Source organism: Heptranchias perlo, chromosome 1, assembly GCF_035084215.1.
Source record: "Heptranchias perlo isolate sHepPer1 chromosome 1, sHepPer1.hap1, whole genome shotgun sequence".
NCBI classification, from domain to species: domain Eukaryota; kingdom Metazoa; phylum Chordata; class Chondrichthyes; order Hexanchiformes; family Hexanchidae; genus Heptranchias; species Heptranchias perlo.
In genome coordinates this window covers 72,008,650-72,152,828 of record NC_090325.1, presented here as the reverse complement: position 1 = coordinate 72,152,828, position 144,179 = coordinate 72,008,650, and the positions used below count along the sequence as shown (strand labels likewise).

At 44.1% G+C, this 144,179-nt stretch overlaps 1 protein-coding gene across 1 annotated transcript; it reads right to left on the bottom strand.

The window, feature by feature from the left end:
• Nucleotides 1–66,357: 66,357 nt before the first annotated feature.
• rgs7bpa (regulator of G protein signaling 7 binding protein a) lies at nt 66,358–138,479 on the bottom strand. Its single transcript, XM_067986618.1, has 6 exons — nt 137,540–138,479; nt 136,576–136,742; nt 90,852–90,982; nt 84,326–84,476; nt 84,182–84,252; nt 66,358–68,963 (listed from the first exon to the last, which is right to left on the bottom strand). The coding sequence occupies exons 1-6, from the start codon at nt 137,687–137,689 to the stop codon at nt 68,872–68,874; spliced, it is 762 nt and encodes a 253-aa protein (XP_067842719.1). The 5' UTR covers nt 137,690–138,479; the 3' UTR covers nt 66,358–68,871.
• Nucleotides 138,480–144,179: the final 5,700 nt, after the last annotated feature.

Genomic DNA, 144,179 nt, shown 5'->3' with positions numbered 1-144,179 from the left:
CCTTTTTATAACTGCAGGAGAAAACATTTTCTGAATGAACAGTGGAAGGGAATACAATGTGGATGAATTTGTCACAGACAAAATTAGGGATACTTTATACAGAACAAAACACAGAGGTCAAATGTTCTCAAATAAAAACAAGGGAAAGTAAAGCATGCCATGGCTGAAACCTGCAGCCTTCTTGTATTTTCACCAGAAATAGCAGAGAATAACTTGTCCACGTAATCAGAGGTAAAATCATTTATTCCTCTTTATGTATTTTTTAAAACCTCCACTACATTCATTTTTCTCCCCATCTTTAGGCCACTTCAAACCACACACCAATCTCCAGTTGAAGGGAAGGTTGGGAGCTGCTCTAATTTCTCTGTATTTGCCTGAGGTAGCCCTTACAGGCTGCATAAAAGTGGATTGACTTGCCTTCTACTTTCTCTTCTTCAGTGCCAGTTCTTGAAGGCATAGCCAAGCCCAGAATTTCACTATGCTGAGATTTGTGGTGGCATTGCACCAGCGCTAACATTTAAGGGGCGATTTTAACTCCTTCCCCTGCACCTGGCGGGAACAGGGCGGTAGCGGAGTTAAAATCATGTCAGGAGACTTACCACCTCATTCCTGCCCACCGCCATCTTAACCGCGCAGTTTTTTTGGCAACCGAGGCGCCCACCGGAACCAGGCAAGAGCCTTGGGAATACGTGCACACCGCGGTCCTATGATAAAATTGCGTCAGGTCCTAATTACAACACACTAACATGGAAGTCGCTGATATCGCTGAGCAAAGCCAAGTGGGATTGGTTTCCAAAGGGCCATTGGAAATGATATTTAAAGGGGCACTCACCTGCAAGCACTCAGATAATAGGTCCCTGTTTGCGATTGTGTTTTCTGAATCTCCACTGGTAAGTTTGCCTTGGAAATTGTTTCTTTTCTACATTTGTTCTGCACCAATACAATCAGAATGCTTATGATGGGTGTCAATCTTGGAACTTTAATTTGGTTGCATGAAGAGGAGGAAAAGCAGCAACAGGAGCAGCAGCTGCAGTAACAGGCTGCCCTACCACAAGGAGTGGCAGTTGGACCTCTTAGGAGATAACAGGAGAAGGGGCTGCTCAATGAAAGCCTTACCCAACCTATAGGGTGTACAGGCACAGAGTGAGTTTCCTGGATTTGTCTGAGAAGCAGTGCATGAGGATAGCTCCTCTTCTGCAAGAAGACCTACTGCATGCTGGGCCAGGTGGCCATGCTTTGCCTGTGGCAGTGAAAGTCACCATTGCCCTTAACTTCTTTGCCTCAGGCTCTTTCCAAGCTCCTACAGGGGACATTCCCTGCATCTCTCAGTCCTCTTTGCCAGGGCCACCAACTACATAGCCTTCCCAATGGACACCAGCAGTCAGAATGAAAGGGCTCTGAGATTGGCTTTTCTCATGTGCAGGGGGTTACTGATTGTCCACATGTAGTCATCAGGACACCAGAAAACCATCCACGACCATTAGTTAACAGGAAAGGATTTCATTTCATCAATGTGCAGCTGGTCAGTGATCACCACCACAGAATAATGCAGGTGTGCGCCAGGTTTCCAGGTTAATGTCACAATTCCTTTATCCTGCATCAGTCAACCATCCCCCACTATTCCAAAGTAAACCTCAGCCCTTCCGCTGCTGAAACCCTCATCCATGCTTTTGTACTTATAGGCTTGACTATTCCACTGCTCTCCTGGCTGGCTTCCCATCTTCCCTCCATAAACTTAAGCTCATTCAAAACCCTGCTTGCACCAAGTCCCATTCACCCATCACCCCTGTGCTCGCTGACCTATATTGGCTCCCAGTCCACCAACACCTTGATGTAGACATTTTTATCCTTGTATTCAAATCCCTCAATGGAGCTCTGGAATTCCCTGCCTAAACCTTTCTAGCTCTCCAACTCTCTCTCCTTGAGGATAATTATTTGCAAAGTGCATAGAATAATGAGCATAATTCAAACAGTAATGATACTGTTAAATTAAACACACTGGAGATATTCTGCTGCTGTTACAAGGCCTACAAAACCATATTTTGTACAAAACAATTACATTTTATGACTATGGTCATACAGAGGAGAAGCAGAAGTAAAGAACATGCATAAAAAGGGACTTTGTTTAAGGTGCTATATAAATGCAAGTTGTTGTTTATAATTTTGTTTCGTTTCCAAAAGGATGTGTTACAGGGGAGGGAAGTGTTCAGACTGCTGGGGGAGGAGAGGGCGGGGGGAAGTTCTGTTGCCAAGTGTAATGCAGAGAAAGGGAGATATGAAGACTTGCACTCACCTTGCTGCTCTGGTCAGGTTGTTGAACCTGTATTGAACCCAGGTCCTGGAGATGATGCTCCTACTGTTAACTACCTCTGCCATCTCTCTTCAGGCCTGTTGACAGTTATGCTTTGGCAACTTTTTCTCATCTGTTGGGAAAAGGACATCCCGCCACACCCTCACCTCTTCAGCTAAGACCTCCACAGATGTGTCAGAAAACCTGGCGGCTTGCTTCCAACTTACCTTCCAGACTGAGATATTTCCAGTAAATGCAGAGACCAATGTCAGCAATGTGAATGCAACCTTCCTTTTAAGAGGTGTATTTATGGTTTAAATAGCCCGCCAGAAATCTCCCCCTGCAAGTGGACAGGTTTCCCGTCACCGACACGATTAGGCAGTCAGCTCGCCAATCACATGTTAATAAGACACAGCAGTTAAAACCCACTGGGCCTCAGAATGATGACGTCGGGCCCGTCCCACCCCATCCTCAGCCCGCTCAAAACCCATTGTCAGTTACAATTCCCCTTTTAATGCCATCAAAACAGCCCCTTTCCTATCCACTCATATCTGAGGAGAAAATAATTTCTACAGCAACTGCAGTGGAAGATAACAAAATTACACATTTTATCATAAAATTTTCATCCTTTTACTTTGGAAACCATATTTTATGAAAAATAACCAGAAAACATACACTTATGTGATTTTTGCTAAAGCAGAAAACATGACGGTATTGCCCTGCATCAGAGCATAAAAAAAATTAACATTTATTGTTTTTATTCCTTTTACAGAATAAACATCAAAGGAAAACAGGAATGTCTCAGGACAATCTGTACAAATACCAGTGCTAGCAAACAAGGTGCATAGAAACTAAACACTGTAATTAAAAAAATTTAACGGCTGAAAAAGAGCTATCCAGCCCAACCCCACTTTCTAGCGCTTGGCCCGTAGCCTTGTAGCTTATGGCACTTCAAGAGCATATCCAAGTACTTTTTAAATGCGATGACTGTTTCTGCCTCTACCAACCTTTCAGGCAGTGAGTTCCAGACCCCACCACACTCTGGGTGAAAAAATAGAGAAGTACATTAAACAATGCAACAAAATCCAAAATAGTGCATTACCACCTTTCCCACTGCATTAATTTATGTTCTTTAATTCTCTCCCTTTTTATGCATGTTCTTTACTTCTGCTTCTCCTCTGCATGACCATAGTCATAAAATGTAATTGTTTTGTACAAAATATGGTTTTGTAGGCCTTGTAACAGCAGCAGAATATCTCCAGTGTGTTTAATTTAACAGTATCATTACTGTTTGAATTATGCTCATTATTCTATGCACTTTGCAAATAATTATCCTCAATTACAATTGCACATGCTATTTCCCAAATGTCAATCATTTTTTGGTTGGCCTCATGCCAATCATAGAAATTTATGGCACAGAAAGAGGCCATTTGGCCCATCGTGTCTGTGCCGGACGAAAAAGAGCTATCCAGCCTCATCCCACTTTCTAGCGCTTGGTCCATAGCCTTGTAGGTTACGGCACTTCAATTGCGTATCCAAGTACTTTTTAAACGTGATGAGGGTTTCTGCCTATACCACCCATTTCAGGCAGTGAGTTCCAGACCCCCACCACCCTCTGGGTGAAAAAATTTCTCCTCAGCTCCTCTCTAATCCTTCTACCAATTACTTTAAATCTATGCCCCCTGGTTATTGACCTTTCTGCTAAGGGAACTAGGTCCCCCCTATCCACTCTATCGAGTCAGTCTAATTTTATACATCTCAATTAAAACTCCCCTCAGCCTCCACTGTTCCAAAGCCTATCCTAACCCCAGCCTATCCAATCTTTCCTCATAGCTAAAATTCTTCAGTCCTGGCAACATCCTCATAATTCTCCTCTGCACCCTCTCTAGTGCAATCACATCTTTCCTGTGATGTGGTGACCAGAACTGTATGCAGTACTCAAGCTGTGGCCTAACTAGTGTTTTATACAGTTCCAGCATAACCTCCCTGCTCTTATATTCTATACCTCAGTTAATAAAGAAAAGTATGCCGTATGCCTTCTTAATCACCTTATCTACCTGTCCTGCTACTTCCAGGGATCTGTAGACATGCACTCCAAGGTCCCTCTGTTCCTCTACACCTCTCAGTATCCTCCCATTTATTGTGTATTCCCTTGCCTTGTTTGCCCTCCCCAAATGCATTACCTTACACTTTTCTATGGATTGAATTCCATTTGCCACTTTTCTGCCCACCTGACCAGTCCATTGATATCTTCCTGCAGTCTACAGCTTTCCTCCTTACTATCAACCACACGGCCAATTTTTGTATCATCTGCAAACTTCTTAATCTTGCCCCTTGTATTTAAGCCGAAATCATTAATATATACCACAAAAAGCAAGTGACCTATTACTGAGCCCTGCAGAATCCCACTGGAAACATCCTTCCAGACACAAAAATACCCGTCGACCATTACACTTTGCTTCCTGCCACTGTGCTAATTTTGGATCCAGCTTGCCACTTTCCCTTGGATCCCATGGGCTTTTACTTTTCTGACAAGTCAATTACAGTCAACCTTAAAATAAAGCTGGTGATCAGAGGTAGAATGCTGAACTGTTTATAGGTAGACAACAACAATGTACAAAGGTGAAAACTGGATGTTAAACACTGAAGTAGGAAGATGGCTGCAGGCATTTGAACTATAGCGCTACTGGCATTCGCTGAAAATTAGTTGCACAAGAAGAATTAGTTAGGAGAGGGTCCTTGAATTAACGCAAGGAAAGAGAGAAATAGAAAGGCTGTTTATGATGAGAAAATTGCCATACATTACTCTGCATTACAAGCAAAACTGCATTGTTACTGTCTGACAAAGGCTGATGGTAACAGTTCAATAGGCATGCAAAGGTGGCTGTATACAGCGGTAGAGTAAGAAGATTTAACATAAAGGGTTGATAAACCTCTGAAGAGACTGGAAAATATGGAGTGTGCTGGTCATTAACTTGCAGAGAAGGGACATGAGTTTGGAAATTGCTGTTAATTGACTCTTGAATAGCTAACAGGATTACTTTTGGTTTTTGAGGGTCACAAAGTAAGCTGCTTAACACTGTTCCATTATTGAATAAGGAAGACATGAGGTCAACCCATCGGAAATTGTTACTGTCTAGATTTTTTCTATATTATGTTCTGTACTGTGTGTCCTTAAGAGTTAATAACTGAGACTCTGGGTTGGTCATTATTTATACCATTCAGCACTTCTGTTTTACATTGTGGGTAGATGTGATTATTAAAAACCCATAGCCTATATTGCTATTAATCTTACTGTCTCCTGATAAATGCAAAAAAACATAATAATGAATTCAAATAGAACCTCCACCATAACGCATACAGTTGGCAGCGTCTTGTCGCTGCATCTCCATTTCCTTCTAAAAGTTAAAGGGGAAAGGAATATATAAAAAATGGAGAGGCAAACAAACACAGAGGGTAGGATGGAATCATAGAATCATAGAAGTTACAACATGGAAACAGGCCCTTTGGCCCAACATGTCCATGTCGCCCAGTTTATACCACTAAGCTAGTCCCAATTTCCTGCACTTGGCCCATATCCCTCTATACCCATCTTACCCATGTAACTGTCCAAATGCTTTTTAAAAGACAAAATTGTACCCGCCTCTACTACTGCCACTGGCAGCTCGTTCCAGACACTCACCACCCTTTGAGTGAAAAAATTGCCCCTCTGGACCCTTTTGTATCTCTCCCCTCTCACCTTAAATCTATGCCCCCTCGTTATAGACTCCCCTACCTTTGGGAAAAGATTTTGACTATCTACCTTATCTGTGCCCCTCATTATTTTATAGACTTCTATAAGATCACCCCTAAACCTCCTACTCTCCAGGGAAAAAAGTCTCAGTCTATCCATCCTCTCCCTATAAGTCAAACCATCAAGTCCCGGTAGCATCCTAGTAAATCTTTTCTGCACTCTTTCTAGTTTAATAATATCCTTTCTATAATAGGGTGACCAGAACTGTACACAGTATTCCAAATGTGGCCTCACCAATGCCCTGTACAACTTCAACAAGACATCCCAACTCCTGCATTCAATGTTCTGACCAATGAAACCAAGCATGCCGAATGCCTTCTTCACCACCCTATCCACCTGTGACTCCACTTTCAAGGAGCTATGAACCTGTACTCCCAGATCTCTTTGTTCTATAACTCTCCCCAACGCCCTACCATTAACGGAGTAGGTCCTGGCCCGATTCGATCTACCAAAATGCATCACCTCACATTTATCTAAATTAAACTCCATCTGCCATTCATCGGCCCACTGGCCCAATTTATCAAGAACCCATTGCAATCCTAGATAACCTTCTTCACTGTCCACAATGCCACCAATCTTGGTGTCATCTGCAAACTTACTAACCATGCCTCCTAAATTCTCATCCAAATCATTAATATAAATAACAAATAACAGCGGACCCAGCACCGATCCCTGAGGCACACCGCTGGACACAGGCATCCAGTTTGAAAAACAACCCTCTACAACCACCCTCTGTCTTCTATCGTCAAGCCAATTTTGTATCCAATTGGCTACCTCACCTTGGATCCCATGAGATTTAACCTTATGTAACAACCTACCATGCGGTACCTTGTCAAAGGCTTTGCTGAAGTCCATGTAGACCACGTCTACTGCACAGCCCTCATCTATCTTCTTGGTTACCCCTTCAAAAAACTCAATCAAATTCGTGAGACATGATTTTCCTCTCACAAAACCATGCTGACTGTTCCTAATTAGTCCCTGCCTCTCCAAATGCCTGTAGATCCTGTCCCTCAGAATACCCTCTAACAACTTACCCACTACAGATGTCAGGCTCACCGGTCTGTAGTTCCCAGGCTTTTCCCTGCCGCCCTTCTTAAACAAAGGCACAACATTTGCTACCCTCCAATCTTCAGGCACCTCACCTGTAGCGGTGGATGATTCAAATATCTCTGCTAGGGGACCCGCAATTTCCTCCCTAACCTCCCATAACGTCCTGGGATACATTTCATCAGGTCCCGGAGATTTAGCTACCTTGATGCGCGTTAAGACTTCCAGCACCTCCCTCTCTGTAATATGTACACTCCTCAAGACATCACTATTTATTTCCCCAAGTTCCCTAACATCCATGATGGTGAATGGAATTATGTAACAGATTGTCCCAGTCAAATAATAGAAGCATTAAGACATTAAAGAAACAAAGAACATGTGAATAACAAAGGAAATGAGAGACCAGAGCTAAATGTAAGAACACTGGAGGAATGGAAAACTTGGTGGGAGGTGGTCAGGTATGAAATTAAAATAGGTTTGAAAATGAGGATGTAGTTATAAGTCTGAAGTTACCGAAGTCAATGTTCAGATCACCGGTTTGCAGGGTGCCTAGGGGACAGATAAGGTGTTGGGGGTGATTTTGGACTTCAACCTCAAATGGGTGTGAAATTGAAAGAGGGGCTGAGCCACCCACCTGAATCTGATATCAGCAGGCACGAACCATATTCAGATTTGGGCCTCAGCTAAATGCTGCAAGTACCAAGCAGGCATCCTGGTGCAGCTCATCAGTTGTGGGAGGACAGGAAATTGGCTGTTCCCATGGTGAGCTAATCAGCGGGGGAGAATCAATCCCAGAGGGGTCAAGCAAGGGCTGGCAGTGACACACTGTATTTATTTTGGAACCAAGAGGAGCACTGGTAAAAAGAGGCTGAACATGTGCAGTGCAAGCCCTACCCATTTGTACCTGAAAATGACATCAAGTGGGCCTTGGGCATTAATGGGGTGATCAAACTATCCTCCCCCTCTCCACCTTGATTTCCAGCTGCTAGTTGCCCGTTTTTTAGTTGAGAAACAGGTGGCCAGCAGTTGAAAATCTCTCCCATTGTTCCTGAAGTTTGCATTGAGCTTCATTGGAACAGTGTACAAGCCCAATAATAGATTGATCAGAGTGGGAATGGGAGGGGGAGTTAAAGTGAGGAGCCATAGGTAGCTTAAGGTCGCGCTTGCGAGCCGAATGGAGATGCTTGGCGAAGTGGCTATCCAATCTGTGTTTAGTCTCTCCAATATAGAAGAGACTGTACTGTAAACAGCAAATACCGTGTACTAGATTAGAATACACATAAATTGCTGTCTCACATGGAAGGAGTGTTTGGGGCCCTGGACACTGGTGTGGGCAGAAGTGTTGCATCTTCTGTTTTGCACAGGAAGGTTGGGATGCTGGAAAAGTGAACTAGTGTGTCGTGCAGGAAATCGTCTATTTGGAAAGCGGGGAGGGGAAGATGCGTTGATGGTGGGATCATGCTGTAGGTAGTGGAATTTGCAGAAGATGAACTGGCAAATATGGAGGCTGTTTCAATTTAAATTTATTTTAGAAAACATAAATAGCCTTTCACAGATGTAGAATCAATGAATGGGTAGGAGACAATTGGGGCACTTCAAACATCAGGCAATCTTCCCTGGAATAGACCAAAACAATGTTTTTTCTTTCACTGCAAATCCCTGGTTATACTTTGGATTGAGTGGTAATGAAAAATGTGTATATCAAAACACAATCTTATTAAATGCTAAAGGGAGATGGAGTGAAAAATCAAAATGTAGAAACCCCTTAGACAAATATTACCCTGAAGCTTCTCTTCACGCTTATTTAATTGCAGAAGTATTTGTGCACTAATACATATCAACAAATATTATAATTCACCAATATTTTATAAAAGTTTCCTTAAATCTGCCTGATCATATTCAAAAATCCACAGAAATGTTATCCTGACAGTTATGCAGAATTTCACAGGGTCAGAAATGGTGGTGGAAGCTGGCAGGCCGGGCTGCCTGTGAGTTATTTTTCTACCTCATTAGAAAGGTCATAATACTGCTCCCCGATCTTCTGGGATCCAGGTCCTGACACAGACCTAGACACCGCCCTCCCCCCCGCCCCCCACCGGTCCAGTGGTGGCCCCCTTATACCTGGTGAGGTCAGACGTACTTATGCCAAAGGTGCATTGAGACTTGACTGAGGGCCGGGGCATGGAAACTCTTGACTCAAAGTCCCTGCCCCTGGACACCTCCTTACGACAGTGGCCTTGTAGAGGCAGGCAGAGCCTGTGCTCCTACAAAGCTATCCCAGAGTCTATGGTTGAAGGCTGGGACCCGGCACATCTGGGTCGTGACTCTTTTTTTGTGACCGTTGCAGCAGACCCCCACTGAACTTACAGCAAGAATCCACTGAAAGAGCCACCGTTTACAGGAATAAATTTGATAATTGTTCTATAAAAGGAAAATGTTATGGATATTTGGATTAAGTTTTTTTTAAAAACTTGAGATAAATGAGTCAAACACAAATTTTGTTTGAAGGTTTCCCAAGTACTTAATGACCTTTTTTAAAAAAATAATTGTTTAAAGGTTTTTGTAACAGTCAAAATAAAGTTGAGACTGCACAAAGCATAACAGTGATGAGGAAAACATGATAGGGCGGATTTTCCTCTTCCATTACACTGGTAAAGTGATGCCAGGTGTATCATACGTCTGCCCAAAATATGGGTGGGTGCATTATGATAAGTCGCAAATGAGGGGATGATGTGCGATATACTTTGTTATTTGTGCCTTAGCAACGTTGGCTGTAAGGAATGTTAGTGAGTTCCTAGCAACAAACATTGTATTTTGTTTCAGTGCATTGCCGAGTTTTACTTTGGTACTGCGGAGTATCCCTTCCAACACGGGTGCGAGGCCATCACCTTGGGTAGCAGCAGGTGCACGCCTGTCTGGATCTCTCGGGAGCTGATGCTCGAGCGCTTGTTGTAATGGGTCAGGCGTGAAGCTTCACCCGCGATGCACTTTGAAACATCGTTCACAAAGGAGTTCATGATGCTCATAGTCTTAGAGATGCCGGTGTCGTGGTGAATCTGTTTTAACATATGTCGATTGAGTAACTCTTCTTCCTCGACCTTCTTCGCTTCTTGCCACCCTTTGCTGTGACTTTACTCATCGCTTTCCTGGCGCCCTTCTTGGATGCTGGTTTCTTCGTCACATTCACTATCAGACACAGACAAGCATTGCTGAGGCTTGCAGTAGGGGAGGTTTAAATTTCAACTGGACACTTTGACTAAGGCTGTCAATGCCAGAGCTAAGCTGTGGCAAGACATCAAAGCATTTGACCTCACTCCCTCCACTGACACGGGCGCACCAATGGTGCGGTAAATGGCCACAGTGGCACCTTTTAAATCAGCCAGGGCCAGGGGCGAAGGTAAAGGCCGGCAGCCCTGCCTAGCCGAAGATCAGTTGCCATTGCAGTGCAGAGGAAATCTTTCCTGATGTATCAACAGCAAATCCCAAATGCCGCTGACGTCCTGTACTAATAATGCTGTCATGAGAGGTGATCCAGTGATCCGGCACTCCCAGTAGAGAGCGGTGCTTGCAACAAGAGCATCTCAGGAAATCACTGGCACATGGTTTCCCAAGATGAGCTCCATGTGAATGCCGCTCTCCACAGGAAGTGCTGGGTGGCAGAATGGCCTCTATGAATTCTGATCTTTTATAAGTTGCGAAATTATTGCAATATTGCTGCATCCTTGTACATCAAGAACACATGAAAGGAGTTCCCACGAACAAGATAGCTGGCTTTTTCTGTGAGCAGAATACAAATCTAACAATCTAGGCCAGAATCAGTCCTTAAGGGTTTTTATTGATTTATGAATAATCACTCAGCACATGTCAGTGAAATTACTTCTTAACCAGAATTCTTCACCCAGTTATGGATCTTTCCATTGCTCAGTGCACTTGACAATTAAAGAAAAAAATGTGGAACTGTTAAATTCAGAATTTTTAAAATTCATTCTTGAGATATGAGCGTCACTGTCAAGGCCAGTATTTATCACTAGTATATTTTAAGAACCAGTTATGAAGCCAGCGAAATATGTAATTTCCTGATTTTTGCCATTCTATATATACCTTCTTCAGTGGCAATGTATGATATTTTCAATAGCCACAGGTAACAGATACATGACCACATCACCTTCTTCCCAAATGGCTATATTTAAAATATTTTAACAGTGATGGATATTTAGATAAGACATGTGATGTTATGAAAACAGACCATTTTTGGAGTCTTATCTCAGGCAGTGTAAGAAGAGTACAGGAAATTAACCTCAGTCCTCACACGAGAATAAATTCTGAAACTTCTCTGGCCTCTAATTAACATACAGATTTGTATTTAATAATACATTAGTGGCATGGCTGCACATATTGCAATGTTCCAGATTCAAAAGATTAATTTTTGTCTCTGCTGTTAAATGAGCAGATAAGTTGTGGCAGAAATAGCTACTAATCAGTTCTGAGCATGGAAAATGTAATGCTTCCTTTTGCACCCCAGAGCTGTATGGAGCAGTACTTCTGACAATATAAAGTACATGATGTTCAGTCTACAGGGGCTAAAAGAGATAAAGTACAAAGTGTTTTTTGTTCTCTTTGAGCAATGTTCACCTACAGTAGAGCCTAGCTGAGAACTAGTGAAACCCATCCCACCTATTGCTGAGAAGTGTAAATATTTATCTGCATAGGACCACAGTGGGTGATGTCTCTGTGCTTTTAGTGGCTTTTTCCCTCGAACAGTAGAATCTGGAAAAACATTCACTTAATACAAGCACCATACTGACCCCAGTATAGATTTCCAGCACAACTATTGTGTACACGCATTAGATAGAAGTATTACATTTCTTGTCAAATTAGTTAGGTGTTAAATCTGAACGGAATCTAAAGTTGTTAATAAAGGAAGGCTGATGAAAATGAACGTATCTTTTTTAAAATTATCCCCATTAGTCAAAACCCTGTTGATTGTTTAAAAAATGAGTGTTTCCACAAAAACTTCAAATTGACAAATAATGTTGCAAGCGCTGCTGGGAAAAATTATATAATGGAGGTTTTAACAAACAGATTTGCATGTAAACTGAACTACATGGAGCATCAATTGGCGTTTCAGAAGCATCCTCGAAGAAGGTTATTCCAAAGATGCTGTGCTAATGTGTGGTTCCACTGAATAGCTGGATGCAGCTTTGATGCTCTGATTCACCAAATAAGAAGCTCCCAACCTTTTTATTAAAGGGTATTTTGGGGTTTTTATTGGTGCTTTGGGGATTGAATTTCACAACTGTGCCCATTATTCTGTGAAAATCATAAATGATTGGCTTTTATTTTGTATGTATATTCCTTTACCTATGCATTTAATTTTTATCACTTAACAGTTATAAAGCTGAGAATGCACAGTAAGATGGTAAGATGCATCAGCTGGAGTTAGATAGCGGAGCCAAAAACCTCCGCTCTTTTTTTGGAGTGGAAATCAGGCATCCTGGGAGTGGAGGAGCTGCAAATTAGGATGATACCCACCTCGGTCAGGTTTCCATCCCTTCTTTGCAGAACTGGAAACTTCCAACAGAGGGTGTTAGGTGCTTTTCCTGTCCGTGTCCCATCTACCCCGACACATCTGAGGGGTTCACAGGCACAGAGGAAATCCTGGCAGAAACGGCTGTATTGCAGCCAGTGGTTAGTATGTCCACAATAGGCAAGCACACTTGCTATGTTGCCCCCACAATGCCAGTTTGAAATGAATAATGATCCTAGATGGAATTTTGGGGCCCACCATTGAGGGGACTGCATAGAAGAATTTTAGAAGAGTTTTCATCTGTAGCCAAACTGGCCGGTAGCCCTCTCCCATGAAGTGGGAAGGAGCCCACAATAATCTTCCCGTTTCATGGGTTGGGTGCTCCTCCGGTGCCACTAGTGGCATGCTGCCCACTCCTTAATATTCAAATGAATCCGTCCCCAGGATTTGGGATGGGGTCACAGTGCGAACAGAATGACAGATGGAATGATGTCACTACAATTTCTGCCCTCTGGTATGTAGCAGAACTGGGTAAAGGGAGAGGGGATTAGCAGCACTGGGTGTAATCCTGGGTTCTGGTAGCAATAGAGGTTGATCCTGAGCTTTAGCAGAACTGGGTTGGGTGTCCTGGAGTTAGGCACCGCTGCACTGGAGCTGCTGGGGTTTGGCAGCAAAAGGGGAAATCTATGGTCTGGCATCACCATGGAGAGTTTGAAATATGGCAAAACTGGGAGCTGTAATATGCAATTTGACTCATTGATGGGGCATGATTTTTACCTGGAACCGGGAAGAGAGCGGGGAGTGGGGTGGCGGGGGGTGGGGGGGGGTGGGGGGGGGGGGGGGTAGATTTACGCATGGGAAACCTGAAAGTGAAGTGGGTGCCCCGGAATTTGCGATCGCAACTCAATTGAAGGCAGTTATTTTTACTTCGTGTCTCCAAGCTACGCAGTGGGTGTAGTGCGCACCCGGATGATGCGATCAGAACTCCACTATTTAAAGGGCCAATGTAAAAATGGATTTTGGCGGAGAAAGGAGGAAATAAAGGTATGGATACCAAGAGAGTTAAGGCAGCACCCAGGTTCTCGGATGCTTCATTTGAAGTATTGCTGGTTGCACTGAGAACCAGGAGGGAGGTCATTTACCCAAGTGATGGGAGAAAGAAACCTGGTTCTACCGCCAAGAAGGCCTGGCTGGAGGTGACTGAGGAGGTGACGGCGCCCAGGTCTTGGCTGCAGTGCAGGAAGTGCTTTAATGACCTAACCAAGTCAGGAAAAGTGAGTACAATTGCTGATTCACCTACATCCTGTGGCGTACCATGCCCCCCTCTCACTCTGTCTTGCCAAGCCTACTCATTCACATCACTCCTCACACCCACTTAAGTTTCAGCAGCACCCATCCTTCACTTTCTATGCACTACCTCACCTCCCCATGTATCCATCCACCACTGCCACTCACACCAATACTGATGCAATGTGATGCATCTGTCTCATAGTCACCCTCACCCAATGCACTGCATCCATCAGGTGAATATGTCCCTTCAGTCACTCACAGGTCTGTTCTTTTGCCTCTTGTAGGAGAAGAGCGTGCAAAACGCAAGGGACAGCACGAGCACTGGAGGTGGCCATCCACAAATAGTCCCGCTAACAGATACAGAGGAGCAGGCCGTAGAGATAAGTGAGGCATCTGCATCCCTACTCATCGGAGATGGAGAGACTGGGAACCCACAGATACCTCATGACAGAACTTAAACATCTTTCACACACATGATGACTTTATTTCATTAATGACTGAACTATGAGAAACCTGACTATGGTGATTAGCAAGATTGTTACTTTGCCAATGACTAATTCACATCGCTTTCTGTTGTCATCCAGGGCCTTCACACATAGAAGATGAACGGTTGAGATGTAAGACATCGATTCCTCAGAGGAGCTTCTGAGGGTGCACACCACAGGATATACAACCATGCACCAACGCAGATACTCGCACTTCGGTGGGTCCAGGCAGAGAGTTAGTTGGGTTGTCACCCAATGATTCACAACTCGCAAGTGAGAACAAGTGGACAGTGGTGGCAGGGGCAGCTGTGGAGACTCCGCGTCAGAAGGCGCATTCCTCTCCAAGCTCTGCTCAGCTGGACGCAGATGTTGATCCCTGGGGGCCATCGTTGAGAAGGAGAATGATTGAGGTACAGTTACACCTTTGCGAGGTACTGATAAATGTACCACGCACACTGTCCACAATAGCAGAGAGGATGGAGGAGTCCAACTCCAACATTAGTGGATCGAGTCTGTGCCGGCTCTATGCAAGAACAATCCAGCTAGACCCACTCCCCTGCCCTTTCCCCGTAGCCCTGCAATTATTTTCCTTTCAAGTACTTATCCAGTTCCCTTCTGAAGGCCATGATTGAATCTGTCTCCACCACCCCCTCAGGCAGTGAATTCCAGATCCTAACCACTCGCTGTGTAAAAAAAGTTTGTCCTCATGTCACCTTTGGTTCTTTTGCCAATCAACATAAATCTATGTCCTCTGGTTTTTGACCCTTCCGCCAATGGGAACAGTTTCTCTCTATCTACTCTGTCTAGACCCTTCATGATTTTGAACACCTCTATCAAATCTCCTCTCTACCATCTCTGTTCCAAGGAGAACAACCCCAGGTTTTCCAGTCTATCCATGTAACTAAAGTCCCTCATACCTGGAATCATTCCAGTAAATCTCTTCTGCACCCTCTCTAAGGCCTGCACATCTTTTCTGAAGTGCGGTGCCCAGAACAGGACATAGGACTCCAGTTGTGGCCGAACCAGCGTTTTATAAAGATTCATCATGACTTCCTTACTTTTGTACTCTATGCCTCTATTTATAAAGCCCTGCTACCTTCAACGATTTGTGTATATATACCCCCAAATTTCTCTGTTCCTCCGGTGGGACCCCCACGGGCTCCAAAACCCAGAGGCCATTGGCCAAAAGCATCTCAGCAGTCACAGCAGGGATCTGAGCAACCTGCCACTATCTCTGAGGCCATAGTGGATGCACCACTTAGAAACTGTAGGAAGTGTAAATTCAAGCAATTGTAGTTCACCAAGGGTATGCACATGCGTGTTTGAAGAAATGTTATGTTATTAAGTTTCATTTTTTAAAATATTGGCGCATTAAATGTGTTGATTATCACCACTTCCACGTTTTGGCCATTATTGCGTCCTGAGTGTTAAGTTGCCCTCTCATTTGCTTCATGATGAATGCCAATACATGACAGAACCCATTGGGCAAGTGTGAAATAGGTGTTTGCATGGTTGAAGGAGTGTTTCGTACAATGTGGGTGGCAGGGGGTTGGTGGTGGTGGTTTTGCCAGCTGGTCTGTGTATCTCAATGTATCCCTTTTGCCACTGTTGTTAAGAGAACCTGTGAGAGACTAGGGCATTCCGGGCAGCAATGGGCGCGGCTGGTCGGTCGTTGGGTGTACCATCATCATATTCCTCCTCCTCGCCCTCCTCATCCATTTACTCTTCTTCAATCTTGTCATCAACAGAGGGTGATTGATGAGCGCCTTCATCCTCCTGCGCCTCTAATCCTCTCTGCTGCGCTATGTTGTGCGGGACGCAGCACATCACAATTGTACTGGACACCCTTGCTTGCGAGTAACGAAGGGTACCTCCAGACCTATCCAGGCACCTGAAGAGCATCTTTAACATACCGATGACTTGCTCAATGACGCACCTGGTGGTCATGAGGCTCTGGTTGTATTGCTCTTGTGCCTCATTGGTGAGTTTCCTCACAGGTGTCATGAGCCATGTTTGCAGGGGGTATCCCTTGTCTCCAACGAGCCAGCCCTTAAGTCTGTCTCCTGCTTGGAAGAGGTCTAGAATGTTGGAATGGCTCAAAACGAACGCATACTGACAGCTGCCAGGGAATCTGGCGCACGCCTGCAGAAATTTCTTCCTGTAGTTGCACACCAGTCGTGCATTGATGGAGTGATAGTTCTTTCAGTTTATGAAGCCTCCTGGTTCATGTGGTGGTCCTCGGACTGCCACGAGTGCGCAATCGATGGCACCCTGCACCCGTGGGAAATCAGCCAGAGGGGCAAAACCCACTGCTCGCTCATTCTGGCTGTTGTCGTCGCGGGGAAGTTCACGTAATCTGATGCCCCTGGCATACACAGACGATTGAGAGACCCTAGAGATGTCACCAGTGGCACTCTGGAGGGATCCAGAGGCAAAGAAATTGATGGCAACGGTTACTTTTACTGCGACGGGCAATACATTGCTCCCCTCTCTGCTGTTCTCCAGATCCGTGTTGTGCACCTCTCTCTTGTGCACCTGCAGATCCCAACACAGCACGACGTGGCTGCTGTGGATGGTCATTTTCCTCGTCCTCTGGAATACATCCATTGTGCCCCCTCAGCCTGATCTTGTCAGTTTGAGAGGCTCCAATGTTTTGTTAAAGATGTCTCAACACAAGAACCCTCAGTCTCAACACAAGAACCCTCAGTCTCAAGTTTGTCTGAGAGACCAGCTGCAATACCTGAGCTTTAATTGAGATACGCCAATCACAGGCTTAAAAGCCCAAATCAATATTGGCTGAAACTCGCCTCTGTTTCACAGGCGAGATTTAGGAGGCCCGGGAAACCCGTGCAGGAGAAGTTAAATTTGTTTCTGTTTAAGAAGCAATTAAAAAATACCTACCTGAACTACCTCAATGACCTTAATTGATGCGCTAAGTACTCACCTGCTGGCAGTAATTGGGGACGCCACTTCTGAGTTTCGGCTGCGTGCGCGCATTCAAACGCACCCACTTAAATCGGGAAGTGGCCACGTTGGTACCAGGTTGCAGTCGCACTACAAAAACCTATGATTTTCACTACCCACCCACCCATTCTTGGAGGTTAAAATTACCCCGCAGTGTCTGTTAACAGTGAGAGGAGGGGAGGGCTTGGGTCTGACAGCACTGGGTGGGAGAGTCTCAGGTCTGGCAGCATTAATTTGTGACTTTCTGACCTCTGCAAACAATAAATTTGATGTTTTGTAATTAGTTCCTGGAAGTATATCTCTTGCTTTCTGTCCATCTCTGTAAGCCACAGATATCAATAATTAGAATGTTTGTGCACTCTGAGTATAGCATTAGTGATAATTAAAGCCTTTGTTTATTTTCAAAGTTCAACGCATTTGTGTTTTTTTAAAAAAAAAATGAACTCAAATTGAGATGAGGAAAGACACCGATGCCAATTTTCATCCCAATTTCCGAGCAGCAGTGGAGCGGTAGTGAGTCAAAAATCACATTGCATTACTTATTGCCCCATTCCAGAAGATATTCAGCCCACTACAATTTTGGAGCAGGAGAGGAATACTATGGATTCCGGAGAGCACTCCTGCTCCTCCTACCTCCACAGCAGCTTCTTTGGAGAGTCCTGCTTGGGTTGATGGGTTTTGAGGGAGTAAATGGTGGAAGATTATTTCCACTGCTTGTGGTGATCCTGTATTAGCAACCCAGAGATCATCAGTTCAACTCCCACCTTGGCAAATTGCAAAACTGAATTCAATAAATCTGGATCAGGAAATTCCTTGAAATTGCTCCCTCTCCGTCAGCAGACAGTAATCCTTCGGCAGAAGTATGGTGGGGATCTATGTTCCCTCTAATTTTTTTTGTGTCCATGTGTGGAATGAATTTGGGTTTGTGCTGTGTGCACCACCGGAAAAAAAATCACAACTTTGAATAGAACAGCTTTTTTAGAAAACATTATTCACGGTAAATAACAAACAGAACAAATGTATAAAGTAATGGATATTTGTAACAAGGCGAACTGTCATGGATTTTTAATTAAACAAGACTGGTGATAGAAATCTCAGAAGTGAACACTGCCACCATAGGAATGGAGACATCCTGATTGAGACCCAGAGTCTGTAGATGACAGGCCAGATGATGGAGAAGAGGGTGACTGTCTCTGGTTCAGATGTTTTTCTCTTCTGTCTCTCCCTCTCTTCCAGTGTTTGTATATTTTGTCCAGGTTTACTTCTCTATCACTTGACAGATGAGATTTGATCCGTATAAGCATATCAAGGTGATCTTCTTTCAAACTGTTTTGTGATTTCATTTTTATATTATTCATAAGGCTGAAGCCACGCTCACAATCAACGTTTGAAGCTTGAAATGTTGCACATTTATCCACTAGTTGTGAAAGCACACTGTACCGTTCTGCATTTTGTAGACTGAAAGTCACCATGTCCTGAAATGTTTTCAATGACTTTGTTTCAATCATCTCTGTAATTAAGTACTTGTAGTCATTGTATTGGCTCACAACGAGTTCCATCTCATCCATGATGTTTTGCCCAGAAGACCTTACTTGACCAAGGATCAGGATTTGTCTGTATTTATCAACCAGCTTTTCAATATTCTCAGTGCCAAATTCATGGCTGATTTGTTGTGGTGCACAAAAGAGCTGAATTCCAGAGGTGAGGTGAGAGTGACTGCCCTTGACATCAAGGCAGCATTTGACCGAGTGTGGCACCAAGGAGCCCTAGTAAAAGTCCATGGGAATCAGGGGGAAAACTCTCCAGTGGCTGGAGTCATACCTAGCACAAAGGAAGATGGTAGTGGTTGTTGGAGGCCAATCATCTCAGCCCCAGGGCATTGCTGCAGGAGTTCCTCAGGGCAGTGTCCTAGGCCCAACCATCTTCAGCTGCTTCATCAATGACCTTCCCTCCATCATAAGGTCAGAAATGGGGATGTTCGCTGATGACTGCACAGTGTTCAGTTCCATTCGCAACCCCTCAGATAATGAAGCAGTCCGAGCCCGCATGCAGCAAGACCTGGACAACATCCAGGCTTGGGCTGATAAGTGGCAAGTAACATTCGCGCCAGATAAGTGCCAGGCAATGACCATCTCCAACAAGAGAAAGTCGAACCACCTCCCCTTGACATTCAACGGCATTACCATCGCCGAATCCCCCACCATCAACATCCTGGGGGTCACCATTGACCAGAAACTGAACTGGACCAGCCATATAAATACTGTGGCTACGAGAGCAGGTCAGAGGCTGGGTGTTCTGCGGCGAGTGACTCACCTCCTGACTCCCCAAAGCCTTTCCACCATCTACAAGGCACAAGTCAGGAGTGTGATGGAATACTCTCCACTTGCCTGGATGAGTGCAGCTCCAACAACACTCAAGAAGCTCGACACCATCCAAGATAAAGCAGCCCGCTTGATTGGCACCCCATCCATCACCCTAAACATTCACTCCCTTCACCACCGGCGCTCTGTGGCTGCAGTGTGTACCATCCACAGGATGCACTGCAGCAACTCGCCAAGGCTTCTTCGACAGCACCTCCCAAACCCGCGACCTCTACCACCTAGAAGGACAAGAGCAGCAGGAACATGGGAACAACACCACCTGCACGTTACCCTCCAAGTCACACACCATCCCGACTTGGAAATATATCGCCGTTCCTTCATCGTCGCTGGGTCAAAATCCTGGAACTCCCTTCCTAACAGCACTGTGGGAGAACCGTCACCACACGGACTGCAGCGGTTCAAGAAGGCGGCTCACCACCACCTTCTCGAGGGCAATTAGGGATGGGCAATAAATGCTGGCCTCGCCAGCGACGCCCACATCCCGTGAACGAATTTTTAAAAAGTGAAGCAAAATCAAAAGCGGACCGTTCATTTTCTGGGAATCTTTTTTCCAGACGATCACGTAGTAGGGATACGAATGTCAGAATGGAATCTCCCTTGAATGGTTCATCTCTTGTGCATGACGCAATTCGATTTTTCACTGTGTTGCACCAGAAGACTGTCTCGCCGAGATACTGTCCTCTGAACCTGCGGATCTTGGCCCTTGTTAACTGAACAGCTTCGATTGTTGTTAAACATCTCTTCTGAAAGCATTTGCACAATTCTGCTAGCTCACAAAGAATAAACAGGTAGTAAGGGGGGGGGGGGTGGGGCCGATTAGGGACCATAAAGGAAATCTACTCAATGAGGCAGAAGGGATGGCTGAGGTACTAAATGAGTACTTTGCATCTGTCTTTACCAAGGAAGAAGATGCTGCCAGAGTCTCAGTAAAGGAAGATATAGTTGAGATAGTGGATGGGCTAAAAATTGATAAAGAAGAGGTACTTGAAAGGCTAGCTGTACTTAAAGTAGATAAGTCACCCAGTCTGGATGGGATGCATCCTAGGCTGCTGAGGGATGTAAGGGTGGAAATTGCGGAGGTACTGGCCATAATCTTCCAAACATCCGTAGATACGGGGGTGGTGCCAGCGGACTGGAGAATTCCAAATGTTACACACTTGTTCAAAAAAGGGTGCAAGGATAAACCCAGCAACTATAGGCCAGTCAGGTTAACCTCAATGGTGGGGAAACTTTTAGAAACGATAATCCAGGACAGAATTAACAGTCACTTGGACGAGGGTGGATTGATTAGGGAAAGCCAGCATGGATTTGTGAAAGGCAAATCGTGTTTAACTAACCTGGTAGAGTTTTTTCTTAAGGTAATAGAGAGGGTGGATGAGGGCAATGCAGTTCATATGGTGTATATGGACTTTCAAAAGGCGTTTGATAAAGTGCCGCACGGTAGGCTTATTATCAAGATTGCTGCCCATGGAACAAAGTGGGTCGTAGCAACATGGATACAGAATTGGCTAAGGGACAGGAAACAGAGAGTAGTGGTGAAAGGTTGTTTTTTGGATTGGAGGGAGGTGTGCAGTGGTGCTCCCCAGGGGTTGGTGCTGGGACCACTGCTTTTCTTGATATATATTAATGACTTGGACTTGGGTATACAGGGCACAATTTCAAAATTTGCAGATGACACAAAGCTTGGAAGGGTAGTAAACAGTGAGGAGGATAGTGATAGACTTTAAGAGGATATGGTCAGGCTGGTGGCATGGGCAGACACGTGGCAGATAAAATTTAATGCAGAAAAATGTGAAGTGATACATTTTGGTAGGAAGAACGAAGAGAGGCAATATAAACTAGAGGGCACAGCTCTAAAAGGGGTACAGGAACAGAGAGATCTGGGGGTATATGTGCACAAATTGTTGAAGTTGGCAGAGCAGGTTGAGAAAGTGGTTAAAAAAGCATACGGGATCCTGGGCTTTATAAATAGAGACACAGAGTACAAAAGTATGGAAGTCATGATGAACCTTTATAAAACACTGGTTCGGCCACAAATGGAGTATTGTGTCCAGTTCTGGGCATCTCACTTCAGAAAAGATGTGAAGGCCTTAGTAAGGGTTCAGAAGAGATTTAGTAGAATGATTCCAGGGATGAGGGACTTTAGTTACATGGATAGACTGGAAAACCTGGGGTTGTTCTCCTTGGAACAGAGAAGGTTGAGAGGAGATTTGATTAGAGATATTCAAAATTATGAAGGGTCTAGACAGAGTAGATAGAGAGAAACTGTTCTCATTGGTGGAAGGGTCAAAAACCAGAGGACATAGATTTAAGGTGATTGGCAGAAGATCCAAAGGTGACATGAGGAAAAACTTTTTCACACAGCGAGCAGTTAGGATCTGGAACGCACTGCCCGAGGGGGTGGTGGAGGCAGATTCAATCATGGCCTTCAAAAAAGAACTGGATAAGTACTTGAAAGGAAGTAATTTGCAGGGCTACAGGGATAGGGCGGGGGAGCGGCCTAGCTGGATTGCTCTTGCACAGAGCCGGCATGGACTCGATGGGCTGAATGGCCTCCTTCCGTGCTGTAACCTTTCTGTGATTTTATGATTCTATATCATTCAATGCCACTATGGTGCAATGTGAGCTTCTTCAGGCAATACTTGGCAACTGGGTCATTGTTCTCTGTTCTCTGGCTTTTCATGCTCAAAGTATTGAAGAAGAGCATAGTAATTGCACATCAGAGCACTAACAGCAAAATATCTCGATAGCTTCCTCACTTCATTTAGAGGTCGAAAGGACACAGCTTCACATTCTGTGATATTTGCAATATCCTCAAATTGTCCTTTTCTAACTGAAGATCTGCAGAAGACTGTATAAATGGTTTTCAGCAATGTCTCTATTTCCTTTATCAATGGTACTTTGTTCCAGGCATCAACTATTCCCAAATCTTCTCGATGGGCCACACAGTGTTGCTCCACTAAATGTGGAATGGACTGCTTAAGCTGTGTGGCAACATCATTGTTTTTTTCCCAGCATGACAGAAGCAGCATCTGAAGTGAACATCACCATTTTCATCATGTCCAGCTGATTCAGAGTATAGAAGTCTTTGATAGCTGTTGTAATAGCCAGTGCATTGCAAGAAGTTAACTTAACAATTCCACCGAACACTAAGTGTCTTGTGCACTGCAGAAGCAGCTTCCCTGAACTTAAAATAAATGATAAGCATCTTGCTGACTGAAATATCCGTGCTCTCATCAATAATTAATTAGTGTATGAAATAAAGATTGGCGAATCTCTGACATAATTTCTGCATGGACGACAATGTTGATTGATTCCAAAAATTCAAAGACATAGTTTTTGCTATGCCAGTTCGCTGGTACCTGGAGATATTTAGCCATATGGTCGGGTGTATGTTGCACAGAGTACATGGAGTTGTTCATTTGTACTCCAAGCAGTACGTTGTCTATGAGAATCTTTATTTCATCTGGCTTCGATCACTGTCTCGCTATCAGGTCCATTCTATTCTCTCTGTCAGCAGCAGTTTCTGTTAACATTTTCCTCAAACAAAATCCCAGTGGGTGAGAATTTCTGTTTCTAAGAACAACCACAGCAGATTCATGTGATTTGCTTGATAAATGGCTCTTTACATGGTCGAACTTCCGTTCATCTTCCCATTTCTTGATAAATGGCTCTTTACATGGTCTAACTTCCGTTCATCTTCCCATTTCTTGATAAATGGCTCTTTACATGGTCGAACTTACGTTCATCTTCCCATTTCTTGATAAATGGCTCTTTACATGGTCTAACTTACGTTCATCTTCCCATTTCTTGATAAATGGCTCTTTACATGGTCTAACTTCCGTTCATCTTCCCATTTCTTGCCAGTGGAGAAATCACCTGATATTTTTGCTCCAGCACATGTTTTGCAGATCAAGCCCACATCTGCACTATATTGGAATATCTCCCTCAGTTGTACACGGATCTTGCTTCTTGATTCATGAGATTCCACCTCTACAATTTCATCCAGCCACTGTTCTTAGCGCTGGCTTCACTGTTGGCTGATGCTATTGCTTTCCACTTAAACATGGGTCTGACAGTGAGGTGTTGCAGTGACTCACGGGCTCGTCTGAGCCGTTATCAGCTAGAACGTCTACAGGCCCCAAGTGACTTTGACTTGCATGTGACACGTTCTTGTCTGACAGGCTGTTCAGTTAACTGCCAATCATAAATGATGATGATGATTCCCCTTGCCTTAACAATTACTTACTCTGATTGGTCTAACCGGTGCAATGCAGACTACCCATAAATGTGCATGCCTAGATTCCGTATCATGGTCTCATACACCTAACAAATTAAAACAACAAATTGAACTGATTGCTTTTTACCTGGAGTTTTATTTGATTTAATTTATCAGGCTGCATTATTTTTTAAAACAACCAAACCAAGCATTTGAATATTAAACAACAGAACACACTACAATTAATATAATAATGTATTTATTCAGCTGAACTTTTTACTACGTGCGTCGATGGAACGATTAAGTGCACAGCACACAACAGACCGCTGCGTGGTTGTGCACGTGTGTAGCTTAGAGGGAACAGTGGTGGGAACCCGTTTACACAGGCAAAACTTCTGGCGAAGTAATGCCGGCAAAATGAGAAGAGCTCCAAGTAATTTCCTGGTTCTGGTATTTTGTGCGCTAGCACCAGAAAAAATGACCATGATCACCACTGATTGTCATAAAAACCCAACTACTGCCCCTCAGGGAGGGGAACCTGCCACTCCTATCTGGTCTCGCCCATACATGACTTTAATTTCCAGCACATGGCTGATGTTTAATGCCCTCTGAAATAGCCTAGCAAGCCACTTTCAGGGCAACTAGGAATAGGCAATAAATGAACATGTAAACGAACCTGTTGCATATAAGTTCAACATCATCCACATCCTGAGTATAAATTAAAAAAAATAAGGGGGCATAAGTTTAGGATTAGTACCAAAGGCATTAGTACCAAAAGGGGAAGGTTAGAAGAGCTTTTTCCTTGCAAAAGCTTTTTAGAATATGAGCTGCATTACATCAAATGGCTATTGACGATGAGTAAATTATGGTATATCAGAGGCAATTAGGTAAACACTTGAAGAAGAAATTATTAAAGATTATGGAGAATAAACTACGACTGGTCTCCTTCTGTGTTAAAATTGTTACTACTGGATAATATAGACCATGACAATCTATTTCACCTTGTCCAAAATAGTAGAACCAGAGGACACGGCCTGCACTTGAAGGGGAATAATTTTAAAGTAAATCAGCGGAAACAATGTCTTCGATTTTACGCCCCTCCCCCACCCCGATGGGCAGGAGAGGGTCGGTTGGGGGTGATTAAAATATCAGGATCAAGCAACCCGACCCCAACCCGACCCTGTTCCCGCCCGTTTAAAACTTAATGGACAGGAATCAGGCCATCGACGAGGTTCCCACAAAAGGCAAGCGGGGGCCTAATTAACATTCAAAAGTGGAGGCCTGGTGACATCACGGCGCAACGACTTAAATTTAAGAGTGATCGAGGGGGAGGCCCGCACTGTGGGATTCTCAGCAGCAGATCCAAGACGGGAGGTGCTGACTGGTCACGGTAAATGCTGAAGACCAGCTCATTTTAGCACTCCTTGTGGGCCAGGAGGATCAGGAAGGCTCCCTCCAAGCCTCACAAGTAAGCCTTCGGCCTCCCTCAGCCTGATCACGGTCCCATTGTTCACTCCTCTCCCCTCCCGTTGGCGGCCCCTATGTCCTCGTAACCCCCACCACCCCCCCACCAGCCCCGAATGCGGCCCGGAGCCTTCATCCTGTACTGACTGCCGGGGATCGTCCCCACAGGTCCCTGGCTGCGGCCTCCTGCTGCTTGCTTGTGCTCCCGCCCGCCGGCCAGACTGTTAATTTGGCCGGCAGTCTTGCAGGAGCCTGCAGAAGATTAATTAAATGGGACCCTGCCATTAAGATCGGCGGGGCTTCCATGCCCCCGGCCTTGCCGTGTTTTCCCCATGCTACTGAGCTCCCCCGCGCCTTCCCCACCTCCATGTTAATATCGGGGCAATTATTTCAGTAAGCAAGTGGTCAATCTATGGAACAGACTCCCTAGGGAGACTGTGGAAGCAGTTAGTATTGATTCATTCAAATCCAAATTAGATAGATTTCTTTCAGAAAATTACATTTTGGGATACAGTATATGTGCAATTTGAGACATTACATGTTGGTAAGTGTAGCATGCTTGGGAGGAAGAGGTGGCTTTGGACCTATGGTTCCCAAAGCTCTCCATCACTGATGTTTTCCTTGCATTATGTTTGGGTTCATTGTAGATTAATTGATTAGTCAACAACTCCATTATCATTGTACCATGAAAGTACCAGGATGGTAGAAGGAGAAGTAGATTGATCTTGGTCTTTTTTTGTCTAGCAATTCCTACGATCCTAAGTAACTTATATTAGGAATGGATTCAGCATATTTTTCACATGGTAAGAACAAGTTTAAGGCTATGAACCTACTCTATTTTATCTGTGCAATTTTTAAAATTGATGTTGAACTTACTTTTTCACAGGTAGAGGTAGTATAGATGGAATTTGGAAAACATTACTCAGTGCAGAATGACCAAAAGTGCACATAATAGTCCAAATGTCACCTTGCTCTTAAGCTGCACAAGGGTACAATATTGTGGGATCAAGTCCCACTCCAGAGACTTCAGCACAAAATCCAGGCTGAGGGAATGCTGCACTATCAGAGGTGCCGTCTTTCGGATGGGACATTATAACCGAGGCCCCATCTGCCCTCTCATGTGGATGTAAAAGGTCCCATGGTACTACTTTGAAGAAGAGCAGGAGAATTCTCCCTGGTGTCCTGGTCAATATTTATCCCTCAACCAACATCACTAAAACAGACTATCTGGTCATTATCACATTGCTGTTTGTGGGAGCTTGCTGTGCGCAAACTGGCTGCCGCATTTCCTACATTACAACAGTGACCACACTGCAAAAAAAGTACTTGATTGGCTATGAAGCACTTTGGGACATCTCGAGGTCGTGAAACGCACTATATAAATGCAAATCTTTCTTTATTGTGCTTTAGCTTAATTAAATGCTTGCGATACATCCCAGAACTGTCATACGCCAGGAAGGCAAAGGACAACAGCATTTTAATACATTTTATAAAAAAGGAAGGAGAACAGATCAAAGAGTTCAATGATTTCAAAAATATTTTCTAAGTGCTGCAGTCTTACACAGGAAGCTTGTACGATGGGTTACTATGGAAACTGAGTGCTCATGGTTGAGTGTGTGTGTTCCAAGTATCTCTATGCTTGTTAAGTGATTTTGGATTTTATAAAAAGGCCCCTGATGGGTCCTGGGTGAGTGCCATCATAATTAACAGGCCAGATGGGTCCTGGGTGAGTGCCATCATAATTAACAGGCCAGATGGGTCCTGGGTGAGTGCCATCATAATTAACAGGCCAGATGTAGCACAGGATACATTTTGTGTTGGTGTGAAGTGGTCTTGCATCAGCTGAGCATCTATCTGAATACCACTAATGTCTTTGACTCTACTGCCTTAAACTATTCAAATGTTTATCATCCTTTGAGGAAAGAAACTTTTACTATTATCTATTTTAAATTTCACAAAGATAAACACAGATTGGGAAAGCCATTTGGTCCATTCTAACTTACCTTTCACAGCATCTAACTGCCTCTTAAATGAGTCCAGAGTTTCTGACTTCACTACTCTGAAGACCATTCCATGTGTTAATCACTCTTTGTTTGGATAAATGCTTCCTGACATGAGCTCTGAACTTGTCTTTTACTCTCTAGACCTTAAGCTTCTTCAATCTTTCCTCATACTTAATCTGTTTTACTGTTGTTCTTTGAAAGAAAAGAGAAATAGTTTGCATGTATATAGCACATCTCATATCCTTAGGATGTCCCAAATCACTTTGCAACTAATGGATTACTTTTGAAATATAGGGCTCGATTTTCGCACCCCCGGGCGGGTGCATTCGTGGCGGGGGGGCTGCGAAAATTGGGGATTCCCGGGGCGGGTCCGGAGCCCGGCTCCAACCCGCTCACTTCCGGGTTCCCCAGTGACACGCTGACATGCGCGCAGCCCCCGTATGTGGGACTCCCACCGGCAATTAAAACTGGCGGGATGCCACTTAAAGTACTTAAACAGGTACTTCAGGTCGTTTACAGACCTGATTGACCTGATATTTTAGGAGGGGTGGGATTTTGAAATGAACTGAGACTGTTTCCCGTACTGGGGGAAACACTTCCAGTTCAAATGGACGTGTTGCAGCCATCAGCCTGTGGCAGCTGCAAAGGTCCATTTGACAGGTTTGGGGGGGGGAGACCCTCACTCATTGCAGGAGGCCACTCTGTCACTTTGGACAAAGTTTGGCCTCTACCACCCTCCTCCTAACAATAAAATTCACAAACTTGCACACTTACCCCAGTGTCCAGACACGTTCCTACCTTGCGGACCCCTTCAGATATACATCTTCCGGATGGGGGCCGCCATAGCTGCAGTCATGACCTCCTCGGAGGGCGAACAGCATCACCAGCCTCGCTGGCCACGCCGTCCACCTCTGACACATGGAGCTCCACAACACAGTGCTGTGACACATCCACCTGCACAGCAGGAGGGAGGGCAACCGCAGAGAGATGTGTCGCAGAGGGCACTACCCTCGCCATAGGGTCTACACACCGAGGCTCAGCTTCCTGGACCTCTCTGAGCAGCATTGCACACGGAGGCTCAGAGTCACTCGACATGTAGTTGTGGACATCTGCAGCCTCCTTGATGCTGAGCTGCTCCCGGCTGGCCTGAGCACCATCTTCTTAACTGTTGCTGTCAAAGTCACCACTGCCCTCAACAACTTCTCCTCTGCATCCTTCCAGGGTGCCACCGGGGACATCGTCGACGTCTCTCAGTCGTCTGCACAAAAGAGCCCTGCAAATACACCTACACCCACTCTGTAGTGACACAATGGGTGGCATCAAGTGTACGTGTTCATGGTGAAACCCATGAAAGGGACCTATTCCACAAGCCAGTCAAGAATGGGCAAGACGTGGCTGTAGTGGTGATAATAATAATATTTATTGTGCATGTGGCAGAAAAGAAATATAAATGAAAAACATGACAAATCGTCAGACACCTTTGTTCATCCCCTTTCTGCTCACAAAACCTTCGCCTTGCGTTTCCGGGAACCCCTACATGGTGCTACCTCTGTGGCTTCAGCAGAGGTAGTGGCAGGTTGCTCTTGTCCATGCCCTGACCGATTAGATGCTTTCGGCCGACGCCCTCTGGGTTTCGGTGCCCGTGAGGGCCCCTCCAAAGACTGCTCCACTTGCACCTGTGCAGGGGCAGACTCGGCCACCTGGAGAGGGGGCAGCATTGCGGGTACTGGTTGAGAGGGGGGCAACGGGTGAGACGTGGGAGCGCTTTGAGTGGCGTCCCCACTTCCATGTCCCCTTTCACCATCATCCCTCTCGTGGCCCAGGCCCACATCACTCCTTCCACCCTGCTGGACAACAGTTTGGAGGACTTGTGTGAGGCCTTGGAAGGCCACTTGTAAAGTATCTGTCAGCCTGTTTAAGGCGGCAGAATGTTGCTCACCCTGAATCCGAACGGCCGTTGTCAGGGTCTGAATGGACTCATTGTTGAACCGTGCTTGACGCTCGATGGAGGCTAGCCTTTCCTCCATTGCAGACATTCCCGCACCTACCCGCGACACTATCTCAGAGATGCCTAGATACCCTCCTGTACCTGTGCCACCATTCCCCTCATGCAGGAGTTGGACTCCTCCATCCTCTGCGCGATTGTGGAGAGTGCACGTGGCAACTGTTCCAGTACCTCGGCAATGTGCTGCTGCCCCTTGACGACTCTCCTTTTCACAGCTGGCCCCCAGGGTTCAGCATCTGGGTCCAGCTGACCAGAGCCTGGAGAAGAGTGCTCCCACCGACGCGGACTCTCCACGGCTGCCCCTGCCACCAGGGTCTGCTCGTGCTCACATGTGCGTGGTGACTCACCATGTGCAAGCCCAACTAAGTGAGGACGGGGACCCATCTAGGTGTGTGTATCTGCGCTGGTGGATGGCTGTCTCAGATGTGACAATGGATCCTCAGAGGCCGGCAGGTCCTCTGAGGAATCGCCCTCCATGGTCACGACACTCGCAGATGGGCCTGCAAGAGAACAGAAAGCAATGTTAGGCATGTGGACAGATGTTGAGGTGCTGCAGATGCCAAGTGATGCTAAGATCATTCGCTATCATGAGTGCTGAATGTTAGCTTTCTGTCACTGGCCGTTTGTGCAATCCCAGCCTCGGCATCCGTCACGGACAGGCACTCCAGCGTGCGGCTGATGTCCAACGCCTGATGCTCCACGTCCGTTAGGACCACCTGGTGTGGCGGGCCCCCTCTGGTCCGTGCCCTCTCCCGGGCGTTCTGGCATCTCTTCTCCTATCAAGGCAAAACACAGAGGCGTGAATGAGTGATGGTTGCATGGTGAGCCGCTGCATGCATTGGTGTGGGTGGAGTTGAGCGTGAGGGAGATACATGGGAGGGTGCGTGTGCAACATAGCCATGAGATTGTATGAGGATTGGGCTGCGTGGTAGTGTTCGAATGGGGACAGAGGCGGTGAGTACGTGCAGGCAAGGTGAGGATGATAGTTGAGTGGATGTGAGGAGTGATGTGAGAGTGTTGTGGTGGCAGTGCAGAAGGGGATGTGTGGTGGTGGAGGTGATGTGGAAGACGGAGTGTGGGAGAATGTGTAAGTATACTCATTTTGGCTGACCTGGTTAGGTCATTAAATCTCTTCCTGCACTGGACCCAGGTTCGTGGCACATTGCCGCTGCTGGTGACCTCCTCGGCCACCTCCATGGTGGCCGAGGAGGTGGAGGGAGGGCACTTCCTCCCATCGGATAGGAAAAGAATTTCCCTCCTCCTCCTCACCCCATCCAGCAGCACCTGGTGTGAGGAGTCCGAAAATCTTGGGGCAACCTTCCCTCTGGGCTGCTCCATGGTTCAGAATTGGTTGTTTGCTGCAGGAGGAGCATTGGTGGACAGCCCCTTTAAATAGGGCTCCTCCAGCTGACAGACTTTGCTGCATATGCGCAGTCCGCCCACTGCGCAGCTTTCCAGCGTGAAACCCGGAAGCACAGGTAAGTGGTTCCAATTAGCCTGCGATTCCGTGCGGAGCACACTGATTTCATTGGGCGCGTTACCCACACGCCCAGTCGACCACCCGCTGCCCTCCTAATATCGGACCCATAGTCTCTGTTGTCTTGTAGGCAAACACAGCAGCCAATTTGCACATAGCATGGTCCCACAAATAGCAAAGAGATAAATGTCCAGTTAGTCTGTTTTTCATGGTACTGGTGAAGGGATAAATGATGGCCAGGGCATCACTAAAACTCCTCTGCTTTTCTTTAAATATTGCCACAGGATCTTTTGTGTATATCTCAACAGACAAGAGCCTCTGCTTAAAATCGCATCCAAAAGACAGCACCTCTGACAGTGCAGCACTCCTGGTATGTCAGTCTAGATTATATACTCAAGTCCTGGAGTGGGGCTTGAAACCAGAGCCTTCAGACTCAAAGGTGAGGGTGCTACCAATGAGCCAAGGCTGGCATTTCTATTCACCAATGCATCTATACCTCTTTTGAAGTGTAGCGATCAGAACCAAACACAGTACTACCTGAGTAGGCCCGCCTCTTTGCAGGGCCTTGTGTCTGGAACCAGGGGAGAGGCCTACAAAAGTGGCAGTGGCTGTCAGCCGGAGGGCCTTCTGGTTGTTGTCCAAAAACGCTTTGCTGCATATGTTGGGCATAAAGTATTTACCTCCTTCTGCTTGCTGCCTCTCCCTTCTTGGGGATCCTCTGAACTAAACAGAGCTGGGTGCAAATCCTAAGGCTGCGTTATGGTGGATGAACCACCATTGGGCCTTTTGCTAAGTGGAAACCCAGGAAAATGAGGTGGGAAGCATTATGACATTACTCCTATCTCATTTCTATATTATTATCAAGCTGCCACCTCTGGTAGGCACAGCACTTTGCTCTACCCCTGGAAACCCCAGAAATGACAGTGCACTATAAATGGGAGACCTGGTATTATGGATCTACTTTTTCTTTTGCTTTATACCTGAGAAATAAGCATTCCCTAGGCACACCGCAAAGGACAATTGGCCCTCTCTTTAGATATTTGTGAATTCTGCAGGGATCTTTGAGTGTTGTGCTTAACCTGAGAATACTTGATGTGGACATTGAGCACAAAGAATGGAGGATTTTCTATTCTCCATTGCTTTATATACTCAAATAGAAAATCTACTCACACTCCCCAAATTAATTACACATTCAAATAGTTCTATTGCACAACAATTGTGCTACTGTACTGCCATCTACTGGACTCTGTTTTCAACCTATAGTTTACCAGTACTTTTTTGTGCCGACTCTGAGATCCATAAAGCAATTAAAAGTACATTTTTACTTGTTTTTTTTTCATTTTTTGTAGCATTTTATGTTAAGTAAACTCCTCCCATGGGAGAGCACAATACAAAATGACCAACAAGTTTTTCACGTGCCAAAATTACAAAGCAATAATTAATAAAAGTGACTGCTTGAAATTTTTATCCAGGAATATCAGATGTGTAACAATTCAATGAGATCTTTGTTTTGTAATAGTAAACCTTTAGTAGTGTGTTGTAGAATAACAGACAATACTGTATTACAAAGACTTGCATCACAGAAACATCACAAAGCAGTTCACATACAATAATTTCCTTTGAAGTGAAATGACTATTGTTATGTAGGCAAACATGGAAGAAACTGGATGTATGACTGGTTAAAGTGTTTTTGGTGGTATTGGTTAAGGGTGCAATGTTGGTCAGGACAGCTCACTTCTCTTCGAATAGTGCCATGGGATTTTTAATGGCCAACTGAACTACAAGAGCAGGTGGTTAAACTTGGATTAACTTTTCATACAAAGATCAGCATTTCTGATAACACAACACAGTGTTCCACTGGAGTATCTGTCTACTTTCATGTGCTCAAATCCTAAAATATTGTGAGGCCCTACATGTATAATTTAATGCAATCTACTGTACCCTTACTCCTGGGGCAATTCATAGTTGCTTCTTCCTTCCTCTCGTGAAGGTGATAATGTTCCACGGCTGTGGTTGTCCTTCAGTACCTTGCCCAAGTGTTTTTTCTTCATGTGTGAAGGAACTGGAGGGGAAGATTATAGATGAGCTCAAACTAGTTCTCGCCTAATGTCTAAACACCGTTCACACAATTTCCAGCAGGTGTGTCTAGACAGTGATTAAAAGCTCCTTCAAAAACCTAATTATAGCATCCCCATTAACACTACCTCAGCATAGATTGAGGATTAAACCTGAGGGCTAGAACCTGATGCTTTAATGGTTTGTATGGCACAATGCCGCCCTGATGTTTACTCATTGACCTGGAGACTCCACTTTCTAAGATATTTACCCCCAACCTTTCTTGGTTAACAGCTATGTACCATTTCGTGTTGAAGGGGAAGGGGAAGACAACCTTCTCTAGGTTTCTGCCAGTACCACTCTGAGACTGGCTGCTATGAGATGTATGGCAAAGATTTGGTCATGACTCTGGGCAATATCTGGTGATGCTCCAATGCACTGCACAAATTGCACTGCTTAAAACAGGTTATTAGATTGATTTGGGTGGGAACTGCAATAAGTAACAATGATTTGGATGAGGGAATGGAATGTAACATTTCCAAGTTTGCAGACAACACAAAGCTGGGGTGGAATGTGAGTTGTGAGGAGGATGCAAAGGGGCTCCAATGTGATTTAGACAAGTTGGGTGAGTGGGCAAGAACATGGCAGATGCAGTATAATGTGGATAAATGTGAGGTTATCCACTTTGGTTGTAAAAACAGAAGGACAGGTTATTATCTGAATTGTGATAGATTGGGAAAAGGGGAGGTGCAACAAGACCTGGGTGTCCTTGTACACCAGTCGCTGAAAGCGAGCATTCAGGTGCAGCAAGCAGTTAGGAAGGCGAATGGTATGTTGGCGTTCATTGCAAGAGGATTTGAGTACAGGAACAGGGATGTCTTACTGCAGTTGTACAGGGCCTTGGTGAGACCACATCTGGAGTATTGTGTGCAGTTTTGGTCTCCTTATCTGAGGAAGGATGTCCTTGCCATGGAGGGAGTGCAACAAAGGTTTACCAGACTGATTCCTGGGATGGCAGGACTGACGTATGAGGGGAGATTGAGTTGACTAGGCCTATATTCACTAGAGTTTAGAAGAATGAGAGGTGATCTCATGAAAACATATAAAATTCTAACAGGACTAGACAGACTAGATGCAGTGAGGATGTTCCCGATGGCTGGGGAGTCCAGAACCAGGGGTCACAGTCTCAGGATACGGGGTATGCCATTTAGAACCGAGATGAGGAGAAATTTCTTCACTCAGAGGGTGGTGAACCTGTGGAATTCTCTACCACAGAAGGCAATGGAGGCCAAGTCATTAGAAGGAGACAGATCTATTTCTTGATGCTAAAGTGATCAAGGGATATGGGGAAAAAGCGGGAACAGGGTACTGAGTTAGACGATCAGCCATGATCATTTTGAATGATGGAGCAGGGCCGAATGGCCTACTCTTACTCCTATTTTCTATGTTTCTATGTTTCCAATAGTAAGGAGGTGTAAGTGGAAAGTGGCTAATAACTAGTGTGAAATAAATTAGTATTGTCACAGGCATTGATAGCTGTAATTCTTACAGCAATCTTTCTACAAGCCAAGTGTATGGTTGACCAGAGCGAGTATAGTTTTGCCACTTTCTCAATTCAGTGAGAGGTTTCATTGTCTGAGATGATGCCTGTGTTATTGCACAATATACAACAGTTATGTGTATGATGTATTTCAGAGTATTATACTAAGGGCTTAAATTTACACTGTGTGAATATTACTGCACAAACACTTAGGGGCCTCAATGAAACATTGTTACACTTGTTTTACAGAGGTAGAATGGGCGCAACGATGACAAATTTAACAGGGTGATGGCCCGCGCCAGATTTGTGCTGCTCAAGCTCCGAATAGCTTTCCAGTCTCGGCAGAAGCATAATCAACGGTCCTTAAAGGGACCCCTGGAGGCCACGGAAGAAACCGGCAGGTTTTCTTAATGTGGAGCCAGGAGGAGCAGGAATGCTGCCAGCCTGCATTCTCTCCTCTCCCTTTTTCCTACCCCCCTTCCCTGCCCCAGATGTAGCTGCGAGCTAGTTCAGCTTCTAAGCTAACCGAAATTTGAAGGGCTCAGATCGGCGAGTGGCATCGGGATGACCGATTGACGCCTGCAGCTCGCCAGATTTATTCCAATGAGACCTGAAGACGAATTTAGAACGGTCCTCGGGCCTCTCTCTTTGGGCGCCTGAGTTCAGCGCGCTGATCATTTTACGCCTGTTATTGGGCTATCAAATTTAGACCCCATAATGTTCCTGTAAGCAGATTTTCCAGTTACTGTCGCAACAAAGGGTTGCTAGTCCTTCAACAATAACTTCCACATGATTCAGGCCCGAATGGACATTCAACAACAAGTTTTAATATTGATTTATAACAGAATTGCACGAGAGCTGTCTTCAACATTACATTAAATGACAAGCAGTTCATACAACCTGGACTCAAGGTGACTCGACTTCATAGACTGCCTTTCTGGCTGTGGACTTCCAACTGTCCCAAGAGCTCTAACTTTTGGGAGGGAGCATGCCCTATCTTTATACTATTTGGCTGCTTTGTTCTTTACTTAAGAATCTCTGGCCTTATCTCCGAGTCATTAATTATCCTGCCAGGCTGACGCCATGCTAACGGGAGTCACCATTGACCAGAAACTTAACTGGACCAGCCACATAAATACTGTGGCTACAAGAGCAGGTCAGAGGCTGGGTATTCTGCGGCGAGTGACTCACCTACTGACTCCCCAAAGCCTTTCCACCATCTACAAGGCACAAGTCAGGAGTGTGATGGAATACTCTCCACTTGCCTGGATCAGTGCACTTCCAACAACACTCAAGAAGCTCGACACCATCCAGGACAAGGCAGCCCGCTTGATTGGCACCCCATCCACCACCATAAACATTCACTCCCTTCACCACCAGCGCACAGTGGCTGCAGTGTTTACCATCCACAGGATGCACTGCAGCACCTCCCAAACCCGCGACCTATACCACCTAGAAGGACAAGAGCAGCAGGTACATGGGAACAACACCACCTGCACGTTCCCCTCCAAGTCACACACTATCCTGACTTGGAAATATATCGCCGTTCCTTCATTGTCGCTGGGTCGAAATCCTGGAACTTCCTACCTAACAGCACTGTGGGAGAACCTTCACTGCAGCGACTGCAGCGGTTCAAGAAGGCGGCTCACCACCAGCTTCTCAAGGGCAATTAGGGATAAGCAATAAATGCTGGCCTTGCCAGCGACGCCCACATCCCATGTACAAATTTTAAAAAAACTCAAGGTGAGCTGTTTCACATAACGTAACAGATGACCTCAACCTTCATCTCTGTTTACATGCTATTATTGTTCTCAGGATTGTGTAGGCTCTTATCTGTGTCTCATGGCTAGAGATGAGCGCCCCAACTAGCACACCATCTTGCTAAATACCTGAACACTATGCAAGATGGGATACTTGACCATGCTAGTTTTAAACTATATTCTTACATCTCCCTCCTTTTGAACCTGAATGAAACCACTCTGGGTCAATTTTCACCATTTCCCTTAACTTTCTTCTTGGTCTTGCCTAAGATCACCTTGAGTTACATTTTATTAACATTATGTTTACATAAACACATATAGACATGTACCTATTGCGGTGGATGTCGGGGCGTCTGAGTGTCCTGCCGTGGAGAGGCAAGACGCATATTAACATATTTGAAATTACCTGCTGCTGCTCGGTCCCGGGAATTGGGAAACTTGGCAGTGAAATAGGGGCTGGAGCTGCCAATCCCCAAGATAGATGGCTGTTTCAGCACTCCAAGTTGGCCAGGAGGAGCAGGACTGCTCCCCCTAGGCCCCTCAAGGATGCCTTCGGCCTCCCCAAAGCCCGATCATCAGCCTCCCACCCCAGTCCCAATCTCCAGCCTCCCCCGGCTCTCCCAATCGCAGGCCGCTCTCAACTACCAAATGCCAACACCCCTCCCAATTGCCGACCTCCCCCCCTCCCAATTGCTGATCTTCCCCCCCTCCTGATTGTTGACCTCCCCCACCTCCCAATTGCCAGCGACCACCCTCAAGGGTCCCCAGCTGCAGCCTCCTGCTGCTGGCGTTCCTTCCTGCCTGTCAGCCAGGCTGTCCATTTGGCCAGCTGCCAGGTGGGAGGTGGAGCTACAAGATGTTAATGAGGTCCTGCTGTTAAGATCGGCAAGACCTCCGTGCCCCCGACCTTGTCGGGGTCTTTAGCCATTTTCAGCCTGACCCACACCCTCCCTGACTCCCTGTAAATATTGGGCCAATATTTTAGTAAAGACAGAAATACTTGTATTTATATAGTGCCTTTCATGACCTCAGAACCTCCCAAAGTGCTCCAGGGAAATACTTTTGAAGCAAAGTCACTGTTGTAATGTAGAAAAATGTGGCACCCAATTTGCACACAGCAAGGTCCCACAAACGGCAATGAGATAATGACCAGATAATCTGTTTCAATGATGTTGGTTGAGGGATAAATATTAGCCAGAACACTGGGGAGAGCTCACCTGCTCTTCTTCCAATAGTGTCATGGGATCTTTTACGTTCACCTGAGAGGGCAGAAGGGGCCTTGGTTTGACGTCTCATCCGAACGATGGCACCTCCATCAGTACAGCACTCCCTCACTACTGCACTGTAGTGTCAGCCAGTTTTATACTATCACCTAAAGTCAAAATTAACCCAAGGTGTTTTCATTGGTAGTCAGTTGGCCTACCTGTATATCAAATTTGGTAGCCCATTAAAATGTTTGTAATCCAAAGCATGTAAATTAATTTGTTCTCTCAGTTTCCCATGGTTGTTGTGCTTCTAAATTCTGGCCTGGGTGTGAGAGATGTTCTAGAGACTGAAGACCCTTCCCCTCTACCCAGTTACATCATCTCTTCAGCATGGGTAGAATTTCCAGTTACTGCTGTGTGAAACATAGTAATTCCTGAGTGATTGGGATCCTGGAAATGTTTTGCCAAGGAAGGATGGAAAGATAGATATTCTAGACTTTCACGTGATTTACCTTTTGTGAGGTTATGGGAGGAAGACAGAAACTTATCGAAGTTTTCCTCGGGAGATTAAATGGATGCAGTAAAGCCCAAAATAGAAGAGAAGACATGTTGGAAGAATGGGTTTGATGAGTGACATGATCTTCTCTTCATTCCATGCTTTCTTATGTTCTGATTTTAACAATTTTGGATTTGTGATTCTCACGGTTTGCAAAGTCAAGAGACAGTTGGAAGGGTAGTTACAATGCTGCTTTTTGTAATATACTGTTTGGTGCAGTCTAATAATTCAATCTATAATGTACACAAGAACATTGGCAAAACAAGTTAAAAATAATTTCATATTGTATATGCATTTACTGTTAGCGCACCTTTTTGTTCAATGGTTGCATTATCAACTGAAAAATTATAATCTTCTGAACCTGCGTTGATTTTGCTGCAATGTGAATCCTTTTTTAAAATTTGTTCATGGGATGTGGGCGTCGCTGGCAAGGCCAGCATTTATTGCCCATCCCTAATTGCCCTTGAGAAGGTGGTGGTGAGCCGCCTTCTTGAACCACTGCAGTCCGTGCGGTGAAGGTTCTCCCACAGTGCTGTTAGGAAGGGAGTTCCAGGATTTTGACCCAGTGATGATGAAGGAACGGCGATATATTTCCAAGTCGGGGTGGTGAGTGACTTGGAGGGGAACATGCAGGTGGTATTGTTCCCATGTGCCTCCTGCCCTTGCCCTTCTAGGTGGTAGAGGTCGTGGGTTTGGGAGGTGCTGTCGAAGAAACCTTGGCGAGTTGCTGCAGTGCATCCTGTGGATGGTACACACTGCAGCCACAGTACGCCGGTGGTGAAGGGAGTGAATGTTTAGGGTGATGGATGGGGTGCCAATCAAGCAGGCTGCCTTGTCTTGGATTGCCGAGTTTCTTGAGTGTTGTTGGAGCTGCACTCATCCAGGCAAGTGGAGAGTATTCCATCACACTCCTGACTTGTGCTTTGTAGATGGTGGAAAGGCTTTGGGGAGTCAGGAGGTGAGTCATTCGCCACAGAATACCCAGCCTCTGACCTGCTCTTGTAGCCACAGTATTTATGTGGCTGGTCCAGTTAAGTTTCTGGTCAATGGTGACCCCCAGGATGTTGATGGTGGGGGATTGGGCAATGGTAATGCCGCTGAATGTCAAGGGGAGGTGGTTAGACTCTCTCTTGTTGGAGATGGTCATTGCCTGGCATTTGTCTGGTGCGAATGTTACTTGCCACTTATCAGCCCAAGCCTGGATGTTGTCCAGGTCTTGCTGCATGCGGGCACGGACTGCTTTATTATTTGAGGGGTTGCGAATGGAACTGAACACTGTGCAATCATCAGCGAACATCCCCATTTCTGACCTTATGATGGAGGGAAGGTCATTGATGAAGCAGCTGAAGATGGTTGGGTTTAAGATACTGCCCTGAGGAACACCTGCAGCAATGTCCTGGGACGGAGATGATTGGCCTCCAACAACCACTACCATATTTCTTTGTGCTACTTATGACTCCAGCCACTGGACAGTTTTCCCCCTGATACCCATTGACTTCAATTTTACAAGGGCTCCATGGTGCCACACTTGGTCAAATGCTGCCTTGATGTCAAGGGCAGTCACTCTCACCTCACCTCTGGAATTCAGCTCTTTTGTCCATGTTTGGACCAAGGCTGTAATGAGGTCTGGAGCCGAGTAGTCCTGGCGGAACCCAAACTGAGCACCGGTGAGCAGCTTACTCGTGAGTAAGTGTCGCTTGATAACACTGTCGACGACACCTTCCATCACTTTGCTGATGATTGAGAGTAGACTGATGGAGCGGTAATTGGCAGGATTGGATTTGTCCTGCTTTTTGTGGACAGGACATACCTGGACAATTTTCCACATTGTCGGGTAGATGCCAGTGTTGTAGCTGTACTGGAACTGTTTGGCTAGAGGCGCAACTAGTTCTGGAGCACAAGTCTTCAGCACTACAGCTGGGATTTTGTCAGGACCCATAGCCTTTATTGTATCCAGTGCACTCAGCCGTTTCTTGATATCACGTGGAGTGAATCGAATTGGCTGAAGACTGGCTTCTGTGATGGTGGGGATATCGGGAGGAAGCTGAAATGGATCATCCACTCGGCACTTCTGGCTGAAGATGGTTGCAAACGCTTCAGCCCTGTCTTTTGTACTCACGTGCTGAACTCTGCCTTTATTGAGGATTAATGTAAGGAATCTTACAACACCAGGTTATAGTCCAACAATTTTATTTTAAAATCACAAGCTTTCGGAGATTATCTCCTTCGTCAGGTGAATAGTGAGTTCACTACTCACCTGACGAAGGAGATAATCTCCGAAAGCTTGTGACTTTAAAATAAAATTGTTGGACTATAACATGGTGTTGTAAGATTCCTTACATTTGTCCACCCCAGTCCATCACCGGCATCTCCACATCATCTTTATTGAGGTTGGGGATGTTTACAGAGCCCCCTCCTCCCGTTGGTTGTTTAATTGTCCCCCACCATTCACGACTGGACGTGGCAGGACTGCAGAGCTTTGATCTGATCCGTTGGTTGTGGAATCACTTAGCTCTGTCTCTAGCATGTTGCTTCCGCTGTTTAGCATGCATGTAGTCCTATGTTGTAGCTTCACCAGGTTGGCACCTCATTTTTATGTACGCCTGGTGCTGCTCCTGGCATGCTCATCTTCGCGCCTCATTGAACCAGGGTTAATCTCCTGGCTTGTTGGTAATGGTAGAGTGAGGAATATGCCGGGCCATCAGGTTATAGATTGTGCTGGAATACAATTCTGCTGCTGCTGATGGCCCACAGCGCCTCATGGACATTCAGTTTTGAGCTGCCAGATCTGTTCTGAATCTATCCCATTTAGCACTGTGGTAGTGCCACACAACACATTGGATGGTGTCCTCAGTGTGAAGATGGGACTTCATCTCCACAAGGACTGTACAGTGGTCACTCCTACCAATACTGTCATGGACAGATGTACCTGCGACAGGTAGATTGGCGAGGACGAGGTCAAGTAGGTTTTTCCTTCGTGTTGCTTCGCTCACCACCTGCCACAGGCCCAGTCTGGCAGCTATGTCCTTCAGAACTCGGCAAGCTCGGTCAGTAGTGGTGCTACCGAGCCACTCTTGGGGATGGACATTGAAGTCCCCCACCCAGAGTACATTCTGTGCCCTTGCTACTCCCAGTGCTTCCTCCAAGTGCTCAACATGGAGGAGGACTGATTCATCAGCTGAGGGAGGACGGTAGGTTGTAATCAGCAGGAGATTTCCTTGCCCATGTTTGACCTGATACCATGAGATTTCATGGAGTCTGGAGTCAATGTTGAGGACTCCTCAGGCCACTCCCTCCTGACTGTATATCACTGTACCGCCACCTCTGGTGGGTCTGTCCTGCCGGTGGGACAGGACATATCCAGGGATGGTGATGAAAGAGTCTGGGACGTTGGCTGAAAGGTATGATTCTGTGAGTATGGCTATGTCAGGCTGTTGCTTGACTAGTCTGTGGGACAGCTCTCCCAATTTTGGCACAAGTCCCCGGGTGTTAGTGAGGAGGACCTTGCAGGGTCGACTGGGCTTGGTTTGCTTTTGTCGTGTCCGGTGCCTAGTGGTCTGTCCGGTTTTATTCTTATTATGACTTTTTGTAGCGAGATTGTACAACTGAGTGGCTTGCTGGGCCATTTCAGAGGGCAATTAAGAATCAACCACTGTGATGTGTTGATTTGGGTTTGGAGTCACATATAGGCCAGAGCGGGTAAGGATGGCAGGTTTTCTTCCCTAAAGGACATTAGTGAACCAGATGGGTTTTTACGACAATCCGGTAGTTTCATGGCCAACATTACTGATACTGTTTTTTTTAATTCCAGATTTTATTTAATTAATTGAATTTAAATTCCCCATTTGTGGTGGGATTTGAACTCATGACTCTGGATTATTGTTTCATGGCCTCTGGATTACTAGTCCAGTAACATAACCACAATACTACTGTACCCATAATCCAGACATCGTTCAACATCTGACAACTGTCCTTGTGACTAATTCCTGCATGACCTTCAACAATAAATAAAGGGCCGGATTTTGCTGTAAAACGAACGGTAGGCTAACAGCACTCACCGTTATTTATGCACAAATCAAACAGTAACTTCCGGCAACCGCACATGCGCAGTTATACGCGGAAATCGAGACGTTGTTGCCCAAGATACCCTGCTCTTCTGTATACTGCCCGAAAACGGCATCTCGCTGGATGAGTCAGCATTCACGTGAATTGAACAGCGTGAAGTTCCTGCACTGACATCATAGATACAGACTAAGCTTGTCCATGTCAGTGTACATACCCTTTTAATGGCGTGGTAAGTCTTAGTTATTGCCAAACAACCTCACTGCCACTGAAAATTAACTTTTACACGTGTGGAGTCTCATTCCTTCAGATTTCAATTATTGTTAGACATTTTTTTAAAAATTTAATTAAATAATTTTTTTCTTAATTTTTTTCTCTGTCTCTTTTATCTCTCTCTCTTAATCCAATCTTTCTTTCCCTCTCTTTATTTCACTTTCTGTACCTGATTTGACATTGAATTCACTATTCTAATCGACACTTCCTGGTTCAGACTCTGCGCTGCTCATTCACAATTCTTCAATCTGATTGGTCAAGTTGCTTGCCCTGTTCACACAGGTCCCAGATGCCCTGTAGAGGGCACCGCACCATTTGGCTGTCCCGCTGACAGTAACTTGCTGTGCAAAATCCCATAGGAAGTCTATGGGCAAGTGCAAGACTAATGAACGGCTGACACTGTTCGATCGCCACTCACAGCAAAATCTAGCTCAATGTCTTTCGCAAACACAAATGTTAGCAAAGTTTTAGTATAACTTAAAATTTCAAATAATTTTAAAATGTAGTGAATAGGATATTGTTATTATAGAACTCTGCACTATAAAAATATATTTTTAATTAAGTGGAGAATTGCATTGAGAAAAATACCCACCAATTAATAATACCCACCAATTAATAATACCCACCAATTAATAATACCCATCAGTTAACCCTATGATACTTTTCCAGTCAGGTGTTGAAGAACCGATTTAATTTTTGTAATTTTATTCTTTAAAGTTTGTTGTACATTTTCTTAATGTATTATGTTGCAGATTAAGATACAATTTGAAATGTAAAATAATGTGCACACAACATTTAAAATATCTAATGTTTTGAAACTAAATGATTAAATTTGAATTTCACATGCCTGTGTTTCTGCCCAACAGTTAATTTTTTGTTAAATGCTTGTTCAGTATTTCCTCCTACTCGGTGTGTACCCTTTAAGATAGTTTCGGTACTTTCTTAAGCACCGTTTTTTTGAGTTTTGTAATGAAGCATGTCTAATAACCTGTAATAAAAACACTAATGTTAAACAATGTTAAGCCTCCCAAAACTCTTAGATTCCAACATATTAACAAAAGTGAGTGCAGAGTATTTTAATCAGTATGTTTAGAAAATGGGAAAATCTGGAAGTCTACCTTCTTGCCAAACCAGCTGGCTGAGCTCTTCTCATTGTAAATACCCACACTTTCTTCATAAAAGCCTAATTCTATGCACATTAATTCATGGCCCATGAATTATGCTATACTAATGGGATACTAATGTACAAACACTTGCCTGAAACTCTTCTCTCTGCTATTTGAACAGAGGCATTAACTGATTTTTAATAAGTAGGTTAATGCCTCTGTTAAAATAGAAGTCTCTGCTTTGATGCTGTCTGATTGCTTCCTGTGCTCACTGACTCTGCTCTGCTCCACTCATCTTTCAGAACTCATCCATCACCATTCGCTGGTCTGAGTTGGACAGTTCCTCAACCTCCTATTGCGGCTCTCGATCTTGTGTGCTCCTCACCTTCCAGCTGTTCCTCAGACCAACTCCCCCATCTACACTGATCCCCTGGAGTTGCTCTTCACCTTCCTCTGGTTCCCCACTCTTCACTGCTCTGTGCCCTTGGGTTTCACTCCCACTGCTTCTCGCTCCTCTGCTCAGGGATCTGCTAACCCCTGAGGCCACCACGCTCCTCCAATAGACTCCAGGATCAACATCTGGTGGCTCATGGTCAGTTGTCCACTCCTCTGTTTACATTACAACAGTGACTATGCTTCAAAAATAATTCAATTGCTGTGAAGTGCTTTGGGACATCCTGAGAACGTGAAAGGTGCTATATGAATGTAAGTTCTTCCTTCTCTCTGATTCCACTGGACAGCCACCACCCGCTGCTACTCTGCCCCTCAAACCGCTCATGGATCCATTCCGTCTCCCGAACTGTCTCCGAACCGGGGCACTGGTTCGTGGAGGTTCCAAGCTCTCTACAATTCAACCATCCTGCCACAGAGCCACTCAGGCCCCTATATTTACGGGGAGAGGGGGAGGTGTAGCGGCCAGGAAACCTGGAAATACTGGTTGCCCAGAGGTCCTGCTGAATTAAATGGCAGGACCCAATTTAAATTTTTGGATTTCGTTTCCCAGTTGCAGCCAGCCAGATTGAGAGGCTGGCTGTCTGTCGGGTGAGAAGGCTCTGTGGCCCCAGGCTGCAAACAGGGAGCGGAGAGATTGTGGGGCGGGAGGGAGAAATTGTGGGGAGGGAGGGAGAAATTGTGGGGAGGGAAGGAGAGATTGTGGGAAGGGAGGGGACGTCGGGAGGGGGTGTTAGGGGGCGTGGATAGATTAGGGGTGGCCAGATAGATGGGGAGGGTGGGGCTAGAGAGATTGGGGGGATGGCCATGGAGACATCGGTCGGGCCAGAGAGATCAGAAGGGGGCCGGAGAGATGGGGGATGGGTGGGCCATGGAGAGATCGGTCAGGGGGCTGGAGAGATGGGGGTTGGGTGGGCCATGGAGAGATCGGTTAGGGGGCTGGAGAGATGGGGGATGGGTGGGCCATGGAGAGATCGGTCGGGGGCCGGAGAGATGGGGGATGGGTGGGCCGTGGAGAGATCGGTCAGGGGGCTGGAGAGATGGGGGATGGGTGGGCCATGGAGAGATCGGTCAGGGGTCTGGATAGATCAGAGGGGCTGGATAGATCAAGGGGGTCTGATCGCGGGGGACCCATCGTGTGGAGTGGGAAACAGGTTAGCTTGGGGAGCCGGTGGGATGCAGTCCTGCTCCTCTTGGCCCATTGCTGGAAAGGCTCTTACCTGTTGGATCCGGCCATTCTCGCCCCCCTCCAGCTGCCGGGTTTCCCGAGGCTGGGAAACTTAGCCCGTAGCCATTAAGTTTGAACACAGCTAAAATCTGAGGCACGCAGCCTCATTAAAATATTTAAATTAGGGACCCGCCTCTGGAGAGCAGGTTAGTCACTCACCCCCCCCAATCCGCCTCCATTAAAACCGTTGGAGGCGGGTTGGGGTAAGGTTTCCTATTTTTTTATTTTTAACCCCCCACCCCCTGCCCCTCTTCCGCCCAACCTGGGGGTTAAAAGTCCCCCCTCAGACTTTAACTTTAGACTCTTTCATATCTCTCCTTCCCGCCCTCCGTTTACAGCCAGGATATGTTTCTCTGAACCTTTGCCACATCTATGTAACCTGAATTCCTGCTGTGTCCATTTCCATGCATATTCTGGCTGCCGCTCTGAACCAGAGTCTATTACTCCTATCTCCCTTTTTTTGCTCTGAACATCAGAGGAATGAAACCTTATAACAAATCAAATAACATGCTGTTTCACAATGTGCAATTAAAGTTCCAGTCATGGAAATTCAGTGCTACTAGCAGTCACAATTTTAATAAGAATTCATTGATTTTTGCACAATTGTGTTAACGCCCTTGATCCACAGGGATAGAAGAGAACAGATGGGGTGATTTTAACTGGGAGTAGGTTTCAGGTGGACAGGGGGGAGGGGGTGGGGTGGGTAGAGCGAGTATCAAACCTACCCCACCCTGATGTCATCAATTGAGACCCAGGCCTCATTTACATCCCGTTTGCCAGTTGCCCCCTTCCTGCTCCTCCTGGCCTCACAAAGGTGAGTTTAAAACTTACCGTTTAGGGCCTTCGCTTCTTCCCCACATAGTTTTACTAAGTGAGGTGATCACGATGGGCACTCTGCTCAGTCGGCAGTTAAAATACCAACAGGTTCCTGATAACATCTCAGGACCCTGATCTGCATTAATTAATGAGGTTCCCGCCTTGGCCAGAGTGCTCCCCCCGGGCCCCACAAGGACAAACTGGGCCTCAGCTGCGTCGGGCTCTTCCCCTTCTGACCCGCGAAGCTGTGCTGAAACCCCCTCCCCATCACTTACCTGAGTGCTGGCGGGCGTTCTCCAAGCCAGGAGCCGACAAGATGCCTCTTTCTGCTCATTTCTGGCCAGCACGATGTAAATGAGGCCCGGGAGCTAAAATAGCCCATTTAAGGTGGCGGCGGCAGGATTTGAGCAGGTCGGAGCTGTACATTTTCGGAGGCAATTTTAACTGTGCGGCTGTGCCATTCCCACCAAGCGGGGTGGGTTAAAATCACCTCCATAGTTCTTGCTCGATCTCTTATTTATTCCATCAGCTCCACACAGTAACACAGTAGTGCAAAATCAATAAATTGTTAACAAAATCGTGAGTGTGAACAACACTGGAACTATAAAAAATCTGTGAATTATGTTCAATACAGGTATGTCAGGATACTGTTGTAAACATACTTACCAAATGTTACTATTTGACGTTTCTTACAAAGATGTGACATGCTGTAAATTATATTCACATTTTTAGATACGAAAGCGGAGCTAATTGGTAAATATGGGGATTCAAGGTAGTTCTATTCACAGATCAGCTCCAAGTTCTAAATATGTTATAATTTTATCAATTCATACAATGGGCCATCTGTATTCCATGTGTCAAGGCTCTTATCCGGTAAATAGCACCAATGATTGTTTACTATTTACTTTTTCTATTGGCTATTTTTGGTACATAAATAAACATGCATGTTCATAGTGTTAATATATCTGTTTCCAGATATTAGTTTGTGTTGATTAGTATCACCACCAATGTATACTCAAGGTAATAATTAACATGCTATGATAGGCCAGATTATTTTGAAGATGTATCGGCACGAATATTACAATATTCTCCTGTTATTTACTGCATTTCCGAGAAAAGACACCTCGCCCTAATACTCATTAATGGGTGGACATGCGCAGACTGTTCTTTTTTTAATTTCCCTTTATTGCCTGTACTTTTGGTGACCCCTGCTGGCTCAATGTCGCATCGAGTTCACCACAAGCAACTTTTCTCGTCAAAATGATCTCAAATTGTGCCAGGCTGTATTTCTAAAGAAGCCAACAGGGAACTGTGGGAAAAATTTACCAGTCCCGGCGTTAAAACAGGAGTATCTCGAATTGGCGAGCATAAAGCTCGCTGAATTCGCACTGTGCTGATCTCACAGGATTTCCTGAGTTTGGCCTCATTGCCATTGTCATTGTGAGCTCCTAGCCCAGAGCCTGTGGGAGCTCGCTGTGAGTGGAGGAAATAATGCTCAGCTGCAGCTCTTAAAGGCTCCAACAATTATTTATTTTTATATTATTCATCCTCCCCTTACTTACTCACGCACTCACGCATACTTAAAGCAAAGCACTGAAGCACACAATTAGCTACATAAACATCAAGCAGCATTCTCCTGGAGTCTCCAGGAATGAAAGATTAATGTCCAGAGCACTGCTGCGTGCAACCCAGGAGGCGCTGTGGGCCATCAGCAGAAGCAGAATTGTATTCCAGCACAATCTGTAACCTCATGGCCCGGCATATTCCTCACTCTACCATTACCAACAAGCCAGGGGATCAACCCTGGTTCAATGAGGAGTGTAGAAGAGCATGCCAGGAGCAGCACCAGGCGTACCTAAAAATGAGGTGCCAACCTGGTGAAGCTACAACTCAGGACTACATGCATGCTAAACAGGGGAAGCAACATGCTATAGACAGAGCTAAGCGATTCCACAACCAACGGATCAGATCAAAGCTCTGCAGTCCTGCCACATCCAGTCGTGAATGGTGGTGGACAATTAAACAACTAACGGGAGGAGGAGGCTCTGCAAACATCCCCATCCTCAATGATGGCCGAGTCCAGCACGTCAGTGCAAAAGACAAGGCTGAAGCGTTTGCAACCATCTTCAGCCAGAAGTGCCGAGTGGATAATCCATCTCAGCCTCCTCCCGATATCCCCACCATCACGGAAGCCAGTCTTCGGCCAATTCGATTCACTCCACGTGATATCAAGAAACGGCTGAGTGCACTGGATACAGCAAAGGCTATGGGCCCCGACAACATCCCAGCTGTAGTGCTGAAGTCTTGTGCTCCAGAACTAGCTGCGCCTCTCGCCAAGCTGTTCCAGTACAGCTACAACACTGGCATCCACCCGACAATGTGGAAAATTGCCCAGGTATGTCCTGTCCACAAAAAGCAGGACAAATCCAATCCGGCCAATTACCGCCCCATCAGTCTACTCCCAATCATCAGCAAAGTGATGGAAGGTGTCGTCGACAGTGCTATCAAGCGGCACTTACTCACCAATAACCTGCTCACCAATGCTCAGTTTGGGTTCCGCCAGGACCACTCGGCTCCAGACCTCATTACAGCCTTGGTCCAAACATGGACAAAAGAGCTGAATTCCAGAGGTGAGGTGAGAGTGACTGCCCTTGACATCAAGGCAGCATTTGACCGAGTGTGGCACCAAGGAGCCCTAGTAAAATTGAAGTCAATGGGAATCAGGGGGAAAACTCTCCAGTGGCTGGAGTCATACCTAGCACAAAGGAAGATGGTAGTGGTTGTTGGAGGCCAATCATCTCAGCCCCAGGGCATTGCTGCAGGAGTTCCTCAGGGCAGTGTCCTTGGCCCAACCATCTTCAGCTGCTTCATCAATGACCTTCCCTCCATCATAAGGTCAGAAATGGGGATGTTTGCTGATGACTGCACAGTGTTCAGTTCCATTCGCAACCCCTCAGATAATGAAGCAGTCCGAGCCTGCATGCAGCAAGACCTGGACAACATCCAGGCTTGGGCTCATAAGTGGCAAGTAACATTCGCACCAGATAAGTGCCAGGCAATGACCATCTCCAACAAGAGAGAGTCTAACCACCTCCCCTTGACATTCAACGGCATTACCATCGCCGAATCCCCCACCATCAACATCCTGGGGGTCACCATTGACCAGAAACTTAACTGGACCAGCCATATAAATACTGTGGCTACGAGAGCAGGTCAGAGGCTGGGTATTCTGCAGTGAGTGACTCACCTCCTGACTCCCCAAAGCCTTTCCACCATCTACAAGGCACAAGTCAGGAGTGTGATGGAATACTCTCCACTTGCCTGGATGAGTGCAGCTCCAACAACACTCAAGAAGCTCGACACCATCCAAGATAAAGCAGCCCGCTTGATTGGCACCCCATCCACCACCCTAAACATTCACTCCCTTCACCACCGGCGCACTGTGGCTGCAGTGTATACCATCCACAGGATGCACTGCAGCAACTCGCCAAGGCTTCTTCGACAGCACCTCCCAAACCCGCGACCTCTACCACCTAGAAGGACAAGGGCAGCAAGCGCATGGGAACAACACCACCTGCACGTTCCCCTCCAAGTCACACACCATCCCGACTTGGAAATATATCGCCGTTCCTTCATTGTCGCTGGGTCAAAATCCTGGAACTCCCTTCCTAACAGCACTGTGGGAGAACCTTCACCACACAGACTGCAGCGGTTCAAGAAGGCGGCTCACCACCACCTTCTCGAGGCCAATTAGGGATGGGCAATAAATGCCGGCCTTGCCAGCGACGCCCACATCCTGTGAACGTATAAAAAAAACCCAGGAGAATAGTCATAGGGGCGTAAAAAAATTGTATGTTTTTCATTTTCTTTGAACACTAAAAATATTGGACATAGGAAAATGCTGGTTGACTAACAGTCAAGAATCATCTAATCGGTAATGAAGGGTCTCTTCACTTTCCAGTTGCAGTAGGTAGGCGATGTGCCCCGTGGGTGGATGTTTCAGGTGACCAACAGCGGGAACGTGGGGGTGGGGCGGTCAGGTGATGAAACCTCCTGGAATATTTCCAACCAGAGTTGGCATCCCTACCTTGAAACCCGCATCGGGGTCACTCAGTTCATCAAAAGCAAGCACCAGTACAGTACATCCAACCAGGAGGATTTAGATAATAGGGTTTGTGCTCCTGGTGCTGTGTTTCATCCGGAGGTCAGCAGAACCTGCAGGATTATCTATTCCCTAAAGGGGACAGAAGCTTCATGCTGACAGTGCAAATACATAAAATTTACTCTAAATAGTTTCAAGTGAGTATATCATGTGATGTCCAGAGCACAAATGAGTAGGAGCCAGCTGGCTGGAGCAGCAGCTCAGACCCTTCCTCAGCCGCAAAACCTTGGGATCTGCAGCTCATGCGGCCTACATTTAAAAGAGGGATACGTATCTGAACAGCAAAGCTTTCTCCAGTCATTGAAGGGTATAAGGAGCACCCTGGTGGTGGCTGTGAAGAAGCCAACAAACCACTGTTTGTACAGCTGTGCATGGCTATTTTAAGTCCAGTACGGAGTGCATGACAATTCCAGGACCACCTGCAGTATTAGCTCCCAGTGGCAAAGGTCCTAGAATTCCAGTAGCAAAAATAAAAAAGAAGACCTAGCACAAATCTGAAGGATACACTGGCAGACATTAGAGCCTATTTTCCTCTGCCTTGTGCTCGGGGATCACTCATTTCCTGGGCACAAATTAGAGGACAAAGGGGCAGAAGCCCGTAACACTGTGTCTCCGTCCCTTTTGCCTTGCCCACATACTTCTGGGGTTTCCGAAGGCTGGTTGAGTGCTTGCACCTGGAGCAGGTGCAGAGGCTATGCAAATTTTTTTTTTAATTCGTTCACGGGATGTGAGCATCGCTGGCAAGGCCGGCATTTATTGCCCATCCCGAATTGCCCTCGAGAAGGTGGTGGTGAGCCGCCTTCTTGAACCGCTGCAGTCCGTGTGGTGACGGTTCTCCCACAGTGCTGTTAGGAAGGGAGTTCCAGGATTTTGACCCAGCGACAATGAAGGAACGGCGATATATTTCCAAGTCGGGATGGTGTGTGACTTGAAGGGGAACGTGCAGGTGGTGTTGTTCCCATGCGCCTGCTGCTCTTGTCCTTCTAGGTGGTAGAGGTCGCGGGTTTGGGAGGTGCTGTCGAAGAAGCCTTGGCGAGTTGCTGCAGTGCATCCTGTGGATGGTATACACTGCAGCCACAGTGCGCCGGTGGTGAAGGGAGTGAATGTTTAGGGTGGTGGATGGGGTGCCAATCAAGCGGGCTGCTTTATCTTGGATGGTGTCGAGCTTCTTGAGTGTTGTTGGAGCTGCACTCATCCAGGCAAGTGGAGAGTATTCCATCACACTCCTGACTTGTGCCTTGTAGATGGTGGAAAGGCTTTGGGGAGTCAGGAGGTGAGTCACTCGCCGCAGAATACCCAGCCTCTGACCTGCTCTCGTAGCCACAGTATTTATATGGCTGGTCCAGTTAAGTTTCTGGTCAATGGTGACCCCCAGGATGTTGATGGTGGGGGATTCGGCGATGGTAATGCCGTTGAATGTCAAGGGGAGGTGGTTAGACTCTCTCTTGTTGGAGATGGTCATTGCCTGGCACTTATCTGGCGCGAATGTTACTTGCCACTTATCAGCCCAAGCCTGGATGTTGTCCAGGTCTTGCTGCATGCAGGCTCGGACTGCTTCATTATCTGAGGGGTTGCGAATGGAACTGAACACTGTGCAGTCATCAGCGAACATCCCCATTTCTGACCTTATGATGGAGGGAAGGTCATTGATGAAGCAGCTGAAGATGGTTGGGCCTAGGACACTGCCCTGAGGAACTCCTGCAGCAATGAGGTAGGATGATGTCAACATGCTACTCATCTCATTTTCCTGAGTCTCCATTTGTCGGAAACCTGAGAAAAGTGATGTCCGCAATTAGTGGGCCATAGTCCTAGCACCAACCTTCTTCAGATCGGAGAACTTGAAAAAGATTGACAGCAAGGATTTGGAGTGACCAAAAAAATAAGTGCTCTATTTTCCCCGGCACTGCAAAGGGTTTTTGGGCTGGAGCTTTGGCACTCAGGCCTGCAGCAGTGGTGAAATTTCCTTCTGCGCTTCTGAGTGCAGGCCCCTACCAAGGGGTGGACCTGTGCCAGATGACTGTCAGGCTTATGGTAATAATCTGAACCCGAAACTCCAGGCAGGTTCGGGTCAGGTCTGTGGAACACACTTCGGATGTGCTCCATCTGATTTGTGCATGGGAGAAGAAGGGAGGAAAATCAGCCCTATATTTTTTTCAAAAACAGTGGTTCCCAATTGAAATGCTGAATTCCTGTCAGCCCAGATAGTGTTTGCTGCTAAGGCAAACTCAAGGCTGCAATGCATTTCCAGTAACAGTTATAGTTAACTACGGGGGTAATTTTGATTTTGGGTAATAGTGTGAAATGGTCAATATTGATTCGGCCACCTATTATATATCTCTCCTGAATTTCATTTCCACGTCAATGAAAATGTAAATCAGGAGAGGTGTATAACGTATGGCTGAATCAATATCGCCCATTTTACACTATCACCATAAGTCGAAATTACCCCCTCCATGTGTGTTGATAAGCAATTTTTATCCCTTCACCATTTCATTGGCACTGGAAATGGAATGATATTTACTCCTACCTACTTTATGCTTGGTCCTAGGGCCACGCAATTTTCTGGGGGGGGAGTTGGGGGGGGGTGGGGTGGTGGTAGGGAGGGAGGTGAAGCATTAGAAACAGACGGGAGCCTCATGAATAGGTGCAATTCTAAGTCACATGATGTCATTAAAACACCAACAGAATTTCACAACCTTAGTGCCCTGCTAATACCACGTTTTGGTCTTACCCACTAATCATGGGCAGTAGAGTCTCTCAGGTAACGGTTTCAAATGCTATTTAAAGGGATGGAGCAGCTATTAGGTAAAGCTTAATAATGGCTTTTGGGAAATGTGTCCGTGTCCTCCACGTTTATTCCTTCATAATATAAGCTCTGAACTGTGAAGGGGCTTTTGGCTTCTAAGTTATCTCACTTTAGAAACTTACAACGCTAAGCCATCACCTTCATGAGGGAACATCTTAGAATCCCACTCTGGCAGGGAGAAGATAAGGAGGAAGTGAAGGTGCAGCTGGAGGGTGAGCAAGTAGAAAGAGATGTCCTCACAGAAACCCTTACCTCCCAACCAAATGTATAGGTCCAGATGAGCTTACCTTCAGTTTTCTAGGGAACAACATATGAGGAGGCTTTGCTTCTCTCTCTGAATCAATGACAGGTTATGTCACATCCTGTAAGAAGACCTGCTGACAACTGCCAGAACAAGTGCAGCATTGCCTGAAGTCAAGATGACTACAGCCCTGAACTTCTTTACCTCCGGCTCCTTTTAGGCTGCCACTGGAGATATCAGTAACATCAGTCAGTCTGCAATCCTTGCTAATAGGTGACTAATACCTTATTTGCTAGAGCAAACAGATTTATTGCTTTTCCCATGGACATCCAAGAAGCAGCAGGAAAGGGCTCTGGTGTTAGCTGAGATGGCAGAATGATGCTGGAGGATGCCAAGGAAGCTGAGGGCCTCCAGCAGTTGCCTACTGCCTGAACTGTCCATCAGCAGCTTATTGACGAGTACACTGAGACTTTCAGCTCCCCTGCATTAATAGTCATTTCAAATATCTGTTCTAGTCCTTCCAGAGTGCAAACACCACCATCTGTCCAAATACCAAGACTGACAGTAATACACATTCCAAAATCACAAACCAGTACACAAAGGCTGCAAACAGTATTATGCATTTATTTAGTTGCATAAATGCCTGCCTTCTTTTTGTTAAGTGACGAACCAGAAAATGGGACAGTTCCCCCACTGACTGCCAGGCAACTGTTCTATCGCTGTGCCCACCTGCTGCCAATTTTATGTTCAAATCAGCTCCATGATTTTACAATATATTATTGTGTTAAAATGAAGTTCTTGCCCATTTTCAACAAAAGTCCTTATGTTTGTCAGGTATTCGCTCAGGGCACAAAATGGACAGAGATCTAATAAGAAGGATCTTCAGTTGATTTTCCAATCCTCCAATACCTTTTCGACCTTTGCACAACCAGCAATGGCAATTGAAATATTTCCCTATGTGTTCGCGAGGTTATTAATTATGAGATGCATCAACAACCTAATCTGGAAGCTTCTGCCAACTGAGATTTAGTTATTAAAAGTTCATGTCCTACTTATAGAGATGGACAAATATTTAATCGTTTAAATAAAGGTTAGAGTGCTTTCTAAATATTATCTATACTTCTTATTGAAAGTGCTTGAAATACCGATACTGACAAATTAATGTTCAATATGTAAATATTTTATGACACGAGAGGGGGGGGGGAGGATTTTCCTGACCTTTGCCCCTGAGAAATGCCCAAATATAAAGGTGAGGAAAAAAGGGGGCTGAGATCCATTTTGCCAGGGCTTCATTCCCTTTACAATGCTCCAGGAATTCTGGGGTTTCCCCAGGAGAACGGAGCACAGCGTGCATCTGCAATAGGCTTACACCCAACTATGTCATGATAATGACCTGATGTGGAGATGCCGGTGATGGACTGGGGTTGACAATTGTAAACAATTTTACAACACCAAGTTATAGTCCAGCAATTTTATTTATATTATATATAAAAATAAAATTGCTGGACTATAACTTGGTGTTGTAAAATTGTTTACAAATGATAATGACCTGGGATGGAATTTTCCTTGTCCCATCTCAATTTCCTGTTCCTGTGGCCATGAGCCACCTAGATGCAGGGTGCCCTACAAAGTTGGCATTGGGGCCCCATGAGAAGGTGAAGAGGAACCCCAAAGTAAGTTTAAAAATGTTTTTAAAGTTATCCAGTGGATCTTCATGCCATAGGTCAGAAGCAGCCTGAAGGCCCTGAGCCCAGCAGCTGCAAACACAACTGCAGTTCCTCTCAAGCTTGCTGTTGTGCTCCAATTTCCTCCCTTTTTTCCAGCGCCAGGCCTAGCCAAGGGGTGGGCTTGCAGCAGGAATGTGCCCAGATTTTGTTGATGGCCCAGAACCGGAAATTCAGGTGTACCTGAGCCTGAACAGGCACTGGAGTTGTGGGGGAAGTGGGGGGCGGGGGAATGGAGAGTTGGCCCTGAACTCTGTATGCAAATATTATAAGTTATGATATTGATAAAGCGATTTGAAAGAGTACAATCTGGCTGTGTTTCAAAATTATTGAAATAATAGGTGGCAAAAATTGGTTCTGGCCTATTTTCGGGCGCATGCTCCAACCGGGAGGCCTGAGGTTTGTCTGGAATTGGGCCTCGGGCCTCATTGTAATAATTTTGGCGAGACGCCAGCACTTCTCGTGCTTCCAGCGGCTTCTCGCCCATTGTAAGGGTTACAATTTTAGGCCACGTTTCTTTTCATTTGCTATCCTAAGGTAAGTCCTGGGAGTAGGGTGGAAGGACAACTGGAAGAGGCCAATCGTGTGTCGACAGTGTATGGTGACTGCTGAAAAACACTGAGAGGAGCAAGCTCCATCGCCAACCAATTTAGTGCAGGGATCCTGAAACAGGCGATAGGCACCTCATTTATATATTTAAAACTTCTTTCTCACATTATCTAAGTAAATGCCTATATTATAAGGATATAGGAAGAAATGATCTTGACTGCCACTAGCAGTGGCGTACCAATGGTTCTGGCTGCTACAGGTATCCTTGGAACAAATGGCACAGCTCTGCAGCTGGCTCCCTGTTGAACTGCAGCCTATGCAAGCAGTTGTCCTTGGTCATTGCCAGGCAGGTGTGCCTGGACCCGCAGATATGGTTGGTGGCATAGTGGCAAGTGCAGAAAATTTGGCTCTGGAGCCTGCTAATCTCACTAGCATTTCTTAGTGCTTTCATCTTATAATACATCAACTGAGAAATACTGGATTTGGGGAATTTTAAAGCCTATCCCCATCATTAATTTTAGCTTGACTAGCCGATCATCAGAGGAAAATGTAGCTTCATTTACATGCCTCGATGCTGCCTCAGCTCATAGGAACATAGGAACAGGAGTAGGCCATTCAGCTCCTCGAGCCCGCTCCGCCATTTGATAAGATCATGGCTGATCTGTGATCTAACTCCATATACCTGCCTTTGGCCCATATCCCTTAATACCTTTGGTTGCCAAAAAGCTATCTATCTCAGATTTAAATTTAGCAATTGAGCTAGTATCAATTGCCGTTTGCGGAAGAGAGTTCCAAACTTCTACCACCCTTTGTGTGTAGAAATGTTTTCTAATCTCACTCTTGAAAGGTCTGGCTCTAATTTTTAGACTGTGCCCCCTACTCCTAGAATCCCCAACCAGTGGAAATAGTTTCTTTCTATCCACCCTATCTGTTCCCCTTGTTATCTTATAAACTTCGATCAGATCACCCCTTAACCTTCGAAACTCCAGAGAATACAACCCCAATTTGTGTAATCTCTCCTCGTAACTTAACCCTTGAAGTCCGGGTATCATTCTAGTAAACCTACGTTGCACTCCCTCCAAGGCCAATATGTCCTTCCGAAGGTGCGATGCCCAGAACTGCTCACAGTACTCCAGGTGCGGTGTAACCAGGGTTTTGTATAGCTACAGCATAACTTCTGCCCCCTTGTACTCTAGTCCTCTAGATATAAAGGCCAGCATTCCATTTGCCTTATTGATTAATTTCTGCACCTGTTCATGACACTTCAATGATCAATGTACCTGTACCCCTAGGTCCCTTTGGACATCCACTGTTTTTATCTTTTTACCATTTAGAAAGTACCCCGTTCTATCCTTTTTTGATCCAAATTGGATGACCTCACATTTGTCTACATTGAATTCCATTTGCCACAGTTTTGCCCATTCACCTAATCTATCAATATCGCTTTGTAATTTTATGTTTTCATCTACACTGCTTACAATGCCACCAATCTTTGTGTCATCGGCAAACTTAGATATGAGACTTTCTATGCCTTCATCTAAGTCGTTAATAAATATTGTGAATAATTGAGGCCCCAAGACAGATCCCTGCGGGTCTCCACTAGTCATATCCTGCCAATGTGAGTACCTACCCATTATCCCTACTCTCTGTCGCCTTTCACTCAGCCAACTTCCTAACCAAGTCCGTACTTTTCCCTTGATTCCATGGGCTTCTATGTTAGCTAACAGTCTCTATGTGGGACCTTATCAAATGCCTTCTGGAAGTCCATATAAATAACATCCATTGACATTCCCCTCTCCACTACTTTAGTCACCTCTTCAAAAAATTCAATCAGGTTTGTCAGGCACGACCTACCTTTCACAAATCCATGCTGGCTCTCTCTGATTAACTGAAAATTCTCGAGGTGTTCAGTCACCCTATCCTTAATTATAGACTCCAGCATTTCCCCCACAACAGATGTTAGGCTAACTGGTCTATAATTCCCTGGTTTCCCTCTCTCTCCTTTCTTAAAAAGCAGAATGGCATGTGCAATTTTCCAATCTAGAGGGATGGTTCCTGAATCTGGAGAACTTTGAAAGATTATAGTTAGGGCATCTGCAATGTGCTCACCTACTTCCTTTAAAACCCTGGGATGGAAACCATGTGGTCATGTTAATTTTATCGAGTACCTGTCCCCAATTCAATATTAGTTTTCTTGGGATTTCCGGCATGCTATCCTCTTTTTCAACTGTAAATACTGACGCAAAGTAATTGTTCAACATGTCCGCCATTTCCCCATTGTCAATGACAATATCCCCACTTTCAGTTTTTAAGGGGCCAACACTGCTCCTGACCACCCTCTTTTTCCGAATATAACTATAAAAGTTCTTCGTATTGCTTTTGATATCCCTTGCAAGTTTCTTTTCATACTCTCTTTTTGTAGCCCTTACTATCTGTTTTGTGACCCTTTGTTGATCTTTGTATCTTTCCCATTCGCCAGGATCTGTGCCATTTTTTGCCTTTTTGTCTGCCCTTTCCTTATGTCTTATACTGTCCCTTACCTCTTTAGTTGTCCATGGCTGTTTTTTTTGGCAAGTAGAATTCTTGCCCCTCAGGGGTATAAACCGATTCTGTATCACGTTAAATGTTTCTTTAAATATTTCCCACTGATCATCAGTCGTTTTACCCATTAACAGATTTGCCCAGTTTACTGTGGGCAGTCTCTGTCTCATCCCATTGAAGTCGACCTTACCCAAGTCTAGAATCTTAGCAGCTGATTCACTTTTTTCCCTTTCAAACACGACATTGAACTCGATCATGTTATGATCGCTATTGGATAGATGTTCGCGTACAGTTAAGCCGTTAACTAAATCTGGTTCATTACTCATTACTAAATCTAGTATGGCTTGCCCCCTTGTTGCCTCTAGGACATATTGCTGTAGAAAACTATCCTGGACACACTCAAGAAATTCACTACCTTTCTGACAGTTGCTAGTCTGCTTTTCCCAATCTATGTGAAGGTTAAAGTCCCCCATTAAGACCACTATGCCTTTCTTACATGCTTGTCTAATCTCTGCATTTATACAATCTAGCACTTCACAGCTGCTGCCAGGGGTCCGATATACAACTCCCACTATAATCTTTGATCCTTTCCTATTTCTCAATTCAACCCATAAGATCTCTGTTGGCTGCTTACCCCTCGTTATATCCCCCTTTATCATTGAAGTGATTTCATCTCTAATCGTTAAGGCTACTCCTCCCCCTCTTCCATTTTCCCTATCTCTCCTGAAGACATTATAACCCGGTATATTCAGTTCCCAATCCTGACCATCCTGCAGCCATGTCTCAGCAATAGACATCATGTCATACCCTTTAATTTGAATTTGAACCTGTAGTTCATTTAATTTATTCCTTATACTCCTTGCATATGTATATAGAACTCTTAGTTGGGCCACACACCCTAGCCTGACCTTCAGCTTTGATGCTGGTTTAATTGCCTTACGCCTTCTAGTTTTCACTTTATCTGTAGTGCCTAAAGTACACTTTCTTTCTGCTGCTCTATGCTTTTCCCTTTCATTTGTTCTTGAACAACTGCTTGTACTATTTGTATTGTAAATTTCCCCTTGGTCTTCCCCTCTTTAGCTGCTCTCAACTTTACTCCCTTCTGACTCCCCGCTCAGGTTCCCATCCCCCTGCCACTCTAGTTTAAACCTTCCCCAACAGCACTAGCAAACACCCCGACGAGGACATTGGTCCCAGTCCTGCTCGGGTGTAACCCGTCCCGCTTGTACAGGTCCCACCTTCCCCAGAACTGGTCCCAATGTTCCAGGAATCTAATTCCCTCCCTCCTACACCATCCCTGCAGCCACGCATTCATCCGGTCTATTCTCCTGTTCCTATACTAACTAGCACGTGGCACTGGTAGTAATCCTGAGATCACTACCTTTGAAGTCCTGCTTTTTAATTTATCTCCTAACTCCTCAAATTCACCTTGCAGGACTTCATCCCTTTTTATACCTATGTCATTGGTACCGATATGGACCACGACTACTGGCTGTTCACCCTCCCCCTCCAGAATGTCCTGCAGGCGCTCCGCGACATCCTTGACCCTAGTACCAGGGAGGCAACATACCATCCTGGAGTCATGTTTGCGGCTGCAGAAACGCCTATCTGTTCCCCTTACAATTGAATCCCCTATCACTATAGCCCTGCCACTCTTATTCCTCCCCTCCTGTGCAGCAGAACCACCCGTGGTGCCATGAACTTGGCTCTTGCTGCTTTCCCCTGATAAGCCTTCTCCCCCAACAGTATCCAAAGAGGTATATCTGTTTGAGAGTCCCCAGGGGACTCCTGCTCTACCTGCCTAGTCCTTTTACTCTGCCTGGCGGTCACCCATTTCCTTTCTGCCTGCGTAATCTTTACCTGCGGTGTGACCACCTCACTGAACGTGCTATTCATGATAGTCTCAGCATCACGGATGCTCCACAGTCAATCCATCCGCAGCTCCTGCTCTGAAATGCAGTTAGTCAGTAGCTGCAGCTGGACACACTTCCTGCACACATGGTCGCCAGCTCCTGTAATAGTTGCATGGAAAACTTCTTTTTCATGCTCCCTACTTCAATCTTCGGCTATATGAAGTTCCACCTAAATATTACTTACTGTTATGACAAAAAGATATTCTCCAAGAAATGTTTTACAAAAAAGATTCTAAAAAATCTCTGGGACCAAAAATCGGCCGCCCTTCTGATGCATTCCTCCTGTAACTCTGGTGGTAATATGCTGGAAGAGCTACAAATTAGACCGGAGCCTGGATATGCTGGCTCCTGGCCTTACATCGGAGTTTTCTCCAACATTTATTAAGATAGAGCCTCTACCTGCCCCAAACAAGGCCATTGACACAAAGGAGGTGGTGGCTCTCAGAAGGAGCTGGTGTACCATCGGCAGCAGTGCGGGTGTACCAAGCTACCAAATGGAAATAGTGGTCCCCAGCTGGGATCATGGCCTGGACCCATGAAGAAAAATGAAAGAATTTGTAAAAATGATTTGAATACCACCCTTTACAAAGGGGGCCGCTGGTGTCAGGGCAAAGTTCTTTGAGTGGGATGCCCAGCAGCCCTTCTGGATGGGCCAGTTTCCATTGCAATTTGTGGCTTCTTTGGTGGCATGTGGCCCAGACACGACCCTATAGGCATGGGCACCTGCCATTCCTAATCAAATAAAAGGACCTCCCCCTGACCCCACAAACTTTCACAGGGTCAGTGGTGGAGCTCCCAGGTGGGAGCTTGGCAGCTCTAATACCAGGATGTGCCCCCCACCCCCTAGTTTGGGTACTGCATTCAGTTCTGGACACCAAACCTCAGAAAGGATATATTGGCCATGGAGGGGGTGCAGCACAGATTCACCAGAATACCGGAGCTAAAAGGGTTAAATTATGAGGACAGGTTGCATTGACTAGGCTTGTATTCTCTTGAATATAGAAGATTAAAGGGTGATTTAATTGTTTAAAATGATTAAAGGATTTGATAGGGTAGATAGAGAGAAACTATTTCCTCTGGTGGGAGAGTCCAGAACAAGGGGGCATAACCTTAAAATTAGAGCTAGGCTGTTCAGAGGTGATATCAGAAAGCACTTCTTCACACAGAGGAACATAGGAACAGAAGTAGTCCATTTAGCCCCTTGGGCCTGTTTCGCCATTCAATGAGATCATGGCTGACCTGTGACCTAACTCTATATACCCGCCCATGCTCCATATCCCTTAATACCTTTGGTTAACAAAAATCTATCAATCTCAAATTTAAAATTAACAATTGAGCTAGCATCAACTGCTATTTGTGAAAGAGAGTTCCAAACTTCTACCACCCTTTGCGTGTAGAAATGTTTCCTAACTTCACTCCTGAAAGTCCTGGCTCTAATTTTTAGGCTATGTCCCCTAGTCCTAGACTCCCCAACCAGTAGAAATAGTTTCTTTCTATCTATCCTATCAGGTCCCCTTAATATCTTGAAAACCTCAATGAAATCACCCTTAATCTTCTAAATTCGAGGCAATACAACCCTAGTTTGTGTAATTTCGCTTTGTAATTTAACATTTGGAGTCCGGGTATCATTCTAGTAAACCTACGCTGCACTCCCTCCAAGGCCAATATATCCTTCCTAAGGTGCGGTGCCCAGAACTGCTCACAGTACTCCAAGTGTGGTCTAACCAGGGCTTGGTATAGATGTAGCATAACTTCTACCCCCTTGTATTCTACTCCTCTAAATATAAAGGCCAGCATTCCATTAGCCTTTTTATTATTTTCTGTACCTGAGTAGTGGAAATTTGGAACTCTCTCCCCCAATAAGCTGTTGAGGCTATGTCAATTGAAAATTTCAAAACTGAGATTGATCGATTTTTGTTAGGCAAGGGTATTAAGAGTTACAGAATCAAGGTGTGTAGATGGAGTTAAGATACACATCAGCCATGATCTAATTGATTGGCGGAACAGGCTCGAGGGGCTGAATGGTCTACTCCTGTTCCCACGTTCTCCCAGGACTGTTAGAGCCTGATCTCCCAATGTTGTCAGAACCCAGTAATCTTCAATTCTCCCAAACCTCAGTCCCCAGTCCTGCTAAACTCTTCCTCAGACTTCCAATCCCCCCCCACCCCCACCTCCAGATCGTGGGACTGCCTCTGAGTATTTATGAATCCCTATACGGCATTTCTAGTATTCCCTGAGCCCAGAAACTTTTCCAGTGCTCACAGACCCAGAGAACTCTGTCCCCAATGCTCCCAGATCCCAGGATCCTACTCCCAGTGATCCCAGATCTGCCATCTAAAACCCTGGAGGCCCCCACTCAATATTATTTGAGACCCCATCCCAGAACTGCTAGATCCCAGAGTCGATTCCAATGCTGATAAGTCAGTCTCCCTGGTAATACCACTTGTTGTTATAAAACCTCCGACTCCACAGTTAGCAACGCCATAAGAGATCTGGTAATTTAAAAAAATTAAAATATACTAAAAAAATTAACAAAAACTGGTGCAAAAAATAGGCAATAAAACTGAAAATCAAAATTAGAACTGCTAAAAGCTTTGCAAATGGAGCTTCCCTTAGGCCCACTCTAGATTGGCAAACCGAATGCACAACGTAATTTATATGTGAACACTTTAGGCTGGCTTATTAAGCTGTCAAGGGGCACAAAGATGGCAGCGATCTGGCGATATAAATCTACGACTGATTTTCCAGCCTCTAACCGTCTGTTCTGCTCTGACACCACTGGCAATGGTGACTGCAAGATCCGCCTTTATCCTTAATCAGTTTGGAGCACCTCTGGATTTCACTTACCAAACCCATAAACTTTCAATGGTGCTGAAAGAGATTTGGGGCTGAAATTTAACTTTTAAAAACGAGTGGGTTGGGGGCAGGGGGGGCATTGAAAATCGCATCAATTTCAGATCCGCATCCAACCTGCCTCCAACCCGCCCATTTCTGGTTTTAACCGGGGTGGGACGAAGGGTTGGCAACCAACCTGCTCCCAGGAGGCGAGTTGGTCACTGAAAACTTTCAAGGAGGCTGCTGTAAGATTCTCAAAATTCACAGATCCCCCAAAAACTCAGAGAAAAACCCTAAAGAAATTCACCTTTACCCTGAGTATGGGAAAACTTTGGCCATTGATTATAATCCTAAAATGGAAGGATAGTTGAGAGGTCACCAGACGAAATCTACAACCCACACGTGGAAGGTGGGAGAATTACTGCTTCAGACATGTCTCTGTTTTATTGCAAAATGGACAGCAGGGGGTCGATAAGCACTCCCATTGAAAGAGATAACTGTTTCCAGACTGGTGGGGCCATGCTTTTGTTTTAATGCAAAACCTATCAACACCTAGGACGTTGGATACAAAAGGAAGCCTTCTGTGACAAGCTCTAAATCAGAATTAAAAACAATGACACATTGGGAGAAGCAATTTGCAATATGATTGGGACCATCAAAAGGCCATCAAAGAACTTTGTAAGAACTGTTTAAACAGACCATTGTAGAAGAGACAGCCACAAGGCGAAAGCTCTCTCTCTCTCTCTCTCTCTGGCTTGCTGGCTCTGGTGGGCTGCTTGTGTTGGTTCTGCCTGTGTCTGGAAAGAAGAGCAGTTTGTAGTTTCCAGCAAACAACAAGGCGAGGGGAAGGCAGTTTGACAAGGAAGATCAGCAGCTCTAGAAGCAGGCCGACACACAAGAAGAAACTGTCTTGGTTCTGCCTGTGTCTGGAAAGAAGAGCAGTTTCCAGCAGACAACAAGGAAAGCAGTTCGACAGGGAAGGACAGTAGCTCTAGAAGCAGGCTGACACACAAGAAGAAACCAGAGCAACAGTCCCAGTGACCATCAGACACCTCGCGGCAACAAGGGCCTTACAAAACAACCAACCGAATATTACCACCAACCAACCGGGTGATATTGAGCCACCGCGACCAAAGAAAACCAACTCGGGAGAAAACCGAAGATCCGCAAAGTTTCCACTCTACAATCTATTTCTGACCTACCTCTGGGTGAATTACTGTCAAGGTTTCGTTTGGTGAGCATTATCCATGGTCCTTTAGAGTCCAACCTAACTAGTACAGTGGGGTTTGGGAGGGGTGAGGTATCTTTCTACTGTAATTTCCCTCGCGTGTACTGTAGTGTTCCCCATTTTATTAGAGTGTTAAGATTGTTGTGTTGTATTTCCTCTCTTGAATAAAGGTCAAAGTTTCTTGCACCAAAACCAGTTGTCTGCTGCACTTTGTCACAACCCCCAAATAAGTCCAAGGTCTAGAACCCAGGGAGTGGGAGCGATTCGAACCGCTCAGTAGTCAGAGGTGAAGCTGACACACACCACCACCCCCTACACTGCGGGCCTCCATTTTCAAAGGCTTTTCGATTTCAACCCCTGGGGTCCTGGATTCCCGGGCTTTCTCCTTCACGTCACACGAAAGGGGGCGAGAAGGCCCGAAACTGCACTATGTGACTTTCTGGCACAGCTTGTGGGCTCAGAGGAGCAGGAGTCCTTCCACCAAGCCTGACAAGCCTACTTGCAGTGACCCCTCAACGATCGCAGACCACCCTCCCGATCTCCAACCCCCCCCAACGATCCCGGACACCCATGATGACCCCCGATACCCCCACCCCGGTGACTGACCCCCGATCCCTCCCTCCATGACTAAGTCCTCCGATGACTGACTCTCCCCGTGACCCCCTTGCCCATTGGTGCCCCCATGTCCACCAGTGCCCCATGCCCACCGCCGCCCACCCATGCCCACTGGTGCCCCTGTGCCCACTCATGCCCCCAGGCCCACCCATGCTCCCCCGTGCCCATCCATGCCCCCATGCCCGCCCCATCCATACAATGAAAGACTTATCTGAAGACTGACCTTTTCATATCCTCTTCTTTGCTCTGCTCCTGTCCGATTGAGAACAGCCTGTCGATGAGGCCGGCCAGTCGGACAGGAAACTGACAAAAAAATAAGATGTCCTTACGTCAAAATCGTCAGGACATCCGGGAAACCTGTACTTCCGGGTTTCCTGTTCGCGATTTGACCGCCCCCACCCCCTTCCCGGTTCCGGGTTAAAATTACCCCAGGTGTCTAAACACAGCAAAATTCAGCAAAAAATGCTCCCAGTTACCAATGGCATAGGAGATCTGCCAGTTTTTTAAAAATAAAAATGTACTAAAAAATAATAATAAAGAAGTTTGAACTAAAAAAGGGCAGGTTTGAGCCTATACCTTGTTTCTACAGCATTGCCCTTTGCAGGACAGAGAACCAGTGTATGACCACAACTTCTGCATCTGCATAAAACCAGAGTGTCACTGAGCTGCTATACGTGCAGTCATGAAAAGGAGACTCAGTAAGATTTACAGATTATTAAAGATGTGGTTAATTGTGGTGCAATTGGTGCTGCCTGAGGTTGTAGAACTCACTTCCAAGGTTAGTGGTTGAGGCAGTAATGATGTCAACGCTCAAAACTGAATTGGATAGTTGAATGAAGGAAAAAGGAATAAAGGAAAACAGGAACAGGGCGGGTAAATATGATTAGGACTATTTACTCGTGGACTGGTTGGACCGAATGGCCTGTTTGTGTTGTAAGTTTTAAGTATTTCTATGTATTTCATGTCTATTCCTTGAATTCTGCTTTCAGAGCCTTCATTTCTCTGCTCATTAGCTGCTGGGAGACAAACTTTTTTTCTCGGTTTGAGAATGCTGCCTTGTTCCTCAAGAACACATATTACCTAATTCATATTTTATTTCAGTCAGGCAAAAGGTCCTGTTTTCATCAGTAACAGTAATCAACAATGATTTAACGTAAAAACTTATTTAATTAAAACAATGCAAAATATGTTTGATTTATACAGTCAGAGCTATCTCTGACATGCCTAAGAACATTGAACACAATTTTTAATATGCAGGTATCATGCTTTTATTTTCTATTATTAACAAAATGTCATAATTGCTGCAAGGTAATTGTATACATAGTTATAGATACATTTTACATTTTAATATATTGCACGTTAGATTTAATCTTATTTTTATTTAAACAAAATAAAGGGAAAATACAGCATGGAATTGAAGACTCAATACATAGTACTGGGAGTGACATCTGATACATATTTACAAATTAAGCTTTTGTTTGTTTAATATATGTGCATGTGAAACAAAATTACTTGTGGTATGAAGTGCTCTCAAAAATTATAAATAAGATTCAGTACAGTGGAACTTCAGTTTTCTACACTCCAAGAATTTACTTTCCTGATTATTTGCCAGAATTTTTGTGGGAATAGTCTTGCATGAGACATCACAAAGCCTGTCTACATCAATCACTTCCTGTCTGACATAAATCAACTTCACAGCTCAAAAAAGAGTAAAGGGGTAATTTTCAACTTCACCCCCTGGACGGTGACCTGGTGGAGTGGCTCGTTCGCCCGTCGTTGAGCCCACCTGATTTCTGTTCAATTGAGTGGCCAATCTACTTCACCAGGTCACCCCACAGGCGGTGAAGTTGAAAATGACCCCCTTAATTTATGTTATTTGTATTGTTTGTGTCTTCATTCTGTGTCTAAGGGACTATTCTACCATATGTATTAAGAACAACATTTGGGAACTTTCAAATAGGAACATATAAATTGCTAGATGAAAAAAGACCAAGGTCCATCTAGTTCACCTTCTACCATCCTGGTAGTCGCATGATACAACACTTATGGAGTTGTTGACTACTCATGGCAATCACTCTCTATCACTTAGTCTATAACAGACCCAGACATGAGGCGACGTAAACCCCAGTGGTGGAAAGCTTTGGGAGCCATAGGTCCAAAGTCACCTCTTCCTCTCAAGCATTCTACACTTACATGTCATGTCTCAAATTACTCAAAGACTGTATCTCAAAATATTATTTTAAGAAAAAATCAATCTAATTTGCATTTGAATGAATCAATGCTATCTACTTCCACTGTCTCCCTAGGGAGGCTGTTCCATAGATTGACCACTTGCTCACTAAAATATTGTTTCTGCAGTTTCGTTTTGAATTTACCCCACTTCAAGCTCATGTTATGTCCTCTAGTTCTACTGTCTAGACAAGGTGAAACAGTTTATCATTGTCTACATTTTCTAGTGCCTTTAAAATCCTAAAAAAAATCAATGATATCACCTCTTATCCTCTTTTCCAATGAGAACATGCCCAATTAACACGATCACTCCTCATAATCTAATCCGTCCTTCCCCTCAATTATTCTGGTTGCCCTCTTGTGTATCCTTTCAATAGCTACAATATCCTTTTTGTACTGTGGAGACAAGAACTGTACACAGTATTCGAAGTGCGGCCGCACCAATGATTTATAAAGAGGCAGCATTACCTCATTATTTTGACTCAATATTGAGCTTTTATCGCCCGTGTCCACCCCTGCCTCAGTACATCTGCTGCTGAAACCCTCATCCAGGCCTTTGTTACCTCTAGATTCCACTATTCCAATGTTCTCCTGGCTGGCCTCCCACCTTGCACCCTCCGTAAACTTGAGCTCATCCAAACCTCTGCTGCCTGTATCCTAACTCGCACCAAGTCCCGTTCTCCCATCACCCCTATGCTCGCTGACATACATTGACTCCTGGTCCGGCAATGCCTCAGTTTTAAAATTCTCATCCTTGTTTTCAAATCCCTCCATGGCCTCGCCCCTCCCTATCTCTGAAACCTCCTGCAGCCCTACAATCCTCAGAGATCTCTGCGCTCCTGCAATTCTGGCCTCTCGCACATTCCCGGTTTTCATCGCTCCACCTTTGGCGGCTGTGTCTTCAGCAGCCTAGGACCTAAGCTCTGGAATTCCCTCCCTGAACCTCTCCGCCTCTCTACCTCTCTCTCCTCCTTTAAAATGTTCCTTAAAACCTACCTCTTTGACCAAGCTTTTGGTCACCTGTCCTCATATCTTCATATGTGGCTCAGTGCCAAATTTTGTTTGATAATGCTCTTGTGAAGCGCCTTGGAAAGTTTTACTATGTTAAAGATGCTATGTAAATGCAAGTTGTTGTTGTTTTTAATACATCCCAACATCTGAACTGCTTTACTCACTGCCACTGAGCATTGTTGTGATAGCTTCAATTTATTGTCAATCAGGACCCCCAGATCTCTTTCATTTTCCATGCACATGATTTTCTTTCCATTTAAGTAATAGCCCCTTCCTGGATTTTTTATCCCCACGTGAAGCACTTTGCATTTGTCCCACCTGTCTGCCCAATTCCCAAGTATATTTAAACCTTCCTGTAGTTTATCCTGTTCAGCTTTGGAGTCCACCAAATATCTGCCAATTTTCACCATCCACTGAAGGATCCCTTCCATTATGGTGGATAATGGAGCTTCTATTGCACTGATCATTTGGAAGACTAAATAAAGTAAATGGTTACAGTTAGGGGCCGCGGCTTGAGTTAAAGATGTATTTTTGTACTATGTTTCCCTTGTGCACAGCCACCAATTTTGCTGCTTTTCCAGATTTAGCCCATGTACTCTCACCTCCAGAACAGTGTTAATGAAATGTTTGTGCTGTTTTATTTCAATTGGGCTGCGATCTTTAAATCATTTATTCATATATTCGCATCACACCACAAGGGAAACATGTATTTAGTGTACATCCATTTTTTATTTAGAAAAAAAAATCTTTTAAAAGTTCAGCTTGTGAAAATCAGATTTAAAATGTATTTCAAGCATAACATTGCTGTGGAATCCATGGGTACTAGTAACAATTTTCAAAAAAATTTGTCAGAGAAAAATAAAAATACAAAAATTGGCCATCCTGTACAGCAAAAATAAAACTGATATTTACAATGAACAGTAGGAGGAAGTAAGGGGAAAATATCTGCTCACCATAAGCATTTATTCTGAAGAACTTAATACTAACAATTACTTTTGCTTTCAGTTTTGTGTTAGGTATCCTAGCTTGACACAAGGCAGCAAAGTCCAAAGAATCTTCGTTTCCTCCTTCTCACTAGTGGATATGGAGTCAGATTGAGGAGGCTGCTATCATCTGTACAGGAAATAGACAACTGATGTTTAAATCTAGTTTTCAATATCATCCTCAAATATAAATGCTGATTAAAAAACACAGTAGCAGATTTTTTGTTAAATAGTACAGATTCTGTATCATTAATAGTTCTGTGTTTGTGTGTCTCTAATATTGTAAGTTATAGGCTTGTAATAAAGAAGTGAGCCTGTATAGTTGCTGATCAATCCAGGCTAACTGTATGAAACTACTGACCAGTCAGGTCACCATAAAAAGTATAAGTTTGCCATGTTGGATTTGGTGCCTATTCGATAAAGAAAAACAAAGTCAGGAGCATATTGCAGCTCTAGCTGCATCAAACATTAAGTAAAACTTTAATTATTTTTTGAAGTGCCTGGTCGAGGAAAATGAACATAAAACAGAGCAGGATAGCAACCAGCACAGACGCAGTCCAAGTATAAAACAAATCAAACCATTACACAACTGTCGAGTGGAGAGGAGGAATTAGAAACTAAAGTTACAACATTAGAGACAGAATGACAAAGAATGAACTCACTGGAAAAGGAGAAAGGTTTGGAGGCAGAAGGAGTAAACTGGGAAAGAGAAAGGCCTCCACTATTGATCCCAACATGCTGAGAACTGTCTACCAATAGCAACAGAGAGAGGTCAGAACCAATCCATATAAACCCACAAGCAATGACTTGGGGGATCAATTTGTTTATTTAAAGACTTTTGCAATTAAAGTAACTGGAAACAATGTAATTGGAAATCATTCACCACAACATAGACTAAAATACTGCAACAAAAATAACTTGCATTTATGCAGCAGCTTTAATGGAAAAAATGTCCCAAGGTGCTTCGTAGATAGGTGTATATAAAGATGATACTAGGTCAGGAAAGGGAAGATTAAGAAGGCTACAGCTTGGTTAAAGAGGTGGGTTTTACGGAGGTAATTAGACCAGAGGGGGTACAGTGGTGGAGGGTTTAGGGAGGTATTTCTAGAAAACAGGCAGCTGAAGGCAGAAGGGGAAGGCGGCATATAAACTGGAGGTCATTTCAGAGATAGGATAGGGCAATGCCATAGAGGGATTTAAAGACAATTACAAGGATTTTAAAGTTGAAGCACTGGAGGATGGGAGCCAATGTAGGTCGGTGAGGACTAGTGTGGTGGATGAGTGGGACTTAGTGCAGGACAGAGCTTTGAATAGGTTGGAGTTTATTGAGAATGAGAGATGGGAGGCCAGCAAACAGCACATTGGAGCAGTCAAGACTGGAGGCGACGAGGGCATGAATAAGGGCTTCAGGAAGGGCTGAGATAAGGACAACATTGCCAAGATGGAAATAAGTAGATCGAGACAATATGAAGGGTTGAACAAAATCAAAGAGTGAAGTGTAATAGTTCAGTGCAGGAGCAAAGTTGAGCAGGAAAGAGGAACTCATAGTACAAGGGAAAACGCAACACCCTTCTTGCTTTACTGAGAATAACCCCAGGGAGAAAGCAAATAAGCTCTATCTCAGTGGATATCAAGAAAGTCCACAGAGGCAGTGGGCATTTCCCCTCATCAATCCCATAGGCTGTTCTCAATGAGACAATCCACAGTAGACAGGTAAACCAAAATAAGACAAATAAATTGAAAGAAGTCAAAATGTAGGCGGATTAAGGCTTTCAGGAAAAGGAAGAAAAACAAGGAAGAGATTTTTCAGTTTCAATTGTGAAAAGGTTTGAGGGTATCCCAATTGAGGCAAAGCACAGAAACTAAGGAACTCTTGTCACCAGTCTGTCCCATCACAAAGATCCTCTGTGAACCCTCTGGACAGGCGATATTAAACTGATCAGGACACTGGTAACCTTCTCGCTGCTTGTCAAAGCTAGGAATACCCTACCTGTTCAGGCATTGGCTAGCAGGGCCATCTGGAGCTGAGTTGGAAGAATTCGAGCCACCAGTGACATGTCTGGCCCTACAGATCCCATCAATGAGCCAGACTGGCTGGTGAATTAGCAACAGCACCCTGCAGGCCTGCTGGCACAGGTATCAGATTACTAAGTCTGCTATACAGCTTCGCCTTAACTTCTATTGTCAAGTATATCAGCCAACATGACCCCAAAGAGATCCCATTATCTACCCTGCAAGGAGGATAGACATTAAATGGCCATTAGTCAACTGATAAATATGGGTTTGAGCCCCACTCGGCATGCAGCAAATACCAGGAAAAGCATAGTGAGTAGCATAGTGCAACATAAAACTTGAGTGCAGTGCTATCATCCATCTTACCACAGCATGGACACACCATACATGATTGAACCAGTTATTGGAATGTGACATTTCAGCAACAATTACTTGATTCTCTTCACTCAACCAAAATGAGTATTGAATACTGGACACATGAGCAGTGAATGCTCATAAAACCACCTTCCAGCAGCTGTCATCCCAAGCCCTAGAGATTCCCCATCAGCTCTTTGGTGGACAATTTGGTGGAAGGATCTATGTCGGAGAACTTTCAGCATGCCAGCTACCTTGATGTTCTAAGTGTCCAAGTTCAATGGCACGTACCAGGTTTACTTGTCATCAGCTTAATCCAGGTCTTTGTGCATGGGGATTTAGCAAAGAGATGTATCTGCTGTGAGGTGACACTCTCTCCGAGGTGCTGAGTGACAGGTTGGTGGCCGCTGAAAAGCTCTCTCCCTGTTTCCCCATGCTTGGCCCAGGTTCTCACAGGTGGGCCAAGGGAAACCCTCAGTTGCATTCCTGGAAGCTCCAAACCATGAAGAAAAACTGTTTGCACACATATCTGATATGCTTAACCTGCATTGAGTCTTAGCTGTCATTGAAGACAGAAGAAAAAGATCAGAGCACCTTTGCCCATCTCAGTACAGTCCTGAAAAACTGTGTTCAAAGTAAAGTTGGCATCCATCAAAAGCCCCAAGTATTAATGTGATGAAAAATTGAAACAAATGCTTCCTCTATCTTTCAATCAATACCTTTGAGATTTTTAAAAATATAACAGCACACTGGGGGCACCCATCATCGCATTCCAGTGGTTGGCACATTGTTCAATATAATGAATGGAGTGCACTAGATCCCCCTCCATGTGATAATACAAGGAAATACACTAAAGTGTTGCTTCTACCATAGTCTGGTAAAGCATAACATTATACAACTCCAGAAATTCCATTAAGTTTAATTATTGGTGGCCTAGGTACAAGGGGCAAGCTTGAATTAAACTGACTAGTTTGCTTTGTTGTCATACACATATTCAAACAGAAGCCATATATGCCAACCATCTACATTTTAGACGGACAGCACTTAAATCCCTGCATCTCGCTTGTCCACATTTACACCGAAAATCAGCAGAATTTTCACTTGTAGCTGCCCATCATAGGAGCATAGGAACGTATAAACAGGAGTTGGCCATTCAGCCCCTCAAGTCTGTTCCACCATTCAATTAGATCATGGCTAATCTGTACCTCAACTTCGTTTACCCGCCTTTGCTCCTTATCTCGATACCCTTACCTAACAAAAATTTATCGATCTCAGTCTTGAAAATTTCAATTGACCCAGCATCCACTGCCTTTTGGGGGAGAGAGCTCCAGATCTCTACCTCTCTTTGTGTGATAAAGTGCTTCGTGATTTCACTCCTAAATGGCCTAGCTCTAATTTTAAGGTTATGCCCCTTTGTCTAGATTTCCCCCAACAAAGGAAATAGTTTCTCTGTATCTACCCTATCAAATCACATTATCATTTTAAAGACCTTGATTAGACCACCCCTCAACCTTCTAAATTCAAGTGAATAAAAGCCAGATTTATGCAACCTGTCCTCATAATTTAACCCTTTTAGTCCTGGTATCATTCTGGTGAATCTGAGCTGTACCCACTCCAAGGCCAATATATCTTTCCTGAGGATCGGTGCCCAAAACTGAATGCAGCACTCCAGATGGGGTCTGACCAAGCTCTGTACAACTGAAGCATCTTTACTTTTGAATTCCAACCCACTTGAGATAAAGGCCAACATTCCATAAGCTTTTTTATTACTTTTTGTACTTGTCCACTAGCTTTTAGTGATTTGAGTACATGAACACCTAAATCCCTTTGCTCCTCCACAGCCCCTAGTCTCTCACCATTGATAAAATTGATGAGAGACTAGGAGCTGTGGAGGAGCAAAGGGATTTAAGGTGTCTGTGTACTCAAATCACTAAAAGCTAGTGGACAGGTACATAAAGTAATCAAAAAGGCTTATGGAATGTTGGCCTTTATCTCAAGGGATTGAAATTCAATCAGTCACCGTGGATCAGTTCATTTTATAATACATGCACTGCCGCCACAAGCAGCACAGAGGAGGGAAAGGAATGCTATTTTTATTGGGGAATCTAATAAAATCACAACCCTCAATGAAAACAGCCTTGCTCCAGACTTGCTCATTGACCCTGCACTACCACTTCTAGCTCCTATCTGTTTGCTGCTACATTACTGCAGGGACCAAAATCTGCTGCAGGAACTGGGTGGTAACTCCTGATCTTGTGATATTTTGCTCCCATAGTGTGCAGCAGTAATTGATCCTGGAGCAAAGCAGTAGCAGCATCATGTAGGAGTCAAGAGCAGCAGGGAAAAGTCAATGAGGGAAATGCACCAACATGAAATGGCGGAGGGAGGGGAGGAGTGCCAGCGTGAACTGCGGGGCAAGGGGAGATGAATACCAGTTTGATTGGGGTCACAGAGGAGAAGAGTGCCAGTATGAACTGTGGAAGAGAGGGAAGAAGAGTGACTCTATGAACAGAAGGTGGTGGGGCTTGGGCCCCCCAGATAATTTCCCTCCTGTTCATCTGTGTTACCATCGCTTCCCAGGACTGCCATGGGGAAGAAAGTGATAGGTCCTGAGAAACAGCAGTAATGGCGCTTAAAATCCCTAATAGATCCCTCCATTCCAGTCCCATCTGACTTCTTGAGTAGACCTTGGTCTTCTGATCTTCAGGGAGCTTCTTGGAGAACCCTGACCCTGTGTCCTAAGTTTTGACTCTGGAGGCGTCGGAGAGGCAGGCAGAAGTCCAGACTCGCTGGAGTACCATTGCTAGGAAGACAATCCCAGCCCAGATGTTGATAATGTGGGCTGAAACAGAATGGGTGCCCGCTCCCTGTAAACAGGGTGGATTTTGAGTTGCGATGTTGTGTCAGCTTTCTTGAAACTTTTGGTCAGCTTGTGTAGTTTCCAAGTTAAAGTACATAAAAGACCATTCAAAAAAAGACCCCATATTCATGCACAGGAACTTAAAAACAAAAGGAAAGGGAACAGGGGAGGTTCTCAATGCATGAATGATAAAGACTAGATAATCTTTATTGATTTTCATTAAACACACGCACACACGTACATACACTGAGGTCTGATGTACTTTTTCTTAGAGCTATGACAGAAATTTATAAAATAGGTGAGAATGTTAGCATTTTTATTATGAATCTTGTGCTTTATTTGACTCAATACACAATAATGTGCAAAACAGAGCCTGAGCAATGGCTTTTAGCAAACAGTGACAAGATCTTCTTTCAAAGTTTGCAGCTGACACAAAACTCAGGAATGTAGTAAACAGTGAGGAGGATAGTAGCAGACTTCAGGAGGACATAGACAGACTGGGGAAATGGGCAGACACATGGCAGATGAAATGTAATGCAGAGAAGTGTGAAGTGATGTATTTTGGAAGGAAGAATGGGGAGAGGCAATATAAACTAAATGGTACAATTTTAAAGGGGGTACACAAACAGAGAGACCTGGGGGTTCACATACACAAATCTTTGAAGGTGGCAGGACAAGTTGGTTACATAGAATTACAGAGAATTTACAGCACAGAAACAGGCCATTCGGCCCAACTGGTCCATGCCGGTGTTTATCTAACCCTAACAGTATATCCTTTTACTCCTTTCTCCCTCATGATGTTTATCTAGCTCCCCCTTAAATGCATCTATGCTATTCACCTCAACTACTCCATGTGGTAGCAAGTTCCATATTTCTGGGTAAAGAAGTTTCTCCTCTATTCCTTATTTATTTATTTATTAGTGACCATCTTATATTTTGAGCGGCTGCAGAACACTCTGAGGGGGGAGGACGAACAGCCAGAGTTCGTGGTCCTTGTCGGTACCAACGACACAGGTAGAAAGAGGGATGAGGTCCTGCAGGCAGATTTTAGGGAGCTAGGAAAGAGATTAATAAGCAGGACCTCAAAAGTAGTAATCTCCAGATTACTCCCAGTACCACACGCTAGTGACGACAGAAATAGGAGAATAGAGAGAAGAATGTATAGCTGGAGATATGGTGTAGGAGGGAGGGCTTTAGATTCCTGGGGCATTGGGACCGGTTCTGGGGGACGTGGGACCTGCACAAGTCGGACGGGTTGCACCTTAACAGGGCTGGGACAAATATCCTTGCGGGGTGGTTTGCTAGTGCTGTTGGGGAGGGTTTAAACTAGCTTGGCAGGGGGAATGGGAACCTGAGCGTGTATTCAGAAGGGAGAGAAGCAAAACTGGAAATGGAAGGCAAAAAATTAGTGAGCGAGTTTGGAAGGCAGAGGAAACAAAGGCTAGAAAACAGACAACAAAGGAGTTTGGCAGTGCTTAATGGTATATACTTCAATGCAAGGAGTCTAGTGAATAACACGGATGAGCTGAGGGCACAGATAGACATGTGGAAGTATGATATCATAGCTATTACTGAAACATGGCTTAATGAAGGGCAGGAATGGCAGCTCAACATTCCTGGTTACAGGGTTTTCAGACGAGATCGAGAGGGGGATAAAAAAGGAGCGGGTTCGCAATGGGTTAAAGAAACAATTACAGCTGTGAGGGGGGATGATATGTTAGAAGGATCATCAAATGAGGCCATGTGGGAGGAACTGAAAAACAAAAAAGGGGTAATCACACTGCTGGGAGTGTACAACAGACCCCCAAACAGTCAGAGGGAGATAGAAGAGAAAATATGTAGGCAAATTTCTGAGAAGTGCAAAAACAATAGGGCAGTAATAGTAGGGAATTTCAACTAATATTAACTGGGATAGAATCAGTGTAAAAGTTATGGAGGGTGCAGAATTCTTAAATTGCATTCAGGAGAACTTTTTAGCTAGTAAGTAGCAAGCCCAACAAGAGAGGAGGCAGTTCCGGACTTAGTTTTAATGAATGAAGCTGGGCAGGTGGAAGGGGTATCAGTGGGAGAGCATTTTTACGATAGTGATCATAATTCAGTTAGATTTATTATAGTTATGGAAAAGGACAAAGATAGATCAGGAGTATCTTTGGGGAATTGGGGAAATCTCAATTGGGGAAAGGCCAATTTTACTAAGCTGAGATGTGATTTAGCAAAAATGGACTGGAAACAGCTACTTGAAGGTAAATCAGAGTCAGAGCAGTGGGGGGCATTCAAGAAGGAGAAAGTGAGGGTTCAGAGCAAATATGTTCCCACGAAGAAAAAGGGTGGGACTCCCAAATCAAGAGCCCCCGGATGTCAAGGAGCATAGGATGTTATTTATATGGACTTCCAGAAGGCATTTGATAAGGTCCCACATAAGAGACTGTTAGCTAAGATAGAAGCCCATGGAATTGAGGGAAAAGTACGGACTTGGTTAGGAAGTTGGCTGAGCGAAAAGCAACAGAGAGTAGGGATAATGGGAAGGTACTCACATTGGCAGGATGTGACTAGTGGAGTCCCGCAGGGATCTGTCTTGGGGCCTCAATTATTCACAATATTTATTAACGACTTAGATGAAGGCATAGAAAGTCTCATATCTAAGTTTGCCGATGACACAAAGATTGGTGGCATTGTAAGCAGTGTAGATGAAAACATAAAATTACAAAGCGATATTGATAGATTAGGTGAATGGGCAGAACTGTGGCAAATGGAATTCAATGTAGACAAATGTGAGGTCATCCACTTTGGATCAAAAAAGGATAGAACAGGGTACTTTCTAAATGGTAAAAAGTTAAAAACAGTGGATGTCCAAAGGGACCTAGGGGTTCAGGTACATAGATCATTGAAGTGTCATGAACAGGTGCAGAAAATAATCAAGAAGGCTAATGGAATGTTGGCCTTTATACCTAGAGTACAAGGGGGCAGAAGTTATGCTGCAGCTATACAAAACCCTGGTTAGACCGCACCTGGAGTATTGTGAGCAGTTCTGGGCACCACGCCTTCGGAAGGACATATTGGCCTTGGAGGGAGTGCAGCGTAGGTTTACTAGAATGATACCCGGACTTCAAGGGTTAAGTTATGAGGAGAGATTACACAAATTGGGGTTGTATTCTCTGGAGTTTACAAGGTTAAGGGGTGATCTGATCGAAGTTTATAAGATATTAAGGGGAACAGATAGGGTGGATAGAGAGAAACTATTTCCGCTGGTTGGGGATTTTAGGAGTAGGGGCACAGTCAAAAAATTAGAGCCAGACCTTTCAGGAGTGAGATTAGAAAACATTTCTACACACAAAGGGTGGTAGAAGTTTGGAACTCTCTTCCGCAAACGGCAATTGATACTAGCTCAATTGCTAAATTTAAATCTGAGATAGATAGCTTTTTGGCAACCAAAGGTATTAAGGGATATGGGCCAAAGGCAGGTATATGGAGTTTGATCACAGATCAGCCATGATCTTATCAAATGGCGGACAGGCTCGAGGGGCTGAATAGCCTACTCCTGTTCCTATGTTCCTATACAGGGTAGGATAAGGCAAAAAAAGGAAGCTTACGTCAGATACTGAGAGCTCAATATGCAGAAAGCCTAGAAGAGCATTGAAAGTGCAGGGGTGAAATTAAAAAGGAAATTAGGAAAGCAAAGAGGGGGCATGAAAAAATATTGGCAAGTGAAACCAAGGAAAACCCAAAGTTGTTTTATAAATACATAAAGAGCAAGAGGATAACTAAGGAAAGAGTAGGGCCTATAAGAGACCAAAAACGTAACCTGTGTGTGGAGGCGGAAGATGTGGGTATGGTTTTTAATGAATACTTTGCATCTGTCTTCATGAAAGAGGGAGACGATGCAGGCAATGTAGTTAAGGAGGAGGAATGTGAAATATTGGATGGAATAAACATAGTGAGAGAGGAAATATTAAGGGTTTAGCATCTTTGAAAGTAGGTAAATCGCTAGGCCCAGATGAAATGTATTCCAGGCTGTTAAGAGAAGCAAGGGAGGAAATAGCGAGGCTCTGACCATCGTTTTCCAAACCTCCCTGGCTATAGGCATGATACTGGAGGACTGCTAATATTGTACCGATGTTTAAGAAGGGAGAAAGGGATAGACCGAATAATTATGGGCCAGTCAGTCTAACCTCGGTGGTGGGCAAACTATTGGAAACAATTCTGAGGGACAGTATTAATCGTCATTTAGAAAGGCACGGATTAATTAAGGACAGTCAGCACGGATTTGTTAAGGGAAGGTCGTGTCTGACTAACTTGATTGAATTTTTTTGAGGCGCTAACAAGGAGGGTCCGTGAGGGTTTGATGTAGAGTACATGGATTTTAGCAAGGCTTTTGACAAGGTCACACATGGCAGGCTGGTCAGAAAAGTAAAAGCCCAAGGGATAGTGGCAAGTTGGATCCAAAATTGGCTCAGTGGCAGGAAACAAAGGGTAATGGTCAACAGGTGCTTTTGTGACTGGAAGGCTGTTTCCAGAGGGGTTCCACAGGGCTCAGTACTAGATCCCTTGCTTTTTGTGGTATATATCAGTGATGTAGACTTAAATATGGGGAGCATGATTAAGAAGTTTGCAGATGATACAAAAATTTGCCTTGTGGTTGATAGTGAGGAGGAAAGCTGTAGTCTGCAGAAAGATGTCAATGGACTGGTCAGGTGGACAGAAAAGTGCCAAATGGAATTCAATCTGGAGTAGTGCGAGGTAATGCAGTTCAGGAGGGCAAACAAGGCAAGGGAATACCCAATAAATGGGAGGATACTGAGAAGTGTAGAGGAACAGAAGGACCTTGGAGTGCATGTCCACAGATCCCTGAAGGTAGCAGGACAGGTAGATAAGGTGGTTAAGGCGGCATATGGGATACCTTCCTTTATTAGCCGAGGCATTGATTATAAGAGCAGGGTGGTTATGCTAGAACTGTATAAAACACTAGCTAGGCCACAGTTAGAGTACTGCATACAGTTCTGATCACCACATTACAAGAAAGATGTGATTGCACTAGAGAGGGTACAGGGGAGAATTATGAGGATGTTGCCAGGACTGAAGAATTTTAGCTATGAGGAAAGATTGGATAGGCTGGGGTTGTTTTCTTTGGAACAGAGGAGGCTGAGGGGAGATTTAATGGAGATGTACAAAATTATGAGGGGCCTAGATAGAGTGGATAGGAAGGACCTATTTCCCTTAGCAGAGAGGTCAATAACTAGAGGGCACTGATTTAAAATGATTGGTAGAAGGATTAGAGGGAAGGTGAGTAAAATGTTTTTCACCCAGAGGGTGGTGGGGGACTGGAAGTCACTGCCTGAAAGGGGTGGTAGAGGCAGAAACCCTCATCACATTTAAAGGGTATTTGGATGTGCACTTGAAGTGCCGTAACCTACAAGGCTACGGACCAAGATCTGGATTAGGCTGGATAGATCTTTTATGGACGGCACAGACACGATGGGCCGAATGGCCACCTTCTGTGCCGTAAATTTCTATGATTCTATGATTTGTGTCCTCTAGTTTTGGACTCCCCATAGTGGAAACATCTTTCCTACGTCTACCCTATCAAACTCCTTCATATTTTTAAAGACTTCTAACAGATCACCCCTCCGCCTTCTCTTTGGAGAGAAAAGACCCCCAGCCTGTTCAATCTAAGGCTGTTAAAAAAGCATACAGGATCCTGGGCTTCATAAATAGAGGCATTGAGTACAAAATCAAGGAAGTTATGCTAAACCTTTATAAAACACTGGTAAGGCGTCAGCTGGGATAATATGTTCAATTCTGAGTACCACACGTTAGGAAAAATGTCAAGGCCTTGGAGAGGATATAAAGGAGATTTGCTAGAATGGTACCAGGGATGAGGGACTCCGGTTATGTGGAGGGACTGGACAACCTGGGATTGTTCGCCTTAGAGCAGAGAAGGTTAAGGGGAGGTTTAATAGAGGTGTTCAAATTATTTATTTATTTATTTTTATTCATTCATGGGATGTGGGCATCGCTGGCGAGGCCGGCATTTATTGCCCATCCCTAATTGCCCTTGAGAAGGTGGTGGTGAGCCGCCTTCTTGAACCGCCGCAGTCCGTGTGATGAAAGTTCTCCCACAGTGCTGTTAGGAAGGGAGTTCCAGGATTTTGACCCAGTGACGATGAAGGAATGGTGATATATTTCCAAGTCGGGATGGTGTGTGACTTGGAGGGGAACGTGCAGGTGGTGTTGTTCCCATGTACCTGCTGCTCTTGTCCTTCTAGGTGGTAGAGGTTGTGGGTTTGGGAGGTGCTGTCGAAGAAGCCTTGGCGAGTTGCTGCAGTGCATCCTGTGGTTGGTACACACTGCAGCCAATGTGCGCTGGTGGTGAAGGGAGTGAATGTTTAGGGTGGTGGATGGGGTGCCAATCAAGTGGGCTGCTTTGTCCTGGATGGTGTCAAGCTTCTTGAGTGTTGTTGGAGCTGCACTCATCCAGGCAAGTGGAGAGTATTCCATCACACTCCTGACTTGTGCCTTGTAGATGGTGGAAAGGCTTTGGGGAGTCAGGAGGTGAGTCACTCACCGCAGAATACCCAGCCTCTGACCTGCTCTTGTAGCCACAGTATTTATGTGGCTGGTCCAGTTAAGTTTCTAGTCAATGATGACCCCCAGGATGTTGATGGTGGGGGATTCAGCAATGGTAATACCGTTGAATGTCAAGGGGAGGTGATTAGACTCTCTCTTGTTGGAGATGGTCATTGCCTGGCACGAATGTTACTTGCCACTTATCAGCCCAAGCCTGGATGTTGTCCAGGTCTTGCTGCATGCAGGCTCGGACTGCTTCATTATCTGAGGGGTTGCGAATGGAACTGAACACTGTGCAATCATCAGCGAACATCCCCATTTCTGACGTTATGATGGAGGGAAGGTCATTGATGAAGCAGCTGAAGATGGTTGGGCCTAGGACACTGCCTTGAGGAACTCATGCAGCAATGTCCTGGGGCTGAGATGATTGGCTTCCAACAACCACTACCAGCTTCCTTTGCGCGAGGTATGACTCCAGCCACTGGAGAGTTTGCCCCCTGATTCCCATTGACTTCAATTTTACTAGGGCTCCTTGGTGCCACACTCGGTCAAATGCTGCCTTGATGTCAAGGGCAGTTGCTCTCACCTCACCTCTGGAATTCAGCTCTTTTGTCCATGTTTGGACCAAGGCTGTAATGAGGTCTGGAGCCGAGTAGTCCTGGCGGAACCCAAACTGAGCATTGGTGAGCAGGTTATTGGTGAGTAAGTGCCGCTTGATAGCACTGTCGACGACACCTTCCATCACTTTGCTGATGATTGAGAGCAGACTGATGGGGCGGTAATTGGCCGGATTGGATTTGTCCTGCTTTTTGTGGACAGGACATACCTGGGCAATTTTCCACATTGTCGGGTAGATGCCAGTGTTGTAGCTGTACTGGAACAGCTTGGCTGGAGAAGCAGCTAGTTCTGGAGCACAAGTCTTCAGCACGACATCCGGGATGTTGTCGGGGCCCATAGCCTTTGCTGTATCCAGTGCACTCAGCTGTTTCTTGATATCACGTGGAGTGAATCGAATTGGCTGAAGACTGGCTTCTGTGATGGTGGGGATATCGGGAGACGGCAGAGATGGATCATTCACTCGGCACCTCTGGCTGAAGATGGTTGCAAACGCTTCAGCCTTGTCGTTTGCACTCACGTGCTGGACTCCGCCATCGTTGAGGATGGGGATGTTTACAGAGCCTCCTCCTCCCGTTAGTTGTTTAATTGTCCACCACCATTCACGACTGGATGTGGCAAGACTGCAGAGCTTTGATCTGATCCGTTGGTTGTGGAATCGCTTAGCTCTGTCTATAGCATGTTACTTCTGCTGTTTAGCATACATGTAGTCCTGAGTTGTAGCTTCACCAGGTTGGCACCTCATTTTTAGGTACGCCTGGTGCTGCTCCTGGCCTGCTCTTCTACACTCCTCATTGACCCAGGGTTGATCCCCTGGCTTGTTGGTAATGGTAGAGTGAGGAATATGCCAGGCCATGAGGTTTCAGAGGACAATTAAGAATCAACCACATTGCTGTGGGTCTGGAGTCACATATAGGCCAGGCCGGGTAAGGACGGCAGGTTTCCTTCCCTAAAGGACATTCGTGAATCAGATGGGTTTTTACGATAATCCGATAGTTTCATAGCCACCATTACTGATACTAGTATTTTAATTCCAGATTTTATTTTTAATTAATTGAATTTAAATTCCCCAGCTGCCGTGGCGGGATTTGAACCCATGAATTATTAGTCCAGGCCTCTGGCTTACTAGTCCAGTAACATATCCACTATGCTACCGATAGAGTAAATAAGGAGAAACTGTTTCCATTGGCAGGAGTGTTTGTAACCAAAGAACACAGGTTTAAGGTAATTGGCAAAAAAAAACAGAGGCGAGATGAGAATTCTTTTTACACGGTGAGTTGTAATGATCTGGAATGCACTGCCTGAAAGGGCGGTGGACGCAGATTCAATAACAACTTTTAAAAGGGAATTGGATATATACCTGAAAAGGAAAAATGTGCAGAGCTACAGGAAAAGAGCAGGGGAGTGGAACTGATTGGATTGCTGTTTCAAAGTGATGGCACAGGCACAATGGGCAGAATGGCCTCCTTCTGTGCTGTATGATTCTATGATTCTTTTCAGAATTAATTCAATTGACTCAAGCTGCCAGGGCTTCATGAAAGCCAGCTTTTACTCCACACTATAAATCTAGGCTGATACTTGTCACGACAGTCCAATTATAAATCAACTGGTTTAATGCAAAATGTAGAAACAAATAGCCCCTCACATTTAATTCATAAAAATGTTTTAATGTTTATCACAATTAATGGGCACCCTGTTAATGGGAATGCTTATTTAATGGAATATTTGCCCAAGCATCAATTCCTCATATATTCTGATGGAAAATTTGTTTTGCTGTTGAAGATTTAGGCTGGGCTGTTGGTTTATAGGCATAATTCCTAAATTTATATTTTATGGTGAATTTTTGTACTCACTGAGGTGAGAGACATTAGTACTGGAGAATGAAACACTTTTCCACTTTTTAGCACCCAAAGCTCAGAGGTGATGATGGCTGATATTGGGGAAGTTAAAAGGGAGAGAGTTTTTTGTATTTTAAGCAAAGGATAACAGCTGTTCCTCGAAGCAAATATGATTGCACAGAAACTTGCAGGAGCTCTTCAGGTTGTGTGAATGACCACTGTAATAACCTATACACTCTACCTGCATGACTTGGGATTATTAGGCCTGGTCATACCTGTAAAGGAACTGTCTTACTTATTGTTACCAGTGAGGTGCGATTGACCATGAACATTGTGAATTGGCATTAGGGTTAAATCTCCCACTACACACTCCCAGCGGAAAGCCTCACCTGCTGACAGTGCATATGGAAAAATCTGGTGAGTGCTGCATATGTTTTCCAACCATAAAAGTTTATTTTATTCAATACATTTAACATCTGCTTTATAATAATCATTCTTAGAAATATTTCAATCATTTTCCAGATGTTTTGCAGCATGATAGACAACATTTATATTTCACAATCTGCCAAGAACATTCAGTACTCAATCGAGCAAAAAAGAATCAATTAGTAGTTCTGATTACCATGGCACTGCTACCACACCTCTTAAGAAAATCTGCATATGAATAATTAGTATTCAAGTCCTTTTACAAATCCTGTTTTCATTCATGGGAACTATAATAGCAGTGAACAACTGCAAAGTTGTTCGTGGAATTTAACTTTTACTTTTGTTTTCTGCTCTCCAAATTGATTGAGAAAAATCTTTTGAGATGAAGTTAAACTGTTCACTTTCCTCTGCTCTGGTTATGGGCCAGACTCTCTACTGTGGCTGATATTTAAAGTCAGCAGTTCTCAGCTGTGTTGCAAGTCAGGCTGTTCAACTCATGTGAAAACTGGAAATCTGCCTGACTCAGTCTGCAGTCTGTGCTCTTTTTCTTACCTAAGCCACAATGTGGCAGTGAGTCGCAAATGTCACAGCAGTCTGCAGCCCAGTCATCTGGCTTCTAATTTGAAAGAAATGTGAAAAATTCACCTTAAAACATGGTGAATAAGGACTGATACTTGCCTTGGTTCTTTAATGGTAAAGGCATAGTCTCCCTGAGTTTACTTAGAAGATTTTTCATTTCTCGTATGTCTCTGTAAAAACATAAAGAATATAAATTATAGAAGAAATAGGACAACACAATTCAAACGGAAAATGTTTACTAACCTTTCAGTGTTTTCTATATCTGCGGAAACATGCCACGAATGCAGTTGAAGATCTTGGAGAGGTGAAGATGAGGCATCTTCTAAAATCGGAGCTTGGGAGCTCTCTTCCATTTTACTGTCTATTACTTTGGGAATTACCAAGGAGTCCTTTCCTTTAAAATTCAAAATAAGGAAAACAACGACTGCAGTGATAATAATTGATAACCATGGTTTACCTCATTTGAATTACACTAAGTTCATGAAGATTCCAATAAATAATAGCTCAGTAACTAAATTCACTTTCACCTAAATGTACGGAAACAATGCCAAATATTACAGAAGAATATAAAACTAAACAATCTGACCAAGCTGAATAAATGTTGATTTATAGTGAGGTGCAGGAGTTTTTTTGCCAGGTACATTCTCACAGAACAGAGGAAATAACAAGGAAAAACGTAAATCTGAAAAAAATGCACAGCAGGTCAGTCAGCATCTTGAAAGAGATAGGTTAATAATTTGGGTGAGTCTCTTCATCAGAACTTTCAACTTCATCAGTTTTGGTGAAGAAAGATGAGCTTCTGTTAAATGCAGACAGGCCTGCTGGGTATTTCCAACATATTCGTTTTTTATTATTGTAGAACAAAAGGTTCTTATACTAAAGCCCCAGAGATGCAAGACTCTACTTCTGGCACAAAGTCTCATTTGGCAGGCACACATATCAGAGAATCAGGTGCAGGGGTCACTGTGCCTGATTTTCCAACCATTAATTTTAATGACTGCAAATCAGGCAATGCTGACCTCCTTGCCCAGTTCTCCAATCTGTGCTCCTGTTGAGCAAAGCTCATGTTGGTAGCCTCAGTTTCAAAACCTCAGCACTTATATCACAAGGAGTGATAAAGTAAAGGAATAGTTTCTGAATGCATTTTTGAAAATAGTAAAAGACATAGACATTTCCTCAGGGGTCTGGGTGGGGGAGCCTGGACACCATGAAACAAACCAACAAGTAAACAGATTGAATTTTTTCATTTTATATACTTATTGCTCATTTTCTTCTTTTATCTCTCTGGATATGGCTAAGTGATGTTAGTGTATGAAAGCTTGATGTGCTCACATGAAATTCTGCATCGAGGAATTTGAGACAGACGCAATAAGCATTTATACGATAACATCACTTACAATTATTTCTAGGCTTCTGTCTCATTCTTTGTCTTTGTCTCTTTTTAGGGGCGATTCTATGATTTCCTGGGATATGCTCCCTGTGAATGTCTCTCCCCACTGGAAGCACTAGGTCATGGAATCACCCTTTATCTTTCACTTTATATTTTTCTATTTCTCTTTTGGGTTCAAATTGCACTGTTGAATATTAGTAATAAATGATTTCATGTTTTCGTATGAAGTTCCTTTGTCTGCTGTTATAATGAAGGTGTTAGCCTGTTCATTTTAAAGCAGTGTTGTCTAATGGAAATTGCTGACTAGCCTCAGGAGACACCATTTTAGCCTAGCACATTTAGGTTTTAGCTCCATTTTGAAGCTATTTGAGGTCTGCAATTTCCATTTGCTGCTGCTTCCTCAATATTCCTCATTCTCCGCCAGAATTAGTGCCTATGGCAGTGGGTGCTAGCTGAAAAACGTAGCCCTACATAATACTCCAGATCATTTGGCTTTCCAAAGGCAGTGTTTCTGTTGGATTTTGTAGTATTATGTAATGTGAGTAAGTGGTTCTACTAATGCACTAATCTTAGTAGAAAACACCTTACATACACTCACACAATAAAAAGAATGAAAAAAAATGACCTGCATTTATATAACGCCTTTCATGACCTCAGGACGTCCCAAAGCGCTTTACAGCCAATGAAGTACTTTTGAAGTGTAGTCACTATTGCAATGTAGGAAGCGCAGCAGCCAATTTGCGCACAGCAAGGTCCCACAAACAGCAATGTGATAATGACCAGATCATCTGTTTTAGTAATGTTGGTTGAGGAATAAATATTGGCCAGGGCACCAGGAAGAGCTCCCCTGCTCTTCTTTAAAATAGTGCCATAGGATCTTTTACATCCACCTGAGAGGGCAGATGGGGCCTCGGTTTAACATCTCATCCGAAAGACAGCATGTTACAGGGAAATTTACTTCACATGTATATTTACTTAACAAACATCTACCACCGTTCAATAACCAAGAAAGTAACACAAACACAACGATCAAAAAACACAACATCGTCTTACTATTTTATCAACAGGCCCACAAAAAGGTTAAAGTACACATGCAGACACTGTGCGAACATGAGTGTTGAGATCAATGCCCAACAACGGTGTCTATGACTCAGTTTTTATTTACTGATCAGAAATGCAATTAGTCACATCTGGATTCCCAATTAGCTGCATGTGGCTTGTGGCTAACGTATTGGACATCACTGTCTTAAAAGGGTTAATGCCTTCCTTAAAATAGTGGACAGAGGAATTTCATAGGAATTTATTAATGTGCTTACTACTAAATATCATTCACTGTCATTTCAACATATTTGTATATCTAGTGGTGGGAAGGGCACTGGTTAGTTAGAGCATTAGTGCTGCTGTGCATTGTGGGTAAACATTTTCACCACAATGATATAGTTTTAAAAATAATGAATGTGATTATTCCTTTAGTAGAACCACTTACTCACATTACATAATACTACAAAATCCAACAGAAACACTGCCTTTGGAAAGCCAAATGATCTGGAGTATTATGTAGGGCTACGTTTTTCAGCTAGCACCCACTGCCATAGGCACTAATTCTGGCGGAGAATGAGGAATATTGAGGAAGCAGCAGCAAATGGAAATTGCAGACCTCAAATAGCTTCAAAATGGAGCTAATAAGGTCAATTAAGACTTGTGTACAGCTTTATTTGCTCCAGTAGTCTTGCCCACTGCAAATTTAACTTAAATACTCTACTTGTTGTTTACTCCAATTTTAAGCACGTTAAAATAACGGGAGTGCAGCTAATGCTGGGTAGTTTTCAGCTTGGGCAGCAACGCTCCTGTTTGCCTTTAGTGCATCGATGTAGAAGATTAAGGGCTAAAGGAGAGCACAGGATATATAAAACACTTCCATTCAATACCTACATCAGTATGGCTAGCACCTCAGTAGCAACCATCTCTGCTTTCCTGTTGGAAGTGAGGTGCAAGTCTTCAGACAGCAGCTGGTATAACTCCCCAGTAGCCTTCAAGGGGGAAGTGCAGCTTTTATGAGGCATTGACTGGAGGACAAATCTAAGTAAGACCTTCAAGGATTGGGTACCTACATCTGTAAACCCTATCTTCTACATCCTCATCCTCCTCTTCATAGCAGAGGAAAAGAGGGATTCCCATTGGGAAATATACTTCCCCAGTCCAAAAACTTACTTTCTGAACTACTCACAAAAACTGTCAGGAGAAGTCTTGAGAGAAGTAGGCAAAGTTTCTGCAAGCTTCACTCCAAAAAATTCAAAATGGTCTCCTCAATGCAGCATCTGCCTCAGGGATACTGCTGTGCTGTTCATATTGCCACTTAAATATTGGCGTTCTTTGGGAGGTTGTGTTAGGAGCAAAGTTGGGGGAAATCATGCGGGAATGTTAGCCATACCACCCTCCGGCATTTACATCCAGCAGGGCAGGCCCCAGGTGAGTGACTACAATGACTGGAAATCTTGTTGGTGAAAAATTTTGATGGCCATTTTTTGGGGTGGGATTGTAGCAATAGACCACAATTTTACTTCATTTTAAAATGTGGTGGTGTGGCCTACTGCTACAAAAGTAGTTGATTTTTCATAGGAAATTCCAGGCTGAAGTGTTACTAATACTATCAGCATGGGTGTTGTATTTATAGGTTTGCTATGGTTCCCCATTGGCCTCATAAGTTTACCCATTGAAGCTGAAGATCCCTGATCTCTGAAGAGATAATGCTACAGACCACCAGATCAACACAAGGAGGACAGTTTGCTATTCGAAGAGGTAAGAAGGGTGTGTGAGAACAGTAAAGTTATTTTAATGGGAGACTTCAATTAACCCACCATAAATTAGCAAAACCCAAGTGGTTTCGAGTCAGAGTTGGTAAATTTAATGCATAACTGCTTCACGACTCAATGCGTAGGGAAAGCCACAAGAGGCAATGCTCACCTTGACCCAGATAATGTACAAGAAATGGAAGGCATAGTGCCCCAAGGAATATTAACTTCTGAACAATCAAGTTTAGCATAATTAGGGACACAATTATACTTAAGACCATGAGCCAGATTTATAAGTTTAAAAAGACTAAATTCAAAGAGATGAGGGAAGAATTGACACAAATGGATTGGAGCAGGATGTTTGTCAACATTTCAGTAGAAGACATGTGGAACACCTTTAAAAGAATAATGCTGGGACATGCAGGACAAATACATACCTTAGATCAGCAAACTCAAACTAAATACGCATATCTCTAAATCGCAGAATAACGCCATTTTTGTGATTATCTTAAATATGTGCCTTTTCATTACTGTCTCAAGATGCAAACAATCTATTATTTAGCTTATCATAACCCTTAATAATCTTTAAGACTTATCAGCTCCAAAGAAAAAAGTCAATTTGGTGTCATCTGCATATTTCAATACTGCTTCCTCAATTCAGAACTCCAGATCATATATATATATATATATATATATAGAGTAACTAAGAAAGTCCCTGACATGGACACTTGTGGAACAACACTCATCACATCTTTCCATTCTGAGAAATTTACTCCCACCCTTTGCAACTCACAATATCAGGCACCACTTAATAGCCGGCTAACTGCTCCAGAGCTCATGCCTTTCTACTGTTAGGAGGCACATAGAAACAGCACAGGGTGGTTCCACTTTTCACTTCCTTCTCATAGGTATGCAGCTTATTAACTTGGTGCATTCCCCATTCCTCCCCCCCCCCCACCCACTCCCTACCACCTCCAGCAACAGTGTTGAGGTACAGGCTTTGTATGTAGATAATTGCATAAGAATATAAGAAATAGGAGCAGGAGTAGGCCATATGGCCCCTCAAGCCTGCTCCGCCAATCAGATCATGGCTGATCTTCAACCTCCACTTTCCTGCCCGATCCCATAGCCCTTGATTCACCTAAAATCCAAAAATCTGTCCATCTCAGCCTTAAATATAGTCAACGACTCAGCATCTACAGCCCTCTGGGTTAGAGAATTCAAAAGATTCACAACCCTCTGAGTGAAGAAATTCCTCCTCATCTCAGTCTTAAATGGCCGACCCCTTATCCTGCGACTATGCCCCCTAGGTCTAGACTCTCCAGCCAGGGGAAACAACCTCTCAGAATGTACCCTGTCAAGCCCCCTCAGAATCTTATATGTTTCAATGAGATTACCTCTCATTCTTCTAAACTCCAGAGAGTATAGGCCCATTCTACTCAACTTCTCCTCATAGGACAACCCGTTCATCCCAGGAATTAATCTAGTGAACCTTCGTTGCATCGCCTCTAAGGCAAGTATATCCTTCCTTAGGTAAGGAGACCAAAACTGTATGCATTACTCCAGGTGAGGTCTCACCAAAACCCTGTACAATTGTATTAAGACTTCCTTACTCTTGTACTCCAACCCCTTTGCAATAAAGGCCAACATGCCATTTGCTTTCCTAATTGGCTGCTGTACCTGCGCATGCTAACATTTTGTGTTTCTTGTACCAGGACACCCAAGTCTCTCTGGACACCAACATTTAATAGTTTCTCACCATTTAAAAAATATTCTGTTTTTCTATTCTTCCTACCAAAGTGAATGACCTCACATTTCCCCACATTATACTCCATCTGCCACCTTCTTGCCCACTCACTTAACCTGTCTATATTCCTTTGCAGACGTTTTGTGTCCTCCTCACAGCTTACTTTCCCACCTAGCTTTGTATCATCAGCAAAATTGGATACATTACATTTGGTCCCTTTATTGATGTCATTAATATAGATTTTAAATAGCTGAGGCCCAAACACCGATTCTTGCAATACCCCACTAGTTACAGCCTGCCAACCTGAAAATGATCAGTTTGTCCCTACTCTCTGTTTTCTGTCCTTTAACCAATCCTCTATCCATGCTAATATGTTACCCCCAACCCCATGAGCCCTTATCTTGCGTAACAACCTTTTATGTGGCACCTTATCGAATGCCTTTTGAAAATCCAAATATACTATATCCACTGCTTCCCCTTCATCTACCCTGTTAGTTATATCTTCAAAAAGCTCTAATAAATTTGTCAAACACGATTTCCTTTTCATAAAACCATGCTGACTCTGCCTAATTATATTATGATGTTTTAAGTGCCCTGTTACCACTTCCTTAATAATGAATTGCAGCATTTTCCCAATGACTGATGTCAAGCTAACTGGCCTGTAGTTCTCTGTTTTCTCTCTCCCTCCTTTCTTGGATAGCGGAATTACATAACCCAACCAGTCTTAAGATCCACATCTCTTTGAGTGACCACAGTGATTACAGCAGGAATTTATGGTCTTGCAGTCTTATTGATCCTAATGACAAGTAGTCTTTAATAAAATGCTGAAAGTGATAATACCTTTCCGATGAAGCTGAAGGGATCCTAGTAGACAGACCGATTTCAGCATCTCTGTTGTGTACATCTCCAGACAGCACTGGAGCTGGATGTAAAGCCTGCAGATTTCTGGATGGATTTCCCCATCTTCAGCGCTGCAACATGTCACATTAACATTACACATCATGGATAAATTTTAATTTTAAAAAAATGTACAATGCCTTTTGAAATAGTATTAATGTCAAAAAGAATGCTTGGAGTGTTTCCCATTCTTAAAGATTTTTAATATGTTTTTAAAAAATTCTTTTGAATGTTGCCTGATAGGAACCTACTACTGATGTAGTTTTACTATACATTGAAAATAGGCAGATAATAACCTTTTAAAATCTGCATGGGAAGAGATATTATTTTCCAATTGCACAACTGTAATTTTAAGAAATGAACAATATTTTACACCACAGACTTCTCCCCTTTGTTTTATAATAAAATGTGAATTTATGGTACAAAAAACAGAATTTCCTGTAGAAGTGTCAAATAAATGCTAACTACAGTACTATAATATTTTCTGCTTTTATTGTCTGTGGATAATGTTCAAAATGTAAAAATTCTAAATATTCTTGGATATCTTATATATTCAGAATGTCTAAGCATACCCAAGTTAAAGGGTAGGACCTCTTCATTGGAAAGTAAAATTGGATGGAGTATAAAACAAGTGGATGGATGATCTGATCCAGTAGTTTCTCACCAGGCAAGTTAGGTTAAAATTAACCCCTATTCGCCTTCAGCAAGATTGGGGTGTTATAATTGCACAACTGAAGAGACAATCAGAATGCGTCTACAATGATAACTTGGTTGAATAGGCACTGCAGCAATATGAATGACAGTAGAGATGTTCCCAGTGAAGTTCTCTATGTGGGACAAAGGGCCAATTCAATAACAAATGGGGGGTACAATAGGTGCAGGGGTAGTCATGTGGATGGTGAACAAAGTGCCACCCACAAGCTACAAGTGGAAGGATATCCTGACGAAGATATCCGATCTGAAGAAAAGTGCGAAGGTGTCAGCAGTGAGGATGAATGTGAATAGTCTGAGGCTGCCATATATGGGTATCAGGTGTCAGACACATTTGATTGAGTAGCTTTATAAATGTAGTTAAAACCTACTCATTGGAGTTCAGAAGAATGAGAGGCGATCTTATTGAAAAATATAAGATTGTGAAGGGGCTTGATCGGGTGGATGCAGTAAGGATGTTCCCAAGGTGGGTGAAACTAGAACTAGGGGGCATAATCTTAGAATAAGGGGCTGCTCTTTCAAAACTGAGATGAGGAGAAACTTCTTCACTCAGAGGGTAGTAGGTCTGTGGAATTTGCTGCCCCAGGAAGCTGTGGAAGCTACATCATTAAATAAATTTAAAACAGAAATAGACAGTTTCCTAGAAGTAAAGGGAATTAGGGGTTACGGGAAGCGGGCAGGAAATTGGACATGAATTTAGATTTGAGGTTAGGATCAGATCAGCCATGATCTTATTGAATGGCGCAGCAGGCTCGAGGGGCCAATTGGCCTACTCCTGCTCCTATTTCTTATGTTCTTATGTTCTTATAAATGTATCCGGTTACTTGCTGGTATGCACCATTTGGGGAACTAATGAAGATCGCTGAGAAGTATTAGCGTAGGCTAAAAAGGGAAATTGAGGAAAATGCAGGAGAGAAAGATTACTAATTTCCTCAGCATTATGCACACATACAACCGGCAATCCCACTCAGTCAGCTATTAGAAGTTTAGCTACAGACCAATTGTAACTTGAATTGGACAATGGAGAAAGTTATACACAATAGGCTCCGAGCCTAAATTGCTCAATGCATAATATCTGCTCATTCACTCAGACGGTTGTGAATCTTTGGAATTCTCTATCCCAGAGGGCTGTGGATGCTCAGTCATTGAATATATTCAAGGCTGAGATAGATTTTTGGACTCCAGGGGAGTCAAGAGATATGGGGACTGAGACTGAAAAGTAGAGTTGAGGTCAAAGATCAGCCACGATCTTAGTGAATGGCGGAGCAGGCTCGAGGGGCCTTACGGCCTACTGCTGCTCCGATTTTTAATGTTCTTATTCAATTAGGAACATAGGAACATAGGAATATAGGAACAGGAGTAGGCCATTCAGCCCCTCGTGCCTGCTCCGCCATTTGATAAGATCATGGCTGATCTGTGATCTAGCTCCATATACCTGCCTTTGGTCTATATCCCGTAATACCTTTGGTTGCCAAAAAGCTATTTATCTCACATTCAAATTTAGCAATTGAGCTAGCATCAATTGCCGTTTGTGGAAGAGAGTTCCAAACTTCGACCACCCTTTGTGTGTAGAAATGTTTTCTAATCTCGCTCCTGAAAGGTCTGGCTCTAATTTTTAGACTGTGCCCCCTACTCCTAGAATCCCCAACCAGCGGAAATAGTTTCTCTCTATCCACCCTATCCATTCCCCTTAATATCTTATAAACTTCGATCAGATCACCCCTTAACCTTCGAAACTCCAGAGAATACAACCCCAATTTGTGTAATCTCTCCTCGTAACTTAACCCTTGAAGTCCGGGTATCATCCTAGTAAACCTACGCTGCACTCCCTCCAAGGCCAATTTGTCCTTCCGAAGGTGCGGTGCCCAGAACTGCTCACAATACTCCAGGTGCGGTCTAACCAGCGTTTTGTATAGCTGCAGCATAACTTCTGCCCCCTTGTACTCTAGTCCTCTGGATATAAAGGCCAGCATTCCATTAGCCTTCTTGATTATTTTCTGCACCTGTTCGTGACACTTCAATGATCTATGTACCTGAACCCCTAAGTCCCTTTGGACATCCACTGTTTTTAACTTTTTACCATTTAGAAAGTACCCTGTTCTATCCTTTTTTGATCCAAAGTGGATGACCTCACATTTGTCTACATTGAATTCCATTTGCCACAATTTTGCCCATTCACCTAATCTATCAATATCGCTTTGTAATTTTATGTTTTCATCTACACTGCTTACAATGCCACCAATCTTTGTGTCATCGGCAAACTTAGATATGCCTTCATCTAAGTCGTTAATAAATATTGTGAATAATTGAGGCCCCAAGACAGATCCCTGAAGGACTCCACTAGTCACATCCTGCCAATGTGAATATTTACCCATTATCCCTACTCTGTCGCCTTTCGCTCAGCCAATTTCCTAACCAAGTCTGTACTTTTCTCTCGATTTCATGGGCTTCTAACATTATTGTTCACTTTGCAGGACAAGATATAACAAGATGCAATTCTTGAGAACAGGTACCTCTTCCCTGCTTTGAGAAGGAATAATGGAGATGATAGGTGGAAATAATCTTTCACTATTTACCCTATCAAATCTTTTCATAATTTTGAACTGGTCCATTATATTCCCTCTTTCAAATGTTTTTTTGCTCCAGTAAATACAGAAATAGTTTTTCAACTATCTCATCACAACTATATCTCCTCATTCCTGGTCTTATCCTAGTGAACCTATGTTACAGTAAACATATTGCAGCCATTAAAATGATGTAATAAGGTACCCAAAACTTCACACAGTACTGCTGCTGTGGCCCAACCAATGTCTTGTTCAGGTTCATCAGCACTTACTTTTTTTTATGCTCTTATATATAAAATCAATAATTACACTTGCCCTTCTTATGGCTTTTCCATCAGCAATCCTGCTTTTAAAGATCTGTGTATCTGCACGTCTAGATCTCTCACTCCATTGAGAATGTTACTGTTTAGGAAGTACTTCCGTTCTCTCTTAGTTTTCCTGAATTTCTTTTTTATTCATTCATGGGATGTGGGCATCACTTGCAAGGCCAGCATTTATTGCCCATTCCTAATTGCCCTTGAGAAGGCGGTGACGAGCCGCCTTCTTGAACCGCTGCAGTCCGTGTGGTGAAGGTTCTCCCACAGTGCTGTTAGGTAGGGAGTTCCAGGATTTTGACCCAGCGACGATGAAGGAATGGCGATATATTTCCAAGTCGGGATGATGTGTGACTTGGAGGGGAACGTGCAGGTGGTGTTGTTCCTATGTGCCTGCTGCCCTTGTCCTTCTAGGTGGTAGAGGTCGTGGGTTTGGGAGGTGCTGTCGAAGAAGCCTTGGCCACTGACTCAAGCCACTGGAGAGTTTTCTCCCTGATTCCCATTGACTTCAATTTTACTAGGGCTCCTTGGTGCCACACTCTGTCAAATGTTGCCTTGATGTAGTACTTCACATTCACCTACATTGAACTGCATTTATCTCCTTACCTACCCACTCTCCTAAATTTTAGAATCCTCCTGTACCTTCTGCATTCTTCCACACAGTCCAACATGCCTCCTAATTTGGTATTGTCAGCAAATTTTAATATTATCCCTTCTATGCCATGTCTAAATCATTTATGTACATGGAGAATAAGAAAAGTCCCAGAACAGATCTCTGTGGTATACCTATAGCTCCATCTTGTCAATCCACGAAACATCCTTTTATTCCTACTATTTGCATTCCATCTTTCAGCCATCTGCTATCCATGTCATGGTACACAGAGGTCTGATTGGCAGGCTACCATGTCTGCTACCAGCATCAGTAGTATCTGTAGGGGACCTCAGGCTTGCAGAGAACACAGTTGAAGCATCTCTCAAGAATGTTTAGGCATTGAGGTTAGCAGGCAAAAGTGCCATAAAGTCCGATTTTGAAGGTCAGAGACCTTGCAGAACCACACAAGCATTGCTCATAGAGATCACTGTCCACCTTCAGGACTCCGTTTCAAGTGCAGCAAGGATGCAGAAGCACATAAAGCGGTGGGTGGCTTTTGGTACACTGCCAATCTTTTGTCAGTACCTGCCTTTCGGCAAGTGACTGGAGAAACTCCCCCAAAGCATATATGCTCTCAAAGTGAGAATAGAGCAAGCTGCTGATTAGATAGGCAGAATCATCTGGATCTCCAGCATTTAGAGGTAGGTAGCCAGTAGAACCACAAACAGGTCTTCAAAAAGTCTCTACTCCTACTCCTTCTAATAAGCCATCACTTAGAAGTAGAACTCTAGAAAGGTCACTCGCTGTTACTAATATATTTCACAAGGGACAAGCACAGGACCACATCATACTAAACACACACCAGATGTTCTGGGCATGAAAATCCACGACCATTGAAGGACTCAGCAAGCCCATCAAGGACTCGGATATGCCAGATCCCAGCCATGAGCACATTTTCTGGGATGGCTTTGTAGAAGTGGAGCTTCTGCCTGCCCTCACAACCAGTGATGTAAGGGAGTAAGGGGACATCAGTGGGGACTCCGAAGATCCTGCTCCCCATCCGTCAGCTGGGACTCGACATAGTAACTGCGAACAATGACGGAGTTCCAAAGCAGTTGCGATCATAGAATCATAGACTCTTACAGCATAGAAGGAGGCCATTTGGCCCATCGTGCCTGTGCGAGATCTTTGAAAAAGTTAACCAATATGTTCCACTCCCTTGCTCTTTCCCCATAGCCCTGCAAATTTTTCATTTTCAAGTATTTATCCAATTCTCTTTTGGAGGTTACTATTGAATTTGCTTCCACCACCCTTTCAGGCAGTGCATTCCAGATCATTACAACCATATATGCAGGATTTTTGATGCCTCCCGACCTAGCCGAGGAACTGTTATTAAATCATCCTGACCTCTCAAAAGTGCACTGTTGCCAACATACATGCAGCATACTGATCACACCAACGTATGCATCTAAAAGTACCATCTGACAAAACAGTACACTGATTTCATAAAGAAGATTAATACTTTTTAATTTCACGATGAAGGAATGGCGATATATTTCACTGATGTATCATTATATATCATTGATATGTGGTATTGTTCACAGATAAAAGTTAGAAAAAAAATCTGTGCTTCTCCTCCTGTAGCTGTCTCTTGGTGGTGGTGGTGGGACCTGGGTTGATTATTTCAATGTCTCTTTTTTCACACTCTGACTAAGAGAACCTGTGAGGGATGAGGGCATCCCTGGCATCCCCAGCAGCAATGTATGTGGCTGGTGCCCATCTTCATATTCCTCCTCCTCCTCCTCCTCCTCAATGTTGTCGCCATCAGTTGATGATTGACGAATGTCTTTGTCCTCCACCACCTCTAATCCTCTCTGCTGCATTATATTGTGCAGGATGCAGCACACCACAATGATTCTGGACACCCTCACTGACGAGTACTGAAGGGCGCCTCCAGACCTATCCAGGCACCTGAAGAGCATCTTCAACATGCCCAAGATTTGCTCAATGACACACCTGGTGGTCTTGTGGCTCTGGCTGTATTGTTCTTGTGCATCATTGATGGGGTTCCTCACAGTTGTCATGAGCCAAGTTTGAAGGGGGTATCCCTTGTCTCCAATGAGCCAGCTCTTAAGTCTGTCTCCTGTCCGGAAGATGTCTGGAATGTTAGACTGGCACAGTATAAATGCATCATGATAGCTGCCAGGGAATCTGGCGCACACCCTGCAGAAATCTCTTCTTGTGGTTGCACACCAGCTGTACGTTGATGGAGTGAAACCCCTTTCGGTTGATGGCTCATGTGGTGGTCCTTGGATTGCCATGTGTGTGCCATTGATTGCACCCTGCACCCGTGGAAAGTCAGCCAGAGAGGCGAAACCCACTGCCCGCTCGTTCTGGCTATCGTCGTCGCAGGAGATGTTTACGTAAGTGGACACCCTGGCAAACATCCCATCCATCACCTGCCTTATACACTTATGTGCAGACGACTGACACACCCTGGAGACGTCACCGGTGTCGCACTGGAAGGATTCAGAGGCAAAGAAATTGAGGGCAGTGGTGACTTTAACAGCGACGGGCAATGTGTGGCCACCAGGTCCAGCAGGGAGCAGCTCTTCTTCAAGGAGGCTGCAGATGTCTGCGGCCACCTGCTGGCTCAAACTGAGCCTGGGTAGGCACTGTTCCTCAGAGAGGTCCAGGAAGTTCAACCAGTGCCTGTAGACCCTCTCACACGGGTAGTGCCTCCTGTGCCCTTGGCCCCTCTGTTGCTCCCCTCTCTGCTGTTCTCCACTCAGCTCCCCTCTCACCTGTTCTCCAGATATTTGTTGCGTACCTCACTCTTGTGCACCTGCAAATCCCAACACAGTACGAGGTCGCTGCCATAGATGGTCATTTTCGTCCTCTCGAATACATCCATTGCGCCACCAATCCTGACCTTGTCAGTTTGAAAGGCCCCAAAGATTTGCAAAAGTTGCCTCAACACAAGAACTCTCTGCCAAGCATTTTCCAGAGGGGACTGAGACACCAACTGCAATAACTGAGCTTTTATTCAGATGGGGCAACTAAAAGTTTAAATGCCCACATGAACTATGGCTGAATCTCGCCTCCGTTTCACAGGCAAGATTTAGAAGCTCCCGGAAACCTGTGCTGGAGAAGTTACATTTGAATTTGGGTGACATTCTATTTAAAACAGCTACGTGAAGTCTACTAACTATGTTAATTGCCCCGCTAACGACCCTCGAGCACTAATTGGGGATCCGACCTCAGCGAGTACATTGTGCGCAGGCATCCAAACGCACCCACGTTAAACTCAGAAGTAGGCCTGTTGGAGCCTGGTTGTGGTCGTGATTAAAAAAACAGCAGTTTTCATCTCCTACCTGCCCCTAACCCACCCGTACTTGGGGGTTAAAATGTCTCATTTGAAAGACAGCTCCCCTGACAATGCAGCCCCATTCATTCAGTGTTGCACTGAAGTGTCAGTCTAGATTACATGTTCAAATCCATTGTGGAGCTTGAACCTCCAACTCAGGGGCAAGAGTGCAACTGCTGAGTCAAGCTTACACACTAAAAGGGTGCCAAATAATTAACTTTACAATTTTTTTTGGAGGGAGAAAAGTAACGTGTATTTGTGTATTGACAATGATTTTTTTTCAAAATTTGGAAACATCTGTGTAGGGTGGTGGAGGCATTTAAGAAACCGTTGAATGCCATGATGGGGAAAGCGGTGGAAAATGCAGGTTCTTTCTGGATGAATGAGCTAATACAGGCTTTCCTCATCTATATCTAACTTGTGACCTTGTAATTGAAAGTGCACACGGAGGGCATTTCTGTAGTCCCACAGGTAGAGCTTGGAACTCTAACCACAGAGGGTCACAAGATCAAATCCTTAATTCAATTATCAGTTGAACTTACATATCCACATTGACCAAAGTGCAAGAGTTTTCAGCTAGTTGAACCACGCGTTGGCAGAATTGCACATCATCTGATGAAGTCAGTGAGGGATCTTTTCTGCTGTTGTTTAACAACATTTACATCAGAGACGGGCAAAAAAACTGGCAAGAAAAGCCTAACACTAAGTTAGGTGGCACAGCAAGTAGTGTGGACGGGAACAGAAAGTTGCAAATGGACATTAGTAGATTGAGTGAGTAGGAATTGTGAGGTCATCCACTTTGTACTTAAAGATAGATCAGAGTATTTTCTAAATGATGAGAAGCTAGGAACTGTGGAGGAGCAGAGAGATTTAAGGGTCCATGTACAGAAGTCACTAAAAACTAGTGGACAGGTACAAAAAATACTTAAAAAGGCTAATGGCATGTTAGCCAAGGATATGGAACCAAGGCGGGTAAATGGAGTTAAGATACAGATCAGCCAAGATCAAATTGAATGGCGGAACAGGCTCGAGGGGCTGAATGGCCTATTCCTGTTCCTATGTTCCTAAGATAAACTAAAGGACTTTTATCTCTCTTTTCTGCACGACTCCCTGTTTTCCAGACCCAAAGAAATTAAATTGCTCACAATATTTCTTCAAAAAATGTGCTCTTGCCTGATAAGGCCCTGTTAATGAACTATCAGAGGAAAATGCACCATATCATAGAAATCATAGAAAATTTATGGTACAGAAGGAGGCCATTCAGCCCATCGTGTCCGCGCCGGCTGAAAATGAGCCACCCAACCTAAACCCACTTTCCAGCACTTGGTCTGTAGCCCTGTAGGTTATGGTACTTCAGGAGCACATCCAGGTACTTTTTAAATGAGTTGAGGGTCTCTGCCTCTACCCCCCTTTCAGGCAGTGAGTTCCAGACCCCTACCACCCTCTGGGTGAAAAAAAACTTCCTCAGCTTCCCTCTAATCCTTCTACCAATCATTTTAAATCTATTTCTCCCAGTTTTCTGCTGGGGGAAGTAACAAAAGGGCCAAGTAAGAATCAGCCCACCCCTTGAGCTGGAGTTAATTCAATGATGGAGCAAAACTCTTCGACAAATGATCTGTTCAGGAAGGATTTTGTTGTAATTGTTACTTTAACTAGTTGGTTAGGAGCTTGCAGGTTCCACTGAATATTAAACAGTTATTCCACCAACTACTATTTAGTTTTTAGCAGTTTACTGTGCTGTGTTCACTTTAATCAGCTGAGTAGCAGTCAGCTCAGGGGCACTTGAAATAGCTTAGCAATAAACTTTTGGGAAGCCCCAATGAGCTGCTCAGTCACATGTTTTATTTCCCCCCATGGGAAATCAAAAATCTCAAAGCTTTGATATTTAAATAACATATGTAAGGAAGGGCAAAACTAACCAGAAAAATTATATATAATTGTCATTGCAATTTACACAAGCATATTTCTTAAAACTTAAATTGTAGTTTACTCTTGGTTTCGCAATTTCAAAATTCAGAGGTCGATTGCACACATAAAAGAAAATACTTTGGTTCGAAGGCAATGGATCAAGAAAATGGTCTTTCAAAAGCTGGAACTAAGTTCAAAATATTCAAAATTCATTGTTTTGTTTAATTTCTCACAATTTTGCTAGAGCTGGTTTAACATCCTTGACCATTGCTTGACTAGGTGGAGAGGCATAACATAAGCATGGTTGTAGACACGATTCCTGCTGATAATGCGAACAAAATTTTACGGATTAAGTTCACCCTGTGGAAAAAGGAAGTAATTGACATTTCTATTTGTTGCTGTTCATATAAACAAACAATACTGAGATTAGCACCCCAGTTTCTAAAAATGGAAAGCTCCCCTGTGTTGATCACAGGTGGATGGCAGCAAGTGGTGAGAACTCTTTCCATTAAACTTTTTTGGGTCAGCCCTCACCAATTTTTTTTATAGCTTCCTACAGGATCTTCCTAGCAATGGATACTGCTAAGTCTGAAAAAAAAACCTCACAATCAGTGAGGGATAAACGCTTAAAATACCGAGGCCCTGAAAATTTGCGGGCCATTGATCCTGGTGTAAGTGTCGGAATCCTCCTGCCAATGACCTCCAGCGCTGACCCCACTAAAATATGTGGGGTCAGGGGGGGTCACATAATTTACTTATTTGGAGCGGGTGCCCACAACACTACGGTCACAACCCATGTACTGAGGAGGCTGGGGGTGCTGGCATGGCGAGTCTGATCTAGAGAGTGGTGCCAGGGCCTCCCCTAGAAAGAGTTCTGCAGAGTCTCATTGACTCCCTTCTAAAGGGCCCGAAAAATAATCATAAAATTTTAAACATCTTCGAGGCTCCAGGCTCCACTTCCATTGGATGACGGACTGGTACTTCTACTCTCACTCGGTGTACCAGCCCACCACTCTTCCACCAGACCAGAAGCCCCCTCCACCGCCATGCCCCTCTGATGCAGGGTACCATTTTTGGGATGGCCAGAGGCTGGGACCTGGAATATCTGAGTCCTGGACTAATTCGTGGCCACTCTGCTGCATTCCTTATGGACTCATTTTCAGCCCCCCGACTGGTAATTTGAAACAAGCTATTTAGGCCATTAATGCAGATGTTGTTACCTTCTTGAAATCTTTTGGAAATCACATAGAAATTGTACAGGGAATCAATTTTAACTTACAGTATGAGTCTCCAGGATAAATTGTCTGGAGGACTTCAGCAGCTGGTATATCATTAAACTGGTAGGAGGTCCAGAAAAAATGGGATTAAAAACTATATGATCATTTGTATGAACCAGTGTATTAGGACCTGGGACTAAGATTTGACCAGCTGTTTGAGATAAAGAATATGAACTAGGTCCTGACAAGATGGGCTGCCAATTACAAAAGGCATATGCTCTGTAATTGCAAAATATTTTGAAAGCCCTAGAAAGAAGGCACTGGGCCAAATGCAATGCAATGTAAATACATCTGAATTACTCTGCTGAACTTAATTTTGGGTAATCATTTCATAATCATCAAAGCCCTAAGGGGAAAAACATCAGCTATCAATGATGCGGCTCACTGTATTTTCTGTTAACTATGGAGGAGAGGTAAAATTTTTTCACAAATTCCAAAAAGGCTCTACTCTTCACCAAAGATATCAAACAAAAAAGGATCATGGCTAACAACAAGAGGAGAAAAGCATACGCAGTAACAGACTTCCAATGCTAAAAATGCAAACCTTTAATGTGATTATAAAATTGCACAACACAGGTTTGAGCTGATCTTAACTGTGGCAGTGTGTTGTAAACAGGTGGTAGTGGCCTGAAAATGGTATTGGATCACTTACCGCCCCTTTTACGCAGGCATTCTGGATGCCGCCATCCTGGTAGGGGCCTTTAAATGGGCAGCTGGAGCGCCCGCCTGTATCAGGTGAGAGGTCACTTTTAATATGCAAATTGGTGTCCTATGACATACATAGAACCACGATTGCAATTTTGAGGTGCAAATGGGCAGAGCTCTTACCAGTTTAATGATGCCGGCCTTTGAGTGGCCTCCCCCGGGAATGCGTACCTCCCCCAGGCCCAGATTCTCGACTGGTAACGCTTGGAAACGGCTGATTTCCCTCCTTACCCAGCCAGCGAGCTCTATCAGAGCACCGGTTTGGCATGCGAAGCTCGCCTGGATCCATGCAAATGAGGCCCAGCCTCAAAACGGCTCATGCTTCACGACAACAACAGGCCATGCTCTGCCCACCAACCACTCATTTTGTGCCAAATGTTAAAATTGGCCCCGATATCTTATTGTGTTTGTGAGACCCCGGGCTAAATTTAATAAATGCTGGCCCACTAGATGCGGCGGGAGACTATTGGATCATTATATAACGTTAATTTGGAACATAAAGTTAATTGGTTAAAAAATAATTTTTTGTGCCCAATATGGGTTATATACATTAGAGTGTTCCATGTAAAAGCAAATGTAAAACAAATACTGGACCCGCAAAGATATTAATGGAGCACCTCAGATAAGCATACTAATGTAAAATGTATTTTTCTGTCATTTTTTCATTAAAGGTATTTAAAATAGATGTGCAATTCACACAGAATAATTGACACAGTTCAGTTGTAATCTTGCACTAAGTCAAACTTCAAAAGGGAAATAGTGCTAAATCTTCCTGACTGGGCTAGGGAGATGTAATTTATGAAGTAAGTTAAGATTTTGCAGTTTGTTACTTAATGGTTTTGTGTAAATAACCTTCTTTTTAATAGTTACAGATCTCACATTTTGGAAATGAACTGGGCAAGAATTGATATTGGGGGAGAAATTGGACCTCGTTGTGCCCATTTTATGGACGTAAAACAGGCGCAATCAGGGACAATTTCAGAGACGAATGTCCCGTGCCCAAAGTATGCCTGAAAGATATCAGACCCTATATTGGGTTGGGCCAATTTACAGGTATCCCTGGTAGCCACCTAAAACAGGCGTTAGGCCTTTTACATATGTAAATGAGAAGTGTACACCTGTTTTAGGCCCCTTTGCTGAAAATGGAGTGTGATGGGCGGAGCAGGAGGAGCCCTTCAGCAGCTGTCAACAATTCTTTTTTAAATTTCAAAATTCGTTCCTGTGGAAGTAGGAGTAGGAGTGCTACTCCAGCTCCACGGTACTCCTGATCAGCACCCCTCCTGTTGCTGCTCCACACCCACTTCTCCTGCCAGTGAGGCAAGCAGCCCAACAATGATCTTCTTCAAATGGGTGAACTATTTGTGCAGGTGCAACAAACGTCAGCAACTCACCCAAATAATATTAATGAGGTCCAAGGCCAAACTTTGGGTCTCTCTTGGGGCTCCAGGTTAGGGTGCATGCTCCGTGCACGACACCCATTTCAGGCCCGGAAACACGCCTAAAGGAATTTTCGCCATATTCAGTCACCTCAAAGACAGTAATGGTTAAAGAGTTTGCCTTCCTTATGGAGCTCCAAGGCACTTAACAGTGGAGGGTAAAGAATGCCAGTTTTTCAATTAGCCTGGGTGATGGAAATAGAGCAACTTTTTAACTAGCTCAAGTAATATTGCACTGACAGATCTACCACCTACACAATCACCTAAACAGAATATGGTCTGTTTTGCAAGACAGAGGAAAGGAAATTGGCCTACAGGACAATTGGGAGAAGGTGATGGGGGTGGAAGGGGGAAGGAAAGAAAAGATTTCCTCCATGTGTTATGTGTAACAAACCTATTTATAAAGAATACTTTCACCAATCTGCTGCACACTCTCACCATGGGCTCAATTTTCCAGGGAAGTAGCGGGTGCGTTGGGGGTGGGGAGGCTCCGAAAATCGGGGAAATCCCGATTGGATTCGGAACCCAGCTCCTACCTACAGATTTCCGGGTTCCCCACTGACGCGTCTGGGTGTGTGCGCGCCTCCCGAATGCAAAAGTCCCACCGGCAATTAAAGCTGGCGGGATGATACTTTACACAGTTGTTTAGATAGTTTAAGTACTTGAAGTGGAGGCTTTGGGGAGTCAGGAGGTGAGTCACTCGCCACAGAATACCCAGCCTCTGACCTGCTCTTGTAGCCACAGTATTTATATGGCTGGTCTAGTTAAGTTTCTGGTCAATGGTGACCCCCAGGATGTTGATGGTGGGGGATTCGGTGATGGTAATGCTGTTGAATGTGAAGGGGAGGTAGTTAGACTCTCTCTTGTTGGAGATGGTCATTGCCTGGCACTTGTCTGGCGCGAATGTTACTTGCCACTTATCAGCCCAAGCCTGGATGTTGTCCAGGTCTTGCTGCATGCGGGCTCGGACTGGCACAACAGAGAGAGGTGCCGCTTGAGGAGGCCCCATCCACATCTGCCATCCACATTGAGGAGGAGGCGGAGAAGGAGGAGGAAGAGCAGGAGGAACCCGTGGGCAGAGCAGCGGATCACCTGGCTGCTTGTGAGGCCAGGGAGTCACTGATATGTGAACGGTTCTCCTAACATCAGAAAGTGTGAAAAGTCCAGTCCTCAGACCACCAGGAAAGAGCTGCGCCCACACCAGCCCCTCCCCCCCACCTCCCTGCACAAAACAGTCCTGCAACTAATCAAATACCCACTGTAATGTGACCCAATAGGTGGCATTAAGTGTCACAGTTCATGATGAATCTCATGAAAGGGCCCTATCACAAAAGCCAGTCAAGAGGGGCCAAGATGTGGCAGTAGTGGTGACAATGATAATATTTAATGTGATTTTAACAAAAAGCAAATATAAATGAAAAACATGAGCATCTGTCAAACAACCTTGTGCATCCCCTTCGTGCTCACTAAACCTTAGCCTTTCTCTTGCGGCTACTTCTGCGTGGTGCATCCACTGTGGCTGCAGCAGAGATAGTGGCAGGTTGCTCATGACCATGGCCGGACTGCTTAGATGCTTTGGGCCGATGCCCTCTGGGTTTTGAAGCCCATGAGGGGCCCTCTAAAGAATGCTCCACCTGCACCTGTGCAGGGGCAGACTCGACCACCTGGACAGGAGGCAGCATTGCGGGTACTGGTTGAGAGAGGGGCAATGGGTGAAACATGGGAGCGCTTTGAGTGGCGTCCCCACTTCCAAGTCCCCTTTCGCATCATCCCTCCCCTGGGCCAGGGCCACATCACTCTTACCACTCTGCTGGACAACAGTTTGGAGGACACGTGTGATGCCTTGTAAGGTCAGTGCTAGTGTATCTGTTTGCCTGTTTAAGGCGGCAGAGTGTTGTTCACCCTGAGTCCGAACAGCCATTGTCAGGGCCTGAATGGACTAATTTGTGAGCCATGCTTGAAACTCAATGGAGGCTGCCATTCTCTCCATCGGAGATATTCCCGCACTTAACTGTGACACTATCTCAGACAGTTGTTCAAGTCGCTGTGACAGTATCTCAGAGATTCCCTCCCGTACCTGTGCCACCATTCCACTCATGCAGGAGTTGGACTCCTCCATCCTCTGCGCTATTGTGGAGAGTGTGCGTGGCACCTGTTCCAGTTCCTCGCAAATGTGCTGCTGCCCCTCGGTCATTCTCATTTTAAAGGGTGGCCCCCAGGGTTCCGCATCTGTGTCCGGCTGAGCAGAGCCTGGAGAGGAGTGCTTCCACCGACGCGGAGTCTCCACAGCTGCCCCTGCCACCAGTGTCTGCTCATGGTCACGTGTGTGGTAACTCACCATGTGCGACCCCAGCTAATTGAGGACTAGGACCCACTGAGGTGTGAGTATCTGCAATGGTGGACAGCTCGCTAGATGTGACGGTGTACCCTCAGAGGCCGGCAGGTCCTCTGAGGAATCGCCTTCTGCCGTCACAGCGGATGCTGAAGGCCCTGTAAGCGAACAGAAGGCAATATTAAGCATTATCACAGATGTGTCATGTTGCGATGAGCATACTGAGGTGCTGAAGATGGCAAGGCATGTTAACATCAATTGATATTGTGTGTGATGAATGTTAAAGTTCTGTCACCAGACGTTTGTGGGGTTCCAGTTTCGTCGTCCCCGACAGACAGGCACTCGAGGGTTCGGATGAGCTCCAGCGCCTCCTGCTCCGCCTCTGTGAGGACGACATGTTGCAGCCCCCCTCCGGTCCTCGCCCTCTCCCATGCATTTTGCGCTCTCTTCTCCTAGAAGGGGAGAAAGTACAGACGTGTGAGTGATGATGGTGAAGTGGCCAACCGATGAATGCATTGGTTTGGGTGAGGCTGACAGTGAAAGAGATGCATCAGAGGGTGAGTATGAGACAAAGCCATGACATTGGATGAGGATTGGGTTGAGTGGTAGTGGTGGGGTGACTAACGGGTAGGTGAGGAAGTGCTAAGGAAGTGCAGGTAAGTTGAGGATGAGCCTTAAGTGGGTGTGAGGAATGATGTGATAGGGTAGTGTTGGCAGTGAAAAATGAGTTGGGGGGTGGAGGTGCTGATGTGGAAGACAGAATGTAGGAGAATCAATAACAGTACTCACTTTGAATGACCTAGTTAGGTCATTCAAGCGCTTCCTGCACTGGATCCAGGTGCGGGAGATGTTGCTGCTGCTGGTGACCTCTTCTGCCACCTCGAGCCAGGCCTTCTTGGTGGCAGAGGCAGCCACTTACTCCCGTTCACCAGGTAGAAGTCAGCCCTCCTCCTCCTCAACCCATCCAGTAGCACCTGGAGTGAGGCATCATTGAACCTTGGAGCAGCCTTGCCCCTGTGCTGCTGTCCGCTGTGGTGTGTGGGTCTTTGCACCAGGAAAAGCCATTGGAGCATTGGCCCTTTAAATAGAGCTCCTCCAGCTGACAGCCTGTGATGTGGGTGCGCAGCTCTCGGACTGCAAACCCGGAAGCCACGTTGAGTGGCACTAATTGAATTGCGATCGTGTGGGAAACGGACATTTTTTATTGATCGGGTTACCCGCGCGCCCATTCCCTTCCCCGCTGCCATCCCGCCTCCTCTGTAATATCGGGGCCCATGAGTTTGGGATTATATGTATCACTCACCAGTCCACAATACATTCTCACAAATTTGTTATTCTTGATATGAAAAACATCTGCAACCTCTCATTGCCAACTTACTGCTTGGAAACGATCATATTTTGTTTTATGTGATAATCTCAGCCTGTATTAATATCTGCTGTGCTTCACTAGGAGGCCGGACAAGGCTCTAATACAGGACCCTAAACTTCAAAACTTTTTAAGGAGGTATACCTCCTTTTATTAAGTGATCAATCAAAACATGGTATCAACTAGAAAGGATGGACTACATAAATGGTTGGATCATCATTTACTGCAATGGAATAAAAAAGAATGAGATGGCTGGAAGAACTCGAAAGGATGATAAAAACAAATGCCTGGCTACCTGAGTTAACTAGCGAAAAAATGTCAATATAATGGACTAGATAGATCCAGGGCAGAATTTGCATTATATTAATTTAAATTACAATATTATAAAGTGGGGAGAAGCTAGAAAGCCGCTAGCATGGCTACTAAAGTATAGGGAATGAAACTCAAAAATTTCAGCTACACGTGGGCTATGAGGCTTGCTGTTGATGACAGCTAAATCAAAAAATGACAGAGAAAGGAAAGATGAAACGCTCTACCACATAAGCATTGATTATGGTACATAAGAACATAAGAACATAAGAAATTGGAGCAGGAGTAGGCCAATCGGCCCCTCGAGCCTGCTCCGCCATTCAATAAGATCATGGCTGATCTGATCCCAACCACAAATCTAAAGAACACAAGAAGTCGGAGCAGGACCCGGCCACATAGCCCCTGGGCCCTCTCCGCCACCCACAGGGCATTGACCGATCCGAACTCAGCTTCATGTCCAATTTCCTGCCCGCTCCCCATAACCCCTAATTCCCTTTACTTCTAGGAAACTGTCTATTTCTGTTTTAAATTTATCTAATGATGTAGCTTCCACAGCTTCCTGGGGCAGCAAATTCCACAGACTGACCACCCTCTGAGTGAAGAAGTTTCTCCTCATCTCAGTTTTGAAAGAGCAGCCCCTTATTCTAAGATTATGCCCCCTAGTTCTAGTTTCACCCATCTTTGGGAACATCCTTACTGCATCCACCCGATCAAGACCCTTCACAATCTTATATGTTTCAAGTCAGGGGTGTGACGGGATACTCTCCACTTGCCTGGATGAGTGCAGCTCCAACAACACTCAAGAAGCTCGACACCATCCAGGACAAAGCAGCTCGCTTGACTGGCACCCCATCCACCACCTTAAACATTCACTCCCTTCACCACTGACGCACCGTGGCTGCAGTGTGTACCATCTACAAGATGCCTGCAGCAACTCACCAAGGCTTCTTCGACAGCACCTCCCAAACCCATGACCTCTACCGCTGAGAAGGACAAGGGCAGCAGGCACATGGGAACAACATCACCTGCACGTTCCCCTCCAAGTCACACACCATCCCAACTTGGAAATATATCGCCATTCCTTCATCGTTGCTGGGTTAAAATTCTGGAACTTCCTATCTAACAGTACCGTGGGAGAACCTTCACCACACGGACTGCAGCGGTTCAAGAAGGAGGCTCACCACCACCTCCTCAAGGGCAATTAGGGATGGGCAATAAATGCTGGCCTTGCCAGCGATGCCCACATCCCATGAATGAATTTAAAAAAGAGACTCTCATAACTATAAACCAACTTTCCTTCTAAATGTAGTTGGCAAAATACTAAGTGCTAGCATACTGGCCTTATGGTACAAACTCTAGTCTGCCCAAAGTGGGCAAGGTGCCCAAGGTGGGCTGCAAGGTGTTTTGTTGATTTAGACACAGACAACTAACCAATGAACATCCTTGCAGCAGCAGTATGCTTGGGTCCAGAAAATGATATTGATCAGATTGATGTGTTTCACAATCTCCAGAAGTTTCCATCCCCATACAGTGAGCCTTCAGCAACCCTGTGAACGACAGGGTGTATCTTACATTTAGTTACAAAGAAGCACTCAGAAGCAGTGCTCTCTGTTCCCCCTATTGCTTCTGCTCATATTAGAACCACTACTAGAGGCAATTCCAACTCACTCAATCACAAAGTGAGTTGGAATTGCCTCTGGTATTAGTTCTAATGTGTGCATAAGCAATAACGGGAACAGAGAGCATTACTGCTGAGTGCTTCTTTGTAAGCAAATGTAAGATACACGCAGTAGGGAAATCAAACCCACAAAATATGCTGTATGCTAATGATGCATTCCAATTGCTTACTAACCTTCAGGCAAATGTTAGAGTTGGTCCAATCTTTCGCAGCAGTGTCAGGTTGTAAAGTCACTCAGACAAAAACAAAAATGTCACTAAGTAAATATTTTTGAACGAGGGTGTCTGCAATCCCTCTTATCTGGGTGATTACAGACATAAAGGGCTCAATTTAAAAACCAAGCCGGGAAGGGGGCGGGGGTGAAATTGAGGTCAGGAAACCCATTAGTACAGGTTTCCCGGACGTCCTTACGATTTTGACATAAGGACATCTTTTATTTTTTTTTGTCAGTTTCCTGTCCGACTGACCAGCTGATTGACAGGCTAGTCTCAGTCGGAGGGGAGACCAGCCAGGGAGAGGACGACTTCCGGTAAGTCTTTATTTGTATGGATGGGGGCGGGGCATGGGTTGGCACGGGACATGGGTGGGCATAGGTTGGCATAGATTGGCACATGGTCGTGAGTCATGGTAATGAGATTGGGGGTCAGTCATGGAGGGAGGGTGTTGGGATCGGGGGTCATTGAGGGGGTCCGTGATCGTTGAGGGGGAGGAGCGGGGGACGAAGGTTGGAGGATCGGAGTGGGGGGGATCGGGGTCAGGGATCGGGGATCTGTGATCGGGGGGAGGGGGATCCGCGATTGGGGGTCGGGAGTCCGCGATCAATGGTAGGTCGGTGCAGGTAGGCTTGTTGAGCCTGGGGGGAAGCACTCCTGCTGCTCCGGGCCCACAAGCTGTGCCTTTCTAGGTACCTACCTGTTAGTCTCGGATCTTCTCACCTCCTTTCATGAGGCATAAAACAGAAGGCCCCGTTAATCCCGACCTCCAGGGCTGAAATCAGAAAGTCCAGAAAAATGGAGGCCCAAAGCCTTCTTGAAAGGTTTTAAGGCCTGACCCGCCTCCTAGGAGTGGGTTGGTCACCTGTCCCTCATCCCGCCCCGGTGAACACCAGAAATTGGGGGGGGGGTTGGAGGCAGGTCTGAAATGGTGGCAATTTTCAATGTCCCCCGCACTCAACCCAACCGTTTTTCACTTTGAAAATTGAGCCCAAAATATCAAAAGATCTATTTTCCCAATTTAAGAGAAAATAATGCAGTTCAATATGAACAAAGCAGTCTTTAACCTACACAAACATATAAATGAGTGGTCCCCATTGGCAATCACCTTTGGGGGGGACAACTGAGTACTAAAAATAAGGTTACCCAAAATAATTGATGTCAGTGGACATACCACAATAGTATTTCAACAGGATAGGAGAATTATTTAAAATTATTTTGGCTAGCAAGGCAACAAAATGAGTCGGTATGCATCAATATTGCTGAATTAAAAAGAAGCACTATTGTGGACAGTTCCCCCTCCCAAAAAAAAGCTGGTGCCATGCTGTGGTCACATCAAAGCCACAAACCCCTTGTCAAGTGAGTACTGAGAGGATACTAGATTCAACTCCCTGAATCTAGTGTTAACTCAAAAAGCCATCATACAAATCCACCATCTGGAGAAAACGCAGATGCTGCCAAAATCTTATTATGCCCTAGCAAATAGATTGGTTCTATTTTTCTAAATCTACCTTATTAAATGTTACATGCAGTTAGTGCTCTTGATATTATATTCATTATGTGCATTCTAACCTGTATTTGCACCATGGAAAGTGTTGCAAATGTTATTTCGTGAAAGAGCTATAAATATATAAAAAGGTGCTGCATTTGGCAGTCCCCATCACATTTCAGGCATCACATTTTGATGTGACACTTTTCTATATGCAAATTCTGTATCACTTTTGCACCCTATTGAACATAGGAAGATAGGAACAGGTGTAGGTCATTCAGCCCCTCAAGCCTGTTCTGCCATTCTACTAGATCATGCTGATCCGTACCTCAACTCTATTTACCCGCCTTTGTTCCGTATCCCATGATACCTTTATCCAACAAAAATCTATCGATCGCAGTCTTGGAAATTTCAATTGACCCGGCATCCACAACCTTTTGGAGAGAGAATTCCAGATTTCCACTACCCTTTGTGTGAAAAACTATGTCCTGATTTCACTCCTAAATGACCTAGCTTTAATTTTAAGATGATGCAACCATGTTCTGGATTCCCCCACCAGAGCAAATAATTTCTCTGTAGCTAGTCTGTCAAATCCCTTTATCATTTTAAAGACTTTGATTAGATCACCCATGAACCTTCTAAACTCAAGGGAATATAAGCCAAGCTTATGCAACCTGTCCTCATAATTTAGCCCTTTAAGCCCTGGTATCATTTTGGTGAATCTACATGGTACCCCCTCCAGGGTCAATACATCGTTCCTGAGGTTTGGTGCCCAGAATTGAATGCAGTACTCCAGATAGGGTCTGACTAAGGCTCTGTACAACTGAAGAATCACTTCCTCATTTTTGTATTCTAACCTCCTTGAGGTAAAGGCCGAATCAAATTTCATATTCATAAAACAGCAACAAATAACGTTGCAGTGGCAGGCAATGTATCAACTGAACATGAGAAAAGCAGATAAACTTTCAATGAGAACTTCTATTAATGTAGGAAAACAACCAATCCAGAGGAAGTAGTCAGCAAAAGCTACCAATGAAATTGTTCAAAATATTTTTTGTAATTTTTTTCAGCTGCCGTCTTGGTTTCTCCACTAAACTGAGGAATTACTACGAACGTCTGCAACAAAATAAATACATAAAATTACAAACTTTATAAGAAGATGATTAAGCTTAGCATTAACATTTTCTGCGGCCAAAATGTGTCCAACAGTGTTTTCTGCTGATGGTCTGTGCCTGTCCGAGAAACATAAGCCTTGAGCTCATGGGGGATTCCCTGAGCTATCACTTTCAGCTGAAATAATTCAATAATGTAGCAGACAACAATGCCCAGTATAGATTTTTTTTTAAACATTGACAAGACTAGCCATCCACAGAATGTGTTAAGTCTTGCTGTTTGTAAGCCCTGCAACATCATCCCATGCCTTTCCAAGTGATAGAAAATTACTGGCAAGAGAAAGAAAGATAGTCATTTTTAGGGCTTTGAAAGTAAAAATAAATTCGTTTTTGTCAAAACAGAATAATAGATGAGTAGGAAGTAAACAAGTTACTCATCTTGGGTAACAAGAATAGGACTGGAGGACACAAGTACAAAAGGCTAGAGTAGAAAAATGTTTTTCCCCCACAATATGTGAAATAAACAGCCATGAAAGTAGTTGATTTGGGACTAATCAAAACTTGAAAAAGGAGCTGGATGGGTATCAATCAAAAAGTGGGATTGAGGATTATAGAGATATTTAACAACACAACATTTCACCCCAGTTCTCCCAAACTTCAGGCCTGACTTCCATAGTTCTGCCAAACCCCTGGTTCCCCCTCCACAGTAATCTGAGACCAACCCCAGGGTCCGACTTCATGATCCCAACCTAAGTGCTACCAAAGCCCCGTGTGACCAAAGTCCAGGACTGTCTCCATTGCTACCAAAGCTCATGACTGCCCCCAAGTACAGCTGAACCCCACTCCACCTCCTTGATACTACTAAACACCAGAGTGTACAACCAATGTTCCTTTTTGGGGCGGAAATCAGGCCTCTCAAGAGCAGAGTGGCAGGAAATTGGACTGGAACCTGTTTTCATTTGGTTTCTGTCCCATGATCTCTGCCACAATTTCCAATTGACGGGGAGTGGACACTTCTTCCACTCGCACTGCCTCCATCCCAACGCCACCTTTAGGGGCGAATGTGGGAGGAATTCTCAGGCACCCTGGAAATCCTGTCAGATATGCCTCTGCAATGGCTGGCTGTTCACACACACTTGCAGCAAACAGGTATACGTGCTGTCCAGGGCATTATGTGGGCCCTACTATGCACTATTCAAATGTTTGGGATTGTCGCAGAAATTGGCTTTGAAGTGCCATATCCTTAAAGTGTTATTAAAAAGGTGCGCACATTTTGAAATGCAGGTTGCAGTATAATTAAGCACACACAGGGATCGTTCATGGACAGGAGGATGTGAGCTGTAGCCAGGCAGGAGGCAGGTAGTGTAAGCAAAGTATTGCTTGGCTGGGACCAACAATGCAGCTACTAGTCTGAAACTACTGAGTGTTAATGCAGCATAGATTAGATTTAGTGTACACCTTTAGAAACTGGCTTAATTGGCATTAATTAGTCACCACTGATGCGCATGGTACATTTTGGACTCGACCCTTTCTTCATTAACTACATTTGTTCCATTGATATACATGTTACCTTTGGACATGTTTATAAATATAATGAATGAATTATTATTACTTTAAATTTGTTTGAAATAAAAAGCAGAAAGACTTCCCAACTTTGGTGTCCTATATGACCCTGAGCTGAGTTTCCGACCCCATATCCTCTCTATCACCAAGACCGCCTACTTCCGTCTCTGTAATATCGCCGTCTCCGCCTCGCCTCTGGTCATCTGCTGCTGAAACCCTCATGCATGCTTTAGTTACCTCCAGACTCGACTATTCCAATGCTCTCCCAGCCGGCCTCCCATCTGCCACCCTCTGTAAACTTGAGCTCATCCAAAACTCTGCTGTCCGTTTCCTAACACGCACCAAGTCCTGTTCAACCATTACTCCTGTGCTCGCTGACCTACTTTGGCTCCCGGTCCAGCAATTCCTCAAATTTAAAATTATCATCCTTGTGTTCAAATCCCTCCATGGCCTTGCCTCTCCTTATTTCTGTAACCTCCTCCAGCCCTGCAACCCTCTAAGAACTCTGCATTCTGGCCTTTTATGGATCCCGATTTCCTTCGCCCCACCAGTGGCAGCTGTGCCTTCAACTGTCTAGGCCCTAATGTCTAGAATTCCCTCCCTGAACCTCTCCGCCTCTCTACCTCTCTCTCCTCCTTTATGGTGCCCCATGAAACCTACCTTTGACCAGCCTTTTGTTCACCTGTCCTAATGTCTCCTTCTTTGGCTTGGTGTCAATTTTTGTCTGATCACTCTTCTATGAAGCACCTTGGGACATTTTACTATGTTAAAGGTGCTACATAAATGCAAGTTGTTGTTGTTGAATGGTCTTATAAATTTTAAACTTACTGAGGTCTTAGAAACTATCCCTTTTTCCTTTCCACTAATCACGAAGTGGTGGTTTTGGTGTAGCAATGTATTTAAATGTGAATACTGTAATATAATGTTAGAAATGCGAACATTGTTATTATTATGAATATTGTGTTGGTGTGTGTATCCTAAAACAATCCAAACAAAAAGAGATATTTGCTGCTACCTATTTGGGTCAGGCAAGTATATTCAAGAAGCTGCAAAGGACATTGAGTACTCTAAGGGAAAGTATAGTGAATCACTCGTAGATACAATTGCTATAATAAGGCTATAATTGCATGCATTACCAAAGACTTAAGGGGTGGTTTTAAACCCCAAGAACGGGTGGGCTGGGGGGCGGGTGGGAGTTGAAAATAGGTGTTTTTTTGGGTCGCAACCGCAAAATTTTTGACTTTGCATTCCCAGTGGGAAGCCTGTACTTTTACGCGCCAACGTTAAACCCGGAAATAAAGCCGGGTTGCGGTCGCGACCCAAAAAGCAACTATTTTCAACTCTCACCAGCCCCCAACCCACCCGTTCTTGGGGTTTAAAATCACCCACATGGTTTTAGAATATCTAAATTTCTGGTGCTTTCAAAATTCTACTGAATCTATTATCTCTTCTACAGAAGGCAGATGAGCATTTTACCAGGCCCACATCATCCAAGAGATCAGCCATCGATCGGAAACTAGATCCTCCACCACTCAAACTGCACGCAATCTGGCTCAATTCGCAACGTAATGCTGTTTTCAATATTACATATTTGTCATGCATTTTTTATTTCTAAATAGTACTTGTTCTGATTGTTACACTAAAATTTATATATTTGAGTAATCCACAAAAGTAAAAATCCAGTTTTTTAAAACTGCTCACTTTAAGAAACTGGGTAATGAATATCTCTGCATACAAACCAATAACAATTTTTATATTTGGTCTTAGAAATCCACTGTTATTCAAGTTACAGTCATTGTTCTAAAGTATGTTGCTTTAAATAATTAGTATTATGAATGTTATATGAGGTTTGATTAACATAATACAATGCAAAAAAGTGAGCCTGTGACATCTTTTCTTTCATGTTCCCTTTATAAAGCAGCACTTGCATGAGTATCTATCCATGATATTACCTTGAAATCTGAGGCTGTAACAATCCCTGTTTTAAGTAGACTAATTTTTCTTTTATATCAAGCTTTCCATTATTTAGATACTTGATAAATGTGGCAGTTCTAAGACACTTTCTAGAATACAATTAAAGTTAATTCTCCCAAGCAGCTATTGTCAGGTGTTACAGGATATTCTAATTAGCTGAATATATCAAGTTCTTGCAAAGGATGGGGAAAAGATATTGTACAATAAGCTAATCACATGAACAATTCTAAGGTAAAGAAAAGGGTTCTTAAGAAGTATCAATAATTCAAATAACTGGGGAAGGGGAAACTGAGAAATGTGCTAATTAGACAAATACTGAAATACATTTATAAGCAATTCTGATAAATGTCACATGTGAACAAATTACTTTTCATGCTGTTTTTATGCATCTTTTACACAAACTAATTCAATCTATGTACAAGTATGAAATTTAACTTTACAATTGCCAATCACAATCTTAAGTATATTTATATATAAGTAAAAATATGAAAATGCTGCTCCTATTGTATTTATGAAGTAAGATGTGAGTAATATACTACTCATACTAATATGACGGTTCCCCACTGTGGACTTTAAATAAAATGTGAATCTCTGCTATTTATTTTTTGTTTTTTTTTAAATTTCACAATGTGCGAGAAATCATGATTACTCAACATTTATTTTTACTTCTACATACTGTGCTGTTTGACCCTGAGCTGAGCTTTATACCTCATATCTAGTCTTTTGCCAAAATAACATGCATCATCCTCCAGAACGTTGCCTGTTTATACCCTACCTCTTCCTGACCACTGCTCAGACTCTAACCCATGCCTTCATAGCCTTGAGAATTGTTTACTCAAACATTCTCATCAGCAACCTGTAGCCTTCAAATATTTCAGCTAATCAGAACTCTATGACTAGTACCCCCTCGCACACTAAAACCCACTGTCATCCCTGTCCTTGCCAACCTCAATCGGCTCTCTATGCCCTATCAAGTTGACTTCAAGATCTTTGTCTTTATCTTCAAATCTCTCCACAGTCTCACCTTATACTGCTTGAGTGATCTTTTCCCCCAAATGTCCTTTTCCTCAACTTCCACTTGCCTGATTCCAGATTACAGCTTGTTTGTCACTCCTTCTGTTTCATCATCCAAAGCAATCATTCAGTCTCTAGAGCTTAGAAATTGTTGCATGTGTTAATAGTCAATTAATATTTGCAACATCCAGATGATAACTCTCTGACTACTATTTTAACAAAGATTTTAACCCATTATCTTAAGTGGGTTAACACTTCTATTAAAATGAAAGGAGGGATTTGTATGAATGTGTTATGCATTCATCTACTCTTGTCACCAAAAGTAATATCTGGTCTAATATTCCTACTTTCTGGAATTCTCTCCCAAAACCACTTTACCTTGTTACCTTCCTTCCTGCCTTCAAAAGCCCTAAAAACTCAACACTTCAATCTTGCCTTCGGTAAACTCCTCCTTTTCTGGCGCAGTGTCTACTTTTCTGCCTTGTGAAGCACTCACTCAGACATTCTGTCACGAGATATATTAAAGCATGATTACACTTATGTGCTGACCCAATCTTTCTACAATATAAACTATAAGGAAATCATTATAATCTTTCTTTCATCTTAGTCTGTTATTTGCCCATTCTGTAGATTACAATTGACTGTTTATTTCATATGAGTACAGTTGCTATAATAGTAGTTGCTTGGGAAAACTTACTGGGTCCTGTTTTGCCTCTTGATAACTATTTGTTAATAAATAATGCTTGTTGTTTATTACAACCTATTTGCTACCTTGTGCATAAAAGCCCCAGTTTTAGCAAATTAGGGCTGTGCAAACCATCGATGGGGTTGAGCCATGCCATATTTTTCATATAAGGCCTGCCCCCTATTTTGAATAGACTACAAGAACAGGAACAGCTTGCCCAAAGAGTTTGGCTTGGACCAAGCCTGACTGAGGAGTGCAAAATTTCGCCAAGGCAGCAACTCACCATAAAGGGGAAGTTGGGTGGTGGCAGAAAAGTGGACACATTTGTTCACAAATTGGCACAGCAGAGCAATATGGGCAATACTGTTCCCTTTGATGCTGAAGAGTTGGAGGTGCTGCTGCAGGAGGCACACCAAAGGAGGGTGGCCCTATTTGGGGGTGAAGGTTACCCACCAGTAAAAAGCACAGGTGCCAGCTGAGGAAGAGAGATCACCAACTGAGTCAGTGCAGTCACTTAGCTTCCTTATATCTCACTGCAAATAAAGAAAAGGTTTGCTTGTATCAGGAGCAAGGCAAAGGTTAGTGTGCTTTTCCATACATTCTTTGTGGGACCATTAACCCTAGCACAAACCCAAGTGGGAAAATTCTGCACCTTGAGGGAGGTACCATTTCAAGCATTGTATACAATCATTGCCATTTTGCTTACACTCTTTCATTGTACCTAAGCTGCATGATACACTTTTTTTGAAGGTGAAGGTGGCAGCTGATGAACAGCAAGCTGATGATGAGGTGACCAGGCTGAAGTGCTCTGCAACTGTTAGGGGCTTTCTTAATGGGGTCAGCAGTTGTGGGCACAGCAGCAATTGATGCAGAGGATAGTCCTGTTCTCCTAAGGCCCACCCACCCAGTGTTTCTTCTTCAGATATATAGACACCGAGGAATACCATACAATGACGGCATCATGGCTGCTTCCTGGATAACGTCCACAGATTTGCATGATGATGTTTCTGTGGTCTGATATAACTTGAACATTAATTGACTCTAAATCCTTTCTCTTCATGAAGGCCATGTGGTTGATATGAAGAGCCCTGATGCCCATAGGGGTACCATGTGTAATTCTTTGCACTCAAGAGAACCCTGCCAGTGAATGCTCTGTGTTCTGTCCACCTGATGCCTCCTCTCCAGATGAAAAGTGATGGAGGTATTGCATCTAGCAAACATGGCTTTTGTCACTTGTCTGATAAATGTATCTACTGCAGGCAGTTTGATGTGACAGATGTCTCCTGGGGTAACTTGGAAGGATGTATATCATGAAAGCTTCATAGTATGGTAACCTTTACTTGTATGGGAAGTGCGGTCCCTGATCCAAATGTTGTGTACAGATCATTGTGCAGTAGGTGGACCAAATCTGTGATAACCAATCTACCGAATTGGGAGTGGTGAAGGCAGGACACTTCTGACATGTCTAGGTTCAGGTCCCGAAACAGTGACAGGCGTAGGCAAAGAACCTCAGAGGTTATTGCACTTCCATTTGTTGGTCCCTTCCTCATTTTAATTATGTAGTGCGTTCAGAAACCCCCTTGGATAAAAATAATGAAGAAAAGTATCGGTGAGGAAAGAACCAGAAAAATGAGGGCCTATCCAGCAAAGCAAGCTAAAGGGTGGAGCAAAATGAAGCCAAGTGTTCCTGAATATTGTAAAAAACTTACTTTCCTCCCCTTAAGGAGGCCTACTTCAACAGGCATACACTTGGGACTCCCACTTTTATGGGCAAGGCTTGCGCTACGGGCTAAGTTTCCACAAGCTTGTAAAATTTGTAGTACACAGCTCTCGTGTTGAAATTCAATACTTAAATGTGGCTGCACATGCCCATAGTGCAGCCTCATTATATGGCCTTAAATCACACCTCTTAAAATCAGATGAGCAACGAGGTTATGACCTTTGCCCACTGAGTGCAAAACTCTGCTGGTGGCTTGGGACCACGCAAAAAAAACCCTACACTATAATTCCAGCTGCTTCTCTTATTGATACAAACCAGTCAGTTCCTGTTAGGAGGGGTCCAACTTTCTAAGAGAAGAAAAAAAACCTTGCTTATCTCAGGAAACGTTTTTATTAAGAATTCACCTGTTCATAGTTAGTACTGATCCCATAAATGATATGATATACAAACTGCTATTAAACCAGGCCATGTAAGTTTATTAGGAGCATAGGAACATAGGAACAGGAGTAGGCCATTTAGCCCCGAGTCTGTTCCACTATTCAATGAGATCATGGATGACCTGTGACCTAACTCTATCTACCTGCCTTTGTCCCATATCCCTTAATACCTTTGGTTAACAAAAATCTATCAATTTCAAATTTAAAATGAACAATTGAGCTAGCATCAACTGCTGTTTGCGGAAGAGAGTTCCAAACTTCTACCACCCTTTGTGTGTAGAAGTGTTTCCTAACTTCACTCCTGAAAGTCCTGGCTCTAATTTTTAGGCTATGTCCCCTAGTCCTAGACTCCCCAACCAGTGGAAATAGTTTCTCTCTATCTGCCCTATCAGTTCCCCTTAATATCTTGACAATTTCCACCAAATCACCCCTTAATCTTTTAAATTCCTGGGAATACAACCCTAATTTGTGTAATCTCTCCTCGTGATTTAACCCTTGGAGTCCAGGTATCATTCTAGTAAATCTACACTGCACTACCTCCAAGGCCAATATATCCTTCCTAAGGTGCGGTGCCCAGAACTGAACATAATACTCCAGGTGTGGTCTAACCAGGGCTTTGTATTGCTGTAGCATAACTTCTACCCCCTTGTAGTCCTCTAGATATAAAAGCCAGCATTGCATTAGTCTTTTTGATTATTTTCTGTACCTGTTCATGATATTTGAATGATCTATGTACATGGACCCCTAAGTCTCTTTGGACCTCCACTGTTACGAGCTTTTCACCATTTAGAAAGTACTGTGATTTATCCTTTTTAGGTCCAAGATGGATGACCTCACACTTGCCTACATTGAAGTCCATTTGCCACAGTTTTGCCCATTCACTTAATCTATTAATATCACTCTGCAATTTTTGCTTCTATCTACACTGCTTACAATGCTGCCTATCTTTGTGTCAGTGGCAAACTTGGATATGTGGCTCTCTATCCTGTCACCTATTTGGAAAAACCTTTAAAATACAGCAAAGTAATTTTCAAAAAGCTACAGTAAATTCCATTAGTCAGTAGTTAAGACAGTCCTAGCTTCCTTCCCATCAGTCTGCTGACTCAAAATGATGGAAAAAATCTTGTAAGGGACACTTTGCACCATGAAACAAATATATTTGTACAAGAAATAAACTTGCTCTTAAATGGAACTTGCATGTGTACAGATTGTTATTAAGACTAGCTTATTGTTGCTTTAGAAATTTTAGCTGCACTTTTTATCATTTGAGTTACCAAAGCTGAGACTCTCCCTATAGATGGAGCTCTTACACTGGTTATAAAACCTTGGATACAGCAACCTAGAGAGAGGCTTAGTGTAATGTTTTGTAATGTCTTAACCTTAATATACCCTTTGACATACATAAGCAACATTATTCTGAAAATGTAACCAATCATTTATACATGTAGATTAGAAATGGAGTGACATGTTTGACGTCCTACATATGTGGGATACGAAAAATATTTTCACACATTCTATCACTTATGCAATTCTTTCAACATATTTTTAAAAATGTTTCATTATATACCACATTTAAATGCACAATTGTCAAATAATACAGGATTCTTTCTCAAGATTGTACTAACATATGGGTTATCTCAGAAACAATTTGAAGCCCAAACAGGAGAGTAAAACTGATGTGGATAAATAAGGGAAGGAATCAGGGAAAAAGAAATAGCGTAAAGAAATCTGACACGTAGTGCAGGAACTTCTTTTTAGTAAGAGGGTGATACAATTCTGTCAATGGGAATGAGGGGGAAAACTCTCCAGTGGCTGGAGTTAAACCTAGCACAAAGGAAGATGGTAGTGGTTGTTGGAGGCTGATCATCTCAGCCCCAGGACATTGCTGCAGGAGTTCCTCAAGGCACTGTCCTCTGCCCAAGTATCTTCAGCTGCTTCGTCAATGACCTTCCCTCCATCATAAGGTCAGGAGTGGGGCTGTTCACTGATGACTGCACAGTGTTCAGCTCCATTCGCAACCCCTCAGATAATGCAGCAGTCCGTGCCTGCATGCAGCAAGACCTGGACAACATCCAGGCTTGGGCTGATAAGTGGCAAGTAACATTCGCGCCAGACAAGTGCCAGGCAATGACCATCTCCAACAAGAGAGTCTAATCACCTCCCTTTGACGTTCAATGGCATTACCATCGGCGAAACCCCCACCATCAACATCCTGGGGGTCACCATTGACCAGAAACTTAACTGGGCCCGCCACATAAATACTGTGGCTACAAGAGCAGGTCAGAGGCGAGATATTCTGTGGCCAGTGACTCACCTCCTGACTCCCCAAAGCCTTTTTACCATCTACAAGGCACAAGTGAGGAGTGTGATGGAATACTCTCCACTTGCCTGGATGAGTGCAGCTCCAACAACACTCAAGAAGCTCGACACCATCCAGGACAAAGCAGCCCACTTGATTGGCACCCCATCCACCACCTTAAGCATTCACTGCCAATCTTCTGCCAATCACCTTAAATCTGTGTCCTCTGGTTACCAACCCTTCTGCCACTGGAAACAGTTTTTCCTTTTTTACTCTATCAAAACCCTTCATGATTCTAAAAACCTCTATCAAATCTCCCCTTAACCTTCTCTGCTCTAAGGAGAACAACCCCAGCTTCTCCTGTCTTTCTACATAACTGAAGTCTCTCATCTCTGGTACCATTCTAGTAAATCTCTTCTGCACCCTCTCTGAGGCCTTGATATCCTCCCTAAAGTGTGGTGCTGAGAATTGAACACAATACTCCAGCTGAGGCCTAACCAGTGTTTGATAAAGTTTAGCATAACTTTCTTGCTATTTATAAAGCCCAGGATCCCATATGTTTTTTTAACAGCCTTCTCAACTTGTCCTGCCAACTTCAAAGATTTGTGGACATACATCCCCAGGTCACTCTGTTCCTGCTCTCCCTTTAGAATTGTACCATTTAGTTTATATTGCCTCTCCTCATTCTTCCTACCAAAATGTATCACTTCACACTTCTCTGTGTTAAATTTTATCTGCCATGTGTCTGCCCATTTCACCAGTCTGTCTATGTCCGCCTGAAGTCTGTTACTATCCTTCACAATGTTTACTGCATTTCCGAGTTTTCTGTCATCTGCAAACTTTGAAATTATACCCTCTTTACCCAAGTCCAGGTCAATAATATATATCAAAAAGAGCAGGGGTCCTAATGCTGACCCCTGGGGAACACCACTGTGTACTTCCCTCCAGTTTGAAAAACAACCGTTCACCATTACTCTCTGATTTCTGTTCTCGAGCCAATTTTGTATCCTACAACAATGCATTTATATAATGTCTTTAAATTGCATTTATATAGCATCTGTAACGCAGTAAAACATTGCAAGGCACTTCACAGAAGCGTTATCAAACAAAATTTGACACCGCGCCACATAAGGATATATTAGGACAGGTGACCAAAAGCTTGGTCAAAGAGGTAGGTTTTAAGGAGCATCTTAGGAACATAGGAACATAGGAACAGGAGTAGGCCACTCAGTCCATCGTGCCTGCTCTGCCATTTGATAAGATCATGGCTGATCTGTGATCTAACTCCATATACCCGCCTTTGGCCCATATCCCTTAATACCTTTGATTGCCAAAAAGCTATCTATCTCACATTTAAATTTAGCAATTGAGCTAGTATTAATTGCCGTTTGCGGAAGAGAGTTCCAAACTTCTACCACCCTTTGTGTGTAGAAATGTTTTCTAATCTCACTCCTGAAAGGTCTGGCTCTAATTTTTAGACTGTGCCCCCTACTCCTAGAATCCTCAACCAGCGGAAATAATTTCTCTCTATCCACCCTATCTGTTCCCCTTAATATCTTAAAAACTTCGATCAGATCACCCCTTAACCTTCGAAACTCTAGAGAATACAACCTCAATTTGTGTAATCTCTCCTCGTAACTTAACCCTTGAAGTCCGGGTATCATTTTAGTAAACCTACGCTGCACTCCCTCCAAAGCCATTATGTCCTTCCGAAGGTGTGGTGCCCAGAACTGCTCACAGTACTCCAGGTGCGGTCTAACCAGGGTTTTGTATAGCTGCAGCATAACTTCTGCCCCCTTGTACTCTAGTCCTCTAGATATAAAGGCCAACATTCCATTAGCCTTCTTGATTATTTTTTGCACCTGTTCATGACACTTCAATGATCTATGTACCTGAACCCCTAAGATCCTTTCGACATCCACTGTTTTTAACTTTTTACCATTTAGAAAGTACCCTGTTCTATCCTTTTTTGATCCAAAGTGGATGACCTCATATTTGTCTACATTGAATTCCATTTGCCACAGTTTTGCCCATTCACCTAATCTATCAATATCGCTTTGTAATTTTATGTTTTCATCTACACTGCTTACAATGCCATCAATCTTTGTGTCATCAGCAAACTTAGATATGAGACTTTCTATGCCTTCATCTAAGTCGTTAATAAATATTGTGAATAATTGAGGCCCCAAGACAGATCCCTGTGGGACTCCACTAGTCACATCCTGCCAATGTGAGTACTTACCCATTATCCCTACTCTCTGTCGCCTTTCACTCAGGAAACTTCCTAACCAAGTCCGTACTTTTCCCTCGATTCCATGGGCTTCTATCTTAGCTAACAATCTCTTATGTGGGACCTTATCAAAAGTCCATATAAATAACACCCATTGATATTCCCCTGTCCACTACTTTCGTCACCTCTTCAAAAAATTCAATCAGGTTTGTCAGGCACGACCTACCTTTCACAAATCCATGCTGGCTCTCTCTGATTAACTGAAAATTCTCGAGGTGTTCAGTCACCCTATCCTTAATTATAGACTCCAGCATTTTCCCCACAACAGATGTTAGGCTAACTGGTCTATAATTCCCTGGTTTCCCTCTCTCTCCTTTCTTAAAAAGCAGAGTGACATGTGCAATTTTCCAGTCCAGAGGGACAGTTCCTGAATCTAGAGAACTTTGAAAGATTATAGTTAGGGCATCTGCAATGTGCTCATCTATTTCCTTTAAAACCCTGGGATGGAAACCATCTGGTCCTGGGGATTTGTCACTCTTTAGTGCTATTATTTTCTTCATTACTGTTGCTTTACTTACATTAATTTTATCGAGTCACTGTCCCCCCGATTCAATATTAGTTTTCTTGGGATTTCCGGCGTGCTATCCTCTTTTTCTACTGTAAATACTGACGCAAAGTAATCGTTCAACATGTCCACCATTTCCCCATTGTCAATGACAATATCCCCACTTTCAGTTTTTAAGGGGCCAACATTGCTCCTGACCACCCTCTTTTTCCTAATGTAACTATAAAAGTCCTTCGTATTAGTTTTGATATCCCTTGCAAGTTTCTTTTCATAGAGCGTCATTTTAGCACCCGCTATCGGGTGCGTTCCTGGCGGGGGGGCCCCGAAAATCGGGAAATCCCGTAGTGGGACCGGAGCCCGCCTCGAACCCGCGCACTTCCGGGTTCCCCGCTGACGCGCCGGCGTGCGCGCGCAGCCCCCGCTGGTGGGAATCCCGCAGGCAATTAAAGCCAGCGGGATGCCACTTGAAGGTATTTATTTTGCTTGTTCAGGTCATTAACTGACCTGATTAAAGGATTATGTGAGGAGGGGTGGGATTTTAGAGAAAGCTGGGACTGTTTCCCACACTGGGGGAAACACTTCCAGTTCAAATGGACCTGTTGCAGCTATCAGCCTGTGGCAGCTGCAAAGGTCCATTTGACAGGTGGGGGGGGGAACCCTCACTCATTGCAGGAGGCCACTTTGTCACTTGGGACAAAGTTTGGCCTCCACCACCCTCCTCCTGACAATCAAAGTCACCAACTTGCATACTTACCCCGGTGTCCATGTACCTACCTTGCGGACCCCCTCAGATGTACATCTTCCAGATGGGGGCCGCTGTAGCTGCAGTCATGACCTCCTCGGAGGGCGAACAGCATCACCAGCCTCGCCATCCACGCCGTCCACCTCTGACACGCGGAACTCCACAACAGAGTGCTGTGACACATCCACCTGCACAGCAGGAGGGAGGGCTACCGCAGAGAGAGATGCGTCGCAGAGGGCACTACCCTCGCAACAGGGTCCACAGACCGAGGCTCAGCTTCCTGGACCTCTCTGAGCAGCAGTGCACACGGAGGCTCAGAGTCACTCGACATGTAGTCCTGGACTTCTGCAGCCTCCTTCATGCCAAGCTGCTCCTGGCTGGCCCGAGCACCATCTTCTTACCTGTCGCTGTCAAAGTCACCACTGCCCTCAACAACCTCTCCTCCGCATCCTTCCAGGGTGCAACCGGGGACATCGCCGACGTCTCTCAGCCGTCTGCACAAAAGTGCCCTGCAAATACACCTACGCCCACTCTGCAGTGACACAATGGGTGGCATCAGTTGTGGGTCTTCAGAGTGATCCTCAGGAAAGGGCATTATTGCACAGACCAGACAAGATTCGCGAAGACATGGCAGTAGTGGTGCCAATATGATATGTGATGTCAGTTGGTCAGAAATTCAACATAAGTAACAACCATGACAAACCCTCAAACACCCTTGTGCATCCCCTTCATGCTCACGACACGTTTGCCTTACGCTGCCTACTGCACATATGCGATGCATGCCCTGTGGCTGCAGCACAGGTAGTGGCAGGTTGAGTGAGGCTGGCCGTGAAAGAGATGCACGAGAGGGTGAGTATGAGATAGAGCCATGAGATTGTATGAGGATTGGGTTGAGTGGTAGTGGCGGGATGAGTACTGGCGAGGTGAGTAAGTGCAGGTAAGATGAGGATGAGGTTTGAGTGGGTGTGAGGGGTGATGTGACAGAGTAGTGTTGGCAGTGCAGAAGGAGATGTGGGTTGGGGGCGGTGATGTGGCAGACGGAGTGTAGGGGAAAGAGTAAGTGTACTCACTTTGGCTGACCTACTGAGGTCATTGGAGCGCCTCCTGCACTGTATGCAGGTGGGCGATATGTTGGTGGTGCTGGTGACCTCCTCTGCCACCTCGAGCCAGGCCTTCCTGGTGGCAGAGGCAGGCCGCTTCCTCCCGCCCGCCGGGAGGAAGATCTCTGTCCTCCCCCTCCTCCTCACCCCATGTATTGATACCTGGAGTGAGGCATCATTAAACTGGGAGCAGCCTTCCCCCTGGGCTGCACCATGCTGTGATTTTTTCTATTTGTTGCAGCATCTGTCAGTGGAGGACGTCCCCTTTAAATAGAGCTCCTCCAGCTGACAGATCTTACTGCGCATGCGCAGCCCGCCCGATGCGCAGATCAGCAGTGGGGAACCCGGAGGACCAGGTAAGTGGATCCAATTAGTGGATTGTATGCTACAATCACGCGGGGAGCTGACTAATTTCACCGGGCGCGTTACCCACGCACCCGATAGCCCCCCGCCGAGAACCTGCAGCCCTGCTAACATCGGGTCCATACTCTCTTTTTGTAACTCTTACTATATGTTTTGTGACCCTTTGTTGATCTTTGTATCTTTCCCATTCGCCAGGATCTGTGCCATTTTTTGCCTTTTTGTATGCCCTTTCCTTATGTCTTATACTGTCCCTAACCTCTTTAGTTGTCCATGGCTGTTTTTTTGGCAAGTAGAATTCTTGCCCCTCAGGGGTATAAACTGATTATGTATCACGTTAAATGTTTCTTTAAACATTTCCCACTGATCCTCAATCGTTTTACCCATTAACAGATTTACCCAGTTTACTGTGGACAGTCTCTGTCTCATCCCATTGAAGTCGGCCTTACCCAAGTCTAGAATCTTAGCAGATGATTCACTTTTTTCCCTTTCAAACACTACATTGAACTCGATCATGTTATGATTGCTATTGGATAGATGTTCGTGTACAGTTAAGCCGTTAACTAAATCTGGTTCATTACTCATTACTAAATGTAGTATGGCTTGCCCCCTTGTTGCCTCTAGGACATACTGCTGTAGAAAACTATCCCGGGGACACTCAAGAAATTCACTACCTTTCTGACAGTTGCTAGTCTGCTTTTCCCAATCTATGTGAAGGTTAAAGTCCCCCATTAAGACCACTATGCCTTTTTTACACACTTGTCTAATCTCTGCATTTATACAATCTAGCACTTCACAGCTGCTGCCAGGGGTCCTATACACAATTCCCACTATAGTCTTAGATCCTTTCCTTTTTCTCAATTCAACCCATAAGGTCTTTGTTGGCTGCTTACCTCTCGGTATATCCTCCTTTATCATTGAAGTGATTTCATCTCTAATCACTAAGGCTACTCCTCCCCCTCTTCCATTTTCCCTGTCTCTCCTGTAGACCTTATAACCCGATATATTTAGTTCCCAATCCTGACCATCCTGCAGCCATGTCTCAGTGATAGCTATCATGTCATACCCTCCAATTTGAATTTGAACCTGTAGTGCATTTAATTTATTCCTTATACTCCATGCATTTGTATATAGAACTCTTAAACGAGAAGAGGTAGAGAGGCAGAGAGGTTTAGGAAGGGAATTCCAGAGCTTAGGGCTTAGGCAGATGAAAGCCAATGGTGGAGTACTTAAAATCGGGGATGCGCAAGAGGCAAGAACTGCAGGAGTGCAGAGATCTCGGAGGGTTGTAGGGCTGGAGGAGGTTACAGAGATAGGGAAGGGCGAGGCCATGGAGGGATTTGAAAACAAGGATAAGAATTTTAAACTCGAGGCATTCCCGGACCGGGAGCCAATATAGGTCAGCAAGCACAGGGGTGATGCGAGAACGGGACTTGGTGCGAGTTAGGATACGGGCAGCAGAGTTTTGGATGAGCTCAAGTTTATGGAAGGTGGAAGATGGGAGGCCAGCCAGGAAAGCATTGGAATTGTCCAGTCTGGAGGTAACAAAGGCATGGATGAGGGTTTCAGCAGCAGATGAGCTGAGGCAGCGGCGGCGACAGGCGATGTTACAGAGGAGGAAATAGGTGGTCTTGGTGATGGAGCGGATATATGGTCGGAAGCTCATCTCAGGGTCAAATAGGACGCCAAGGTTGTGAATGGTCTGGTTCAGCCTCAGACAATGGCCAGGGAGAGGGATGGAGTCAGTGGCTACAATTTGCGGCGGGGACCAAAGACAATGGCTTCAGTCTTTCCAATATTTAGTTGGAGGAAATTTTTGCTCATCCAGTGCTAGATGTTGGACAAGCAATGTGACAAATGAGAGATAGTGGAGGGATTGAGGGGGGTGGTTATGAGCTATAGCTGGGTGTCATCAGCGTATATGTGGAATCTGACGTGTTTTCGGATGATGTCGCCGAGGGGCAGCAGGTAGATGAGAAATAGCAGGGGGCCAAGGATAGATCCTTGGGGGACTCCAGAAGTAACAGCGTGGGAGCGGGAAGAGAAGCCATTCCAGGTGATTCTATGGCTACAACTGGATAGATAAGAATGGAACCAGACGAGCACAGTCCCACCCAGCTGGACGATGGAGGAGAGGCGTTGGAGGAGAATGGTGTGGTCAACCGTGACAAAAGCTATGGACAGGTCGAGAACATAAGAACATAAGAAACAGGAGCAGGAGTAGGCCATATGGCCCCTTGAGCCTCCTATGCCATTCAATCAGATCATGGCTGATCTTCGACCTCAACTGTACTTTCCCACCTGATCCCCATATCCCTTGATTCCCCGAGAGTCTAAAAATCTATCCATCTCAGTCTTGAATATATTCAATGACTCAGCATCCACAGCCCTCTAGGGTAGAGAATTCCAAAGATTCACATCCCTCTACGTGAAGAAATTCCTCTTCATCTCATTCTTGAATGGCCGACCCCATATCCTGTGATTATGCCCCCTCGATCTAGAATCTCTAGCCAGGGGAAACAATCTCTCAGCATCTACCCTGTCAAACCCCCCCAGAATCTTATATGTTTCAATGAGATCACCTCTCATCTGCTAAACTCCAGAGAGTATAGGCCCATCCTACTCAACCTCTCTTCATAAGACAACCCTCTCATCCCAGGAATTAATCTAGTGAACCTTCGTTGCACCGCCTCTAAGGCAAGTATATCCTTCCTTAGATAAGGAGACCAAAACTGTACGCAATACTCCAGGTGAGGTCTCACCTAAGCCCTGTACAATAGTACAAATGTAAGGAATCTTACAACACCAGGTTATAGTCCAACAGTTTTATTTGAAAATCACAAGCTTTCGGAGGCTTTCTCCTTCGTCAGGTGACTCACCTGACGAAGGAGAAAGCCTCCGAAAGCTTGTGATTTTCAAATAAAACTGTTGGACTATAACCTGGTGTTGTAAGATTCCTTACATTTGTACACCCCAGTCCATCAACGGCATCTCCACATCACTGTACAACAGTAGTAAGGCTTCCTTACTCTTGTACTCCAACCCCCTTGCAATAAAGACCAACATGCCATTTGCCTTCCTGATTGCTTGTTGTACCTGCACACTAAATTTTTGTGCTTCTTGTATGAGGACACCCAAGTCTCTCTGAACAGCAACATTTAATAGTTTCTCACCATTTAAAAAATATTCTGTTTTGCTGTTCTTCCTACCAAAGTGAATAACCTCACATTTTCCGACATTATACTCCAACTGCCACCTTCTTGCCCACTCACTTCATCCGTCTAAATCCCTTTGCAGACTCTTTGTGTCCTCCTCACAGCTTACTTTCCCACCTAGCTTTGTATCATCAGCAAACTTGGATACATTACACTCGGTCCCTTCGTCTAAATCATTAATATAGATTGTAAATAGCTGAGGCCCCACCACTGATCCTTGCGACACCCCACTAGTTACAGCCTGCCGACCTGAGAATGACCGGCTTATCCCCACTCTCTGTTTTCTGTCCTTTAACCAATCCTCTATCCATGCTAATATATTACCCCCAACCCCATGAGCCCTTACCTTGTGTCACAACCTTTTATGTGGCACCTTATCGAATGCCTTTTGAAAATCCAAATATACTACATTCACTGGTTCTCTTTTTTTATCCTAAGGTGAGGAGGGATAGTTTACCATCGGCACAGTTAAATAGGATATCATTTGTGACTTTGATAAGGGCCGTTTCAGTACTGTCGTAGGGGTGGAAACCTGATTGAAGGGATTCAAACATGGAGTTGCGGGAAAGATGGGTATGGTTTTGGGAGGTGACAACGCATTCAATGACCTTGGAGAGGAAAGGGAGGTTGGAGATGGGGCGGTATTTTGCAAGGGCGGAGGGGTCAAGGGTGGATTTTTTGAGGAGGGGGTGTGATGACGGCAGATTTGAAGGGCAGGGGGACAGTACCTGAGAGAAAATGCTGGAGTCTATAACAGTGAACAATATCAGCTAACGTGGTGGCCAGGAAGGGAAGTTGGGTGGTCAGCAGTTTAGTAGGAATTGGATCGAGGGAACAGAAGGTGGATCTCATGGTTAAGATGAGCTCGGAGAGGGCATGAGGGGAAATAGGAGAGAAATTAAAGAAAGATGCTAATTCAGGGCTGCGGCAGGGGGGAACCATAGGGGAAATTTGGCTTGGTGGGCTAGAAGAAAGGGAAGCAGCAAAGGCAGCTAAATGGATAGTCCCAATTTCAGTGACAAAGAAGTCCATGAGCTTTTCGCACTTTTTGTTGGAGGCGAGGGTTGAGGGGGCATGGGAGAGGGGTTTAAGAAGACGGTTTGTAGTGGGGAAGAGAAGCTGGGAGTTATCTTTGCATTCCAGGATGAATAGTGAGCAGTTTTGGCAGAGGAGAGCAGGACCCGATAGTGCTTTAGGTGGTCCAGCCAGATCTGGCAATGAATGGCTAAACCAGTTGTCCCCCATAAGCATTCAAGTCTGTGTCCCTTAGACTTAAGGGAGAGGAGATGAGGGCCATACCAGGGGGAATGACCAGGGTGAGAGAGAGTAATGGTTTTAATGGGGACAAGGGTATCAAAGGTGGAGGTGAGGGTGTGATTGAGCAGATCGGTAGCTGCAGAAATGTCATGGTGAATGAAGGGCCAAAGGCTAGACAGTTGGGAATTTGAAAGTGCCATTGTAAGTGACCTGAGGGAGAGTTTTTTCCAGGGGCAGACACAGAAGGAACCTAGCTGCCACTGTTCCTTTAATTCTATGGGCTTTAATTTTGCAAACAACTCTATTATGTGGTACTTTATTAAATGCCTTTTGAAAGTCCATATACACAGCACCAACTGCATTACCCTCATCAACCCTCTCCTTTACTTCATCAAAGAATTCAAGCAAGTTAGTCAAACATGATTTTCCTTTAACAAATCCGTGCTGACTTTCATTTATTAGCCCATACTTTTCCAAATGTTAATTAATTTTGTCCTGGATTATTGTCTCTAAAAGTTTCCCCATCACTGACGTTAGGGTGACTGGCCTGTAATTGCCAGATTTATCTCTCTCCCCTTTTTTGAACAGGGGAGAGAGATAAATGGCTAAACCAGTTGTCCCCCATAAGCATTCAAGTCTGTGTCCCTTAGACTTAAGGGAGAGGAGATGAGGGCAATCCTCCAGTTCTCTAGCACCACTCCCATATCTAAGAAAGATTGGAAGATTGTGGCTAGAGCCTCCGCAATTTCCACCCATACTTCCTTCAGCAACCTAGGATGCATCCCATCTGGATCGGTAGGTTAGTTGGACCAATGGTCTTTTCCTGTGCAAACTATTACAATGTTACTATGAAATATAAGGAAATCTTTTATAATCATCAGGTCACCCTGACTAACGGAATAAATGTTGTACATCAATATGCATAATCTTTAGATTGCACATCCTCTATTTATAAAAATAGAATAATACCTGTGTAAATAAAATTATATTCAAATCCACTGATTTACATTTCTCATGGAAAAATAGATGGAACTGTGGAATTTGATCCCCGAAACATGAATACAAAATCCTAGAATTCCATATAATAAAACAGAAATTGACTTATTCACTCATCATAAATAAATAGCCCCATATATTTCCATAGGTGTGACATCAGAATGATAAGGGCATGCCATAAAGCAGCTTTAATTGATTTTCATGGTCTAGAGAATATACCAAAATATTAATTAAAATTAACTTTTTTAGCTGAAAAATAGAATGCACCATAGTCAGCCGTGTGTTAAGCTGCCACTACCAGTAAACACCCTTCTCTTTCCTTTGCAGATATACTGTATTAAAAAATCAATGGTTTTGTGTACGTGTGTGCGCGAATGTGTGTGTACATATGTGTGAGTTTATGTGTATGTAAGAGAGAATTGGTGAGCACAAGATTGGAATCATAATGCTCTTCCTGTTCTGTTTTTCCAATTTTAACCTTTTTCTTCCTTGCTCCTGAAGGTGCTGTGGTACAATTCCACAGTGTCAAAAACCTTCTGGTACTTTGCCCAAATGGTCATTCTTCATATGTAAGCCTAGATAATATCTACAGACTACTCAACTGTGGAAATGAGTTGGCTGCAATGCATCATAGCTGAGCCAGATAAAAGAATTGCCCAAATCCTGATAAGATGAACCATGATAAGTAAAACAACTTTACCAGTGCAGAGTTTGTAATAATATGGTTTAACTGTAAGTAGTTGAAATATATTGTTCTACCAGGCACTGAACTATCTCCTGAATGTTGTAACTCTCAAATAAAATATCGGTTTTATCTCTGTTTATCTATAATTAAGAGACTATTAATTTCTTCACTTCATATGTAATGGGAAATTGGTAAAATTTGTCCCAAAATATTAATGAAAGCAGTTATGAATTTTGCAGTAATGTTCCAGCCAAATCTCTAGAAAACAATATTAGTTGTTCCCTATAAATTACCTTCACTGCATCCAAAAATAAGTTAAAATATACAAAATAACACAGTTAACTCTGAAGGAATCCATACAGTTGTTTATATTCTAACTTCTATCTACTCCACTTTTGGTTTCTTAAATGTTGAAGACTACTTGATCTTGAAACTTCTTATGTATTTGAATTTGTACACTGGTCCAAAGAAAGATATCAAACCACTTGCTATAAAACCTAGTTTTAAAAAAGCAAACTACAACATCGTGCGGGTTTTATGCCATCTATATATAGGTCTGCGAATTACACACTAATGAAAATTAGTTCTTTAATACCAAGACAGCAACCATAAAATTAGTATGTGACTTACATACTTGATGTTATGGTTTTTGAATAAAGAAGGCCATTTAGCAACTGATAGACTATAACTTCTGCTTCTTGCACAATTTTTGTTTAATAAAGCTATACCTTGCTTGGAGCTTTTAGTAAGAAATACTACAACCCCTTTCTTTTACTATAGAAATACTAATGTGAATGAAATACATCTGGCACATCAAGATAATTAATTCTATTTTGACACTGACAATTATGGTACGTGTTAAAAATGCATGGAAGAATTTTGTCAATTTTAACTATATACTGATAGAAGAAAATATTTAATATTTTCAAATACAAGACTATAGTTTTGAAACTGATCTGTACGCTGTTTCTGTTCCAACAGAAAAAATGATGATTTTCTGTGAATTGTTTTGATCGCTTGTTTTGTATCAATCTTATGCCCCTGCTATACTCCACCTAAGTAATGCAATATTTGAAGTGTTTCTGAGAGGTGTAGGTCACAGTTACTCACTCACACCGCCCTTGAATTGGAAAAAGCAGAGCATCAAACATCTGTACTTAAATGCATGCATGGAGTTCTGCTAACCAGCCTCCAACTGTTAGTGAATTTCCTTCATTTTTCCTATTTTCTCCCCTGTTCTTCTCTCCTCGTCTATAGGTGTAAATTCATGCAAGAGATTGGTTAAAATAAGCCTGATCATTTATAAAGCACCTGTTCCATTGAAATGTCTCCAGGTCGTTTACACAGTGAACTATTTTCTAAAGTTGTTATACAGACAAATTCAACAGTCATTCTGCACCAGCAACAATCCACAAACAACCTTGAGATGAATAACAATCTGTTTTTTTTGGTGGTAGTGGTTGAGGAAAGAATGTTGGCTGAGAAACTGGGAGAACTCCTTGTTCTTCTTCAAAAAGTGCCATGGGATTTTTAATGTCCATCTGTACCACTGGAAAAGGCGAATAGAACCTTGGTTTAACATTCCATCTGAAGGCTCCCTAAGCACTGGCAGTCCTCTGCTATGTCAAATTACTATTCTTTGTGCTTTCTTAGACAGAGTGTTGGTGGACTACTCGATGCGGGGAATGGAAATCACATCGTAGCCTGATCATATTCTCATCCAACATCTACACATGTATATTGTTACTGTTGCCCAGCTGAGATCAGCCAATTCAAACTATTTTGTTATGTGAAAGATGCAATAAAATGTAAGTAGTTGTTGGCCAGATTCCAGCTCAGACCCTCTGTTCTTCTGATTTTGGCCAACTGTGCATCCCCCATCCTAGGCTTTGCCTTTGTTGCCATAACCTACAGCCATTAAGCCCTCCACTCTGGAATGGTACATTCCATTGCCTAGCTAAGTTTCTTCCTACTTTCAAATGCTACTTCTTTGATCTTGTTGGATAACACTATATGTCTGAGATTACTGCATTATGCTTGAAGTAAGATGAGCTGCTGATTTCTAATTATACAACACTTCATGCTAAGAGATTGAAAGGCAATAAAGTTATTTTATTTCTGACAATATAATTTCTTAGTGTCGAAATGCTCTATTTAATTCAATTGTAAGTTAGAAACATTGGGGGTGAAATTGGTCTTTGGCAGTAGTGCAAAATGGTAGGCCATCTTACATTCTGCCTGATTTTCTTTTCCATTTAAGTCAATGGAAGAGAAATTCAGGCAGGATGTAAACTGGGTTTATGATTCGCTATTGCCCATTTTGCGTTACTAACGAAGACCAATTTCTCTCCCGCCCACCCCCCCCCCCCCTCACTGGACCTTAATGATAAAGCCTCTATAGCAATGTTCAGGTTTGCATACAAATTAAAATTACATTCAGAAAAGAGTAAGCAATCCACTTTTTGAATTTGCCTTTTGCTTTTCTCCTCATTCTTTTTTCTCCCACCATCTCCTGAAGCCATTAACTCCTTGCTATGGCACATTCCATGGGCTCCAGGTGCCCATGGAGCCCTATGTCAACCAAGTGACCATTTGTCATGTGGGAGCCGTGATAGTGAACATTGACAGGATATTTGACAGCAGGATGAAGTGGTGGCGGAGGGGGCACCATAGCTGAGCTGGATCCTGTCAAACTCAATGCCCATACACTAGCCCTTTTAATAGCAGACATTCTAACCATCAGGGATGGGAACTCTTGACTGTTTTTCTTCTCTCTAACTCATGGGTTATGAGACCAATTGCAGCACCTCTACTGCTACCTGACTGAGATCAGCATAGATTGGGAATGGAACCGAGTCCTCTTGGTGTAGGGCTCAACTAAACACTATCTTAAATTCGCCTTTTGAAAAAGGAAAGGATTTTTTAAAAAAAATCTAAAAGAAAAACGGAAATTAACAGCGTTGCAATTTACTATTGGTAAACCTGAGGTCAGGCTTTACCGCTATTTCATTTAGTAACCACGTCGTGTAAACTTCACATTTCGTGGAACTCCGAAAGCAAATCTGCCTTTTGCGAGTTACGATGTGTGTCGCAGACGTGTGATCAGGTTTGAAGGAGTCAACGCCTCCAAGGGAGAAACTGACGAGGAATCATTGTTCTAACTGAGAGAATGGTGACTAATCGGAACAATGTTACGTTTTAACTGTAGTCACCCGATATATTAACTATTAAGTAAATCATAGTAAAATATCGTTTTATAATAAACAATCATTAAAAAGAGCCACAGCTCTCGATCCACACATGGATTAAGGAGTATCACGTACTCATCTTTTTTTAAAAAATACCCTCACTTCTGATCGACAAGTTTGTTCGGAGTTTGGGATGATACGAATGGAAGTTTAAATAAATGTCAAGGCCCTGTGTCGATCAATGAAGTTTAAACAGCTCACTCACCCCGAGATTGCGGAGAGTTTTTGGTGTGCGCTTTGTGCCATCTCACAACCCTTGGTCCGCGTCTTCTGCATTTCAGCTCGCAGAGATGGACAGTCCACCGAGGCATCTCCAATGGAAATTACCAATTCGCGGTAAAGGGCCACCTGTGTGTTGAAGTCTTGCACCAACTGAAAAAAAATAAACTCTGGTGGTCACCGTGAAGAGTTATCGGTCGTTTAAAAGAAAGCAAAAGTGGGGGTGGGGGGTGAAAAAATAAAAGAGCATCATTTGCTGCCATTTAGGAGAGGAGGAAAGAAAACTGAAGGTCAATGGCGGGACAGCCATACTTCTCGGCTGTGAGATAAACACACACACTATATATAGTCGCAATCTTTAACCAATAAAAAATAGCGATTTTATCAGTACACCATTAACATTCTCATATCACGGCGCAGAATGCTTTAAAATGTAACTCCACTAGTTGTACCTGTCCAGCTTCCATCTGAGCCGCGAATCAATGCAAACACTGAAAATAAGTCTCACTAAATTCTGGTGTAAGATCAGTAAATCGCCACAATGTTGGAAAAGGATAACATGTTCGCACTTTCTAGTATTGATGTGCTATCCTTTACCCGGATCTAACACTTTTGTTTACACAGACACTTCATAAAAACGCAGAGGTTGATTCTAGTTTTGCAGAGTGAAGAGACTTGTGTCCTCTTGACACGGGAACTCCACTTAGTATTCAATAAAGCACTTCAATATGCAACGAACTCACATGCAACAGAATAGATAAGCCGTGCCATAAATAGACGCGTCAGAATAAAACTGAAATTCAGTCATCACTCAGGCCAATGCTCCACATTAACAAATACGGTTGTGCATTTGCACGTGATCAGAATTGGAAACGGTTTGGAGGGGGTGCCAGGATGGATTAAAAAAAACCCGAAATAATTTGTTTCTTTTTTTTGTACTTTGCACCTACCATCTTACACTCCTCGAGTGCCCGGGCGGGCTTGGCGGCGCTCTCCGAGCTGCCTCTCCTCTCCGCTTCTCTGTACTGCGCCTTGCCGAGCTGGAGGATGGAGCCAGGCGACTTGGGGCGGTTTTTGCGCCCATTCAGTGCAGAACTCATGCATACACATCCAAGATGAGCTGCTCCTCGCTACGGGTGAGGCGTGTTGCGATGGACCGTGTGCTCCAGGAAAGAAATACGAGCTCAAAATAAAATAGATGTTTTTCTCTTTTTTTCCCCCCTCCACTCCCCTACATAACCTTCAGCCTGCAGAGCGGGCGCTGGCTTTCGTCTTTCAGCATGCTTCAAAGTCACCACTATCTAAGAACAGCTGAAATATCCCAATGTTAGCATGTTCCGTACTGCTTAGGGTAGTGATTTCATCGGGAACAAATTCACATTTCGAAGATTTAGGAGTTTCCATTAAGAATTTGACGGCTCCAGAAATCCTACACCGGAACGATCTCGCCTTTAATTCTCACAGGGCGGGCGGGGTGGGCCCAGAACAGCTTTTATTTTCACCTCAAGAATAAAAAGCAAAGGATCCCGGTGGGTAGGAATTGATCGCGGTCGTTTGCTCTAATCTTAAGTCTTCCGAGTGGCCTTTTTGCGGCTCTAACCTTGCTGGAAATGCAAGGCGCAGGAATCTGGCAGGCTGACGTGGTTAGCAACACAACACATTGATAGGACAGGAATACTAATGCAACCCGAATAGCTGGATCTTGCTGTTTAGACACCCAGCCAAGGAAATGTGAAATGGGGTCGGCAATGCCAATATCAACACGGCGCCTTAACACTGAATTGTTCTGGTGTTAGAAAGAGAAGTGACAAAGCAATGACACAGAACGATTTCTTGCTGCTGATCATTTGGCATTGTACGTGAGGTTTAACTAAGGTCACTTCAACGATCACCGCCCTTCCCTTAAAAAAATTCGATCGTTTTAAACGAAGGTTCGGTCATAGAGCAGCTGCTTTTTAGAAAGGAAGGTGCTAAACCTCGCCATTTTCGTAAAATTAAAGTGCAAAAATAAAATTCTAATGGTATCTCACCTCATTTCTCCGCAGAGTAATTTTGTGAAGCGCGTTTCTGTTAAGAGTTAAGGTGAGAAACCCGGTCAGACACAACGTACCGTAAAAATCCCCATTTCTCACTTCTGAGATGGCTACGTATAAATAACAGTAAACGTCTTTAAGACAACAGAAATAGTAATAGAAAATACCGCTGGTGATGCTACGGTACAAATGCTCAATGCACCCAGTTCCAATTTCTCCTGGAGGCGTTAATCCGTTTATTATGAATTTGATAGGCACCTGTTAAGCATTTGTACATAACATCAGAGTCATTTCTACTATTATGTCTCAGCAGAAAATTCGCAAAGCCCGCTTCACTTGACAGCCATTGAAATATTATTCCATTCTGCAGTAGGAACCACAGAGATAACAAAATGCATGACAAGATGTCAAGGACTAAGTAAAATTGATCTTGAAAACAGTCTGGACCTGGAGGGAAGTCCAAAAAGTTTCACAACCTCAAGAAGAACATTAAAGTAAGACAATGAAAATGGTCATTGAAGAGCAAATGAAGGGCAAATGTAATTTTTAAAATTTATACACACAGTAAGGCAAAGAATTTCTATAGTCCTAGTCGGTCTCCAGTGGTGTTGCACGGCGGGGGGGGGGGGGGGGGTGAGGCGGTTGTGACCAAGCTCAGTGTTCAATTCAAGCAGGGTTGGGAGAAGGAAATAACTGGACCAACGTGGGGAAGGGAAGAGGAGGGGTGGAGGGAGGAGGCTGGAGTAGGAGCGGACGGGGAGGAGGGAAGGGGAAAGGAGCTTGAATTCTAGGAGCCACTTGGATACTGAGACGTGTAAAGGAACAAAGGGACCTTGGAGTGCATGTCCACAGATCCCTGAAGGTAGCAGGACAGGTAGATAAGATGGTTAAAAAAGCATACGGGATACTTTCCTTTATTAGCTGAGACATAGAATATAAGAGCAGGGAGGTTATGTTAGAACTGTATAAAACATTGGTTAGGCCACAGCTTGAGTACTGCGTACAGTTCTGGTCACCATATTACAGGAAAGATGTGATTGCACTAGAGAGGGTACAGAGGAGATTTGCGAGGATGTTGCCAGGACTGGAGAATTTTAGCTATGAGGAATGGTTGGATAGGCTGGGGTTGTTTTCTTTGGAACAAAGGACCCTGAGGGGAGGTTGAATTGAGGTATATAAAATTATGATGGGACTAGATAGAGTGGATGGGGAGGATCTATTTCCCTTAGCAGAGGGGTCAGTGACCAGGGGGCGTAGATTTAAAGTAATTGGTAGAAGAATTAGAGGGAAGCTGAGGAGAAATCTTTTCACCCAGAGGGTGGTGGGGGTCTGGAACTCACTGGTAGAGGCAGAAACCCTCAACTCATTTAAATAGTGCTTGGATGAGTACTTGAAGTGCCCTAACCTACAGGGCTACGGACCAAGTGCTGGAAAGTGGAATTAAGCTTCATAGCTCTTTTTCAGCCAGCACGGACACGATGGGCCAAATGGCCTCCTTCTGTGCCATAATTTTCTATGATTCTATGATTGACAGCCCCCTCTTTAAAGATCTTCCTGTTGGGCTGAACTTTTGTAAATATTTTATTTATAATTGGCTTTCCAGTGATTTGGAGACAATTATTTGGTTGCTTTTCTATTTATATTCTGGTCAAAACATCCCCTCAAAACACAACCCACCCCAAAATACAGAAAATAAACACACAATAGCCAAAAACGAATCAAAAGTAAAACAGTTTGTTATCTTAAGAACTCCCCTCCTCATACATCTCACTTTTACTCAGAGAATCATAGAATCTTACAGCACAGAAGGAGGCCATTCAGCCCATTGTGCTTGTGCTGACTCTTTGAAAGAGCTATCTGTAAGAATATGGTTTAAAACAAGCATAGAAAATTGGAGGGCAAAAGGTCCGCATCTCTGTGAGGAAAATAACTTACAGAAACCCAAGAGGTCATTGAAACAGTGCTGAGGCATTAGAATAGTGAAAAACAGTAAGATTCAAGAGACAGGTTGTCCTAACCTAGTATAAACATACTAAGACCTGATAACAGGGAAAGGCTACGTAAACACTAAGACATTAAACAATCCTTGGTGGTTTCCGAGAGTCAGCAAAATGAGATGGTTTACGACCATGAGATAAGACCAGCGGTGCTTGCGTACAGAACAACACAGCCGAATAGTATAAAGATAGGGTATGCTCCCTCCCAAAAGTTAGAGGTCTCAAGAGGGTACGGTTGGAAGTTCATCAGGTTGTGTTGATTGCTTGTCATTTAATATAATCTGTAGTTATATATTATAACTATAATGCTGTTGAATGTAATGTTGAAGACAGCTGTAGTGCAATACTGTTGTAAGTCAATCTATTAAACTTGCTATTTTATAACCACTCAGGCTAGAATCAAGTGGAAATTATTGTTGATGGATTAACAATCCATTGTTGTGACAGTAATGGGAGAAATCTGCTAACACTATCCAATTAGTTCCACTCTCCTGCTCTTTCCTCACAGCCCTGCAAATATTTCCTTGATGCTTTTTGAGAATGGGCAGAACTAATACAGACTTCTGCTCCATAATCGAGAAATCCTCCTATTCTACTGCTAGGCCTCGTTTGCATGTGGCATGTAAGCATGATGAAGACCTCGTATGTTGTCGGTGAGAGCACAAAACACAGCCATTAAGCCTGATCGAGAAATCACGTGTGTGGCAGGATCCCACTGTAGATCAGATGAGATCATTGGACTCCCTGTCATCATCTTGCCAGCAGGAATGTCCCCACTGGTTATAAAATTTATCCCAACCCCCAGACTTTGAAGGTAGGGTACCCAAATTGCACAATCTTGATAACCTATTTTCAAAACAATGTTGATGTGTTAGATAAGAGCAACATGGTGCTTCTAATTAAAAAGAAAGAAACTCCAATTGCTGGAAATTGGAAAATGCTGGAAGTAAACAACAGGTCTGTCAGCCTTTGTAAACAAAAAGCATATATGTATGTATAAGGTGTGGACCCTTCTCAAAACAAGATAATCCCAAAACTATGAGATGAAGAAACATTTCCAGAGTTGTTTTTTTCACGGGAGAAAAGGAACATGATCCTAGTCCTAAGAAGTTGAAAGGCACAGTTAATATGTGTGATAGTAGGCATTTAATCTGGACTGTGAGTGCAGAACTCAGCAATGTAAGATAAGAGATAACAGGCCTCAAGAAAGAGTAGAGGTTAGTGGAAGCTTTTTCCCTATGCATTTTCCATTTAGTGAAAATCCCAAGTCTGTGCTGAGTTAACTGATCTCAGATAAAGCTCCAATTGGCTTTACCAGCCCTTGCTTTTGGAAGGGACAATTGGTCAGGGTAGCAACTCCTGATTGTATCCCCTGATATCAACCATATGCTGGAAGTGCAGGTGGACACTGGATGAGGACGGGATCAGGCTTGGCTGGGATGCCACTACTACCGAATAGCCTGCTAACAGTCACTGTCTAAGGCCACACATGAAGAAAGGTTACTGGGGGAGGGGGGGGGGGCATCAGAGCCCATAATACTGTAAACCAGCAAGTACTTAAAACGTACAGATCAGGAGAGAAAGTTGTCAGGAAAGGAAGCGGGAAAAAAAGTTTGGGATTGATGGCCTTGAGTAGCTGCTCGCTTGTTTAAACTGCCACTCAGTCTTGGGCAAGCAGAGATCACTAAAAACAGATTCCACTATTGCACATGTCAACCTAGAAAACAAGCAAAAGCTTCAAAAAAGTGACAGGTCCTAAAATGCTGACAAATCAAGAATGGTCCTGATAGGTGAAAACAAGCAGTTACATAGGCTTTGCACCGTAAGCGGTAAGTATACAGGACATTTCTTCACTTGAATTGGAGGAATAAAAAAATATTAATACATGATAGGCTGAATACATGAAAATCCAAATGTTGAAGGCTTAACATTGGTGGTGCATTTCTTGGGGAGTCTGGGAACATAAACTCCTGGAAAAATTTTGAATTTTGTATTTGACTAATTTTGAACACTTTTATACTTCACAATTAATTAATCTTAAAACAATAAAAAAAAGTGACATTTGGATTTTCAACAGTATCACTCAGCCAGAAGTTATCCCACTAGTAATTTTCCCATCGCCTCAGTTCACAAAGACACTCTATCCCCTTCAGCCTAGTTTAGAGACAAAAGGCTGAGAATTTCCAAATCAAAAACAAAATACTGCAGATGTTCGAAATCTGAAATAAAAACAGAAAATGCTGGAAAAGTTCAGCAAGACAGGCAGCATCTGTGGAGAAAGAAACAAAGTTAACGTTTCAGGTCGAAGACCTTTCATCAGAACTGGATGAGAAATTCCATTTGGTTTTGTCTGTTCTTTTGACATAAAATCAACGTTAGGGAGACAAATTTTAGCTCTCCTATGCTAGATCTCCCCTGGAAGTGCATCGGCCGTAGGGTTGGTAACTTGGGTTAGACGTATTCCTGGAGTTTTCATCAACGCCCATTCATTGCTGATCACCCCATCACCGTTGTCCACTCGCCTCTCTTTCACTGCCATCCACTCCGCTCTCTTTCACTGTCATCCATTCCCCCTTCCCTCCATTTCCCTTAATCCCTCTCCACCCATTTCTCCTTTGCTTGTATTCTGTTCCCTCCCTTCCTCTGGCAATGCATGCTGCTTCTCTTCCCTCGCCATGCATTCAGCTGCGTCCCCTCCCTGTGCATTCCGCCACATCCCCATCCAATGCATTTTTCCCTTCCCCATCTATTGCAATGCGTTCAGCACTTTCCCCTGCAATGCATTTTGTTCCTTCTTTTTGGCCTTGCTACGCGTTCTGTCTCCTCTTGCCCCCATGTTATGCTCGCTGTCTTATACTTTGTCTCCTCCCCTCCCGTTCTGCCACTCCCTGTCTCATCTCTCCCTCTTGCCTTTCCATTGTATTCTCCCCCACTGTTGTTGTCTTCTTGCATTCACTTCCTCTTGCCCTACGTTTGCATTTTGTCCTCCTCTTGTCCACCCCTTGTATCATCACCCCTTGTTGTCACTTTGCATTCTCTCTCCCTTGTATTAATTCTCTCTTGTCCTACTTTTGCATTCTCACCCCTTGCCAGCACCTTGCATTCTCTTCTTCTTCCATTCATAGTATCATAATATCATAGTAGGTACAGCACAGGAAGAGGCCATTCGACCCATTTTGCCTGTGCTGCCTCTTTGAAAGAGCTATCCAATTAGTCCCATTCCCCAGCTCTTTCCCATAGCCCTTTACATTTTTACCCTTCAAGTATTTATCCAATTCCCTTTTGAAGGTTACTATTGAATCTGCTTCCACCACCCTTCAAGGCAGCGCATTCCAGATCATTACAACTCGCTGTGTAAAATAATGTTTCCTCATATCGCCACTGGCTCTTTTGCTGATCACCTTAAATCTGTGTCCTCTGGTTACCAACCCTTCTGTCACTGGAAACAGTTTCTCCTTATTTATTCTGTCAAAACCATTCATGATTCTGAACACCTCAATCAAATCTCTCTTTACCTTCTCTGTTCTAAGAAGAATAACTCCAGCTTCTCCAGTCTATCC

Bases quoted from the DNA above. Each gene is read 5' to 3' on its own strand.
- rgs7bpa (XM_067986618.1), bottom strand. From the start codon at position 137,689: ATGAGTTCTGCACTGAATGGGCGCAAAAACCGCCCCAAGTCGCCTGGC. The intron at 90,983-136,575 runs GTGAGTGAGCTG...GACATGTTGCAG, and splicing joins AAACTCTCCGCAATCTCGGG to CGCTGAAGATGGGGAAATCC. The intron at 68,964-84,181 runs GCAAGTATCAGT...TTTCCTGTACAG, and splicing joins TTTACCATTAAAGAACCAAG to ATGATAGCAGCCTCCTCAAT.